This window comes from Lates calcarifer, linkage group LG23 (genome assembly GCF_001640805.2).
Source record: "Lates calcarifer isolate ASB-BC8 linkage group LG23, TLL_Latcal_v3, whole genome shotgun sequence".
Taxonomy (NCBI): domain Eukaryota; kingdom Metazoa; phylum Chordata; class Actinopteri; family Centropomidae; genus Lates; species Lates calcarifer.
The window spans coordinates 9,301,818-9,445,996 of record NC_066855.1 but is presented as its reverse complement, the minus strand read 5'-3'; the positions used below and the strand labels follow the sequence as shown (position 1 = coordinate 9,445,996).

The 144,179-nt window shown below is 39.9% G+C and overlaps 3 protein-coding genes across 5 annotated transcripts; all 3 read left to right on the top strand.

Annotated features, from left to right (window-relative positions):
* Positions 1–66,470: 66,470 nt before the first annotated feature.
* Positions 66,471–71,374, top strand: LOC108873429 (glycylpeptide N-tetradecanoyltransferase 2). 2 transcript variants are annotated; one of them, XM_018661593.2, is made up of 12 exons: positions 66,471–66,547; positions 66,628–66,736; positions 66,952–67,096; positions 67,217–67,305; positions 67,499–67,590; positions 68,071–68,187; positions 68,322–68,492; positions 69,347–69,455; positions 69,675–69,845; positions 69,929–70,096; positions 70,390–70,527; positions 71,185–71,374. In XM_018661593.2, exons 1-12 carry the CDS (start codon positions 66,528–66,530, stop codon positions 71,206–71,208), a joined length of 1,353 nt encoding a protein of 450 aa, XP_018517109.1. In that variant the 5' UTR covers positions 66,471–66,527; the 3' UTR covers positions 71,209–71,374. The 2 variants fall into 2 exon arrangements, with proteins under 2 accessions (XP_018517109.1, XP_018517106.1); XM_018661590.2 differs by having other exon boundaries at positions 67,187–67,305.
* A 1,761-nt stretch (positions 71,375–73,135) lies between these two features.
* On the top strand, positions 73,136–96,159 carry LOC127139174 (supervillin). 2 transcript variants are annotated; one of them, XM_051066186.1, is made up of 5 exons: positions 73,136–73,579; positions 85,677–86,183; positions 90,176–90,210; positions 93,219–93,280; positions 93,814–95,950. In XM_051066186.1, exons 2-5 carry the CDS (start codon positions 85,795–85,797, stop codon positions 93,868–93,870), a joined length of 543 nt encoding a protein of 180 aa, XP_050922143.1. In that variant the 5' UTR covers positions 73,136–73,579; positions 85,677–85,794; the 3' UTR covers positions 93,871–95,950. The 2 variants fall into 2 exon arrangements, with proteins under 2 accessions (XP_050922143.1, XP_050922142.1); XM_051066185.1 differs by lacking the exon at positions 93,814–95,950 and adding an exon at positions 95,959–96,159 and having other exon boundaries at positions 73,137–73,579.
* A 950-nt stretch (positions 96,160–97,109) lies between these two features.
* svild (supervillin d) lies at positions 97,110–115,036 on the top strand. The gene is given in 25 exon segments (XM_018661595.2): positions 97,110–97,212; positions 98,502–99,088; positions 99,493–99,625; positions 105,605–105,752; positions 105,853–105,936; positions 106,102–106,188; positions 106,340–106,523; positions 106,743–106,915; positions 107,806–107,961; positions 108,164–108,300; positions 108,560–108,707; positions 108,863–109,008; positions 109,169–109,344; positions 109,511–109,646; positions 109,838–110,002; positions 110,005–110,140; positions 110,293–110,447; positions 110,571–110,673; positions 110,777–110,984; positions 111,066–111,199; positions 111,303–111,458; positions 112,163–112,306; positions 112,740–112,852; positions 113,337–113,492; positions 113,596–115,036. Coding segments are annotated over 25 exon segments (3,930 nt in total). The 5' UTR covers positions 97,110–97,134; the 3' UTR covers positions 113,683–115,036.
* Positions 115,037–144,179: the final 29,143 nt, after the last annotated feature.

The window sequence follows — 144,179 nt, the reverse complement described above, 5'->3', positions numbered from 1 at the left end:
TACTATTAGACAGAGAGAAGTAATCAATTATTTAGCATGCAGAATCACATAAAGATTGATAGTGATACAAAAAGAAGCTGAAGATGAGAACATACAGACAGACAAGTGAGTGGGTAAACAGAAAAGAGACAGACTAAACGACACTCAGAGTGAGGAGAAATAATTTCCTCTTATTTTCCTCCCTTTTTCACTCCCTTTCAACACTTTTATTTCCTTCTCCCCGTCTCTCCCTCTCCCTCTGCACGGCTGAGGGCTATGATTATAGTCAGTGATGGGGTTCAGGAGGGCTTTGTCTTGTGCAGTCCGTATAATATGCTTCTTATGAGATATTACTAGTTAATAATTCATACACTCTGTCACACAAACAGGCACACAAGCACATTTACGCATTAGCATGCACATACTGTACTATAGTTACACACATACACTTGAGCCCGTGCATATATCCACTTAACCGACGACGGGGCATAAAATAGTTTTCCAGTTAAAGGGATAATTCAGCCATTTTTCAAAGCAATTATGCATGGAACAGCCTACTGGCAAAACTGCAATCTAAGCTTTATATTTTGTAGTTTTAGCCATTTCACTGTCTTAAGGTGTTTAGCATTTTACTGCACCACGCCTCAGTGTGAGGAAAGAAGCGGAAAAACCTGTAAAATCATCCAGGAAAGTGGTGTTTATCTATGGGCTTTCACACACGTGCATATGGAAATGAGACCCCAGCGTGCATTTATATCATGGTCCATTTACATACAGAGGCAGTTTCCCTTTTGTGAAATGCTGCACAAAACAAATATGCCGAAATGAAGTCAGAGGCAGAAAAATATTCTCAACATTTAAAAAAGTCTCTGACTTTCTCTTGTGATACAAGTTACTACTACAACGTAGTACTCTCTTTCATTCTATTAAGGGGAGACACATCTTGTGCAGGGGTGCATGGCCTGAACAATCCCTTGACTGGGTGGTAATTAAAGGAATTCTTCCACAGGATCTTGCAGTAAGTATGATTAATTTAAATTCAGAGGAGGAAACCTTTCCCTTCAAGCCCCAGCGGGTCATCACCTAAGCATAGGTGGCTTTTTAGAAGAGGAGACAAGGGACATTAATTCCATCTCTTTTTTTTCCCCTGCACTTCTGTCTTTCCCATCTCTTGCAAACAGAAAGAAAGAAGATTATTTTGTTTGTATCAGTGTATACATTCATTTTGCATTGTTGCCTTATCACTGCGCATATAAACTGGACAAGTAAGAAATGATGTGTGACAAAGTCCATAAGCTGAATTAAACCTGCGACATCGTGATTGTGTAGCACGCAGCCTCGGTACAGTAAGTCACCGATGCCTTCACCTGTGACTTTAAACCTGCATGAAAATGTAATTTATCTGTCAGACTGTGACAGACTCTGTGGGTGTTTAAGTGACAAAGATAGAATAAAATAACACCAAGTAAAGAGCTCAAAAATAAAAAGCTCTGGAGCTGCTGAAAAAGTGCTGTGAACTTGTAAAGAGTGCCTGGTAATTATCCAGTGAATTATGGAGAAAGACAGAGTTGCCTCAGTGATGCTATATATATGCATTAACTACTGTAAATGGTACATTATTCCATTTGTTCCAGTTACACATCATTGTTACTGTTACACTGATAAGAATTTCAGAAAAAAAAAGATTTTTGGCAACTTGTTTGTTGTAAAAATGAATGAATGGTAGGTTACACGTACACTCAGTTCACGACTTCTTGACTTGCTTGTTTGTGACAGCAATTTGATTTGTTATTGAACAGTTTTTTTAAGCAAGCCACATTTCATTTTTTTCATGACAGTTTGCTTCAGGCAACACATTTTATTGCGCGACGAGAATTCTCTTGAGCATTTATTTGACATATCAGCCACTTTTGTTCGAATGTGTTGCAATTTGTGACTGCTGCTACTAAGGACACATCATACCTGTCACAGCTGTGAGTGTGTGTGTGTGTGTGTGTGTGTGTGTGTGTGTGAAGACCAGTGATATCTAATCTGCACACAAGACCTAAGGAGTCTAAAAAAAAAGAAGAGAAAGAAAAACTGGAAAAACTTGGAAAACTGGTCAGCTAACATGAGATATAAGACATTCAGCAGCAGAGATAAGAAATCTGCAATGTGACCAGGATAGATAATTCCTGTGTGCCATGCTAAGGCTCCTAACACAGGAAGTCAAAGGTAACCAACAAAGGTAAGAAAGTAAGATTTCATACAATAAAAAAGTGTTTTCACACCTCACCTTGTCTGGTGGGTTGGCCGTTTAATTCCGTTCGAATGGGCTGGTTTGATAGCCATTAATCAAACTCTTGGTTCAAGACTCAGTCTGCTTCCAAATGGACTGAAATGGTGAAATTACAATGTGGAGGCTTTACATATTCTACAGCCTATATTTATGCAAGCTTATTTGGTAACCATTGCAACGAATATCAGTGTACTCACGCAAGAGAGAGTGAAGAGGACTTAACTGGCTTAATGTGCAAAACTTGATCTGGCGCCTCCCCAATAACAAGTGAACAAACAAGAAAACATAGTGAACATACATTAACTATTTATATGATGGCAAAATGCCTCTTTATATATAGGTAGGTATATATGATGCTGAGTAGTTTAATCTATAGCAAAGCATCATATTTTATAAGCTCAACTACAGCTATCAAATAAATGTAATGGAGTAAAAAGTGCAGTATCTCCCTCTGAATTGTAGTGGAGTGAAAATATAAAGTGGCACACGTTTGAAATTAAAATACTCAGGTGAAGAACAAGTATCTCAAATTTGTACCCGAGTAAATGTACTTTGTTACGCTCTATCACTGGATATTGTATACAAGAATCCATCAGTTATTTGACCTCTTTGTGGCCACCAAAGATGATACCGCCTGTCATTGAAATTTGGCTTCCTTGTTCAATGTGGAACTGATGTTCCAGGATGACAACTGTCCAATCAGTGAGTTACCTGTCACTCAAATGACTTCATGCTTACAGCTCTTGGTTAATTTGTAATAAGCTAGTGTGTTTACAAATCATCAAAAAGGCAACATTGTAATACAGTAATAATTTAAAAATTACTTCATTACACCTGACATGTTCATAATGTGATCAGGGATTTTGTGCAGTTCTCACTACAATATGTTTATTTCCAAGCTCCAGGAGTGCGCTAATATTTACTATCTTTATCCTGTCTCTCTGAATGCTATTTTACATTAATGCACTGTCCTCTCAGGGACACAGTAACCCACATTGCTTTACCAAGGCCTGAGGAGGTTTTTCAATTATTAACTGCATACTCAGGCGCATACCGCCACCACCCACAATCACCTGCATGCACACATGCACAAACTCAGACAGACTTTAACGCACTTTTATAGTCACCCTGAGAGTGAGGAAGAGGCAGAGACACCTAGAAATAAAATATACAAGTAACATTATTTGGACTAAAAAAACTCATTATTGTAAAGAAAAGGGGTATTTTGATGAGGGGTTCAAGTAAAAATTATGAAAAGGAGAATGTTCTGAGTGTGTACAGGAGTATTTAAGTATTTGTGACGAAAGAGTGTGAAAATACATATGTGTGATACACAGCCTGACGTGTAACTGTGCATGGCAAAAGAGAATCGATCTATTAGGGCTGAAAAAGCTGATTATTTTCTTGTTAAATCAGATATCAGGTAATTGATTGGTCAGAAAATAATGAAAAATGCTCTTAGCCTCCACCATTTTGCAAAAACAACTGGAAAACATCAAAATGTTTGATGGACTTTGGATGTCCAAAATACAACACTCACACTTGTGTAACTTGAATTTTGGATCACAATTGGCATACAAGAATCCAAATTAGTGCTAATAAATTGTCTATGTGTTTATCTTAAATTACCAAAAGGATGCGAGTGTCCACATCTTCCTTCAAAACCAAAGCCAGTAACATGCTGCTAGAACCTGGCTACATGGATTTGCCCCATCCAGTTACAAGAGCATTAATGGGATCGGGTGCTGATGCTGAGTGATAAGGTCTGGCACTCAGTCAGCATTCCAGTTCATCCTAAAGGTGTTGGACGCTGTTGCAGTGGTCAGGGCTCTGTGCATTCATCTAAAGAACCCTGGGAGATATATAAGCTTAAACCCTACAAAGATAAACAGAAATCCAGCCAAAGAGGCTGATGTGAACCCTACTGGCCTCAGCTGTTCAAGGCACCATCTGCATGCACTCAGGGAGGTCAGCAAACACAAAACAAAACACACCCTCCGGACACAATTAAAAACAGTCCCTTTCTGAGGGAAACTTTTAATATAGACAGACAGAACCGTGAACCCTCCTCTGTGGTTCTCACGTCCCCCCTCAATCAGATGCACATACAAAATGGGAACTGGATGCTGAGTGTGTCGCCAGTGGTGCAAACAAATGACGAGCGAGTAATGTGTGATAAGCTGCGGCCGGTTTGCTGCTTAAATTTACTTGCGTGGGATTAGAGCCTGGGATCTCTGGCATGCGGCGGTGGCACCAAGAGAAAAGAATGAAACAAAAATATGACCCAAACAAGTCTTCATTCAAAAGTTAGTGATCAAAACAACTTTTTTCAGATGTTGCCAACATTTCCACCTTTGCTATTTAGTGTTTACTGGAGCATGAGCTGAGCATGAGCTGAGTTTGACTAGTAATTCTTATATTCCTCGCGAAGGTAGCATACCGTTGACTTGTTACACACACTATTATCAGTCAGCTATTGTTAAAAAAAAAAGTCTGCAATGCTCTTTTCAAGGGATCAATCATCAGCTTATGTAACATTAGTGTTAAATTAAATTCTAAAAGGAGACAAGTTTCATTTGTATTTTGCTCTTCCTCTGTCTCCTTGATGCATATCAGGGATCAAACAAGAGTGTGTGCACATTGCCTCTGTGCTCTTGTGCTCTTTTTCCAGAAAATTAGAAACGGAAAATAAGCGCGTCACTGATCCATCTTCCTCACCTTGTCGACTCTACTTTGGTACATTCTGTTCTCGAGTGAACCCAGGGCGACAGTGACAGAATGATTGTGTTCGGCATTAATTATAACTGAGCCTAACTAATAAATGAACACGGGAAAGCAGCAGAGCAAATCAACAGTGAAAATAGATAATTAAATAAATAAATAATGCACCCAGAGGCAGATGTGACCAAATGTCAAAAATTGATTCAGTTATTTTGGAGCATTCGATGTGACATGAGGGCAACAAGTGTCAGTTCTGCTAAAATCAATGTGCTGCAGCATAATGATGCCACTTGCTATTCCAGCCAATACAATGCCTTCAAGTGCCATTGGAAATATTTTAATTACAAGTTACAAGCTCAGATGAATGATGCAATCAAAGGGGTAAATATGAAACTGAAAGTTAGGAGTCTCACAGTTGTGCTTGGAGCCAGTCTTTCCAAAAACATGAACAATGGTTCCAATAAAACCAGCAAACTGATGATATGACCTTTTTTATCTTTGTTTAAGCAGATTTCTTTTTCTGAAATAAACAAGAGAGATTTTATTCCGATTTTGGCACAAAAAGTCACGCACAATGACAACTGACTTAATTTTTTCCGTTCATCCGATGTTCATAGTGGCTGTGCAGTGCTCAGAGGTCAAATTTACTGAACCTGAATGCCTCAGTGAGACACAAAAGCAGCACATACAGAGCTTTGTCAAAGTGTCTTTTTACTAAATAATGCAAAATATTCAAATTATGCAGAAAATAAACTGTGCTTATTGCCTCAAGTTTGTGAGCTTAGCATTTGTGTTAGCTGGGGTCATTTCCAGATAGAGACAGGACCAAACTAATAGTTAACACAAAATTTCTTTACTGTCAATCGAAGTCCAGGAGTATAATCATCCTGTTACACTCTGAAACTTATTTTTCTTATCATTTATCTTGGGAAAAAAAAAAACCTCTGAAAAAGAAATCCGGGAACACTGTGCTGTAAAGCACTGATGTCTAATACTGTAAATATATTAGACAGTATTAGACATATATATTATATATATTATATAATATATATATATATTATATATATATATATATATATATATATATGTGTGTGTGTGTGTGTGTGTGTGTGTGTGTGTGTGTATGTATGTATATATATATATATATATATATATATATATATAAACACAACACAACTGATGGTCTCAAACACATTACAAAGGCAAGAAATTCCACATATTCTTAACAAGGAACATCTGCTAATTGAAAATATAAGTAAAGTTTAATCTTTTTTTTTTTAGCGAGCAGCAGTAGCTTATGATAAAAGTGTAAAAAAAATAAGCAGGAAACATTATTATTTCCGTGAGATACATATTAATTCATCATCTTCCAATGCTTGTCTCATTTTCAGGTTGCTAAATGGCCACAGGTTGTGAACATAAATTCAGCTACCACTCAAAACTGAAATGTTTCTGCCCTCTCAGCCACCAAGAGCTGATTAAAGATCTTAGAATTTTATTTTTTATAGCTTCAGTTACTCATAAATATGTTGCAAACCAGGCCTAATTAGATTCTATAAGGGATTCCAAACGTATCCAGAATCAATAAGCAGATTTGAAGTTGGATTTGATGAAATGCTATCAAACCCCGACCCTATTTTAAATGTGACAGTTCAGGGCCCCATGCTGTGATTCTCTCTGTTGCAGTGATGTCAGATTGCTGACCTCAGTGTTTTCTTTGCCTGCTTGTTGCTTGCTCACCTGTGTGTATGCTCCAGATTTCTCATCCTCACACTTGCTGATGCTTTCATGTTATCCTGTACCTGAGATCCTGTCCTAGATGGCTGTTAGGCAACACTCTCTTGCCAGTTCCAAAAAAAGGTACATCAATATGTATGTAAAATATTAACCACTTTAAATTTCAAGTGGAATGAATGATAAATTGTGTATCTTGGTAATATGCACCACAGTCTTTCATGGCAGAGACAAAAACTGTTTTCAAAAAACTCACAAGCCTTGAATTGCATTTGATGATGATGAGTGTTTTGGAGCATCTTTGCTGAACTTAACAACGATTCCTCTGCCTCCGTCTGACTGTTCTTGTCATGTCTAAAAGCTTCTGTCATCGCTTAACAGAAAGGATAAATTACAGACAGACAAGTATGCTTTTGTCAGTCTGCCAAGAGACAGTGTCAGGCCACAGTAAAAAAAAACAAAAAAACAAAACCAGTCTCTCAAAAAGTTCATCAAATCAAGAGTAAACTACTTTCTGCTGACAATACTGGACAAGACACAACAGCAAAAGCTCAAGTCAGTTTCAAATCTGCCAAATATGTAAAAATGATGTTTTGCTTAAGATAGTGCTATTAAAATAATATCTAACAATATACTCCTGAAAAAGAGGTCTCAAAATGTGAATCCGTCCTTAAGATTGATTGTCTCAAAAGAAAATTAAATGACAAGGAAAGCTTTCATAAAAACTGAAAGTTGCTGTTATGCACTGATGTGTGCACAACACAACAGCACTAAGAGTTGGATATGAAGTGGATTACTTGGCATTAAGGATAACACAGAAAATTAGTGAGCAAGGAGGGTAAAATAAAGCCAGATGAAAGAAAAAAAAAACAGCCTACTCAATATGTATTCACATGCTTACTTGACCTATACAAAACACCCATATCCAGATGCTTTGTTATTACTCTTATTAACTTTAATGCAAGCAAGAACATTGAATCAAACTGGACTAAACTGAATTGTGCTGCAATAGAAGCAGCGAGTCACAAATTCTGGAAAAATAACAAATTCAAAACAAGTCTGCAAACAAAAACAACTGCCAATAAGTGTGTGTAAGTGTGCATGCGAGGTTGTGTTGTGTATGTGTGTGTATTGTGCTTGCAAGTAAACACTTTCACACATTTGCATCTGGTAGCTTGTATTCTGTGAGCATGTGTGTTCTCATTTCCTGCAGTAGCAGGTGCACAAGAGCCTTTGGGTGTATACAAGGGTGCACATCCAATCAGCCTGTATTAGGTGTACATGTATGTGTATGTGTATGTGTGTGTGTGTGTGTGTGTGTACCGGTCTAATTATCAGTGTGTTTGTGATGCCAGAAAGAGCTGAATTATATACTCATACTTGATATTTGACAGACAAGACACACATGTATGCACATGCACCAGAGATTACCTGGCAAAAGGAAGCCTTCGGCAGAGGTTTAGTTTGCTTTAAGCTTCATTTAGAATCTGTTGTTTTTGCAAATGAGAAATATGAAGAGGGAATCTGAATAACAAACTCCAAATAGCCTCTGGACTCTTTAACCAGGATTGGCACTGTTTGGGTAAAATCAATCCAAATTAGGCCCTTTTTTAAAACATAATAAACAAACAACAAAGCACCTGAAGAATGAATTATTAAAGTTATATGTAGGTTTAAATCAACTTAAGAGTTAGTGGAAGCATGTTAATTTAGACTGCCAGGGGTAACGATCAAACCAGTCAAATTCATGTGGAGGGCCCCCAGTTTCTACCTGCACGGTCTCACTTCTCTTTTTATATATTAAAACTACAGTAATGTGGTATAGTATGTGATCAGATCACAGATTCGATTTCATGTATCAGTATTAAAACATCAGAAACAATTACATAAAAACAGTAAATGCTGCTGCAGTTTTCCCGTGAAGCAGCTACAGAGGCTGTTGACTAGGAAAAGCTGCCAGTGGTAACTTGTTGCTTTACAGTTAATATGAATGTGAACTTGGTCGTTTTCTTTTTCTTTTCTTTTTTTAAAGTTAATGGATCAGTTTGAGATAGACAAGCAGAGCTACAGGGAGAGAGGGCAGAGAGCAGGATCCTGAATCTTAAATCCAGAGCTGCAATGCTGCCATGTAAAAACAGTCTGATTGACACTAACTCTTATATTCAGCAGGCCTATGTAGTAATAAATTGAGATTATGACTCATGAGTACTTGGGGACAGAAGCTTGTAGTTTGATGCCATTTTTCCACTGAGTGCAAACAGGCTATACATGTCCAGACTTGTCACTTAAAGCTGATATCTGGAATATTTTTAGCAAATTGGTATATCTATTTGTACTAAGTGTGACAAAACCCAAAAAATGTAAAAATGTGGAGGTGAGGGTTTTCACACCTGCTCGAATGACAATGCCTGTGCCACCAAAGTTCATCCAAACACAGAATTTCACACCATTTCATGTTACCTGATGACATTATCCCTGCATACCCACAGTGGAGCAAATTCACAAATGTGATACTGGATGTTCGACTGCAGTTTTAATACAGCCCATATACAAGCGCAAGTTAAAACTTGCACTGAAGTGACTAGTGCAGCTGTAGCTTTGAGATCCCATGACTGTGTCTGCTGGTTTCTAGGCTTGATTCCTTTTGGGAAGTTTTACAGCACTTATACAAGAAACACTGTACACAGCATAACCAGTACCAGTGCATTTATTTCACCTAATTACACCAATCGCCAGGTCTACGGGGGCTTCAACATGAGCAGAGGTCTCATCAGCCTAAATAATTAAACTACTGAAGAAACTATTGTATTTACAGCCTCCATTTGACTCCTAATTTCTGCTAATTATGGCTTTGCTGGATTAAAGCTCAACACATCAGAGTTCCCATTAATTACCTTGACTGTGGTGGCCAGTTTCATTATGGACCAAAATATTTTTACACAACTAAGTGTTTCCCACATATTGATTTACTTGTGTTGGCCCACCACAACATCAACATTACCCAATTAACCAACACATACTGATTTTCTATTCTTATTTCTATTTCAAATATGCAAAATATTACTGAATTGTAGAACTACCCTCTCTCTCTCTCTCTCTTGCTGTCTCTCTCTCTCATACACAAACACGCAAACACACTGACACCTGACCCATATTTGAATAGGCTCTCCTCTTTGTGTGTACTCTGGATTAAAACATGATCATGCATGCAGGAGGCATGGTTTCTGTATGGATGATTGGACCAATACATCCACATTGCATGTTACTGGATTTTCCCAGAAGAGAAGATGGCATTAGAATAAGGCTGGGATGTCAAGGCTGGCATGCTGTTCACAGCTCCAGATGGATATTTTTAAAAATATTTTCAAGAGTCAAAAGGCTTCATCCTGAGGAGGTGCAAAGACAGCTTGGACCAGAGATACGGGCAAAACAGAGTAGTTGAGTAGTTAGAAACTTGTACCAAAGTGATTATCTATCCAATTAATTTGTTTCAGATATTTTCAGGCTTCAACCGGTCCTGCTGTAGCAGCTGAAGTAGCAGGGTCAAAGAGGGATAGCTGAAGCTAATAAGGAGAGCAATGTAGAAGAGGTTGACAGAAGCCAACACACTGCTGTGGGAGCCGACTAGGGCAGAAGCAACAGGTGAGATCACTGAAAAAAAACATGTATTTTGTTATTTGTTTGACAGGATGTGTCAATACTCTCTCCCTACAAGATTTTACTTCCTTTTCTTAGATAGAAATATTCAGTCCCTCTCTGTCACTTAGCATTAGTGCTCAAGAAGACATTTTATTTGCAAATGGAAGCCAGTGTTTGCTGATTTAAACAAACATGCTCAATATTAGCCAACAATGCATTAATACAAAGGAACATGGCTGGAGTTCAAATGTCCATGCGTCTGGCCATAACTACAACACTAAGCCAGGGATTGTTATTTTTATCAAACACCATTTTTCACTATTTGGCCTGTAGAGCACATGACTCTTTTGAAAAAGCTGTTACCAGTTTTGCTGTATCTAGCTATGACTTCAAATTTCTTTTGCAAAAGATGAAATTTCAAAGATTTTCAGTTCTTTTCTGTAAAAGAAAAAAAAGAAAGAAATGCCAAACTAACAAGGTTTGAAGATAATTCTTGTGAGTGCTGGTTGCAGGGAGACTTGGCGATAAACAGCAGATTGCTGCAGGCCTGTTCAATTCACTGAGCCTGAAAACCCAAAAAACAACAATCTAAATCTGCTCCCTGGGTCCTTGGTTTGGAAGAGGAGAAGAAACACAAGCAAGAAAGGGACATAAGGAAGGGAAAACAGACAGATGGATAATTGGATGGATAGTTGAACTGATGGATGGATGGATGAATGGATGCATGGATGGATGGATGGATGGATGGATGAACAGATTGTTTTGCAATAAAACTTGGCAATAAACTTAAAATTGCTGCAGGACTGTTCAATTCACTGATCCTGAAAACCAGAAAAACAATAATCTGTTTTTATCCTCCAGCCATGCCAGTAGTCTGCCTTCCCTATACCTTTCCTTTCTCTCTCTCTCTCTTTTTTTTTTTACTAGGCTATCTACCTTTTCACTCCCTTCCTCTCAAATCTATTTTTCTCGATCCATCTGTTTTTACCACTCCATTCTCCCACCCCACAGTTCTGTTTTTCTATGTCTCACCCCGTTTTCCCTCCTTTCCGGAATCTGTTTTTCTTTTTTCTTTTTTTTTTGCTCTCCTCTCCTTCTCTCGTGTTCTGGTCCGTTGGGAAATCAAAGAACTTGAATAAGTTTCATATCACCACGGGAACAAAAACTCATATGGTCGTCATGGGAACACACTCATCCTGACACCACAGGAACCGCTTCACGCAGTAACCAGGGGAAACGGGACGATTTCATGTTCTTGGTCCCTTTGATTGGCTTGCCAAGAGGAAGTGCCAATTAAATATTGCTCTGAGCAAAGCAAAACTTGTTGAAGTCGAGCAACTTCTGAGAAAGAGAACACAGATACAGGGAGAGGGAGAGCTAGAGAGGGAGGTTCCAGTCAGATTTTAAAAAGACATGCTCACAGAAAACCAACAGACCTGTGGACTGGCAGGCTGCTAGAGAGACTATAGAAAAAAGAAAGACACCAAAAATATACCTCATATAGAGTAGGACTTTGTATAAAATTAGTTAAAGGGTAGATTTCAATATTTCTAACCAAAAATGTTATCACGATAAAAATTTTCATGGCAGTCAACCCTAGTCGATAATTATCAAGTTACCATTGGCATTAACAGTTGTTTACATACCAGTCTGGAGGAAACGTTGCGAGTTCAGCATCAAAAGTGATATGTTTATTTGCCAAGAGCTGTCTCCAGCAGTGGAAAGCAACTGCAATGTTTTGCTTATAGGTCTATCACTTCTTTTCTTCTACTGAAGTTAGCATGCTTACCAGCTAGCCCCAGCCTGGCAAGCCAATCTTGTCACTTTCTGATAACAACTCGTTATAGTATCAAGTCTGCCCAAAAGTGACACTGCTCAGAGAGCGTATTCTAACCTCTTAATCTGTAAATGTAACGATGGCTGGAGCTTTTGGCAAGCAAACATCACCACCACCAGAAACTACATTCAGCTGCATAGAAAATGTATAAATAGCCCCTTTAATGTTGGTTTAACTTCTGAAAAGGACTGTGCCAAAGATTCCATCAAAGATTGAGCCCTTTCCTCTGCAGCAATTTAACAACCTGTAACCCAACATGTGGCCAGTGCTGAGGGCTCTGCCTTTGTCTCAGCTGTTCCCCACCTGCTTTGGGGGTGAGTACCTGCACCAAACTTTTAGCACTGCTCAGGAGGTGATAATAAAATCCAAGCTCCAGGTTGTCTCTGAAGGAAGGAATGCAGCAGTTTGGTTGCACCATGGCAAATACAGCAATTAAAGGACTTGTCTTTAGCTGAGCACTGCCAGAAAGTCTGTTGCAATATACTGGTAACATTCAGATTCAGAATTCCATGTAAATTTTAGACTGGGCACAGTGTTGGGAAGTACTAGTTTAAATTTTCCAATAATGCTGGCGTAGGTATTTTCAAAATCAGCTAACATGCCTAGTACTGGGCAACAACTCTATGTCACCAAATTTTATTTTTGCTTCCTACAAATACAGAGAGAGGGAGTGAAAAAAGCTGAAAAATGATTGTGCTGGATCCTGCAATCTGTTCTCCACCAGTTTCTTCAGCATCACCTCTGCATTTTCTGATTCAGTCGAGACAGCCAATCAAGCAGCCAGCTGTTTTGACAGTATGGAGCACAGAGAGAGTGCTTCCTTCAGGGGCATCTGTCTAGAGGGACATACCCGACACTACAGATCTGATACCGGCCTCTGCTCCATTCTGTCAACCTCAGTAATTCCAACACAGTAATTCCACTGTTCTGTCCCACAGATGACCTGTACTCTATCATTTGGCACATGAAACAGTGTTTGTCCTGGTGTCACCTTTTCAGGTGACACATATCACTCTGGTTAAAATGTTCAAGCAGAACTTGAAGCCAAAGCCTCAGGCTGTCAGAGTTTGTTGCTCTGTGTAGGTACTGCTTCACAGTCAGTACGGAGAGGAGTGATTATAACAGTCATTAATATATCTCTAAAGTACACATGACTTAGCATCTCGGTGTTAAATTAAGACAAACATAGAAAAAAAACTCTGAGCTTATTCATGACATTCTTTTAGCCGTGTCATTTTTTTCTGGTAAATTGAGCGTTCTTCATGCTCAACAACATTTATGGTAATGAAATTGTTGAGCGGTATATATTTGATGTGTCCTGTCATATGACTGTCCAGCAAATCAGACAATATTTTCTGTGAGAGTAATATTAAAAACACTTACAGTTCATGGTGACCTGGCAGAAATTGGTATTTATACCACCTTTTTTTTCTTTTCTAAGTCTTTTTTGTTGTTAGTATTACTATTATTATTATCTTAAATGTATTTCACAAAGAGAAAGCAAAAACCATACATTGATGTCATGTAACAGTGTTAACATCTGTTAGACTGCTGCTGTGATGCATCAGATCTGTGAATGCGTCTTTGTCGACACGAAACCGCTCATTAAAACATCCATCAAGTCGTCCTGTGATGCATTAATGTGTCTCTCTTCCTCCTCCTTCCTCTCTGTCTCATTATGCACTGAATCACCTTAGAACAGACACAAATATGCGCGCCCACGTGTACATGCCCAAATCTGTGTCTTTCTCTGTGTTCCAATGCATGTGCAATTACCAGTGTGATAATTAGAGTTGCATTTAAATGGGTATTGAAAAGTCTTGTGTCAGAAAGAGCTGCTGACCTCGCCATGAACCCTACACGCACAGGCACACAAACACACCATTAAATTGCAAGTGGTGACACATGCACAGTCCTGTGTACCAGTAACACACATTCATGTCTGCACACACACACACACACACACACACAGACAATTACTTTGATTAATAGACATAATTTCTACTTCAGTGGCTCTACAACCGCATTTCACCGCTGTGTGTGTGTGTTTATGTTTTTGAATGTTCTTGTGTGGGTGTGTGCACATAATATCCACAAACACGGGAGAGAGAAAAAACAGGAAGGTGAGAGCAGAAAGAGGGGCAGTCGATGAAATAATTTACTCTTGACTTCTGCTGCGACCCTTATGATGAAAACAACAGATGCTATGTTGGAGGTAATTACTGACTTAAACTTTACTAATTTAACATTTCCATTAATGTTTCTAATTAAGAATGAAAGCATGTAAAAACTACTTTCATTTCCATTTGCTCAGACTTTGAGAACCCAAGTGAGAAAACCTATTTCAGTTTCTCATAACCATTTTTTTTTTTTTCAGTATTTCATGCAATAAGGTGTAAGATTTAAAGTGACACTCAACCCACAATCTACCTTTTGTGCATCATACCACCAGTAAAATTGAAATACTACTCCAGAATTCATGTTGAGTGCAATATTTTTCAGTATTTTTTCAGACAGAAAAAACATGTAACTGCTACAGTAACTGCTCAAACCACTCCTGCAGCATCATCTACTTCTCTGCGGTTCATCCCTATGCTCCGTTAGTGTTTCACTTTACAAATTGTGGATAAATAAACCGCTGTAGTCTCACACAGCTGCCCTCTTTTAAACTCTGCTGTGACTGTAGCCTATTTTGCAAAATAATAAAATGACTAAACACCATGCAGCTGATCATTACTTCCCAGTTATTGCACACATTAGTTGCTATTATCATGTCCTTACAAGTAAAGTGGAGTGCTGAGTCGTAATTTGGAAAGCATTACTTTATGAATGCCTAACCATTCTTTGTGCCTCCTAAAGGAAAGTAAAGCATCATGCATAGCAGTAGCAGAAATTTTGAATGGGAATGCATCATTAGCTCATGAAGGGCCAAAACTAAAAATTTAAGGATTCCTAATAACTTATTGTCATTATGTGTATAACACATTTCAATTTAGAGATTAATGTGTTATTATGGACAAAATGAGGAAAAAAAAACAATGCAACAGAAATTCCTACAGAAAGTTGGAACCTTGCATCACTGGAAACCATTTTGAGTTTTTAGTGCTCTCCATTTGATGACCGCTGGACCAATGCTCATGTACTGCCACTAACACTCAGGAGCCAATTTTCCATGTAATGTCTCTTTGTTGCACAGCAGGTGAAAGGTAATTTTAGTCTGATGACCTTTTACGTTACTTTTTTCGACAGATCATTGCTGACTTCCACCTCCTCTTCCAAAGCCAACACCAAGATAAAAAAACATATTTGAGTTCATTACTCGCTGTTTTCTTTGGGATTTGTAAAATTGCAGTCAACACGTGTTTGTATGGAAATGAGTGTGTCTGTGTGTGTTGTTCTCTCCGACAGCGATCACGATAGCCCTGTGGAGACACACATGCACTGTGTGTTACAGACTTCACAGGTGACTCATTATTTAACAGATGGCATTGAGAAACCACAAACAAAAACAAACACACACACACAAACACAGGATAACCCCAGCCTTCCAAACATACACACACTTCCAAAACCCAGATCTCCCTCTTGTCCTTGGCTGCCCTGTAAAATGAATTGCTATTTGACACACACACACCTACAAAAAGAGACACTAAAACAGAGACTCTTAAACTCCAGATCCCTTTGTCCTCAGATAACCTGTGGTAATTTAGAAATATGTCAGTTCCTCTTGAAGTGATTATTTAAAAAGCATATATTAGTGATGACTAATTCTGGGCCACTTCACAGACTGACAAGCTTAATCTTATTAAAAGTGAGAAACAGTTAGGTTTTATTGTCTTTGTGGGGTCTGAAAACCAGGAGTTCACTTGTGAGGTCTGACAGCTTTGAAGGGACCAACGTACTGGAACACACAACCTGCTGTTTGTGGGTGCAAGACTTAGTTTTAAGGTTAGAATTAGGTATAGGTTGGGGTTATGGTTAGGCATCTGATAGTTAAGGTTAGGGATAAGGAGCTCGAGAATGCATTGTCAACCATGGGTCCCCACAAAGATAGGTGCACAAGACTTGTGTGTGTGTTTATCCTGACTTGTCTCCTCTGGCTGTACGTGTTTGCCCACTGTACAGCCTCACGCTGTGAATACACAAACTATCACAAAAAAACATCCCTCTTAACAAGCACAAAGACCCATGAAAACAAACTGCAGGGACACCGCACACACACAAACATACACACACACACACGAGTACTGCCGCTGAGAGCTTAGTCAAAGTGCACATGCTGCCATTATTTGTTTAAAAAATATGTAAACTGTGGTAACGCAAATATCATTTGTCTGGTTGGTCAAAAACACAGTAGGAGCAGCCTGCAGTATTTTGTTCGAGTCTGTTAGTAGATTACATTAGAAAACTTTAATCCCCACAGTGGAGTAATTTGTTGTGCATGACAAACAAGGAAAAACAGAATTACAATGGCTGTCAGTCACTCCAGCTGTCGACGTATAATTTATCCATTAGGGCTGTATTTTATGTCTAGTCCTGCTACTTTACATTTACATTTTCTGACTACATCTGAGGTTTTTCTTTGTGTGTGTATATGCCATGATATCACTGTGGGGAAGGTTTTTTTGTTCCGTTAAAGGGAGTAAGAGGTCAGGGTAAGCTGCAGAGGGGAGTGAATTCAGTATCTTGTTCAAGGATGCTGCAGCAGGGTTTAAATCTAGGGGGAGTTGGGAATGTTCAACATCAGTGGTATACATCACATTGATGAATCACTGCACATTGATTGTGAGTCATTTTACCATAAACACAGAGACCATCTTAGGATTCCTGGCAGCATTAATACATTATACACTTGACACTGGGCAAATTTCTATTTAAAGAACTATTTCACCAAAATACAAATTGTCAAATAAAAAGTTTTTTTCCCTGTATTCCACACAGTCTTCGGTTTTGTAAGTGTAAAACAAAAATCAACTTGTAGCTGCCTTAAAGTTACTTGAGGTAATCCATCACAGTAAACAATTTGTTGCCTTTGGTTTGTCTTTGCCAAGGATAAAAATCTCCCAGAGTGGCCATTATGCATCAGAGAGTCTGAAACAGAGTCTTTTTGAAAAACTCTCCCTGCTGATGTACCAAAAAACTAAAATTTCAAGACTGGATGTCAACAACAAACTTCTGAATGCAGGAAAAACATCCAAATCCATTTGATCATTTTCATAATGTCTAAATTTGCTTTTTGTTGCTTTGACAAAAACTAAAGCTGACTTTTTTTTTTTAGAGAGGGTTTAGCTACCAGAGATGATTATAAATGCAGAAGTACTACAGGAATTCAGCCAAATATTGCTTTAGAAAATATATAGAATGTCAACACTTTATAGTTTATCAGCTACAACATATACAAAATATAGGTGTGATCCCTCAAAGCAACAGAGTTAGATGAGAAGATTGACACCACTCTTGTGTCTACTCATTAAATACAAATTAGCCTAGCTTAGCATAAAGACAAGAAAGAGGGAGAAATAGCTAGCCTGGGTTCTCATTTCATTTTTAACAGTAAATGAGCTTAAAAGGTGCTGGTAGGAGGACTTTGTTAGTGTTAGACAGAGTTGTTTCCAGTCTTAATGCTAAGCTAAGCGAACTGGCAGCTGGCTATAGCTTCACACTTAACCTACATTTGTGAGGGTGGTATTGATTTTCTCATTTTCTAACTTTCGGCAAGAAAATAAATTAGGCAAATTTCTCAAAATGTCTATGAACTGCTATAAAGCTTTAAAACAACAGTTTGTTTTGGCTGATCCAAGTTAGGTGCCCTCAACACACACCAGCAGTGGTTCTCCAGCAGCCATATAACTCACTAAATACTTCTGAACTGATTAGTTCTTATGAGAGACAAAAGTTGTCTTCCTACAAATGTGCACAGTTACAAAGTGTGTATACTACCACTCACTTAAGGTAGAAAATGCATCACATACAGAAAGAAATAAAGTCATTCAAGATACTCTGATGTGCGTTCATTTCTTTTTCAAGCTAATAACATCTAAGCGTGAATAAAGCATCGAGACTGAGTGGCTAGTTTCCTATTCATCACCATGGCTGATTGCCAATGGGCTCTTTTGGACTTCTGTCTTATTGATTTTTAGCCATTTTGTGACCACAGTAACACTAAAGGAGATTGATGTATAACACAAAATAGTAAGCGGGTGCTGTTCTTGGAGTGCAAATGGACCAAGAGCTTTCACAGTTTCTCACAATGACAGATTGTGGAATGAACAAGGCGCCAAAGTAAAAATAATTTCCTTCCAACGTGTTTATTTATCCTCAGTAAAGCAAGAGAGAAAGCAGCTTACCACTAAAAAGGAACAAGCAGGTTTTATGGCAGATGTGGTCCCTTTTTTTAAGAATGTGAGTACCACAAGTATAATAATTAATTGTAATGTTGAGTTTTGACAGCAATATACAGTCATTACTTTTACAATGGCAAATTTTACCTAAACAGACACTAATTGTTATCTTAGATAAAATTACCCAATATTTATGCAGCACATGTGGTGTTTAGTAGTTTTCTTTTTTGTCATGGTGACACTGACCTTATAATCATCCTACAGGGAAAAGAGCTCTGAATTGAAGGGAATGTATTGTAATTTACCTGGAGAAGCTTGCTCCCCTGTGGATGTCTGAACTATTTTCCCTTTATTTCTTTTTATTTCATACTAGGTGCATTTGCACACACCAGTGCTGATGTGAAACAAACCATCTTTGTTCTGCTTGTTCCCTCATTTGTAAACAAACCTGTGACCCTGGCAAACTTCCTCCTTTTTTGTTCAGAGTGTAAAGCAGAGCGCGTTTCTTTTGTTCAATTCACTACCACGAGGTTGTGAGACATTTATTTACTTTGCTTAAATTCTTTTGATTGTTGGCTTTGTATTAAGCTATGAATTAAATAATTTCTATTTTTGCACCACAGGACTTTGTTGTGACAACTATTTTCCGGCAATGTGTTTTTTTTTTAACTGTTATTCATCCGATTTTAGTTGCTGAGAGAGAAGAGAGAGGCAATTTGTGTGTGAATGCATGTGTGTGTGGTTGTCACGCTCTTTTCCTCTCTCACATTTGTAGACAACAAGACAGACAGGCCTGAAAAGTGACTAATACAGGCACATTTTTAATACTTTTATTTATTTTGGAAGGGTAGCTGTCTCAGTCTCTACGCATCTGTAGATTTATTTTCTTATTACAAATAAGAAATGAAGTACATTGGATACCAATGATGACAAAAACAGTCAATAATAAATCTCTACAGGAGAATCCATCCCAATCAAGTGTTTGATTGGCAGAGGACTTTCCAAAAAAGATTTGTGCCTGTGATGACACATTGGAACAACTGAAATAAAAGCCCAAGTAGGAGCTGAAATACAGAAGAATTTCAATTATTCAATGCCAGCATAAATCAATAGTTACTGTAAGTTTCACAAGAAAAGGCTTAACAGGCAGATAATGGTTCTGTAATGAGCCATCTTTGGTACCTTCAGAATTCTAATAAGACACATTTTGTAACAATGTTTCCAGAAAAACATCCATATAAATAATTGTAAATGAAGGCAATTATTCACATGAGATGTTTCATGCAACTCTGGTCGATCAAAAAAAAGGAAATTGCATAAATTAATATTTAAGGTTAATGAAAAGGTAAAAAGAAAAAAAAATAGGATTAGGAGGACTAGCAGAAAGGTTAGGTTTTGGGCCTGGAACTGAAAGGATTAAAGGGATTTAAATGTAAGGAATATTACTGGTACAATAAATGGTTTTGTATACCATACATATACTGACCTTTTTTCAACATAAGCTAATCATTACTTTTGCTAAAGATGTATTGACATTAATCTTATTGTGACAATGAAATAATGTTTAGAAAAAAATGAAACTCTATCTGCCAATGCATCATTCAGACCATTCTTATTAAAAATAGAGCTAGTATCCCTTACGCCAGACCATAGATCTCCTATATCCTCCATATATCCCTGGCTGAGAAGCTCCCACATCTTTCACTGTTTAATTAGAGAAGAAGAGAATAAAGAGGATTGAGCTCTGTCCGACTTTTACCTCACAGTGCCTTATTGCTTCACTGACAAACTTTCAAAGTATAGTTTGTCATGTTCTGATAGAAATCAAACCTTGCCATGACCCCACCATGTGTCAGACAAAGTTCATGACCCACTGGCCACTAAAAACCAAGGGATAAGGGTTGTGTAAAAATGTTAAAGCTGTTGATCTTAATTCCTCTGCAGATACAAGGTTTTAACTCGACAGCAGCTACTCAGATTCTCTCAGTTCCATTTTAATTCAACGAGACAAAGATGATCCCTGTGTTAATATGGTTTAGGAAAACCAGCACTTGAGAGGATTAGGGAGACAGAGAGTGAGGGGAAAGAGTAATAACGAGAGGGGAGAGGAAGCGGCGAAGGCAGCGAGACGGGCAGAGGGACAGATGGAGAGTGAGGGGAACAAGTGGAAAAGACACAGGAACAGAGGAGGAGTGAGAAGCAAATGATTTCAACAGGGGTAGACGAAGACAGACGGATCGCTCTGAGCTCTCTAATCTTGTCTTCCCCGAAGGTACCTGACATTTCCCTGCATCGTAAGCAAGTGCTGCTACCCAACCAGGCTGAGTATTAGCGACTAGAGACTACAGGATAAAAATCAATAAAATACACGGAGAGAAGGACACAGAGTGACACAAAAGAAAGAGAGACGGGGGTGAACATGAGAAATAAGGGAGAGTATGGAGAAGATGATAAGATTGTAGTTTAGTGAAAGTATAACACATATAATAAATGACAGGCAGAAAATCAGAAACCTACACTACGACTGTGTCTTGGTGATGACTGAAGCTGTGAGCCTAATAGAAGCTGCTTCTTGTATCATTTACTTTTAAATTTTTTTAAATTACATTTTAGTATTTTCTGTTCCTGTTCTATTTTTGCTAAGAAACCACCTTTCCAAGGTATTTTTGGCAATACCAGGTCACACACTATATGTCAGGTGATATTCACACAAAGATATAAAAGTGTTGGGAATACTTTCAGCTATTGTTTGAATGTCAACTTTCACTACCAGAGCTCATTTGAACCATTTTAAATTTTGTTTTCCACCTGTCTGTGAGTGTGCTTAATTAGAGCACAGGGCTGAAGCTACTTGAAAACACAGGTGATCTCATACTCAACTAATGCCATTATTTTCTCAGTAAAGGTCTAGAGATAAATTCAGCAATGTCAGTTTTATTTTTGTGTCTGTAATGACATGTCAGTTTCAAAAATGTCATCATTCTGTATGTAAAGGTCAGAAGATTCAATTTCAGAAATGTGGCACTTTTTTCACATTTGTACCTGCAGATATTCAGTTTGACTAAATACAAGTAATCCCTGTCTGAATAATGGAATGTCATCAATTCAAATGCTATTTATCCTGACCTTTTTGTTCTGTATGTTATCTTCTGTGTACCTCATTTTCTCAGTTAAAGGTACTTCATGTTCCTTTTTGACCTCAGTGAATGAGTACTTACCACGACCCTCATAGGATAAGCTGTATAGCTAATGGATAGATGGATGAATGAGAGCTATCACTCCCACAAAAACAGTGCTAATGCCAGTTCGAAGTTGCAAGTTTAGTGTGGCCTCCCCTCTCTTTTTGCCACCCACATCTGTGCACAAAATTGAGACTTAAAATATATTAACTAAAATATAAACAAAACTTTTGGGTACTTGTGGCTACTTTTAATAGCATAAACTAAACACCAGCATGGCTTAATAATTGCCCTGACAGACCAGACTCAATTTCATGCATGGTTTGCAGTGATTTTTCTTGATCATCTGTTACGTTCAGATCTGTACCATTATTAATAAATGGCCCCCCAATACATTTAGAAACATTTTTCGTTTCGCCTAGACAAGGTTTCTAATGGCAGACATGGCAGTGTTCCTAAAGAATTGATTTTCATTTGGTCTGCTTATCTTTTCTGTGAAAATCCGATTAACCTTTCGACCAAACATAAGTCTAAAAGTATGTAGTTTTCATTTAATTTAGGCTCTACTGGATAAAAAATCTAGAAAGAGGTTACGTTGGGACCCAGAAGATGGCAGCAAGCTAAGCAGAGAGCTCTCTTGGCAGCAAGCTAAGCAGAGAGCTCTCTTGCCCAGTCTATGTGGGATATATAATCCATCCATCATGGTCAGGGTCTGCCCTGGGGTCTCTTCACTGCTGGACATGCCATAACATCTCCACAGGGGAGTGTGTAGTTCAAATGGTTCCTTCCAATGCGAAGCAGCAGCAGGTCTGCTTTAAGGATGTTGGAGCTCCTCACCTCCTGACCAAAGATGAGGGCCGTAAATCAACTGATGTCATTAGAGCTTAGTCTTCAGGCTCTCTTTCCTCTTCACCATGACAGTCTGGTGCAAAGCCTGCATTTGATGCTCTGCTTATACTCGTGGTTGCGACTCACTCCCAACACAAAAGAGGGAATCCACTGTCTTCCACATAGAGTACTACAGTCTCACACTTAGAGGTTGCTGACCCTCATCTCAGCTGCTTTACACTCAGCTGCAAAGCCCCTAACTGTGCGCTTCAGGTCACGGTCCAGTGACGCAAGTGAAACTACCTCATCAGCAAAAAGCTTTGATGTGGTCCCGAGGTCAACGAATTGGACTCCACTCCTCGGCTACAGCAAGAGATTCAATCAATCACAAAAAGAATTTGTTTACCAACCCATGTGTATTGACTTTCATATCACTGTTTTTTAACCCCCAAGGGGCTCAAAAGACACTGCATCTACTAGTCTTATAAGTATTTTAAGATGACACCTTTTCCTCATTTATGTTTGTTGTAATGGTTACCTACTGTCCGCACAGACATACAGAATATTGTGTTGACAGTGTTAAGAGACAAAACTCAAGTCCATTGGTTGTTTATTCCAGTGTACTCAGATTTTTTAATCTTGGGACCCAATTTCAGATAACAGTGGGATCTCTTTGTGTCCCACTGTCACCTTTTCTTTCTCTCTCACACACAAACACACACATAAATCTGGACCAAAATAATTTGTTTTGAGGGGCTGATTGACGTTTGTCAGTCCTTTTTGGATGTTTGAGCCCTGAACATTACACTGAGGTTTCATCATTGTCTCCATTTCCTGTTTAACTCTGTGTGTGCGTCTCTGCACGCTTTTATGGGGGCAAGTGAAACAGTATTTCTTCCTTTTTTTTCCTGTGGATATCCCTGTGTACACGTGTGTGCACAGAATGATAATGAAGGGTGAGGTTTTGTCCTCGACAAGAGGAAGCCTGGGAGATGTCAAAAGTCATGATGTCATGATGATGACACACTGTTTTCAGAAAATAAAGTAAAAGTAAAAAAAAAAAAAAAAGGGAAGTCTTTGAACCCAGACATGGCCATATTTTCCTGAACCACAGACTGTCTCCAAGGACTACAGTTGACATCAAATCTCTCATCTTACAACCCAGACCACTGAAAGAGGAAACTTTTTTTTTTTTTTTTTAACTTTCTTTGGTACTTTTGGGGTGAAAGTTTGTCTTTAAATAAAGTTCACTGGATGCTGAATAATTAAGTTACTAACGTGATACATTATCCATTGATTTAATTGATGCACTTACTGTATGTTTCTGATATTTCTTTTTTCAATGGCTTTAGTTATTCACCCTTTACCTTAGTTTGGTTTTTCTAAACCCTTCATGTGACTTGCGCCTGTTTGGATCAACTGTAATCTAACAAATGTTTTACTGTTTTATTTAAATAACTCCTATGAAGATCATTGTTTTGTCATGTTATAAGTTTTAACTGGAACGACTAAAGATCATAAAAAGAAAACAATTCTCTGTAGTTGATTTCATCATGAACATTTGCTGTGTATCCAGTTATAGATGCAGAACAACATCATCACACTGCCCCGTCAATCAGCCATGTTGTATTTCTGGCTACACTCCAGTCAGTGAGTCAAGGCAGGTATTTCCCTTTTGGCACCATGAAACATTTTGCTACCAGAAAATTGTTACTGTTCTCAGGAAGAGATAGGTGATCGATCATCACAGACAAACTTTCACTCTTTCCCTTTACCCAACTATTCAACATCCTTCAGAGCTGTGTACTCAGAGGAGATGGGGTGAAAAGAATGTGTTTACTTGTAGAAAAGAAATAACATATCACCAGCATCCATCCACACTCATACCCAACCACAGGATTGAAATGCATCAATATCTACAACACTAGCAGCCTAGACAGATTGAACTGACATTCAAAGCAACAGGTCCTCTTCTCTCACTGTAAATATTGTGTCACAGTCAACAAATATCCAAAAATGTGTCAATATAATCTCTAAGAAAAATTAATGGACTCAACCAACAGTGTCACTAAAAAGTGTGAAATAAGTTTAACCCTGAAATATATTTAGTTACATTTCTACATCTCTAATTGGATTATCTGTAGCTCTAGCCATTTTGATTTCCAATTTTCTGCCATATGATGACCCATAAAATTTCAATCTTTAAAATAAGCCAACTGGATACTTTAATGACAAAGTGGCATATAAGAGCATTTCCCCAAATGTCACAACATTGCTTTACAACCAAAGTGAAATTCTGTCCTTCAAAAATCAGAGGAAATGAAATGGGCTTGGGTAAACTTCGAAGAATTTTACCTCTGGTGCAGTCATGTAAGTGCAGTTAAGGTGTTCCTATGTAGTCTCTCACTTACGTTAATAAAAATTGCTGAGCTACTCCTCATACCCTATGGTGCTGGATTAATGCAGTTGATTAATGTTTATTTAACTTCTTCCATACTGCCTCATGAGTACAGTCCGAATTTCCTTTATGCTTAGGCACAGCTCCTTCTGCTCTGTGGAGCATAACATACAATAATTCCCCTTAGCAGTGTGCATTTTAATAAGAGTCAACCGCTATGCCAGCACCTCTGTAAGGCACAGCACAGCACTACTTTGACAGAAAGCAATAATAATGTCAGCAACATGCTCACAATGGCAATGTTAACAGGCTGATGTTAAGGTATAATGTTGATCATGGTAACTATGTTAAATTAGTGTGATAGAATGCAGAAGTTTATGACTCTGTTTTGGACCAAAGTTTTGGACAAATTCAGGAAAAGCTTTTACAACTTTGAGTAAAAGTTGAGGGATCCACTTAAATTATTCCAATTCATCCTGAGGAGAGCATGAATGTTTGTACCAAATGACACTGTAATCCAAAAAGTATTCAGACCCTTTATTCAGCACTTTGTAGAGGCCCCATTGGTAGCAATTACACCTTTAAATCTGCTTGGGTAAGTCTCTAAGGCTTTGCACATAGGGATTTGGGCAGTTTATCCAATTCTTCCTGGCAAATCCTCTCAAGCTCTGTCAGATTGGATGGAAAGCGTCTGTGAACTGCCATCTTTAGGTCTCCCAACAGATGTTCTATGAGGTTTAAGTCTGGATTGCTGACACTCATGACAGTCATACTTGTCCCAGGCCAACTCCAGCATTGTCTTGGCTACATGCTTGGGATCACCATCACACTGAAAGGTGAACCATGGACCCAGTCTCAAGGTTGTAGCAGGTTTGCCTGAAGATCCTCTCTGTATCTGTACTTTACCACAGTATTTTTACTGTGTCTCAGTCTGGTCCAGTATGGTGGACCAACTGACTTACATTTCAAACCATAAAACTACACTACACTTTCCAAGACTTCTTCCATGTGCAAGACTCTGTTTAAACCACCAGTCTCAAAGTATATAGGATTGGATATGTGACCACAAACTCCAGGATCCACTAATATCTTCACCGTAAGGAGCTCAGCTTCTTTCATATCTAAATTACAACTCCACATGGCATCACTGCATTTCATTTAACTGTAACCACCAGAGCCCCAAGCACCTCCTGGTTAAACCACTTCACCACTCACAGAGGGGTCAGTCCAGTCTGTCAGCCAAGCTGGAATATCACACAGAGGAGATACAGGGTTACAGAGGCTCATATCCCATTCTCCTTAATCCAACCACATGCTCGACCAGATGTAAACACTGCTGAGGGACCTGTGGTGTTGAGCTTCTCCTGCTTCATTAGGAAAAGCTGGGAGGACTGGTGATAAACTGGCCTCTACAGCATCCTCTAGTGTCCCTGTAGCAGGTTTATGCTCCATGGTCAGTGCTGCGTAAATCTGGAAAGCTGCCATTCCACTCACCATGTCAATCTAGCTGTGGCCACCTGCCTGGCCTGGACAGCAGCTTTCAGCCAAAGAAGCCCAGACCAAAAGACGTCCACCAACTTCTTCTGAGTCACTGCCAGGAAGCTGCAAGGGGCATTAAGCATGATGTCACGGGCAGACAGCTGCCAAGTTATTTATTATCAGCACCCTGCCCCTGCATGAGAGCTGTGATAGCAGGTACTTACATTTCAGCAGCCTCACTTCAACTGCTTGAGACAGACTGTACCTTGCAAGAGATCCATTACTCTGAAATCATTCCCTGTTTGTGTCTGTTGAGGCCTGCTGGGAATTGTGGAGGAAAAAACCACACACCATGCCACACTATACAGCCTCAGACCTCACCACAGTCAATCCTGGCACAAAAAAAAAAAAAAATCCAGATGCTATCCCACTGTGACAACAATGTACAACTCATCCCTAAACCAAAATTTCCACGATACCTGTATGGACATGTTAAAAAAAAGTAGTCCATTGGAATTCTGCAAGCTCAATTTTCATGAGATATTAGTCTGGAAAAGATTAACTGAAAATCGATTGAGTCTGGCAGCTGGAAGTGGAACCAATCAGCGAATTCAGAAGACTGATGTAGATGATGATGACAGGAAGCAATGGACTGTTTATATGTGATTCAAGCACCATATTTGGTTTATACACCTGACAAATTAAAGGAAGTTCCACTCAGGCAACAGAACTACAAGCCCCAGTGAAATTTTAAAGTCCAGTCTTAACTTGACAGTTATAATCAGAGTTCTAAACAAAGGTGAACATTAAAAGTTATGACCCCACTAACTTATCACGATTGTCGGCAGGGTAACTCTGGAACAATAAAGAGGGTCTTAATGGAGTTATTCCTGGTTCAGATCGGTTAAACTCTAGAAGTAACTCACAAGAAAGAGAATAAAGGGGAATGTGAGGGAAGGAAATAGAAGATAAAGAACAAAACAGAAGGAAAAAAATAGGCCGCAGATAAAGACAAATGGACAGAAACAGTGAGAACAAAAGGAGAAAGGGTGAGAAGATATGAGCTTAACAAAGTAAAAACCAAAGAGCAGAAGATGAGCGGGCACAGACAGTCAATGTTATGTTAGTCTCTCTACTTTGTAGTCAGAGTGTAAGCTAAATGTAATGGAAAAGCATGAATGGCCGTTATAGGTCATTCCAGCAGTTTTAAACAACTCTAGTTACAACATGACCTTCACTGAGGGAGTTTTCACTCAGCAGGCCTTCAAAGAGAGTACCAGAGGAATTCTAATCAATTTTAGTCCTATCAACACTGAAAATCTTTGTTTATTCTCCCTCTGCAGACCTAGAAGACAACATCATGGTGAATTACATAAAAAATAAAAGACAAATCTGTGCAACAGTGCACATAAGTAATTAGAATATGCAATAAGAACTGTGGATATGAGTATGAAATGACAAAATGAGAGTGATAAAGTGTGACAAAAAAACAGTGTGAATGAGTCTGTGCATATTTATGCCTGCATGTGCCTGCTTGTGTTATTAACCGAAGAAGAAATGAGATACAGAGACAGCAGCTTTGTGACTGTGGATGTATGAAAATGACCTTATATGCATTTGTAAAAATGCAAAGTTCTCCCAGTACACAACTGCAGTAGGTTTGGGCACATTTGTGTGTGGATACAGAATATATTATCTCCTCACTTTTAATTTAGACTTAAGTCACTGCTAAATCTCCTTAAACATTTGAGCTTCAATAATTCACTGTACTGCACTTTATTCTGCAAAAACCCATACTCTCCATAAAAAATATTTATGAGGGAAATAATTTCCAACATGGAGTGTGTGTGACAGAGAGAGACAAAATCAGTGTATACAAAAGCAGCTCCACAGGAAATCTACTTGAGTTGCAACCAAATGCCTGCATGTGTGTCAACTTTATTCACATATACACACATTATTCACATGCATTTTTGTGTGGGTAACCGCATGTCCGGCAGCGTGAGCACTTCTGCATGTGCGCATTTCCGTTCATATTACTCACAGCCAATTAGACACGCTCACTACTGTCCTACTGTACACCATCAAAATCAAAGGGAAACGTTGAAAGCAGAAACTTGACTGTAGCTTATCATTACCATGCTCACATTGTGGCAGAAACATCAAAGGAAATCCCTTTGGCTCAGATAACTACAGCTCATCTCTTATAGCCAACAAAATATTCTGGCACATGTAGCAGGCTTGGGGAGGCAAATGAAGGAAAAGATCAGTGTTTGGAAGCAGTGTAAGGTAAATACAATCCATTTTAAGAATTAAGAGGTTATAGTTAAAAATGCCAATGCAAAAATAAAGCCATGGCATCAAAGTTGCTTGGAACAACAGCTACAAAATCACTAATATGACAAATATGCAGTTCTATTGATAGATCAAAAATCACAGCTTTTATACATCATGGGGATTTTAAATGGTGTACAAATACAATGGAAGTTCTGTGCTAATTGGTTAAAGCTCCTGCTGTTTATACAAGTTCCTATATACACTATGCCAGAAAGTACTATTTTTGTCCTGCAAGCAGTGATAGCATCAAAGATCTCAAGTTGAAATCACAAGTTATACCTAGCTGACTCACACAACAGAGGACTTATTGAGTTGTTTTGATTCACTCTATTGGTTCTCATCATTGGCGATTTTGACACCAGCAGGAAACTATTTTCATCAAAACAGCTCTAGAAGCCAAGGCTGTACAATACTGGTTTACCACCATAAAAGACGAAATTAGCAGCGAATCTCAACAGGGATCCCTTAGATTTGTTCTTTTCTCCAAAAGTGAGCAAGATACATACTGAGTTGGATATTTTACAGCGTAAAAAGTGGAAAAGCTCCCTAGTGGAAAAACTATCGTACTAGAGACACTATTACTTCTAAATTACTTCAAACCTAGTTTGGCATTTCTGTGCTGCAGTTTCATGTCTCGTATCAGGCACATATTTATTATTTATAACATAGTTATTGCAGGTTTGAATTAAAAAAAAAGTATTCTAGCCAATTAAGTAATGCTACAATTCAAATGATGATGGCACAGGAAAAAAACATGGCAGCAAAAGTCAGTTTACTACTACTACTACAACTTCACATTTAGTTAATATAAAAATATATGAGCAGCTTATAGCTACCTAGGCAGAGATAATCTCAAAGAGCTGTGTTTTCTTTTCTTTTCACAGCCTTTATAATGTTGCAGAATTTCTCTGCTATAGCTTGTCTAAAGACCATTTGAACACCTCGAAAGTTAGCAGATGAAAAAGTCTTCACAAGAACACTCTTCTAAGAAAAGTGACAGATAAGGATGCTATGACCTTGATCAGTGGTTTGACCCAGCTCCTGCATTTTAAACAAGCTTAAGATTATAGATGCTGGAACAATTACACTGAAACATTTACTGAATCTCATACCTCTTTCACCAAAATCAACATGACAGGTGGAAGACTTTTAGTGAGAAGTTGTGACCTCTAGAAATTGAAATGGGTTGAAATGGCTTCAAAACAGCTTCTCACAGTATTATTATCAGCAGAGACATAAACCTGTCAGAGGGTAAGATCTGGAGTCTTAAGTGTTTGGTTGATGGGAATGCTAAAACTCTCTGCATTTGTCTGCATAGGCACCAATCCTGTGATTAGAAGAGTTCACAAGTTATGTTTTCCAAAGTAACAGTAACACTAAAAAGCAAAAACCTACAATTATCACAGCTTTTTGTGAGAGGAAGGAAAAAACAGCTCCTGCATAGTAAACCACTTTCTCATACTTTTACATCAAGTGCTTTATTACACCATGGAGCTCCAATCTATCAGCCTCCCATTCATATTTAATATCTCTACATTTTCTTTATACACCAAAGGGTTTCATTTCAGCATGGAAGCTTGCTTGTGTTCATGTAATTATTTTAAAGAGGATTAAGGCTCTAGTTCAAGAGGCAAGATTAACAGTTTAAGTGTTATTGAAAAATCTGCATACCAGGTGTTGGACTATAACAACAGGCCCTCTGATGATTTCTTGACCTTTGAGCATGCAGCAACTGACAGAGACACACCATTTAAGTATTACAAGAAAATAAGCAAAGAAACAGTAACATTAACAGTTCTTATTAAAACAATTAAGTAATATTTCTGTCTTTGAAAGTCTGTAAATAGCAAAGGGCAGAAAAAAGCTTTGGTCATTAATTAAATTAAAGTTATCAAAGCAGGATGGGAATGTTTTTAGAATTTTCTTTGCATACAATCAGTTCTATTTTCTATTTCTGTTATCTCTAATATATACACAATATGTTTCTATTCCAACTGTCAGACTGACAGATTGTTTTCACAATGGGAGTAAATATCCTCCTGCCTCACACTTCTCTCTCCCAAACCCTGTGACAGATGAGAAATTGAACAATTGATATTTCTGACAGGAACTCAATTAAATCCTGTGGCCACTGCCAAAAAAAGCAACATAACAGGAAACGGGAAAGTGTGTTTGTGCACGTATGTCTATGGGATATAATCAGATATATACCCACATTTATTATTGTTAAGCTATTTGTTTGAGATAAAGAACACTGAATATGTAAAATAAACAAAAGGATCAAGTCAAGAAAAAAACTACACAATAGAACAAGTAAATACTAGACATACATGGGGGTTGTATCTAGTCACATGATATCTTTAAAATGATTTTCTTATCTGTCTGACTATGCATTATTTCTCTCTGTCAATATGGATTTTGATTATGTTAATTCTAATAAAATGAACTTTTTCTATAAGCTGCTGGTTAAATCCATATTTCATTATGGCAGAGAGACACACAAAAAGAGCAACTTAAGGACAGAAAAGAAACACAGACTGCGCAAAATGCAAAGAGGGAGCAGGACAAGTGAGACAAGAGAGAGGGACAGTAAACGAAAGAGAGACAAGCTGCCCTGTGGCACTATGTGATAAGGATATTATGTAGATTGAAATGCTTCATGCAGGTTGAAATCAGCATAAAATGGTTCAGCAATTTTCTTTTTAAACTCACATCATGGCTTCACTGTCAAATTATACACAGACTCAACTTTGAGTGTGATCTGAATGCAAAGCAGGTTTATAATCTCAATTTATGTTGAACACCTTTGAACTCTACAGACATATACTATATATAGTATATATAGTTTTTGTATAGCTGTCAACATCTCAACACTACAAAAGGCCAAGTGTAGGACTGATGGCATGGTGTATATTTCATGGAAAGGGTAAGTTTGTTTCATAAATCTTAATACGAAACAATTCAAACAAAAACTACCTAACATGCCAAACCTGAGGGAAGAATAAATTATATAAGATATATTAGCAAAAACAGACCAACTGGCCCTGCCTTCCCTGAGGCAATGCTACTAGTATGGATATAAATAATGCAGTGAAATAAGTCATTCTTGCTTTTTCAGGTAATGCTACAGTATACTTAGATAATGCTCATACTGGCTGTAAACAGGTAATACTGCATTTAAAGATGGAGAGCCAACTTCACTCCAGAGTATTTCTTTTTTCCTTCCTACAGAATTAAGTACACCCAATCCTACAGCTGTACTGAACTCTTGATTCTGTCAGTCAAATCAGATTTGGCTGCTCAGCATAAAGATTTGAAAGACTATGTAAGTTTTGAAAATTTCCACACAATCAGACAAAGTAAAAGTTGCTATCTTGGTCATAGCCAACTTATGAAATCTTGCCATCACCACGGAGTGTCTCTCCTTCTGAGCTGCTGACAGCGTTGTTAAGCCTGAGCTGAGCGTACCGGAGCGGCCAAAAGAAACAAGTGGCATTGTCCTGACGTCCTTGAGGTCTTCTCAAGAAATGCATTGATTTTTAGGGGGCAGCCCTACCACGCAAATATTTAATATCCCTTCAATATGTGAACATCTGTGTGACAGTCTTTCAAAGAGAATCACATGGATAGGACAAGGATATTACAGCTATGCTAATCTTACATGATTAAATTTATAACAATATTTTCAAACTGGCTTTTGTTTGTTTAATATTTTAACAAGATCTTTTTCCATATAAATATTTGAAATATGATGTGGTTCAGTGTTCACTCAACTAGTAATAAGGTGAGAGTTATATCATTTTATTGTATTGCAAATGGTAAAAAGAGGGAGTGATCACATTTATGCAATAAACATTCCAATAACTACAATTTTGGATGTTTTAAGAGTATAATGACCTATCACAGCCTGAATGGGAGATAGGGCTTTAGAGTTGTTGTAAACTGTAATTCTCTTCTCTTTTTCCGCCTTTATTTTTGAAAGCAAATACATCATGTTGGTTTTGCAGGGTGGCTAAGTGCAGCATTTCCCAAATTGGGGTCCCGAAAGGGTCCTAGAGGAGGTTTGAGAAGCCCCCCAGCAAAAATGATAAATAATTCATTTTCATTATTTTTTCAAACACTACACTCTAGTGTAGAGATGTGATTATTTTACTCATGCTGTATGCTCTTTCTACCGCCTTTACTTTTATGCAAAGTTACACCAATTTTAATTTGTAGCAGATTTACTGCAGTCCATAAAAAGAGATTGTGCATTGTAATGTAAAAGTAATGGAATAATGAAACTTGATAATGTAGCATGACTGAGTAATGTGTAAATTGAGAAATTACCACCTTGAGGTCATGCCTAACCAGTCAAGCTGCAGGAAACATGATCACAATCTCCACTTCTGTTTCCTGAGTTATGGTGTAAATAAACACTGCTGCAGCAAAAGAAGGAGAAAAACAATATATATGTTTTATTATTATATCTGCTAATAATGTGAATCTGTCCACATCAACTCATTGTGCATTTATCAGTGGGGGTGGGAGGTTTTGTCCGGCAAGGGGTGTGAGGGATAACTCTTGTTTTGCCTCTATTTCTATCACTTCTTTTCTTCTACCTATGTTAGCATGCTAACCAGCGAGCCTCAGTCCATCCTATCTTGTAATACCACTTTGCGGAAGAGAGTCACTCTAGCATCCAGTCTGCCCCTCAGTCCAACATGATAGGCGAAGAAGTAGAGCTGCTAAGAGGGCATATTCTAATCTCTTGTAAATACAACAATGGCTGAAACTCTTGGCTGTTCATGCATAATGTTGGCTGTGTAGTGATGGCAAAAACTTCACCTAGGATGTACTGTGAAGCAGAATATTGAGTTTTAATTCATAAGATTTATATCAGACATAATCCTCTCCCTTCTACCTTTCTTACTCTGACTCTTGTTTTTATTTGACACGTCTTTGTCAGCTCCATATCTTATGTGTAACCATCTATTAAAAATATTGCCAAAATACAACCGTTAAGGAGAGAGCTATGACACACAATGATCATACTCAATTTGGAATAATGGTACAAAAATAATCCCTAAAGATTTGCAGTTTCTACACACAATTAGGACCCTGAAATCTTTGGATAAGTCACTTGACACTTAGTAAAGTGAATAATACAATATTGATATCTAGAGAAGGAAAAAGAGGAGATAACATACACTTACAAACTGGAAGGATGCAAGAAAGGGGGAAAGAGCAGAAGCTAAGGGTGGAAACACATGCAAAGGCTGCCAGTTAGAAGGAAAAAGGAGACAGTAACAAGAGAGGAAACAGGAGAGATTTAGTAATTACTGAGTTCCAGTACCCCACTGTGCAGCCAAACTATTTCTGGGACCCCAATCTCATAATCCCCTGCCCGCCAACAAAGCATTTTCAAACTAATTTCCTGAGAGCACCACGTCAGCCATAAAACCACAAATGGAGCAGTAAATAGCCTAATAACACCCACCAACTTTTTATGGCTGCATTTGTCTCTTTAGCAGTGGACAGCCTAACTTGACTCTGCCTTCTGGGTAATGTTCAGCCAATTAAATAAAGGCAAATGTAAATTGTGACAGGGTTGGTTTCTAAAATGTTTTTGTTGAGAGGTGGAGCATGCAAGGGAAGCAGCCAATCAGCATTCAGATAAACTGGGGTATGGCATGACGTCTTCACTAATAAAGTGGGCTTAGTGATCATAGATATAATGTGACATCTCATTGAAGTGTGTGGTGGTATCTTGTTTGACTGAGGTGAAACTGTTAAACATCTGGATGATGCCTTGTCTGTATTAAGTTTAAGTATCTTTTTTGAGATCCCAGCACTTAAATGTTTTAGCACTAAAACTAGGCTCTTAGTGTTGTCAGGGATTCAGAGCAATGTGGTAGAAACCTGATGGGCATGCATCTTCATGTTTTTAAATGCTTACTACAGTATGAGTCAGTGTTGCTTTTACACGTTTGCTGTCGGACTCCTGATTAATTTCCATCTATGTCACACTCTGACAAGATCTAGAAAGTCCATTCAATATCTGTTCTCGTATTGCTGCTCTATAAACTGAATGGTTAATGTACCTATTGATTGTTACGATAAAGATCTTTGAAAACGCTGACTGAACCCAGGCTGGACGATAATGGGCAGTTAACACACGCATGCACACACCCAAACTCCATCTTCACACAAATATGAGAGTGGCTTCATCTACTCGCACTTGCCAATGTTCAGTCACATATGCTTACACATCACTAAACCACAAAACCACTCAGCAGAAACCCACACACTTAGAATCAACATTTTATTTAAAAAGATATAATTTAATTTAACTTTTATTACTTAATTTTATTTTATTACCACATTAATGAAGCTCTTTATGTCAGTTTAACACCTAAGCTCAGGAATCTTTCAGTCATCATTATATGCAGGTTAAAACTGGATTTTTAAAACAGAACATAGTAGTTTTATTGTGTATCCTATTTATTCTATTTTATGTATTTTATATTGATGTATCATTTCATTCCAAGGGATCATTTGCAACTCCTTTGCATTTCTGGGGTTTTTGGTTGACTATATAATAGACAGCAATATAAGCATCTCAAACTTTATTTTATTATTTTATTTTATTATCATTATTTCAACAAAGAGTTATCACGTGTGTAGTTTGGGATCAAATAACTCTCAAATATTCAGCCATTTCTTAATTCTACTAAACCAAATCAAAGAAAAGGATTCTGTGTATGAATGGGTCCTTGTTTTGTTTGTTTCATGCATGCATATAAGGATGCACACGGGTGGCATGATACACAATCATGTAAATGGTTTCACACCGTTCCACTGACAGTAAAACACCAAAATATGCTGCAGTCTGCAAACACAAGCAGGGAAGAGAAGAACTACTAGATTGCAAACATGAATATAAACAATTTTGGATTCAAATTACTGAAAAATTCATATTTGCAAATGTTTTATGAGGAATTTAATGCATTCAACTCATGTTAGTGCTCAAGGATACACTCAATGTGTTTTGAGTGAATGAAAATATACCTTTTGTTTGTTTTTAAAAAAAATCCACAAGGCACCTTTAGCATGCTAGTATGCATGTTTCTTGCCCTTGACATTACCCTGTATTTAAAACACTGGAAAAATGTGTTTGTTTGTCTGTAATAGGGGAGAAATGCTATGCTAACAAGTCATTCTGATGAATGGTAAATGGTAAATGGACTTGTACTTATATAGTGCTGTTCTAGTCGTATCAACGACTCAAAGCGCTTTTACACTATGCGTCACATTCACCTATTCACACACACATTCATACAGCACTTGCTCTACGCGCAAAGTGCTTTAACACATTCACACCCATTCACACGCTGATGATACATCAGGGGCAACGTGGGGTTCAGTATTTTGCCCAAGGATACTTCAGCATGGACTGGAGAAGCTGGGGATCAAACCACTGACCTTCCGATTAGCGGGCAACCCGCTCTACCTCCTGAGCCACAGCCACCCAATGATGATGATAATGAAGCTGAACAGTTCTTTTTTTTTTTTTAATCCAACAAACGTGTTGTGAATATAAGATTGAATGTTAAACAATGAAGACCGATTTCATGACTTTTCATACAAGTTTTATATTAATTCTTATTTTCCTTATTACTCATTCAGCTATGAGTCAGTTAATTTCCCTCTCTCCTACTTGCATAGCCTGTCTCTCACTTGGCTTTAAAAAGTTGCCAAATATCAAAGACCTTATGACTACAAAGCCTTACACCTGAACAACCCTTGCTGTTCACACTTTTCAGCTTGATTTTCTAAGACCGTGGGCAAGGAGTGACAAGGTTCACATAGGATTTCAAAGGCTCAAAAAGGTAAAAAAAAAAAAAAAAGGAGAAAAAAAACACCGCCACTTACAAGTGCAATTAAGTCAAACACACCTTGAGTGGAGACATACAGACGTGCACATTGCAGGCAGATGTTAGAACATTGTGCACATGCATGCACACAACCACACATCTACGTATATGTCATACATGTGCATGTCAAATACACACAGAGGCAACCCAAAAACAGCAGCGCGGATTCTCTTAACCAAAGCAGAATCGTGGAAGATGATTTAATTCAAAGTGTATGAAGCTAAAACCAATTATCTCAACATCATTTCTCTTGCACCACCACTTGTCCCATGCTGAACCAGGTATAAGCCTGGACGGGACAAACTAAATCCTCCACCAATTTGAGAGAGACACCTGCAGCGTCCCTAAAGGGCCACTGTGGGATTTATGCATTTATGCTGCTTTGCAAAAGTTAAGGCTGCTATTCCTGATCAACACTGTCTGTTCGTCAACTAGTAAGACTTTAGCAAGGCGTTCGCATGCATCTGTATGCATACATCTATATGCACAGCAGCTGGTGTGAATGGGACAGGAAACACTGCAACATGTAATATAACAGTAATGAATTCCACAGTGCGCTGGACAGCTACAAATGACGAGTCGATTAAGTGTTTAACTGACTGATTGACTCACAGATAATTAATACAAAAATTGTTTTGATAATCACTTAGTTAATGAGGGCACGTCATCAGATCAATCTTCATGTCAACTGAGCAAACTCCATCTGCTGATGAAGACCAAGTAATGGGACTGAAAGCTTTGGACAGAGGCTGGTAAGAGGACTTTGAGTCTGGACTGTTTTGTCAAAGGAGACATTTTATTTCTTTCTGAAAAGGCTTAGAACCCAGCATGCTGCACTACTCTAGTTTATGGCCAAGTTCAGTAACCCTATATATAATGCGGGGGGTTTAACTACACCCTTGTCAGCACTCTCTGCGTCCTTATGAAAACATGCCTTTACTGCACATTCATTATTGGTATTCATGGATTTCATGCAGTCATAGTTTTTACCACCAATAGTGAGTCGACAAAGCAATATATTTCTTTATATTGCTATCTCTCTCTCTCTTTCTCTTTCTCTTTCTCAGACACACACACGCAGTGCTAGGTCAGTCAGAATATGTTTAATCATTTATGAGTCCTCAGCACTGCTAATGCAAACTGCACACCAATACCCACTTAATAATTAAAGCCTTGTATTGATTGTGGCATTACAATGCTTGTGTTGAGGGACATTAGTCAGAGCTGCTGATGATAATAACACTGCTGATTCGCTCCTATAAAAACTAGCTTTAGTGCTGCGGGTGAATGGAGATCGAGGGGAGGGGGAGGAAATGAGGGGATGCAGGGAGGGATTTGAAAGACAGACTGAAAGTCAGAGGACTGAAAGGGAGTCTTGAGGAAAGCTAGAAAAACAAACTATTGAAAGCAGAGAGAGGAAAAGAAAGAGAGAGCAAAACAGAATAGCGCATGGTTTGAACAAGGGAATTAGTGATTACAGAAACAGACTAATCTGTCATTTTGTATCTTATTCTATTCAACAATGATCAATGAGGAAGAGGATGTCGGGCTATACTGTAGTTTTTGGATAAATCAGTTCAGCTTTTATAGCATACAATTTATTTGATCATCAATATTACTATTTTCTTACTTTTTTTTTAAACTATACTAAGAATTTGTTGCTGTCAAATTACTGAAGGAACTAAAACAAATACATTTTGACCAACAGTGCCAGAGATACTTTACAGATTGATTACAGTTCAGTGTTTAAGTTCCAGTATGAAATATTATTGGTGCCAATTTAATATTGCTTTCTACAAACTGCAGATCAAAGGTAATGTGCTAAGATGTATACTACATATTTTCTAAGAGGTTCAGTTTATCATTGTCATTGCTTCACACCCAAGTGTTCAATGAAAGCATGCATAGGTGCAGTACACAGACACTGACAGTGTGTACACATTGTACAGCAGAACAAACAGATCTACAAAGAAGGAAATGGCATCAGCACAGATAAAACAGACATATGTACACATACACTACACACACCATTAACTAATAAAATATCATGTACATGTAATCTGTGTGCCTTCTTTTGCAAGTGTTTTCACTGCTAGTAATCTACAATTAAATATATAATAGGATATAAGTGCACCTGTTATCCTGTTTCTTTATTCCTGCAAGACACACTTAACTAAATATATATTATATAAGTATACAAAACTTTATCTGAGCCATAAAATTATATTTAACACCACAACTGTCAACTGTAGTCAAAATAAGACCATGAAGCTGTAGAAGCTACATGAACTCTGTGTCATAAGACTCACACTTTGTATTACACATTAAATTAATGTTTAACAGTTTCACGCAGCTTTAAAATGTTACACAGATACTAAAAAGGGAAACATGATACTACAGCTGAAAAGATCCACAGAGTTTGACTTCTAAAGCTTAAGATTTTACATGTCTCCATCTGACATGTGTGCTATATAATTTGTGTTTTTCCAGAAGATAAAAATGCCAAGCAGTCAAAATGTATACTTGTAAAAAGAGTTGTATCATCACATTTACTCTAAAGTCTCAGAAAAATATGTCTGAGCACATCCAATATGAACTATTAGAAGCATTTATAGATGGTAGGGGAGAGGAGGAAATAAGCTATTAAACAAATGACTGAAAGAGTGCCACTTTACACAACATACTCTTAAACTTATGACAGTATGCTGAGTCAGAGAATCATTCCAAAACACAATACTAAACATCCATTGTGACAGTGTATGTTTTATTTTCATTTTTCTTTGTTTGTCATTTACAATACCTTGGATGATGCTGATCAGATTTTGGCAAAACTCTGGAGAAAAACACGGGATAACTTTTCCAAGGCATTTTAAATTAGCAGTTCCAGCTCAGTATCCCCTGGATGATCTGTGCCTCATGGTCATTCCTATTTGAAATGAGTGTATATCTATGAAAATCATAATTATTTTTGTCACCTTAATTACTCAGTGGAAATGTGCAGAGACATGTGCACACATGACTGTCCATCACACTTTGTATTCTAAACACCCGGGCTTCAGCAGTGGTGGATGCAATCTAAATCTATTAGACAAATCAGACCGTTTAAAAAAAAAAATCATTTTTATCAGTAATCACCTCATTCATGCAGAGGGTAGACAAACTAATGTAAACACCTCATGGGAAATTAGTTTGACCCTTTAATAAATTAGTGTTACTGTTATAAAGGTGATACCTGTTCAGCTAAAAATCCATTTTGAGAATTTATCAGCTGCATTAGTCACTGAATCACTTTGATATGCAAGTTTTTAAAATAATGTGACACATCTAAGATCCCCACAGGAATTAAATCATCTGTGCCCAAATTTCAGGTGCACTGATGATGGTTATTTGGTTATATATAGTTTCAAGGCCTATTCCAGCACTGTATGTGAATGGTGGTAATGACTTAGCACAACACAGTAAACAACTGAACTAAATTAAGAGCATTTAATGACACATAAGCCTTATAATGTACCATCATTACTGAGAAACACAGTAAATAGTGTTTTTGAGTACCAAGCATTTGGCAAATTTAATGATGCCTTGCATAAATGAAACACCAGTCTTTAAATGATGGCTGCTTTTTTTGGCTTGGTTTTTTACATATAGACATTATTATCTAAGTTCTCTACTGTCTAAGAAATGAGATGGCCTACTTCAGTAATGAACACAGACACACTGAACCCTGTGTACAGCACACCTGGTTCATCACTTGATACACAGGGTTTTTAATAAATAACGACATGTTTCTGTGCACATCCAGTCTAGACTTTTAAAGTTTCTGACATTTTTCCAACTCACTGCACCTTTTCCGAAGAGGATGGCCTGCTAAGTATTCAGATGGAGAGTCCACGTCCAGATGTTACATGCAAAAATTCATCACATACTGAGTTTGTATACGTGTAGCTCTGACGTGTGTCCTGTGTGTGCATGTGTGTGGTGGTAACGAATACAGAAAGTCAAAAGGAGAAAAAGAGATGGCGAGAGAGCATGCTTGAGATACACTGAATGTGTATCTCAGCGTGTGTGTGTGTGTGTGTGTGTGTGTGTGTGGTGTGCGGGCAGTTCCCTTATGAAAACATGGCATCACCCCAAAGCTGTTGGTTTCACTGAAGTTGACAGCCAGCTCTTACACTGATGCTGCTGCTCTAAAAAGGCTAAATAAAAATATTCCCTCAGTAACTGTACATCATTCATCATCATCACCTTTCTTCACCGCTGGTAGGTTTGACTGAAAGTGCTTTGAGGGCTTGGAGCCAGAGGTAAGAAGGTTTTGGCGAGCTATGTAGGTGGCAAAACAGTAAATTGGACCTAATATCAGTTGTAAATATGTTTGATGGTGATAGTATTGTCACATAAACACTAAAATGATGAGGTATTGTGCAGGAATAAAGAGATGTAATTATAATCTTTTATTTGATGTATACTGTCAATCTTATTTACCTGCTCCTCTGATTCCAAACCTTTGACTTAATCTCTTTTTAGCAAAGTTTAAAACTGGTTCATACACTTATATACTTATATATATATATATGCACATTGAGAACTAGATGCATGTGTGGCAAACTACAAACAATCTTTTAGCTTCAGTTGCTTTAATAGTGCAAGCACACCTTGAGAGTGGCTGAGTAGTTGCCTTGAAATTATACAGCTTCTGTCAGCTGTGTTTCTTTGACATGATATGATATGAGCATCATCACACTTATTCACATTCACATTTGGGATCACATGAGCTTTGGTAAATCCTATACAGCTGCTGACATGGAGAATTAACAAGGCTGAAGCACCAGAAAGACATCAATGCATCAATTTTTACCTGTATTGTGATCAGAGTAAAAGTATAATATGAGATAATGCTGTAACCACATAAAAGGTGTACACTCATAGGCTTTAAAGCATCTGTAATAAATATTAACAATGGATCACATGACTGCTTGAATGTAAACTGACAATTATCATCTGACTCTGAGGTTTCTCTCAGCTCAACAGAATATTTTAGCATATTTCAGCTTGTTCTGTTTTTGCAGCCCGTGGCCTTTTTTGGTTCACTCTCGCCACATTTTTAGTGTCATTTTCAACCACAGCAGGCAGCTGTTTTCAGCAAAACACCCACTATACACTACCTGCTCAGCACCAAACACCAGACAGCCAAGTTAGCGACCAACTGGTGGTCACAGTGGAGCAGTTAGCGACTGAAGAACATGTTTCATTTAAGAGCTGATGGAGAACAGAAACAGCTAGGAGGAGAGTGAAACACAATACCAAAAGAATGCTAATGTTGCTTCACACCTACTGAATGTGTAAATAAGCAACTCATTGCTGCACAGTTTGTCATATTAACCTTAAAGTGTATCAGTTTTGTTTTTACACCCTGTTCTACTGCCCACAAATGGACAAAAGCAGTTTAGCAGGCTTAAGTTGTGGTTAGTGAAGCTAACCTTGCTAATTAAATGAAAAGCTCAGGCTGATATATTGTGATGCTCCTTCCAGTCGCACTGCAATAGGTTAAGTTTACAATCGATATAATAATAAAATGGCTTATCCATCACAACAGATCTATCTAGATAAGAAAATTATATCTTAGGAAAAGTTAAGGTCACTGCTCTCTTTTCCTTATGTATTGCAGCCTCAGAATTATCAAGGCAATTTACTCACTCCTTGGACACCCTGACTGCACTCACATGCCAATCAAGTTTCTGACTTGCTGCTTTATGTATGCCCCTCTTGGTCCTCAGGTTGACCCACAGGTGGCTCTGTTTTGCTCCTAGACGGAAACGAAAGAATAACAAAGCAACGGCTGCTCCTGTTTTTCTATATAGTGGAAAACCTGAGCAATGAGGAGCCAGAAATAATCATTATCCCTTAACCACACCCTTCATCTCTTAAACTCATCACCATCATCATCCAACCATCCACATTATACGATTTGTCATTTCACACTTCGTTAGCAAATTTAGGCGCACATACAATATGGGCTTTCTAGATGCAACATCTTTCACTATCACACAATCACTCAACCATTTACAGCCCTCTTCATCATTCACACAGACACATTCACAAATACACAAACACGATGTGCTTCTGCTTTGCCTGATACCATTCAAGTATAAGAAGCAATTAGTCAATTCTACACAGATTATATGAAAATATAAAGCGGCTGAATGGAGTATATGGGCATAAAGAATGAATAAAGTAAATCCTGATATTATAAACAGACATTTGGGCAGTAGAAGCAGACAGACAGACTGCATGTGGGTATGAAAGATAAAAAACACAGACAGACCCATTATGAGACTGTGAGTGTAACAAGTGCAAATTGTGTGTGTGTGTGTGTGTGTGTGTGTGTGTGTGTGTGGTTGTGTGTGTGTGTGTGTGCATTCATGTGGGTGCACGTGTCTAGTGGCAACAAAATCAAAACAGAACATATGAAACCAGTCTGTTTGCCTTGAAGTCAAAAGAAGATGAGTTTATAGATTTTTTTCAACTGCACCATCTGTCTCAAAAATGTAAGGAGCGTGTGTGCAAGTATGCATGCTCACACACGCTAATACACAAACACGCAGGTTACAATGTAGTAAGTGCTTTGTTTGTCCTGTGGTTCAAAAACAGTCCTAAATTCATGAAAGAAAATCATATGGTACAAAGTCGTTGTTAAACCACTCAGCTGAACTCTTAGAGCAACACTCTCGACATCTGCTTCAGTGCAACAATTGCTGGACTTTCTTGGCCAAAAACAAACACAGAACATCTCAGCAACTGATCACTTCATCAACATCGACTATCCAATATAGTTTGGTTAGTGGTTAGCAGAGCCTATGCATTGTAATGTCAGTCAGTCAGTCAGTTGGTTGTTCCAGTCTCATGTATATCTCAGCAAATTTTAGTGATGTTCATGGTCACTGAATTTTGTTTTCACTTAGTTTTAAAAAAATGGTAAAGACATTCCCATCAGCCTCAACTGTAATCTGTGTTTAGTGCTAATTAGCAAGTTCTAACATGCTAACACACTAAACTAATATGGTGGGCCTTGTAAACATCATACCTGCTAACATGTTTGCACGCGTTGTTATTGTGAACATGCTTGCCATGCTAGCAATTAGCTCAAAGTGCCACCACTTTGTCTTAGTAGAGCCTCATTAACAATGGGGCATTCATTAATGGTATCCCTTTGTAGTGCAGTAGTCCAGGCTATAGGTTTTGAGCAGTTTATAATCAAAGTTTATTAAAATAAGTACATTAATAAAGCTCCAATTATTAGTCGGCATTAATCTGTAATTATTTAGGTAATTAATGAATCATTTTAGTCATTTTTCAAGCTACAATGTCAAACATTCACTGTTTCTAGCTTCTCAAATGTGAGGATTTTCTGCTTATCTTTGTCATATATGAGAATAATATGTACATTAGTCAAAAATAAAAGTAATTGTAGGCTGCATCACTATAGATTATGAGCATTTTGAGCACAGCAGAAGCATTCATATATTCTATCATGTTGAGCTGTTTGAGTGACTGATTGACTAAATTAAGCTTTCATATATTTTGGGTCACAGCATGATTCAATCCAACCCATACAAAGTGGCACTCCAGCAAAGTTTGGGTTAAAATTCAGAGATTTATTGGACTGAAGACATTTTTGACTCTGTCATTTATCGTCTGAGCTTTTGATCCAGATACATTCTGTACCTTAAAGGCAAGGACCCAGCTGCAGTCTGTGGAGCGCTGGATCACTGTCATTGCTCTGGCTGCTTAGACAGCAGATAGTCTGTATCTGAGCTCTAGTACCTCTCTGAGGTATTTGAGACGTTTTGACCTTTTGGTGGCCACTTAAAACTTTTAGACAAGGAGCTTATTGACTGTCAGCAATGATTTATGTTAGTGAAGACAGCGAGGAAGGAGAGAGGACGAGTCACTGAGAAAAGGGAATGGAGGAGCAACAAACAAACCGCTGACACCCCATATCTTTTCCTTTATACTAAAACTGCTACACAGGGGATGCAAGAGACCGTTTATATGGAGCACAGTAGTTGCATGTTTTACTTTGCATTCACTTGTCTTATCTGTCCTCACTTGAACCACAGAACTTCTGTTCACCAGCAAAATATGACCCCAGAAGAGTTTTCTTTTCATCCTCACTTGAAAAGTCCAAGTCAAAGAATGTAAACGAGTGTTTAAACTAAAGAGATCGGGTTCACGCAACATCAATTAAGTTGCAATTACACCAAGGATGCTCAAGTGAACAAACATGCTAAAAGCTGAAAAATTATCAGCAAAAACACATCAACATTTCACTTTCTTTGTGTCTCTCTGCCTTTCTTGCCCTCTGTCCATGTACAGGTTTCTGTGTAATTCAGTAAGAAGTTCACCAAAGAGCAATTTTTTTTCTCCATACCTCAGATGTTGTGTCTGTTGCAACATGGTGCACATCAGGGCTTTTTCTTAGATGTCTACTCATAGCTGCAGAATGTAAAAGACTTCAATTGTGGCATCAGAAATTCAGAAGTGACTTTTGTATTCATACAATTATGCTCCACAAAACAAACTTTAAGATGGCATACATGTTCATTATGGCAGATTAGAGCAGAGTTAATGCAAGCTTTTTGTGAAGTCACTAAAGTCCATGTACTAATAAAGATGGTAAGGGTGGAATGTCGAGGTCAGACCACACAATATCTTTGACCATTGCATCTGGCAAGGCGATCATCACATCATAAATTCTTGCTGCGATTTGTCCAAGAGACATGACAGACTACGCGTTGGACCCCAATCAATCACACCTTGCCATCTTTCACTACTATGACATACAAAGGTGATTGGTAAGGTGCCAAGGACTCACTTTACGGTTCAACCTGGCGGCACCCATAACACACAGTGCGTAAATATGGTGAATGAAAGTGAACCTGAAGCTATTTGTCGCTCAGCAGTGAAGGAAGGCTCAGTCTTTTTCACTCGCGTTGGGAGGGAGGAGGGTGAGGCGTAATTAATTTGGCACAGCTCTCTAACCGTTGTCTTGGTGTGTACACGCCATACACTCACCCATTTGTTATAAATACATTGAGGGGTGACTCATCTGACATATCACCTTTTTCCACACCTCTGTAGACCAGTGCCTATGGTTTTTGCACCACTGAACTCTCAAAAGTGCATTCCTCTTTGTAATGAGGGGTTTCTGCGCCGTGACCCCTACTATAGTATCCCTCTCCTCGTAATTCTCGACAGACTGTTAAGGCTGACAGTCTGACAAAGTCCTGCAGTGACATTCACTGTCACCAGACGAAGAGCTGCTCTTGTATCTTTCGCACTAATGCACAAGCATCATCAAATGTGCGCTGTTGACCCCAATTTTTTCCACTAATGTCTTTCCCATAGATGTTAATGCCGATGTCACTTCAGTCACTTTTCAGTCACTCTTCCTATTGAAATACCAGCCATTTGCAGTCATTGAGACTCCTGCCACATGTGCCCCAACAATGAACCCTCTTTTAAAGTCACTTAAATCTTTTCCTCTTGCTGTCTTGATAATAAAAAATCTGAATCAACTGGGTCTGCTTTGCATTTTCATACATGCCACAGAGCATGACTGCACCTGTGTGGAATCATCTGCATTTGTTATGTTTCTCCACTCATTTATTCATGTTTTTTCCTTTCATTTGTCACCTGTTTGTATATATGATATGGTTTAACAATTACATGTAAAGGTATTATCTAGAATCAGCATCCTCCCCTGTGAACTACAGTATGTCTCCACTCACAGCTGCACCATGTCTCTCTTTTTGTCTGCTGCTCCCTCCCACTGCTTCTCTCTTGTCCGACCTACTTGATATTTTTCCCCAAACTCTCAATCTCTTTATTTCTCTTTGACTCTGTATCCTGTTCTCTCTTTCTTTTTTTCTCTCTCCACCTCTGCCTCCACGGAGACTGCTCTCCTACTTCCTGTTCTCTCTGTTCTTCATGGTGATTGTTCTACACTTGTCTGAACCTTCTCTGAAACTCCCCACAGGATGGGTGGTGGGTGCACACACACACACACGCCATTGGTACACACATTTCTACCTATGTTTTATATGTCCATACAACTATTACTCAGGAAAAAAACGGGCACAGACACTCTCACACACATACTCAAAAGCTTACACACACTTTCAGGAAGCTGCAAGCAAGCACCTATATGCATACACACAAACACACACAACACACACACACACACAGCAGTTGTCGTGACATTTGTAATAAATGGCTTAGTGGAATTTCCTCTGCTGGTTAAAAAGGATTGAAATGCCACTGCAGGCATGATCACAAATCAATAAACCATTCTCAAAGCTGCCATTTTACTGTGTATGTGTGTGTGTTCGTGCGTGTTTGTGGATTTTTTCAAGCCACAACTGGTGAAATTTTGTTCTGCCTCTGCAGTTCCATTTAGTTTTTCATTCATTTCATTTTGTTCCCTTAAATGTCCCTAAACCATGTTGATAAGATCAGAGGAACGGTATTGATCTTCAGGAAAAATTGCAGCAGTAAAGAAAAAGATCTAAAAATGTAATATATTGAAGTGTCTTCTCTGTGTGAATGTAAGGGATTCTTTATGGTGTTGACTTTTTCTAGAAGAATTTTTGTTTGTGTTCTTTCTGTAAAGTCATATTTGTTATTTACAGATTTGGAAAATAATGCAGAATATTTACTGCCCTCCAAAGAAGTCTGATAGCTTTATCAAAAATACCAGATTCTTTTTCAAACAACACTTCCTTTAACTGTAGCCAGTAACCACTGTGGTGTGTACTATGAGCTTGCCGCCTTTTGTTCTTACCAGTATTGTTTTAGCCAGAGTGTGTCCAATGGTGTTATCATTACCTAGAGACGAGATTAAATAAGTGTGAATTTTAGGATTCCATACAGATTAGTAATGATATGGTAGGACTGTGCAGAGGGACACGGATTAAGCTGTAAATCTGATTCATTTAAGATAAATCCACGCTGCCTTACTGCCTTTGCAATGCCGGTCTGGTCTTAAATATGTGATCCTCTTAGTTTCTACATGCTAAAGCACTTTCTGAACTAAGTATTTAATTTTGGATTTTCCTCTGATCACGACTACACTCTGGTATTCTCCTCCTTTCCCTGCCCACTGAGTTCAGCATGTGGCTGAATTCCAACATGGCAATGAGCACCCTAATTTCCCCAGAGAGAGTGAGCCTTGTGTGTCCCAATAATGGTACATTCTCTTTTTTGAGGCTTAAGTGAGTGCATGAATAATTCTGCCAGTGAATCGCACTTTAAGTCCATGGTGTTGGAGAAGGCATGGGAGGTGATACATGCGATGCAAGTCCAGGATAGATGTATTAGTTACGCCACCACAGCAGAGATCTTGTGCTGCTGTTTTTGAAAGACTTTTTAATGGATGATTTTTCAAGTGCTGCCTCCACTGTACAAAAACTTGATGGTGCCCATGGATAGCGTTAACCAGGATTACCAACTACATTCTAAAACTCTGTGTGCGCTTTCAGCTCTATTCACTTTTGGCTGAATGTCCTGAACAGTGCCTGCTGCTTGTCTGTCAGCATTTAAAAATTGACTGATGGGTCCCATCTCTTCTGAGCTCAAGCCACTCTGACCAATGGCAGATTTTTATTTCTTGGAAAATGGTCTAGACTCTAGGTCTTGCACCTAAAGGTAAAAAAAATCTGACATGACACTTTACTCTATGTACTTGAAAGCAACCAGATAATAGTGTATAATTTCTGCAGCAGATAATCAATCTCCATATTTTCAGAAATATTGTGGGTGGGTTTAGTGAAAATCAGATGAGACAAGCCTGTGCAATCTGTAGGTTGTGAAGTGCTATTTTTGTAACATGGTAACAAAACTTTCTAATCACCATAATTTCAACAAGAGACAGTAAGAACACCAAACCTGGAAAAATCTAGAGACCACCTTGTCATGGGATCACTCCACCTGTGACAACAGGCATTATTATACTACATTATTATACTGGATTGTTTTACAAAATCTGACACTGACATAAACACCTGTGCTCTGTAGTACAGTAGGTGACTCCAAGCCCACATTTTGTGATGATCTCTCACACTCATACATACACACACACACACACACACACAGACACAGACAGTGAAAACAATACCAGCCCCACTGTTGCGGCTAGTAACAAGCATGTTGCACCAGGTAGTAGACACAGCAACATACAGAAACAATCTTATGTACATCCGGTGTAACTGTCCTTTCAGAACCACAGAAACAGCACAAAATCCAACTACACCACGAGTTTAAATTGAATATACCTTATAAATTTCCTTAAATTTCTTACTTTTGATGTCTTCAGTGATGGTATTTCCAATGGTCCAGTGTCTTTCAAGTGAATATTAACAGTCTGAGTTTGTGTCCGACTGTCGGCTGAGAGGAGTGATATCAAAGTCCCAGTACAGACGCGGCAGTGTCCTCCACAGGTGGCGACAACAGATGCGAACAGGTGCTTTTAGGGCTAAATTAACGTTAGCAGACACGTTTGGGGGGGAAATGGGGGAAAACAGCACTTCAAGTACGACGACTCGACGTAAACGTTTCTTTTCTCCCTCTCAGAGTTGGTAAGTGAAAAGTTTTGTCGTTTTGAAGCTAAATTTCAGTTCCATAGAGAGTAGCTAGCATCCATTTCTCTCCCGAGCTCTGTTGACTACAGTGTGACGAAGAGACTCATGGGCACGTGAAGTGCTGACAGTTTTCCAAAATAAAGGCCCACTGCTTATTTTTGATTTTGTCACACATGACACTTTTTATTTTATTTTTAGTTTATTTTAGCAGCTGCCATATCTATAAATTGCCTTTAAAAATGCATTTACTCGTATTTGAGTAATGTTTGCCAAAAACAACTGTATAGGTATTTTATGAAATATTAGGCCTTCTTTAAGAATAAAACTATACACTGTGACTTTTTTTTCACTGTCCCATCTATTTTGGTGAGGACAGAAACGTTACAAAAGGAAAAAAAAAGATTCACATCTTCAGCAACAATGAATGGGCTCAGTCTGTATGGTTGAGAGCCACAGTCAGGCGAATAAAGTCATAAAGTATTGAGAGATGAACGAAAACATTGCTGCAAAATACTGAGTGTAGTTAGAATTGTGGTTGATTGATTCCAAGAAAGTGTTTTATGGTGTTAGAAAAAATGTGTTTTTTTTTTTCCAAATGTGTTAGACAGGCCTTTGTTTCTACATTATTCAATTTAAAGACTTGTTTTCGGTGTATTGTGCCATTTTTCATTCAGCAAGCCCTCTTTTAACCCAGAGACAATGACGTCATCTCCCTAAGTTTTCCAGTACAGCTCAATGCTGGTAACTCAGGTTTGTATTTAACTTCTGCGGGCCTGTTTCCTAGCACTTAATTAAGCCTTTCATAGCCAGGATCCCCACACTGCATGTAAATCTGACACATGGTGTTTTGGAGCTATCATCTGCCGAGCTGCAATTGCATCATCACCCTGCAATGAGTTTTCTTCCCACTTATATGTTGAGATGTTGGTTGAATGTCAAAACTGTCAGATCCAAGCTAAATGGCTGGGGTGCACAGGTGGTGCAACAGAGATGCGTTCTGGATTGTCTGCCAGCAGGAGTTGGCATAAATGAAGTCCTGGTCCCTTTTGGATTGTCTTAAAAGGATGAGGTGGGAGAGTGGAGGTAATGTGTGAATGCCATGCATGCAACAGCGTTGAGAGGGACAAAAATATACATTTGAAGCACTGAAAATGTACAAGTGTTTGTTTTGTGTGGATCCGTCAGTAAGATCTCCGAAGAAAGAGGACAGAGGAAGGAAGGAAAGCGAATCGAGCTCTAGAGGGACAGGAGAGAAAGAGTGAGCTCTGGCTGGCCCCCTTTTCTACGTCAACAACAGTGCACACACGCTGAGTGTGTAATACATTTAGAACTCATGACCAAAACGTTTAGGAAGAGCAACTCACGTATATGCTACTGATACTTTCCACAGAGCAGTGCATGCTTTAACACACAGCTCACCAAATCTGTTTTACCCCGTGGTGGGAAAACCAATCATGCCCAACAACTATTCATTTGTCAAACTCGCCCCTTATGTTAACTCTTATGTTCAGCCATCTGTCAGAAGTCCCAGTGTCACCTAACTACACCATCATCACCTACTCTCCTCCCTGCAAATCAAGCAGACTCCACTGAGGGTGTTGCTGCATAAAACTCAGTCCATCCTCACTGACTGACATTATTCTGCTATGTCCTTCCCTTTCTTTAATGCCCTCACAGTGCACAAAGTGTCCGGATTCTCGATTTTCTCCATTTTTTTTTTAAAGCATGCATTGTGCCAGACAGATGTTGAATGTCCAAATATGTATGTCAAGTGCATAAACACATAACTGAGATGTCAGAAAATTGTCATATTGTGACACTGACTGTGCTTTTCCCTGCTCCCAGAGGAACACATGGAAGTGTTTTCTGATCTGACACTCCTATCAGCAGGACAACATAATTTGTCCGTGCCTTCCAAAACTGTTACTCTAATCATTCTAAGTCACTCTAATAAATCTGTTTTATGTGAGGTTGCAGCTCTGTTGTTAAAGGTTGATTAGATTCAGCCACAAAAACAGCGTGTTCAGATTTACAAAAGATCAAGATTTGGGTTAAAATTACGACTTTGTCAAGGTTGGAGGAGCTTTGTTGTTATCATGGTAATCTTGTGGTTAAGATAAGGCAGTCATCGTGAAATCACCTTTGCCTGATGGCTGAAAACAAGTATGAAACAGTGGTTTTCCATGATAGAGTCTGACATTCTGTTGTTCCAACCAGCCACCTGACCTCCTCCCTATGTGACCTTTTTGGTAATGTGGCACCAGACGGACAAGAGTCATAGTTACTACTGCCACCAGACGGCTATTGTGCATTGGTGCTCTGCTTTTTGTTAAGATAGTTTGGTAAAACTAAACCACCTTCATAACCTCTCCAGACCGGAAGATGAGGTCAAGGTCATGCTCATAATTATGTTCTTCTACTTGAAAAAAAAAAAAAAACACTGGAAACCATAGATCCAAATATTATCAGAGATAACTACCATTTTTCCCACTGTGTCCATAGTGGCACATGGCAAAATGCTTCTCTGACCTGTCATTTTTTCTGTCTGTTGCTACTTGATATGCTTAATATTTTCAGCTACTCCTACCTTGTTGTAGCTGCGCTCGCCATACACTGTGTGAGTGTGTAAATTTGTCAACTATAGAAATCTAAAATGATGCTATGAAACTATCACAGACTACAACATGTGTCAATTTAGCCTACACCGGTGTGCAGCTGTCGCCTTTCCTTTGACTTTATATGCAAAAGTGTTTTCACCTTGCATTCACTCTGAATATACCCTTAGGCTTTAAAAATCTCTCTGTGACAATTCTTCAGAGTCCCGTCTGCATCCCCCCCGTCATGAGTGGATTTAATGGGCAAAGTCAATTGGGGATCATAGCTTTGACCTGGATTCACAATGGCGAGTCTATTTCACGGCGAGGAGGATGTATGACATTTGAAGAGGAAATTCTCGGTTTGAAATCCCTTCACTGAGGTCTCAAGAGAAGATACTCTTAAAAAATGTACATACTGCAAACACAATTCTCTCTCGCCCTTTCTTTCATTCTTGCCACCCCTGTCTGTCTCGCACAAAAGCGCAACACTGCTTAACTGCGACTCAGTTGACTCGGCGTGTGGATAAGTGTGTGTTTTTTTGGGTGCATGTGTGTGTGTGTGTGTGTGTGTGTGTGTGTGTGTGTGTGTGTTGGCAGTCCTTGGCCCCAGTCTGCTGCTAGTTGGACAGACATGATGTTGGACTGCACAGTCACTGGCAAATTGCAATGTCAACCATTTCCCTCTGTGAACGTGCTTTCCAAAAAAACGTGTGCAAGCACATGTGTGACTGAGTAGAGCATGTGTGTGTGTGGTTGGGGGGGGGTGAACCTGTGGGCGTGTATGTTTTATATATTTATATATTTACTTTATTTTGGTGTATTCCAAGTGTGCCAGTGCAAATGTTTATGCATATTTGTGTATATATATGTGTGTGTGTGTGTGTGTGTGTGTGGTGTGTGTGTGTGTGGTTCACCCAACTGCATGCTGTCTCATCCTGTTGTCTTTCTCCTCCTTATAATGTTTGTGCTGAATAAATCAGCTGGGAGCCAGAGAGGGAGCAAATCTTCTAGAAACTCAAGGATCCCTTCTCCCCACAGTAAGAAGCAGCTTTTATTACAGCAGAATATCCATGCTGTCGCCACAAAACCTTCTGAAGCTCCAGTTTTTGTGTTGGTGCTACTTCAGTTCATGTCCTTAGGAACCATAAAACCAATCCAAATTCTATTGTGCTACACAATTTCAAAATCTTACTGGCACAACTTGTCCCTTTGTAGGCCATGTTTTACTTTTATTTATTTTTTTTTTTATCAGCTGCTCCCTTGGAGAGACCAAAACCAACAATTACTTTATCCTGCCACAAAATATGAAATAAAACCTGAGACAGAAATGAGCAGACTAATGGATTCTTTTCAACAAGTGACACTGAATCAGGACAAGATTGCAGAGGATGTCCATAGCGATCCTGTTCATCCACTGTGTTTTTCTTTCAGTAATTGGAGCTCATGTTTTTGATGCAGGGACTAAAAACAGCACAAACTCATTGTCCCAACAGGTTTGAGTGTTATGAAGTATGGGTTCTATTCACAAAGAGAGAAGCAAAGCATCTCATTTTTTATGTTTACTGTTTTTGATTTTGCACTGGTGGTGCAGTGTGGTGAATAATAGTGGTGTTCATATTTTCTGCTAAAAGTAAAACAAGTTTCAAGCGAGAACATCGATGTCATTAACTAGTCATTGGATTTGCAGACCGTGCGGCATGGAAAGTGACAAACCCAGCCAATAGTGGTAAAATAATCATTTTACACCAAAATCTAGCACTGTGTTTTTAGGCATACCACACTCACTTAATATTTCCACATTTGAACACTGATATTGAATTTTCACCCCTGCTTTAGGTAAATCAATCACACAAGGATTTTAAGGCTCTGCAGCCTTAGTGAGTCAGAGGAGTGCATTTTAAATGATCGATCACTGTTGGTAAAAATCTACTCTACTGAGTTGTCTCTCAGCAGCTGCAGCAGTAGTTACTTATGAAAATCAATGACAGAGACTTTAAATTGACATGTATGTTTTCAGGGTTTATTTATGTAATCGGTTATTAATGATCTAGAGGCAAAGCTAGATGACGTGATTATTTGAATTTTGTTGTTTCAAACACTTACTGTTTGGCAACTCACTCGAATCTCAGTTAGCTGAAGTCATAAAAAGAGAGATTCTTTGGCTGGTAACCATATTCACAGTGTAGTACATTGTAAATGAAGTATAAAGGTGACAAAATGTCCATTGATTGATTATTATCGCTAGCTTTTTTGGAAGTGAATGGAGAGCAATTACTATCCTGACGGCAGGACATCAGTCTTAAATCATAAAAATGAATTGGAAGGAGGCTGGCAGCCCAGTGTACTGTAGGGTATACTCAGTTTGGAGAGAATGAGTCACAACAGGTGCTCTTTCATTTTCCCTGTTCGTTGTGCTGCAGAAGACTTTACATACATGGCAGGAAAGCACCGAAGGGGGAATTTAGTTCAGCCGTAGTTGAAACAGTTAAAACCTGATTCACGGTGTAATGTGATTTTCCATTTCCCTCTAAAATAATGCCTGAAAACCACACTCTCATTGTTACTCCAATGGATTCATTCAGCTGCTTTGTGCCAGTCCCTCTGTCTCTGCCAGCCAGTTGACCAAGCGTTGCCAGTCCCGGTGTGCCAGTGCTGGCTTGGCATACACAATCCCTGCATGTACTGTATACAGCCCGTATGTGTGTGTGCAGATGAGTGTCCTGTTTGCATACATATGCATTCACATGTGCATGTTTTTGTTGTTGTTGTTGTTCTATAAGAGGATGGCACTGTCCTTTGGTCAGTCAGGCAGCCTGCTGGTTCAACACTTTGGTCCAGTGTAACTGAAATGTAAAATTCAGCACAGAAAATCATAGCCTCAAAGTTTGAATCCCAGTGACACTGGGAGTTACATGCTCCTAGCATGGTGCTCCTAGCAAGTCAAAACGCCCATGTGACCAACTCTCCACTTCATAGGAAGACAACTTAAACACTAATAACCAAGTTCCCCTTTACTTTAGATGTCATTCCTACCATGCTTAAGGTGTATCTAATCCACTTTGATCCCCTGACTTTACCATTAGCATCATGGTCAGGCTGAACATCCGAGCTGTGCCACGACACACATCAAAATATGTGAAGTGTATTACCATTACATTTTCTGAATACACCCGCACTCTCCAGAGGATGCATCCTCTGGTTTTTAATGACCAAATGACCTCTCCACCAGTACCAACCGCCAGGCAAACTGTGTGCTTGTCACACATTGTATCCAACAGTTTAAAGGGCAGAAAGTCTTGTCATTTGCTGAGTAAATTCATGCCTTTCCACAGAAAAGACTGTTGTAATATTGATGACCCTCTGACCTTCCCGCCAGCGCCACACTTAAGTCTTCATTTACACACATGCAAGATGGTAGGTGAGATACAAAATCAATACAGCAATATATTGCGATATTTACTCTATTGATAAATGACTACAGGTACCGGATACTTTGACACTTCCTCTGGTAATACATTAGTCACGCACTGCCACCAGTATTGATTTGATTTAATAAGAGGAAGAGGTGTATCCCCTGTTAACTGTGGATATCTTACATTGAAAATGCTTCAGTCTTCTAATGGCTATTTGATGCTGGCTCCATTGCTCCATTAAGGAGCTATTAAAGCTCAAAGAGAAGTTTTAGGAGAATGTTTGCTAGATTGACAGATGATTCATGATGAAATCACATTCACAGTATTAACTGTTACTTGTTATCTCTATCTCATCTCTACCCAGGCTTTCTCTCTCTTTTAACCAATTAAGAAATTTATGGCTCCAGTTGAAAGTAGCGAGGGATATAAAAAACATCCAGTTTTCAATAGAAAAAGATGAAAACGCCCTCTAAGAAATACGAGTGCATCATTCTCTGTGCACCAGTGGGAAAGACTAAAGGCCAAATTACATTAGCACTTGAAACTATTGAAGTTTGCTTCCAAATTGGTTCTTTTCAATGAAATCACTGTGTTAAGAGTATCCACTTGCAGGGACAGAGTAAATCCACATGAATCTTTCACACATAATAGACAGTTCTATGTCTTTGGGTAAACCGTGTGAACTTAACGTCAATGACTGAGCTAACAACCTTGCTAACTGCTACAACAAGCAAGGTTGTTCATCAGCCAAAAAAATAAATGAATAAAAAAATAAATAACAACCCAAAAAACCCCAACTCTTAATTGAAAAAAATAACGTTTAATCCTGAGAACAAAATACCAGTGGAGAGTATAATGTATGTCACAGTACATACTTTACAGAGAATCTTGGATATGGCTTGTTCATAGCTTGCTAGCCATTAGCTCACCAGGTACTGTACAGCAATTCACCAACTAGCCCTGCTAGTAGTTCCTACACCACCAAGCCTCTTACACTTTTTTTCTATCTAGTTCATGAATTTGTACAGATGACTTTCACTGCACCACTGTGGTACTGAGTCATAAAATAAAATGTGCTGTTAACAGCATAGTAAGCTTTGGGAACTGTGGGATGTCAAGGCAAAACTGACAGCAGCAGCAATTATGTACATGAAAATGCTCCATACATTGTAGCTACTCTTAATGCTACATGGTGTGTATTATACATTGAATGTGCTGCATGGCTACCTAAAAGTTATTTACTGTTTTGTGTTGTTCAGTTGTCTTTACTCTGACCCCTCTGTCTCTTCCTCTCATTGTCTCTGTCAACAGCGGTTACAGCTTGAAAGGCCTCTCTTTGTCTTTGTAGATGTCAGAAACCACTCTACACTATGAGTCTGTGTTTTTTTGTTGTTGTTTTTTTCCTTCTCCTCTCTTTCTCTCTCTCTCTCTCTCTCTCAGTTTTTATAATCCAATGACGGAAAAAAAACTGTCCTCTCTGTCCATGTGTCTTAGAGTGTTGCTCTGCATCTTTTACCGTTGTCAAAAATAGACCTGTTCACTCCTGCTCCCTTTTTTTTCTCCTTTTCCGCGTTTTGCCTCTCTCTTGCCTCTCTGTGTGTCTTTCATAGATGTCAGAGAGACATTTGTGTGCTCTGAATGTGGAGTAGAGGTGATGTTTGGATGTTTTGAAGCAGAACTGTCTGTCTAACTGTCTGAATACAGACCGAGACCTATTGATTTCTGGTTTACGAAGGGATCAGAAGCTAATCTGTATGGCACGTGCACTCAGAAATACACACACGCACACATACAAATACACACACACATCTATGCAAAGTCCATATGCACATGCTCCATATGTAAATGCCCCCCCAGTACAGCAAGTATGTGCTCACACACAAATTAACAATATAAACTACTTAACTTTCATGAAGAATCATGTCTTCTATATCAGAGAAGTATTTGGGCATGCACAAACACTCTCTTCTGGAATCTGGTCATCTGTCAGAAAAAAGCACAAACACAATTTATGTATTCACAATTAGGCATCCAGTGCGCACACACACACACACACACATAATCTTTGAATGCAAGTGCACAGTACTGTATGTATGCACAATCATCCATGTATAATACACAAACACAAACAAAACCAAGATGATCAGATGAACTGTCCATATAATTTCCCGAGCAAAGCGATTTGGGAGGCCCACACAGCCAGATGCTCCCAATAATAATAATACAATAATAACAATCTGTTCAGTTCACCTGTCTATCCTGCCATGTGTCCCATTGATTTGTGGTGAAACTCAGATGGCAGACTGGAGCTAATCTATCCAAGCTAAACTAAACTCAGATTGTCTCCTTAAACAGACTTGAACGTCTGACCCCAAGGCTTTCCACAAGAGTATGATCATGTTTGTTTTTTAAACCGAAATTGAGCCAGGCCAAGCCAGTGTAATAACAGATTTTGTAAAGTAATAGGTGGATAAAATTGCAGTAACCTTTTGTAAGAAGAGGATCGATTGTGTTGATCCCTGGGATCTGAAACTAAAACAGAGAACATACAGTAGTAATAACAGAGAATGAGAAGTATGTCTAAGTGTTGCACTTTCTGTCATGATGATTTGTGATGAAATTGGGATGAAATATTGTCCCAAATGGAGCAAAACTGTTTCCTGAACTTAAGCGGAGTTATCTGTCTGACCCTACGGCTGCTTCTGCTGCAGTCAGACTGAGAATTGTTTTCCCTCAAGCTCAAAAATTTCTGCTTTGGCACTCCTCAAAAACTGGTGCAGCATCCAAAGTTAGGTCACTAGCTGATTTAAATGGGTTACTAAATTATTCTGGAGGTATTGGTGTCAGGCAAATTTATTTATAAAGTGCTTTTCATAAACAGGCTTGTCACAAAGTTCTTTTGCAGAGAACAAAGGATTATAAATGCAGGTAAGAAGAGGAGACAAAACAAAATAGAAAGGACAAGAAAGGGAACAAAATACGCACAAAAAGAGATGGCAGGATATTGTTGGCAGGTTTTAGTTTGCATAGTGGCCCTGTATGAAGTAAGTGCTTGTTTTTCGTTTTCTTTCCAATTGCATCCCACATAAGGCAAATCGCACACAATCAGTGTGGGAAACTAATATGAGCCAACAGCTAATAAATGTTACTAAATTCTGACTACGGTTGTTGAGCTTCGTCTATTTCTACCAGCCGTTTTGGCAGGTAGCCAAACCGGCATATGGAGGTTCACTTAAAGCACAAAATTAGTTTGGCTGTGAGAATAATGGAAGTGACTGATGCACAAACCACCATGGCTAAAATCCAAAGGACGTTCTGTTTTCTGCTCACAAAATAACCAAGTAGAATAGAGAGTATATACAGCTGGCATGAAGAGACATAGCACACACTGTACATGCTGGTAGATTAGTCTCTATAGTCAAAGATGACATACTATGTGTTCACAATGAAAGTATCAGAAAGAAAGTCATTCCTCTTAGTAGTTTAAATGGAGTGTGTTGACCTGAGTGAGATGAGAAGACTGAAACAACTCTCTCATGTTGGTCCATTTAAATATGAAGATACAGCTCACAACTGGTTAACCTAAAACAGCTTGCCTGACTCTATCTCAAAATCCACCTAACAGCAGCCCTAAAGCTGATTAATAAAATAAATCTTGACCCTGTGTTCCCAGGGTGCTATGTTCCCTAGATGTAAATGGTACATAATGGGAACATGACAAAGGGTTCCATGTTTCCCAGCCCTACATATGTGCTCTCACAGAGTCCTATGTAACCATTTATGTTGTAGGGTCTTATACTTCCCAGCTCAATATTCCAATTCCAAAAAATTGAATGATATTTATGTAATATTTTCACTTGAAACTGGTCAAATCTGACCAAAACACAGGAGGAGGGTTAACGTGTGTATTGAACTGGGTAACATCAGAACCCTGGGAACATGGTGGTAATGGGGAACAAAGATATGCTCCTGTATCACTCTTCTCATCTAACTTCAGGCAAAAAAAATGGTAAGTGAACTCCCCCAAATATTTCTTTCTTTCTTAAAGTAAATGCATTAATGATGTAGGCACATTTTTGTAATCATTGCCTGTAATTGTGTTTAAATATATTGTATTCAAAAGTCATCCTGTAATAAGGAGACAAAACAATGTTGTGTTGAGCCATTGAAGCTCATCATAAAATTCATTCAGCTCTTTAATTTTCAGGCCCAGTACCAAGTCAGTGAATTGAAATGTGCTGCTGCTTGCTTTTATTTACTGAACTGAAATTACTCTTGAGGTCTCAAACTGACTGGCTGAGCTGATATTAGGATTAACAGGATGTAACAGCTAAGAATACATTTTAAACAGTGTATTTTGAATGTGTTCCAAGTGAATTGTGTACTTTGAATTACAGCTAAATGCATTTCTATGTACTGTACTTGTCAGGAACCAATTCTGTATTCCGGATGTTACTACATCTGAGCTCAGAGGAAACACGGTTTATATTCACAATACGCTCATCCAAATGTCTTATTCTTTCCTGCTTGACAAGTTTGGATCTGAAGAAAGCGAGCCACACATTCATTTACTGTACAAACACGGCAATGTGCTTCTATTGTTCTTTGATTTATTGTGGCCTCATTCTTGATTTTCCCAAAAAAAAAAAAAAAAAGATACATGCTGGTTGTTTTGTAGCTGTCGTGGGGGCAGTACTAGAGGGTGTGAAGTGACAGGCCACATATCCTGTGAGAGAATTACACCGAGTTCACACAACAAAGCTCTCTCCACGTGGTAAAATGAAATTACCTGACGCAAAATGACTGCCCTGTCCCATTTGAATTGTCCATATTTAGAGTGAAAGCCACCTTTGTGAACATATCAAACTTATGAAACCTATTTGCAACTACAATTGAGATTAATAGTGCATTTTCATAGTGAACAAAACACTGGTTAAGATTAAACATTATCATAAATCACATGCATGATTGCCACATAAAATTATTGTTTGTGTATTTTGCAGCATATTTACAGATTTTTTTTTTTTTTTTTTTTTTTTTTTTTACTTTTGCAGCAATTAAACTAGATAATTTCTTGCACAGTGCTTATGCCTTGTATTTGTACTATTGTATTAACAACATTTACGTCCTAGAAGGGTTGAATCAAGGGCAACTGGACTTGATTGTTGGTCTACAACCCTTCAACCCTCCATGGATCATCATGACCTGGATGATTGAGAATCTCCACAAACATCAATATTTATATCCTCCCCTGTACCTTTCCACTGGGTTGCCAGGTCTCTAACCTTTGTATTTTTTGTGGATTGGCACTCTCAGCAGGCCAGTCACATTCTCGCTCAGACAGTTGTCTTTCATCTGAAGAATTTCATCATTCTATAGGTGGAAAGTAGCTTAGATCAAATAAGCATTAAAGCTCTGCCATGTTTCCAATTGTAGCCTCTTTTAATCGGCTTATTTTACCAATCTCATCAATGCATGGTGTGCTCATTTGGCCCCTAACTGGATAGACTTTATTTTTATTTTATTTTATTTCATGTCAAATTGTTCAGTGCTATAATCTGGAATTTATCTGACGCACAAGAGGTTGAATACCTATGTTAAATACCATGTCAGGCTAAAAATAATGAAACTGCTGCCTTTAACATAAGCCATGCATACTTAGGAAGACATTGCATTGACTTAGATTCATTTCTTGGGGGCCTAATTTAACTTTAATGATAGGCAATATATACTTAACCCGAACCTTGGCCTAAATTTAAACCTAACCATTACCAAAAACCAAGTATTTACCTTACAATCTGATGGTTTACCTTATGAGGACCAGCTTTTTGTCGACAAATGGGAGGTGTAATGTACTGACATTACATTAGATATTGTGCAGTAGAAAAGACATGAAGTTGTGGTTTAATTCCTAGAAGCTGCAGACTGGCTAATTTTGATAGAATCCATTCTGCAAACAAACTGTAGACTGAAGTCTGAATGTAAACCCACACAACTTTACAGACAAGAAGTGTATGTTCACCCTCTCTCTGACTCTGATTCCAAATTCCTGCCAACTTATATAATAGTAGTTAAGGTTGATGATGTATTGTTTGTTTGTCCTTGACAGTTGCCTGGATTTTTTTTCTTTTAAATAAAGGCTCAATTAAATTTTAGATAGATACACACCCAGACAGGTAATGTGTGTCTTATTCCTTTGCAGGAGTAGGGAAAGCAAGAGAATAAGACAGAGAGCAATAGCGGGGCAGACAGAAAAGAAAGGTGAGATGGAGGTTGTCCATGGTTGTAGATGTAATGGTCATTATTGTAAAGTCAATGTTTTGATCTCCCACAGCAGCCATTTCATCCAGGAGTTATCCCCCATGTCCTTGAACAAGACATTGACTTCTTTCTTAGACTTAGACTAGACTTTATTGATCCCTTGGGATGACTCCCTCAGGGAAATTAAGTAAATAAGTAATCTGTTAAATCACTTTTAACCATAGTGTCATCTACATGCCTTAAATGTAAGGTGGGCAAAGGTGGACAGAAATGAGAATTTGCCAATAACACAGCCAATCAACCAGGCTCAATATTGAAAGCTAGACCTCTATGGCAAAATCTGGCAGAGAATGGAAGATAACAGTTTTTAGCTCGGACTGCAAGTTGAATGCAAATACTATGGTCTGGTCCACTCATCAAGGCTGGCAACATGGCCAAATAATATCAACAAACAAGGCCCTGCGATTGCATGATTTAGGAGGGAGGACCCTCCAATCAGAACTAGACCAACCATTTAATTTTCCGAGTTGCTGGCAACATCAAAGTAGCGTCCTGGACTCTTTGATGAAAAGATGTTGATTAGGACCCAGAAAGCCAGGCGTGCACTAATTTCCAGAGGCAGGAAAGAGATTGGCGCTGCCCTCTCCAATTTAACCAAAGGGTTTGACTCAAAGTTTTGGTTTTTATGACTAATTTCGTAAAGGTTTCAATTTGGTGGATCTCAAAGGCTAGCTTACCTGTGATGTTACAACATGATTTTTTTCTGATGTCAAAGGAACAAAAAGAACAAAGGATATATACCAGCTGGCCATGGTATCAAAATCAGTTACAGGATATTTTAGAATGTGCATTGCTACCAGTTTGGGTTGGGGAACTAAAATATTTTGTGAAAACCACTTTGAGTAAAAATCAGCTTTGGTGCCCCCTGGTGGTAGTGTCAGCAAAGTGGTAGCAGACAGTATAGGACAGCAATATCTGCTATTCCCCTTTCCCAGGGATACTATCTATACTATTTATGATGTGAAACACCAGGATTATCTAAGTTTTCTAAAGACAAACTTTAAGGATAAATATGGTCTCCACTGAGGAAAGAGAGAAACAAAGAAAGGTAGAAAAGAACTGATTCATAAAAAATCAAATATTTGTTGCTAATTATCATCTAATCTACTGATTATTGAGGCTGAGTGCACAAGCTAGACAGATATTTAATGGTTTAATTATTCATCTGCACTTTGAGAAACATTTACTATATATTTTGAGACTGTCATGACTTACTTGACAGTCATGCCTGCCAAGAAGAATTGATATTCAGTTGAGTTTAGATGAAGAAATGCATAAGTGAGAGAGAATGAGACAAGGACAGAACAATAAACTGAAAGAGAAATCTGAGAGACCTTTTTGGTTTCTCTTCCAGAGAAACTGAAAGACAAGAGTCAGCAGAGATAAATAGAGAGATGCAGAGACTGTTGCTCATTCATCCAATCTCACAAACAACAGAGTTACAGACGCCGAGACAGACAGGGGAGACGGGGAAGAAGAAGAGAAAGGGAGGCAAAGCGAGGAGGTTCTTGTTCGGCAGAGAGATCACAGCAATACAGATCTATTTACAGATTAGTAATGGTTCTGACTCTGTGTGTGTGTGTGTGTGTGTGTGTGTATCTACTGCAGGCACCGGTACAACACAATCACACAGAGGTACACACAATTACACACACATGATTGCACAATCTCTCTCTCTCTCTCTCTCTCTCTCTCTCACACACACACACACACACACACACACACACACACCACACACACACACACACACACACATACACACAGTAAACATAGGCTACCTTTGCCTAGTTATCCTCATCTCCCCTGAGCAGAGAGCAACAAATTGCCACACTGCATTTTGCTGGTGATTGGGTGTAATAGTGGTGATAATTTATTATTCTAGGTATATTTGCGCCATCTACAGGCCTGGGTCTGAGTACATGGCATATATTTTTTGGGATTAAATTACACCTATTATAACTGCATATATAATATTAATTATTTGTAGAGTAATCCAAAAGTAGTGAGTCAGCACAATTACATGCATGACATGATAACTGATACAGTTTCTGGAGTGAAAAGGCCTGGAGCACACAGTATAGATTAGGCACAGTAAATAATGTTTGACTATTGGTCATAATTAATCTGGAGCACTTGTTGAAGAGGAGGCAGCAGCAGACGCAATATTTAACCTGTCAGTGTCCAGGCAGCTGTCTCTGATAGGATTTTCATCCAGCTCATGTGGTTCAATCACGTTCGGTTTACAAAGTCCCCTCCTCTCGGGGGATGTAATAATCTTCAGTACACCAAACTTTCTCCAAATCTGAATTTTAATTGTATGTTTTGTCCAGTGAAAAGAAAATCTCTGCTGGAGAAATCAAGTGGGGGTCACAGAAAATAAGAACAAGTCCAAATAGACAAATATCTGTTTCTAGGCAATGAACAAGCATAAAACCTTTGATGACAAACGTGAGCTGCTCTTTGAGAAGAGAACTCCAGCACAGTTATAAGATTAAATTTTAATAACTTTTGGGAGAAACTGAGTTTTTTTCAGATTCACAGCAGAAATTGGACACGACTACAAAAAAACAAAAAACTAAACAAAACAGAAGGCCAGATATAGACATGGGCATTTGCACGGTTTTGATCAATTTCAAATTTTATTTTTGTCTTCATCCTCTGCCTCACTGCTACCTCCAGGGTGTAGAGCTGAGCTGGCTGTTCCACTAGTTTGGTCATCCTCGCTGCATCCTAACAGTAGGTACTTGGAAAGAAAGTACACCGACCACAAATAATTGTTGCAACTGAAACGCCTGAGCTTCAAGAGGAACATACTCCTCTGCACTCTCTCCTCTCAACCTCTGCCTCTTTATTGTCACATCAACAGTTGTTTATGAGTTTTGCCAGGTTTACAGGTTATAGGACTGCGACAGTTCCACTACTTCACCCTGAATTGGTGACAGGTGTTGATAGCATCCCTCTTCTGTTGGCATTTAGCTTCCATTGGCAGGATAATACCACAGCAGAACCACTGAAGTAGAGGCAAAAATAGCTCCAGGCTTCACTTTAAAAAAAAAAAAAAATATGCAGGATGCATCTATTTGACATGTATATTTCAGCTAAAAACACTCAGATCAAAGGAGATTGAACCATTTATAGCACAAATGGTTACAGATGTATCAGGCGTAAAAGGCTCAGTACACTTGAGGATTCTCCCCAGTTGAATCCAAGCACCATAATCCAACAAACTCCACAGGGACTCTAGTAAACCTCCCCTGGGGTGTACAGAGGAGAACATACAGGATGCACAATGCAAGAGATGTCACAGTTATTATTAGCAACAGTGTATGAACGGTCAGCAGGGAGAAGCTGTGAGCCTTTTGGTCCAACTAATAAACTACAGTAACTTGTTTGAATATAAGTTTACACTTACATATACAGTTTGGAAAGGTAATGAAAGCACCTTTTTTGTTGCAGTTGTTAATCTACAATTGATCCCTTTTAGGGATTGTGCACAAATTACTTTTCTTTTGTTTAAAGGAAAGGGCCTCCCCACATTACTGATGTTTTTTAACCCTTCCATTGCCTTAGAATAAAATGCAAAAGCAATTACTTCTGCTCAAACATATGAAAATGTTTATATTCTACCCACCCCCATAAAGAAAAACTCTTTTTGATGTAATTATTTAATCAGTTTATTTGTTTATGTATTACAATAGATCTCAAATGTAAGAATTAAAATATGAATTTAGATTAACCCCTTTTCACCTTCCTCCTTCCAACTTAAAGCCTTTCTACAGTCCCTAAGTGTTTCGAAGAAGGCAAGTTTACCTAGGGGCTCAGTATTTAGCAACCTCATAGACATGGGCTTGACCTCTTCCCTTGACATTCATGCTTTATTTTGGTAAACACCTTTTACCACTCAGGGATACTTTTATTTTGGTAAAGAACCATCTTCATTTCTCAAAGTCAAAGTTAATCCATGCTCCAGATATTATAGGAACCTTCTTATCCTTCTTCACATGAAAATAAACCTACATAGTTATTAATTTAATTTGTCGGTTGAATTGACTTTCAATTATATTTTGTGCAAATATTATTCAAATGTTTTTACTGACAGAATCTTGTCATACTCATCAAAGGCTTGTTAGTCCAAATTAATGATCTGATGCAAAGCCATTTCAGAAAAAATGCCTTATCTGGATGATCAAAAGCTCAGAGATGGAAAATTAATTTTCGCCATATTGCGGGTGAAAAGAAACAAGCAAAAAATGAAAATATATTTTAATCACTAATATATTAATTTAAATATTTTAAGCCCATGTTGCTCTGCTATGTATTTTTAGATTATGACTATAATTTGTTGAGTGAAATATTCTGTAAAAATAGATTAAATACAAACCTTTGTATAATTTTTTACGTTGTTGTTTAGTTTTTCTTTGCCATTACTAAGCATAAGTAATACAGATTGTACATATAAAAAGTTACATTTGTTCTTGTGTGGAATAATCCTCAACAACTTGACAGTGAGTACATACACTGAACATGGACAATAATCATCAAGTCCACAAGATGTACTGCTCGGGAAAAAGTGCTGATGGGAGAATATATGGGAACTCTGCAATTAGACAACCACAACCAATTAAGTCTGCTCCCTGGATCAAGCCGCTGTAAGCTTTAATCTGCCGCAGGGCTCCATCCAGCAGCTGTCTGATAAATGAAGACTGTGAGAAGTTATATTTAATTGTTGGTATTGTTCTCAGTTATCTGTCTGCTGGGTGGGAGTTGGGTTTGGTAACTGAGGCGGTGACTCTCCTCCCCTTGCTGCTTGCTGAGATAAGAGCTGAAAAAGCCACAAATGTGTCAGAAAACACCCCAGTTCACCCTCGTGCTTCAAGGACTTGCACTTACTTACAATGACTGATTCAAAACTCTTGTAAGTACGCCCGTCCTCTCTGTTTTCAGTAAAATTGACTGGATATCTGAATATACGGCACTGAATGTCATGTCTTTTAGTGATAAAAAGCTGACAGAGGGTGATGGTGGCAGTGTAAAAAAGAGCAAAAAGAAGCAAAAGAAGGGAGATGCCTGGAGACCAGAGGGGCCCAGAGACCCATTTGCCATGGTTTGTATCTTTGTGTGAGTGTGAAGCCATGTATGCAGTGATGTGTTTGCTTGTTTTGACTTGTGACTGTATGCACACACTGAAACTAGATGTTCTCTATGCCAACTGTTAATTAAAAGATCTGCTTTTAACTGTAGCCATCTGTACTCAAGCTGGTTTATGCTGCAGGATGACAGTCAAATTTCAGCCCACAACCTGTCCTTTCCCTGTCCCAGCTGGACTCTCTTCCTGAAAAGGAGCAGCAGGAGATCCAGAGAGCCCTCCACCTCTTCTCCTTGGGCCCAAGTCTGCCCAAGACCCTGCAGCAGGCCAAGAGACATACCTACCGCTTCTGGGACACACAGCCTGTCCCCAGACTGGGTGAGACTTCTGTCCCAGAAATGATTGAAACTTTGAGAATCAATTTGTCTATACTGCATTTTGTTATTTTTTCTTCGTACTTGTTCTCAGGTGACAATATGACAACTCATGGCCCTATAGCAGATGGTGAAGTCAGTGTCCGTAAGGAGCCCTACTCTCTACCTCAGGGTTTTTCCTGGGATACTCTGGACCTGAGCAGCCCTGTGGTGGTAAGTTACTGTGACTTTCCCTGTGAACATCATTAGAAACTGCAACACACACACAGCAGCAGCACAGGAACAGTGCTATGTTTTGGAGTGAAAGTTGCAGCAGGCAAACTTTTCTTGTTGTGAAGTTCAGGGGAAAAAAAATGGACTCAAATTGACTGCAAACTCAAAACTGCTTTCCCATCTGTCACTTCAGCTGAAAGAGCTGTGCACTCTGCTAAATGAGAATTACATGGAAGAGGATGACAACACCATCAGATTTAACTTCTCTCCGGAGTATCTGCAGTGGTAAGCTCCAAGCTGGTGTATTTTGTCACTTTTGATCTCTAAATTTTCAGTATTTGTATCTTTTTTTATTTACCTTTTATTGACTATTTTATACATCGAGTGGAGACTGACTGAGTGCACATGCTCTGTTTCAGACAATCCTAGTGTATTTCTTCTAGCCTCATTTTCCCACTTAACTTTTCTACTAACATATCATACGGATTCAAACTTGCTAACATTTTCTCTGTGATCTGCATTAAATGGTACCTCCACCTTTAGGGACCACTTACATCAAAACATAATAACATTTGCTTTGAAACTATTAACATTTCAAGAACTGGCACAGGTTCCTGGTCCCGGGGTTATGAGAAGCTGCTCTGTTCATTCATCTTAGTCGACTCATGCTCTGTCCTTTAATTGGAAATTATGATTAATCCCATCTTATTGAACTACTCTTACATTTATTCAAACTCCGCAAACTCTCATTCTTTTCCTCTTAAGGGCTTTACAGCCTCCTAACTGGCTGGCCCAGTGGCACTGTGGTGTGCGAGTAGATACCAATAAGAAATTAGTCGGCTTCATTGCTGCTGTTCCTGCAGATGTCCGCGCATATGAGACGTGAGTAGCTCATAAATATATAACATACAATGTGTTAATGTGGAACATTAATATTCAGAGCGCTTGCCAACAGAACTGTAGCAATTTTCCTGCAAATGTCTCAAAGCAAAAACTCTCCAAATGTGTTTCTGCAGGCAGAAGCGGATGGTACAGGTCAAATTCCTGTGTGTTCATAAGAAGCTTCGCCTCAAGCGCATGACTCCGGTTCTGATCAGGGAGGTCACCAGACGGGTCAACCAGCAGGGCCTCCACCAGGCTGTCTACACAGCTGGCGTGGTGCTACCCACTCCTTTAAGCTCCTGCAGGTAGAAGCTGCTACACAGGGTTGATTCATATTTGATTTAAAGGGGAAGTGAAGCCACAATTATCACTTTTAAAGCCCCTGGAAAACTTTCAACTTATACTTCAACTTAACTTTCAACTAAATAAATTTGGCCAAAGTTAGAACAAATTTGGTTATTTCAACAGGACAGATTTCTGTTTTCACGGTTGCTCTTTTAAAAACTTATTTCAGCCAGCGTGGTGTGTTTAACTCCATTGCTCATTTATTTATCAATATTTAATACTAAAAAAAAAATTCTTTAGTTTTGAAACCAAGTTTTTAGGGGCTTTAACACAATGAGGAGTTAAATCAAAACAAGCAATTTCTTTATCTGTTCATGGATGTCACTCTGTTCCTCTAACTAGCAAACTTGTGTAACACTGTCTTAATAATTCATGTGGTTCAATTTAAAAACTTCAGGTGCTGCCATAAAAATGTGAGAAAACTCACTTTGAAGATAAGCTTTGTTTCAGCTCAAAAAGTTAAATAATACAAGTTGTTTAAGTAATGATTATTTATTGTTTAAACTTGAAACTCTGAGTTAAAACACAAAATATAACTGTTGCAATTCCACACTATTCTATTCACAGTTTAGCTATGAATATAGCTAAGACAATCTCAGCTAAATTTATACCAGCTGCCATTTCAAGTCAGATTTATTCACATTTTTAAAGCAGTTGAACTTGTTTTCAAATTAAGTGGACTAAAGTTTTTAATTGTTATCCCTTGTCTTGACTAATAATGGCAAGCTTGCCAGTTAATGCTATGAGGAAATGTCTATCTTTTCTGTCCTTGTCAAATTTATTTGAATTTTTTTTTTTAACTAATTATTTTTAGATACTGGCATCGCCCTCTGAATCCCCGTAGGCTGATGGAGGTCAATTACCCAGGTCTGAGACAAAATATGAACCTGCAGAGAGCTCTGAAGTTCCACCGGCTGCCTGAGGTTAGTTTGTGCTGCCACCTAGAGGCCAAAACCTGTTAGTGCCACTAGTGCCGGTCTGACGCTGGCTCAAAAACAGTCATCAAAATGCTGGGAGTGACAAAAAGATATATAGAAAATATCAAAAGATACTGACTTTAATCATCAAGAATTTGCAGTTGACAGACATCCTTACTGGAAGGTTTATTAAAAGTTTTTTTTTCTCCCTCCTTTTTCTCCAAGGTGACAAAGACAAAAGGTTTGCGCCTTATGACAAAAGAGGATGTTGTGGGGACACACTCGCTGCTCCAGACAAACGGCAGCAAGTTTCACCTCAGCCCCATCCTGTCTCTGCAGGAAGTAGCGCACTGGCTGTTGCCACAGGAGAACGTGATTGACACCTATGTGGTGGAGGTCTGACTTGACAGTTTTTCAGTTACAGCATCTCTAGCTTTCCCCTGAATGAGAATTCATTCACCTTCCTTCTTCACACACAGGGTGACGATGGGTCACTGACGGATGTGGTGAGTTTCTATGGCGTCTCCTTCAAGGTGCTGAATCACCCAGTACACACTGGCCTGAGAGCAGCTCATCTCCTTTACATTGCTTCTACTACCACAGACCTGACTGACCTCATGGAGGATGCAGTGGTCCTTGCTAAATCTGTGAGTGTGTCAAAATAAAAGTCCCATTCATTTATCAATTGCACAAGTAGTTTAATAGAATAGATATAGCAAATGCATGAATTGTGCATGTTCAAATATCATAGACAGACTAATGCACCAGAACTCATAATATTCACATAACATTGCCTCGATTACAGATTATTATGTAGTTAATCATTAGTGTTACAGGCCACAATTTGACTCATGAGGGTTTGGGTAAATTTTTAAAATGTGAAAAATTGGTTTTGTGTGTATGATGACAAAATAAATACCTCTTATCCTCTCACTGACAGAAAGGTTTTGACATCTTCTCCGCTCTGGATGTGATGGATAACAAGACTTTCCTGGAGAAGCTGAAGTTCAGCATCAGTGACAAGAACCTTCATTACTACCTGTACAACTGGAGGTGTCCTAATATGAGCCCAGACAAGGTACTGATCACTGAGATGTCACCACCTGTCAAGACACAGTCATGCTATGTCTACAAAACCCAACTTCCTGTTGGACATGTGTATTTTGCCAAAGAGATAGGACTCCAATCCATAAAGTGGAATGAAACACTTTGATTCAAATAAATAGTGCTATGAATGTCTATCATTTCAATATTATGATGTCCTGCTCATTAAAGAACTAATATACTTGGAGAATCATTGGTCATTTAAGCAGCTTTTCTCTCAGTGTAAAACTAAAATACATATCTGGAAATACCTGAAACACACATGACCCATAGAGAGAAAAGCAGGCTTTGAAATGGTTTTAGACGAATATTCAAGAGCAAGAGCTTCTGTCTGATCTTGATTTATAATGCTGCACACTTCCTTTCATATACACAGTAAGGCTAGTGGGAATGATCTCATTACAGCTGAAAAGTTACTGTGACACCGGCGGCAAATTGTGACCTTTAACTAAAACTGTAAACGCCAACAACACAGGTAAATAATGCTGAAATACAAAGTGCAGCAGAGCTATATAATTTTCTTTTGGATGGAAGTTTTCAACCTCATGAACTTTGCATTCAGTGGGGATTATTGTGTTTGATAGCTGCCAGTCATCTGTAATTCACTCTGATGTATGTGTGTGTTTTACAGGTGGGCTTAGTGTTACCCAGCTAACCTGCCACTGAGAGATGAAGAGAGTGGCAGCGAGTGATTGGCAGGACACTGGACTTTAAACTGCATCAACAGCTTGAATAAGTGTTTAAGATATAAATTGACAAACTGCAAAGCGCACGCTCACAAATCTGTAAAAGAAATAAAGGTAAAATTCCATTTGCAGATACATTCATCATCTGGCTGTCAGTTACTCGCTGGGTTAAGCACTTCTGCAGCAGGAAAATATCATTTCTAGCATGATAGAAAATTGAGCAAACAAATTTGAGCAGTTCAGAAAATGCTCCCTGTACATCCTAATACCAGTTTCTCTCTCTCTCTCTCTCTCTCTCTCTCTCTCTCTCTGTGTGTGTGTGTGTGTGTGTGTGTGTGTGTGTGTGTGTTTGTGAGCATTAATCTGTGGGTACTTAAACAAGCAATTCATATAACCACTAGTGACATGATACTTAATATTTGCGGGACCAATGCACGAATGTGATTAGAGGACAAAATCATTAGTCATTCTCTCACACACACACACACACACACACACACACACGTAAGAACACACTCACATGCACACAATTTAATACATGCCCATACAATCCAATTTCAGTGTACATGCAGCAGATACAAAACATCAGGTGTAAATACAATCAAGTTAAATCTCATTAAGACACGATATCGATACATGATGGATGCTTATGAAAGATCTCTTTCCAAGGGTTTAACCCCCTCACAGACTATTTATAAACACAGCGACAGTATAAACCAAGAGAAATACTACAGAGTGATTTATACTCTTACAAATCCAAAATCCATATTTCATACTGAAAGAAAACATGTCATTCTGCCCATTTATCACAGTTTTTACTGGAAGGAAAAAGCTGCTTATAAGCGAGCCATTTGTTTTATTGTTGACTGAACCCACCCTCTCAAGTTGCATTTACTGCATTTATCTCATCATTCATCTTTTTTTTTCCTTTGGTTTAGGCTATATCAACAGCCACTGATTACTACTTGGCTTACTTAATTGGAAGACAACATACTACCAGACAATGAGGTACACACGTGGTCTAAATATGAGCAGCAGGGGGCGCTGCAACATTAACATGAGCCTTCTTATTGTGAGCTATCATAGAGGCACTGTGGAGAGAGACATCCTCTTTGCATTTATTGTTGGATGTATAAGAAAATCACTGACATAAATCAAGTGTGTGTTTCCGCGTTTGCTGGTCAGTGGCAGACATAAAGTCAAAGAAAGAGAGTGAGAGACCTGGCTTTATGATGCCTTCAAGTCTCGCAGAAAATACAGCAAAGACAAGTTTTCAGAAAAACAATTAAAGCAATGTCCCAAAGGTAAATCCCCCATTACAAATAGCAATCTAACTTAGTTAACTGAAAGAACAGATAGAGGAAGTATCAGCAGGGTTCCATAGGGTCACAAGATAAATCAGAGGGGTCAAAAGATGATTAACAGGACAGGAAAGAGGAACTAACACTGGTATGTTACACAACTTGACTTCATTTTTCTCTCATCTTTTTATTTCATTATATGTGTGTCTTATTATATGTGTGAAATATTCAATACTTTTACCTCTTTTGGCCCTCACAATTTATCAAATGAAAGAGTCAGAAGTTTGAAGGGGAAATTTTACAGTAGTGTCTCTTTTTTGACTTTTCCTCTTTACTTTATTTCTGAGGAGGCATCTCTGTATTTTGGTTGATCCCTCTAGTTTCTTTGTACGGGTGGGGTGGGCATGGGTTGTTTCTTAAGAAATAGGCTGCCACTTTTTTCTGATGCATCCCTCTGATGGTATATTATATACAAAAAATCTGTCTAAGAAATATCTGGATGAGTAACTGATTCGTGAGTAAATGTAGCATGTCACTTTCCACAAAAACATAAATTAAACCTCCCAATCAAAAAAGGGGGCGTTTACTAGAAGCACGTGAACGCAACACCCGTGAGTTTGGGCCAATCGGAAGCGAGAAAGCATTTTAAGTTTGAAGTTACTCCAGAGCAGTAACAGCAGCAGCTCCACTCACCGCCGCTTCTGCACCCTGCTCGGGCAGGACGGAGCCGTGTCTCCCCTCAGTTTCGGTGGAGGATGCGTAGAGAAAACCTGACTGTTTTCTAAGGAAGACGAGAGTCGATTCATGTTCATTTTTTCTTTCATTGTCGTCGAGGACTCTCTGTGGCCGGCGAAACGTTCACTGCCGACGTGCTCAGGTTAACGTTAGCGTCGACAGGAACTTTCCAAAACACAGCTAGTGTGCGGTTAAAAGTTTACTGTGGTTCCGTCGCATTTTGTTTGCACAGCTGTCTCTCAGGGGGACTCACAAGAATATCTCAGCGGGTTCTTCATGAGCAGACCTCCATAAACTATTACAGGTATGTTATCCCACAGTGTGTTGTATTTTTTGTAACGACTACGTTGTTGCAACTTCAGACTCTTGTTGATTTTGAGGGATTAGCACAAACTGTGAGCTTCCTGTGAAAGGTGTTTGATAGGTGTTTAAGGAAATGCTGTGACAGTCACATCTTTTGGTAACAAAATGTTACATATAAGGATGTGATGCGTGGTTTTGTGTCGAAACACTGTCACACACACACACACACACACACACACACTCACGATACATGTCATTACATTAGTCAGTGTAGTTTCCTTCCTTAATCATCAGTCTTGTTCTCACAGTTACAATACAGTAGACACTGGAGGACAAAGTTGCATTTTATTAACCCCTCTGCTGTTTAACCTTGCACTTGAAACCCCTATTTGCTATTTGTGCAGTTTTGTTTAAGCTTGTGCCATAACTAACTGCATCGTATGAAGAGAGCGACTCTCAGTGCTCCATTGAATTTTTAGGCTTTAAAGCCAGCTGCTTTTATCCTTTCACCCACTGCCTTACTTTGGCAAATTGGTCAACAGAGACTAGCTGATTGGCTTGCCTACCCTCTTTCCACAGCCAAGGTTTAACCCTGAGCAGTCCCTTTGCGAACAGTGACGGAGACGAGGGAGCGTTTAAGGCTGTGTTGTGCAAAACCACCTGTGAAAACAAAGTGATTAAAAAAAGTTTGAGGGCTGAAATGGCTCAATCACTATGCACATTATTTTTCCAGCTCTGCACCAGTGAAAAAAAGTAACAATAATGTCACTACTCACTTAGTTTATGTAAGCTGGCATAGAATACTTTGGAATCAAAGTCATGTTTATCTGTGTCAAACTACCGTGGCTATGTAAATACTTGCACACTGCGTGGATACTATGTACATTTAGGATGAGGCTTGTTTGATTTCCTTTCACAATATGCTGACTGCACTCTTTGTGGGGTGTAGCCTATGAGTGTATGTGTCTTTCAACAGTCATATTCCTGTTATTTTCCACTGGACATGGCTCTAACCACATTCCACCAGCCTGTGAATCCCATTGTTTGTGTTGAAAATATTGTGATTTTATTGAAAAATTATGCAACCTGAAGTATCTTAAAAATGTATTGTGTAACAAAGTATCCCACATTCACTTTGCCTTCCTTCTTTCATCCAAAAAATCCTGCAGTTGCTTTTAATTTTGTGCTATCAATCATTTTGAGAGTAGTTGTTGCCTTTTTTTTTCTCAAATGCTGAACTGAATAAAACTCATTGAAGCTTCATATCCGGGGGCTACGATATTTGAGGCTTGCCAGACTGTAATTTTCCCACTGTAGTGGCCTGTGCCACAGCAGGTTTCCCAAGACCTTCCTCAGCCAGCTGGTGTTGAGCAAGACCAAAAAAAAAAAAAAAAAGATGTATGTTTTGATAAGATGTACTCATGTGTCAAGACAGCACCCACTTGCCCTTATTAATAACCAAGCAAGCTGCTTTTTGTTACTGTTGTGGAGTTTTGAGGGGGGTGGTGGTGGTGGTGGTGGTGGTGGTGGTGGGGGTAGCAGAAAGTTGATGGACAAAGCACAGTCGCCACTGAGCGGTATCCAGCCAGAGCAGAAGCAGGGAGTGGCTCTTGTCATGCTTCTTTTTCTCTCCCGCCTACGTTATTCTGCTGCTCATTACCTGCCTTTTCTTTGGACCATGTTAAGACCCCCCTGCCCCCCAACCAAACAAAGACGGAGGCACTGCATTGCTGTTGAGCAGAAGTGAGAGTTAATGCGCTTGTGGTTAAGTGTTATCATTCACCTGAACGCCTCGTGTCAGTCAGTCTGGGAGGTGGTGCTGTGTTGCCCCTGCAGGGATCTTATTACTCAACACTTGTGAGAGGGCAGAGGAGCATGAGGGCCCCTGCTGCAGGGACTTGTCTTTTTCTGTACTAGAAGATCACTTTTTTTTTCCTCCTTCATCCTCACAGCAAGTTGTCTTGAATGCAACCGCGGATCAGGTTTCAATTCCTGGATCACTAACATCACAAGAAAACAATAGCAAGGAGTGTAAAGTGAATCACCTCTTTAAACCCCTCTTCCCTAGAATGATTGCAGAGCCCTTGTAGATCAGGATGTGGGAAAATAACATACACAGCAAGCATTCGTACTGACTGACTTGACCCTCAAAAACTGTGGGAGCAGAGCGTTGCCTTGTTGCTCAGTGGTTGCATGTTTTATAACTCATTTTTTGGCAGCCGTCACAGGACTTTCCCTCCTCCTAAAGCTTCAGAGAGGTTGAAGGTGTCTCATTAGGCCTTCATTTTGTGTGTCGTGCTGCTGTTTTGCCAGCGTGCTGTCAGAAAGGTGAAAGATTTTTGGTGCACTGAGTGAAATGTACCTCCCACTGAGTGCTGCTTAGTTGAAAAGTAATTGAAGGGATGTTAAAAAAACACTCTTGTTAAATTAGGTTTGTAACTTAGATTTATATGGGTAATTAAGGTTTTTAACAAGGCTTTAAAAGAGGGAGGCCCAAAATGACTACACTTGTGCACCCATATTGCCTCAGTTTAGTCTGAAATTAGCAGCTGACTACTTTTAAGTCTGTTTTGGATGGCTGAAGTGATATGTAGACACACCTTTGTATTGACTAGCCTTTATTAAAGCTTCTAGTATTATGCATTTCTGCACCTGGCAAGAAGCAGTTCTTTTTTTGTAATGAAATGCCAAGCTGTGAAGACTCTTACAAAGTAAGATTGCCTTTATTTATCAGGGTAGGTAGTGCTTCACATGGTCAGTGAAGTCTAACTATTACGAGCAGTTCTCATCTTAAGCTACACAGTACCTGCCTGTGTTACTTAACAGTTAGGTTACATGCAGCAGCTGAACTGAGAAACTTGGCTGCACAAGATCCACCCTCTCAGCCCCCTCTCTCCACTCTCTCTGGGTCTGACCCATCCTCTCCTCCTCAGCTCTCAGTAGGGTTTAATGTCGGCTGCACAGCCAAGAAGTTCTGCAGTACAAATATTTATACAAAGCAGAAGAGATGTGACAATGTGAGCAATAGGAGCTCCACAGGGAGGAGTGCGAGGGGTTACCCTCAGGCTAATCTCCGCTAAGACATATTTATAAACCTAGCTAGCAGTTAGGGTGGACTGCTTCCAGCTTCAACACCAAGATGCTAACTGTATTTGGTCAGCGACTGCACAGCCAAGGTCCACTCCAGTGACGTCTTTAACCAGTGTAATATTTGCATGGCACATAAGCATATGGTTATACTTCAGACTTTCATTTGATTTGCACACACATAATAGTTTCCATGCGTAAGGGGCAGCACAAGGCCCCTCTCCATACTGCATTTCACTTTATTTTAGCTGTGTGCCAGAGCTGAATTTCATCTGACACCGTCATCAACTGAAAACAAAGCCTCTGAATAAAATATCAGAGGGTGTTTTGAGTTTATGTTCATAACGAGTGGCTTTATGGGCAACCCTTTCTGTGCATGTCAAGCAGGGTTTTATTCTCTTTGTGCCCATGCGAGTGACAGATGTTGCCACGAAACCTCCATTAATAACACACGTACAAACAAATGTATCTGTGGTAAACCATATGTGGGGATTCTTTTTAAAAACAGCAGCACTTTCTGTTAATGTAAATTGAAGGGGTTTTTTATGGGTTGCCTTGAATTCATCCTAATGGGACAACTTTACAGAGCAAATCCAGATAATGCTTTGCTTAATCTTATTCTCAGAGTTTTATTACCGTTAGATTGTGTGTGCAGTCTGTATATTTAACAATAGTTCCTATGTCATTCAGGTGGTATAGTGTCATAAAAATGTCAGTTTCACTTTTTGAGGATTTTGAGGAACCAGTTTTTTTTTAAGGGGGAATCCATGTGAATATCTGCCAAGGAGAGTGGTTAGTTGATTTTTCACATTAAATCTCATCAGCCACAACACACTGTCACCTGTTGTCATTTCCTGCACACATCACATAATGAACAATTAAACTAATCAAGCTATAGACATGAGGTAAAAATTGCTTATTTGTGTTCTTGCTGAGAGTTAGATAAGAAGACTGATACCACTCTAATATGTGTATGGTAAATATGAAGCTACAGCCAGCAGCCCATTAGCTTAGCTTAGCCTAAAGACGGGAAACAGTTTGAAACGGCTGGTCTGGCTCTGTCCAAACATAACAAAATGTGCCCAGCACGACAAGTTTTTGTGACACAGAAAGGCTAACAAGCCTCAGTAATGCTAACCGTACAGTTCTCCCATTTCTGCTTTTTCCACTTTAAATACTTAAGTTTGTCTGGCATTAAATGGTTAGTACCACTACTGTTAATACTCCCATCTCTCAGCCATAACCCATCCCCCTCAAGATAGGAGATCCCCTTAACCCCTCCACCCCCTGCTCAGTAGCATTCCAGCTGGCCAGATGGTGTCTGCTCTGCACAGTGGACACCAGAGAGCTGAGAGGGAGAAACCCCGCGAGCAGGATTCTCTGGATGAGACATTCCACCCTGCTGATCCCCCCACCCCCTCCTCCTCCTCATGTCACCCTCTCCCTCTCTCTGTTCAAGTCTTGTCTGTATCTTACAGAGGACAGTCATTGTGAGGATGAAGGCCATGTTGATAAGTTGTTGACAAGCAGAAAAATCGCATTAGATGGTTCCCAAGGGGAGACAGCCCTGTAGTTACTCTTTGGTGAACTGTGAACAAGAATGACGGTAGTAATGACTAATATTTGTGTTTGGTTCAGACTATTTGTAGAAATAGTTGGAGTTGCATGCTTTTGACACTTAAAATGCATTTAGTTAGATTACCAGGATCGGAGGCTTTACTTTTAACACATCTAAAGTCATTTGTCTGTTAAATTTCCACCTCACTGGTAGCTTTTAAATTTAGCTTTACTGTACAAGAATAAATGCCTGTGCAAAGGTAATAGAAAATGCCTTAAGGAACTAGTAAAATAAATACTAGAAGTACACACGGAAGAGGAAGAATAAATTAAACAAAACATAAGTTCTATTGAAAGCAACTGACCTCATTCAACATAGCTGGCACAGCTTGGATCGGGTACATTGATGAATGCCTTGGTTTCCACATTTTCCACTCTTCATCAAAAATACCTGAAGTGATGTAGGACCAAGCCAGTGCTTTCTGTATGTTAGTGTACAACAAAGAGTAGCGATTGGTGTGAGGGTAGGTGCTTTAACTACAGCTACGACAGTATATCTGTCCCATTCATATATGTATATTAAAAAACCTGTGCTGGTGTATGTTTCTGACCTACATTGGCTCTTTGAAAAGAATCCAATTTAGTGTATTGTGAGTGTGTGTTTATGCTTAACTATATAAGGCCTTATAAACCCCACCCTTCCTACTCACCACTCGTGCTTCCATGATTGCAGCCTTGCTGGAGAGCCAGTGTGTGTATTCCTATCGGCCTGTTTTCATGATTCTTCAGTTGCATGTCAGTGTGTGTTTTTGTGCCAGTTTGCTTGTTTGCTTTCCCATACGTCACATGTAATGGCTCCTTTGAATACAGCAAATAGAAAGCCGGAAGTCTAGGACAAAGAGCTAGCCTGTAAAAGAAAAAAAAGGAAAGCATAGACGTGCTCTTCTGTCTTTAACTTCATAGCTCTGTTGAGAGTGAATGGCACAAGCTGTTAACCCCACCCCTTGCCAAAGATTTCAAGGGGACAAGCTGCACACTTTCTTTGCCTGGTGACAATGGTAGATCTGCCTCAAGCGGGTCAGTACAGTTTTTACAGTGTCAGTTACTAAGGCGAAGCAGACTGCAGGCATGAGTACCCATGGGGGTGTTATGTCAACTGCCTTTCGGGTGACTGGCTACAGTCAGCGGGACTTCTGGTAAAAGGGATTTGAGGGACTTTGTGTGTATGTGAGAAAGAGAGGGGAGAGAGGGAGGGAGAGGGAGAGATGGATTAGTCTCTGGCCCTGTTTTTGCCCCATCCTCCTCCACCTCTGCAGATCTTGTCCTCCCACTGCCCCCGTACCACCAGATTTGGGCCCCATGGCACTGTGGAGACGCATGCCCAACAAAGCCATCACATCCACCCCCACAAAAGCCCATTCTCTCCAGCCTCTTTTCCATCTCCTTCACCCCCCCTGCTCTGACCTCTGCAGCTCTGTCCATTCGCTCCTACCCACCCTCCTTTTCTTCTGGACTCTTTTCATCCATCCCTTCCTCTTTGTAGCCTCCTCCACTCTCTATACTCCTCTTCCTCTTTCCCCTGCTTTTCCTTCCTCTGTCAATTCAACCCCTTCTCCCTCCCACTTTTTTCCTCCTTTCCTTGCAGCTCAAATCCAGGGAAGAGTTGAGTCATGTGAGTGAAGGGCTTTTGCCATGTTAGAGGAAACACACCCCTCCCCTCCTGTCAGAATCATCCCTTGAAGCGCTCTATTAGCGGAGGCCCGTTTCAACAGGATGAAGTGTTGTGAGCCTCTACAATTACAATTAAAACTTCATGCTGCTAGTAGTTGGAGGCGCGGTACTTAAACCGCCTTAAATACCCAAAGATTGCTTTTTAATGAGAAACACATTGGCCACTCAGTATGTGGTTGATTGTTGTGTGAGGGTGGCTTAAAAAGTGTGACACACCCTGGACCCGCCCCCTCTCCTCAGCTGTTTTCTGATGCATTTGTGTGGTTGAATAGATCGGTTAGAAGCCAATGCTTAATGTCCAGTATGTGGAAGATGGAGTTATTGGATTAGGGACTGGTGACCCGTACTCAGGCCTATCTACTTTCCATGGGGGGATCACATGACCCAGTTGTAGTCATACATACCATACAGACAAACATACTGTGTAGTGTACAAATCAAAGGACACATGCCTTTTTATTTTGATTATTTGTCAACAGAAGCCTGGCATCTCACTTTGTCCGGATGCATGTTGAAGAGAGAAAGAGAGATTTGATTCTCCTTTAACTGTAAATAAGAGTTTTGTTTTGGCTTTCTTGCTAAAGTGATTTGGGATAGTTAGGGATACGCATTCCATGACAAAACTTCAACACAAGGAAGTCGCTCAGATATCCTGTGCGGAGAAACTGTGAAAGTGTATTTCATACTTCCATCTTTTGTTTTGCTCCCTCATGGTTCCCAAGAATTTCCCAGAGCTGCACCAGCTGAAGAACCGGCAGTCTGTTTTTACACTGGCACCTGGTTTTCTCAGCGGAACGAAGTTTCCACTCTCCACCTTCTTCCCTCAGGAAGAGTGCGTGTCAGGAGTTGGCTGCATCTTTAACTGCCTCCTCTCTTTTTGCACAGCAAAGGAAAGTTGATGTCTTAAAGTCTCTCTGATGCTTGTGGTTACTTTATGTGGATTCCTGAACGTTTCCAATGGCAAAATGTTGTTATAATTGTTGCAGCTGTAGTGTCCTTTTCGAGTGTGACTGCAACTTAACTGAGGTGTATATTTTAAACCTAGTATGCCAACAGTTTCAGGTGTAAAGCTCTGTCCTGATAACTAAGAGTTCAAGGTAAGATAAGAAAAAACTGATGGGGGAATTCCAGTAAAGCTGAACTACAGTAATGCTGAAAAAATGGACACATTTTTACACTGATTTGTTGGTTGTCAGCTCTGTATGTTCCATTAGTTCTGTCACCCCTGTCATTAAATTAATGACTTATAGAGATCTGTGGGCTTTGTGGTTAAACTAAAAGGCAGACTGTCTGTCTTCTTTAAATGTTTGCTAAACAGAGCTTGCACACACATTTCTTGGTCCTGGGCCAATGTAGTGACCAGGATATCTCATCGCTTCTTCCAAGCTTCACTTGGGGTTTTTTCTCACTTTGTGAGAAAGCCCCTGATTTCTTTTATCTATACAATTAAGATCCTACTTTTCCCATGCAAATCCACTGTTTATAAGTAGGGTGTTGTCTGCATTCCTGCTCTGTCCTCTTGTGTGGACATGCAATTTCTGAAAAAATACACAGAGTGGTGGGCTACAGGTCAGCCTCACACTCGGAGGCAGCTTTCTGTCTGGCTCTTGTCTTGGAGTTAATCAGTGAGTTAATGTGTACGTGCTCTCTATGGCTCTGTGTGACAGGTATTCTTTTCCCATAACCAGCCTGCTTCCCATTGCTTCACCCATGTAGATAATGACATCAGTGAGCTGAGTAAGAATGAACTCACTGAATATCGATGGAATTTTTTTTTCAGGTGCTTTAGTTAACTCACTTTTTCATAATGTTAATCTTTATGCAAGTTCAATTTCACCTACTCTAACCTTTCGTGCATATATTCTTATTATATTACTCATCACAACAATTTCTACTAAACAATGATTCGTTCTCTCTGTACTTTGCAAATAGCTTTTTGTCTGGTGCACAGAGGGATGTTGATAGAATTTATTGTTGGCACAACAGGACTTATCAGATAGTGTATTTTGAGAGCTTTCTTATGCCACTGTACTTCCTGTGTTTAAAGGTCATTCTGTTTGAATTCCTCACCTCTGTATCAAATCAAAATGCTACCCAGTAACACATTTAGTATAAAGTATCCTTACATGTAAAGGACACCCTAAGATATTTTGATAGATACTGTCAAACTACAGACAGTGTGCTTTTGTAGTCATCAAGCACATGTGGGAAAAAAACCCACGTCGTATCAGCTGTAACACCTTAACACAATGTGTTCTGAGGGCTGAGTATGTGAAAACTAAATAGCAAGCAAGCAGAGAGATCTAAACTATTAAAAGTAATGCATGAATGGGTAACAGTTAAAACAAATGCAAAAAGTAATGTATACATGGTTGAAACAGTTTTGTTATAAAGACCAAAAAGGTTGGAAACCAGTGAACTGTCGGATTGATGGACATAGATAAACTCAAAAACCCTCTGTACATTTCAAATCGTGTTTGAACTGTCTTGGGTGTTGAAACTTCTGCATTTGTGCTGTGTTGTGGTTTGTTAGTAGGGCTAAAGCAGATATTATGTAATCTAAAGTAACTGCTTATAATCACAGACCATCTTTGCAAAGAAGTAAATATTTAAAAATGTGACCATCACAGAGTACTTAGCCTTAAAAGAGGAAATGATGATTCTAAAGCTGATACTGTTTTGAGTACAAAGGGGATGTCTGGCTTTTCAACCCATTCAAAGATTTCTCACTGCCCTTACCCATCCTGTCTCCCAAGAGAGTTTTGGACATTTGCCAGGTTTATGAGTAACATTTCCTGATTAATTGAGTTTTATGAAGAAGGATATGGGCCACAGTTGGGAAGTGACACTGTTGGCCTTTGTTGAGACAGATCTTCCTCTTGTAGCCAGTAACAACTCCCAACGGGCAACAAAAGGTCAGACAACACTCTAGTTATTGGAAATGGAGGACTCGGTTTGTTTACATGCCCTAGAGGAGCAGAAATAATATCGCCTGTATGAATTAACCAGCAGGACTGGTATAACTGCATAACTGCAAACTGAGCAAAACACACGCTGTCGCCAGTGAAACAAAAGCTGTGCATGTGTTTGGATATTTCCCTCACATTCTGTCCATCAGCATACTCCACAGCTGTGATAGATGTGACACTGAGTACCACGTAGGACAGTCAGACCAAACAAGCTCGCTTATCTATTTTAATTTAATGCAAATGTTGGCAGACACATTTTTTTGCTTCCAAAACCACCTTTACTAGATCGGTACTAGCACATTTGATCGTATTCGTAACCCTCTTAATGTGTTTGGGTTCTGCACATTTCTGCTTGTTCCACTTGCCTGTCTTTCTGAAGAAATAACCATAAATAGGTAACGACACCTTGGGCTATTGTGGCTGTGTAAATTGCCTACCAAAACAAATATTCTTGGGTGAGTTCACATTTGCTGATAGGGGTGATGATTGTTTAAGTATGACTCACAACTGTGTTTTCAGTCCCCCTTGTTGCTTAAAATAACAGAGGCAGCTTCCAAACAAAGCAGCCTCGATGTTCTGGGTCTCTGCAGACTGGCTTTAGTGTAGCATACTGTGTAGCACTCCTTTTATAGGTAATGACCTAGGTGAATTATGTAAGCTCGTGCATAGCCCTGAAATCAACATCCAAACTCAGGATGGTTTTTGCCTTCATAAGGCAATTCACAGGCACTGGAGTGACACTCAGCTGAAACCCAAAGGTTAGAGATCTCTGCATTCATTTTTGATGAAGAAAATGGCTGTTTATCTAAGACAGATTAAGGAGCATCACAGTTTACTGTTGCTTCAGTTTAAAACTAAAACAAACCTCGAGTCGTAGAGCTCCTGAAGGCTTGAGGCCGTGTAGCAGTGCATTTACTGATACTAATTGATTAGGCTTGCTTATTTAAGAGTCCATTTGGTTTCCATATTATGCAGTAAACTCCATTTAAAAAGCTTTAGACTCATCTGATCCTGGTCACTTTCCTAGAGTCAGTCCTAGTTTCTGTTCTGGCTAAGTTTAATTGGCATTTTTTTTGCTGGACTAACTGGAATGGAAATAAACTGTGCCGATTTGTTAACTTAACAAACAGATGGTGATTTTTTTTTCTGCTACATAGGTTAGAGCATACCTTTCCCACAGTGTAGGTGTGGTGGGCATCCCCAGGCGTATAACAAGGAGACAGCATGTAATTGTCCAGCAGAGCAACAGTTTATGGTTAAACTTTTTCAAATTTACACAAGGGAGGCACTATGGTCCCTCATTGTTTACCCAAGCACTGTTATGTTAGGTGGAGGAGGTATACGAGAGGTCAAGGTGAAGACTTAAAGACACATATTCACTTCACCACAGACACACACATTCCCTTACATATACACAGATTTCCAGTGTAATATTCAAAGACATATTTTTGAAGCAGACCAAGAGTCCTAATTCTGGACTGTTTTTTATAGCCCAGCAGGTGGTCAGGGGTCAGAGAGGTGCACTTGAGATTTGTTCAAGCTTGTCATCATTACAGGAAAGGCTCTTATGACCAGGCTAGCCTCTCTTTTCCCTGGTGTCTTGACCCATTCTTCACTTTCCCTCTTTGTTCTCAACTCTCTCATGATTAACATTGTCCAGACACAGCACACTTTTATAATTTTTCCCTGCTCCTGACTATAAATGTGAGAACCAGTGCGCTGAATCAACTCATGCCCTGTAATTTAATGGAAAACAGGGGACTGTGTTAAACCCCTCCCGCTCTGTAACATAAATATACCTCCTTTTTATTCATCTCTTCCTCTGTGCTCTGGCTTTCTCCGGACAGAAGCCCCAGAGCATCGTAAGCATACTTGCACTGTGAAAAAACGTCTGTGGAAAAGCCCCTGTGCTCGGTGCAGAGCGATCAGAACCAGCGCGCACGCAGTTTTCGTTGCTGCTGTAAGCTGGCGATGCATTTACATGAGTGCAGTTTTCAAACCTCTGCATCTGAGCCACGTTTGGTTTTCTGCTCTGTGAACACTTAATGGAACAAAATGAGCTCAACTCAGCCTCCTAATTTTTACCTCCTAAATTTAACTCACTAGGTATTGAAAAGTCAAAAGTTATTTAGTAGAACATTTTATTCTCCCAGATGTTTGAAGGAGATGTTAAATAGATTCATCTCTTCAGGGACCCAGGAGGCTGGAAAGCTGTACCTGGGTCTGTGCACACACTGGAGAAGATGCATAAATAGAGCCAAGCATGTTCACATTCACACTTAAGGGCAATTTAGAGATTCTCATGCAGTGTGTTTGTAGTAAATACAGACTCATTATGGGGTGGGATAATGCTCAAGAGACGATTAGCCTGGGCACAAAGCCTCAAATAAGTAAGGAATAAAATGGGATGAAGATGTTATTTGATGTGTGTTTCTCACTTTCTCTCACTTCCTCCTCCCCCCTCCCAAGTGGCTCAATGTGAGTCAATGGAATAGAGGTTATATGAGAGTCTCACTGCGGTGGTCGGCTGTCTTTGAGCAGAGCTGGCTGACATCATTCTCACAGGGGGGGGTGTTTGCTGGGGCAGGGCAGGGCTTGGCTTGGAACTCTTCAGCTAAGCCAGTTTCCTATGAAAGCTGGAGAACTGTATGTCTTGGTACATCTGGTTTTACACAGTTTTAGAGAGCCAGTCTTCTGAAATCGTACTCTACAATCATAATAACTCACTAATGATGTCTTCCTTTCCCGCTTGCAGCTCTGGGATGATTCTGATGGAGTGAGACATTGCTGTCGAGGGAGATCTACAAGAAGATTGGACACTGTACCAGTTGAAGAAGCAAATCGGAATCACTTAAACTGCATTGAATTGCATAATGGATGGAATAGACACCTTGCAGAGCTCGGCCCCAGAGACCAAGGCCGAGCGAATTGCCCGCTATAAAGCAGAGAGGAGGAGGGAGCTTGCGGAGCGCTATGGCAACACAGAAGAATTCACCTCCAAATATGTCCGTAGGGACAGGAAAATTGGCGACTCATCTGAAACAGCACCTTCAGCAACCAAGGAGAAAGAAAAATATGAGGATAACAGATCAGAGCCGACATATAGCAGGAGGGGCCTCAGGAATAAAGTAGTAGAACCTGTGGAGTGCACAGATGATGAGCCCACCCGGGAAAAAGAGGCAACCACTCACCTCAAAACTGACACAGATTTATCCTCTAAATCAGAAGCTGTCTCCTCCATAAAGACGTCTTCTCATTTCAGGTTAGTTTTTTCACATTGTGACAAGTTTAAACAAAGGCACACTCCTCTTGCCCGTTGTTTGTGCAAGACCAGTAACACAGTTGTTCTCAATGTGACATAAACTTGGCCAGGGACATGAAACTCTAAGCTGGCAAGGCAATGAGACTCAGAAGCCTAGTGCAAGTGGCCCAGGCTAACATCTCAGGAACTGACTGCAATAAAATCATCATCTATTATTTAGATATCCTTGTATGTAACTCAGTGTTGACTCCAGTAAGAGAACAGACAGAGCACTGAGTAGCTGTTCAGTCTATACACATGTGACTTACAAGTAAATCTGCTGAAACTTGAAGCATAATGTTCAGATCCCCACAGCTTGCTGGCTTCTAATGAGTGAAGAGGAGGCAAGAAGTCTGCACATTTGCAGAACACTTAGTGCTATCTTCTGTTTGAAGTAAACATGGCTGCAAACATTCCCAAAATTGGCCAAGCAGAGAACTGCCACATTTATTTTGCTATGGTATGCTTTTCAGTGATGACAGGAACGCTGCTTGTTTTGGTTCACTTTACAGTCATATGGGAGATCTCACATGTTTAACACCTATGGGAATAACAAATCGGCATTGTCAAGATGACTTGGAAGACTTTTGTACATAGATGGAGTAAAACATGTCCAGTCGTGGGTCTGGGGATGTTTGAGCTGTAATCAAGCTGGGGATTCTGCTGTGTGCACATAGCCAGACTTGTCTGCGCTTGAAAAACAGCCTGAGGGAATGACGATAGAGAGAGGAGAAGGGAGATGGACAGGGTTTCAAGATAATTTCAGAGTTTGGGGCTTTTGGGGGTTGGGAAGTTGGGCTCTGCCAAGTTTTCATGCCCTGTGCTTAATGAAGCAAGATATCTAGATAGCTGTGATTGATGGCTTGTTCAGCATTATGGACCAATTATTTTATAAGATTGGGAAAGACATGTCTTGTGATGTAAGAAATGAGGTACGTGCAACACAACAAGTTTAATCAGATCTTAGCTGTCATGGGCCCTACTTGATAATCTTCTCATGACAGAGCTTTGTTAGTTTAAGAATAAATAATTTTTTGTTTGTTTTTCATATGACCCAGCTTATGTTAGAATTTGTTTAAGTGCAAAATTTAGTATCGAAATCAATCCCAGTATGAAATCTTTTAAACCATCAGGTCTTGGATATGGAAGAAGTTTGAATAAAATTGTGTTTTGCATATCGTGCAGTGTGAAGGGAACTGTTTACTTAGTGTGTCAACTCACCACAGCTGGAAGGATATTTGGCAAAACACAGAGTAAAGTCACACACAAAGATGTGGACTACATTTTTAATTACAGAGAACACAAAGACGGGTTGACGTGTTGATGTGTTTGTCTCGCATGCCTGACACGTTAGCTACTAATCTTGTCAGTTTTGTTATGAGGTTCGCTGCGTGTCAAACTCCAGCTGTGCAGTCTTATGTGCACGTATGCACACTTATGATACATATAGTATTATAGAGATGTATAGTTTCCATTGTTACCAGTCAAAAGCATGTCAGCTGGTCCCCCACATATATTGGAATTACTTGGGGTATTTGTTTTTATGGTTGACTTGCATTTGTTTTATGATAAGAGCTTCACACATATTCACTGAAGCATCTTTGGCAACATGTTTGTGTGTCAGTTACAGAAATAGCATGAGGGAAACTGGAACTCAGCTGTCTCAGTGATAATGAAAACTGTCAGTCAACAGGTTTATCTGACACAGACAGGAATTCTTCCTACGCAAAGCTGCAGTTGAAGGATGACATTCCAAAACACTGCATTTTGACATTTACAACAGTTTCTTGAAATTCACCCTTAGCAATATAGGAAAAGACAGATTCTGTACTGTGCTACTACCTAACTTATCTGTTCATGTAAATGTAATCTTAGCTTTCTTAGCTTTTTTCTTCAACACACATCGGGTTACTTGGTTTGGCAGTTGATGTCAGCACCTGAACCGTAGTACATATAGTAAGGGCATTGTTTGTACAAAGATGTGATTCTTTATCTGAAGGTACACAGATAGGTAGGTCTATGTGTACACACACACACACACACACACACACATATTTGGGTTCTGTGTTTTATTGAGCATGTGTATTGAACACCAGTAATTGTGCTACTGGCACACTGGCGTTAGTCACACCCTTTATTATATATATATTATAAACAAGACTTGATGTGATTTGGGCTAATTATTGTTTACATGACTGAACCATTACAGACTTTAACAGCACCATCCATATGAAGCACCAAGCTCTCCAACAGTTAAGTGCACAACTTAGAGACAACAACAACAATTTAAATCTTTTCACCATGCCACAGTCATGATTATATCCATTCTACTCTCTTATTCCTCCCTCTCTGTCCCTGTTTCACAGTCCCACTTAATGCTTTGCGTGTATGACATAATGTAATAGAACAAGAGTGAAGAAGTTTACTGTAAATGTGTGATTAATGACTGGCCTGCCCTAATTTGAATGTGTTTTTAACATTTCTTCCTTCATCTTCCCCCATTACTCAATCTATATTGCTATTTTTCTTCTCGTCCTCTCTCTGCACTCCACTCCTCTTATCTGGTTAGTTTTTATTGGAGCATTGGACCGACGTGTGTGGCCCCTCCCTGTCAGCCAGCAGTCAAAGCGTGGGTGGGGTTGATGAAGTGTCACTGAGCCTTGCAGTGGCAGAGTTGAGCGTTTGAAGACTAGGAGGCATCAGTCACCAAGATTGTTTGTTTGCTGTCTGCAAACAGATTTTCCAGTAGGCTTAAACTGGTAGTGTTGCATACTGTAGTGTTTTTACCCATGTGGCTGAAGTTAAGTAAATTACGTGATACTGTTAATCATTTTAAAGTTCATGTGTATATTACACAGCCACAGATTGCTGTGTATTACATTATTGTTACACCTACTTCAACTTGTCCTCTGTCTCTAACTACCCCATATTCACACACCATAAATATCTTGGTCTGGCATATTCTGATTTCCCACAATATCACAAAGCTGCACTGAGACGTGCCAGCAAGAAACTGACAAAACTGTCTACAGTGGCCAAACCCAAGCCCAAAATTACTCATAATAATATGCTGCTGTAAAAATTACTTTTCAACAATGTTTTGGGACTCAAAGATAGAAAAGTTAGACAATCTGAGTTGGGTTCAGTATTTATATGTGTATATAAGAAATGTATTCCACATCATATTTTTAATTGATGTTTACTGTGAAATTTTATAGTGTGCCCTGTAGTATTTTGTATAATATGAAGTTTGTAGCTCAGAGCAGCTCATCACTCATTGACATTAGTTGTCATATTATTAATTAAAACTACTGCTGTTTGTTTATTTTGTGCACCCCACAGCTGTGTAGTTGCAGTGTTGTAATGAAGCACAATGAGATGTACTTGGAGTAAACAATGCATCTGAAATGGATCAGGCTTCATCAAGCCAGTAGCAGTCATTTAAAACTGCCTGGGTTGGTCCAGATCTCAATTGCACAGATGAGCTTGGGGCTATCTCCCCATCTTCTGTAACCTTTGACCCCCTCCAGATGTCCACCACGATTCTCTATTGTGTTTAAAGCAGCCCCCTCCCTCCCCTCTTTCTCCTGTTACATCATTGCTGCTGCCCCACAGGCAGCTGCTGTCCCCATCCATATTTAACGCCCATTACTTAGAGATGAATGGCCATCTTCAGATGCTACACAGGCATTGCTGCTCTGTCATTGCTAACAGGGGACTGGAGGAGCAGCATGAGTAAATGTTGTGGGATGCATATCATACAAGGAAAAGTAAATGTCTTTCTGCATCCCTGTTTTTTTACTTGCGGCTTTTTAAAAATGTGGCTTGAGTGTGCATTTTAGGTTATAGTTGTGTAATTAAGTTTATATACCGGTTGTAACAGCGCATAATCCTTTCATCACTTCAGTATGTTAAAGAGTGACCTCATTTGTCTCCATCTCTCTTTCTCGCAGGCTGCTGGAAACTGATGACACCGAGGAGCCAAAGGGTAAGACGAACCCTCCACTTTCACTGCGCTCACATCCCATATTGTTCCACAGACTGCTTTATCCCTTAACTCACTCAAGTGATCTCTATTACTCAGTGTTAAAGGAACACTGAGCTCATTGCTGATGTCAGATCACCTACCTGGTTTATGGATTTTTGCTTTTTTATACCCTGCCACTGATGAGGAGTGAAAGAAAACAGATCTACTGATGTGCTTGGCCGTGTTTTGTTCGCTGTCTAATTTGAAGTGAATGTTGTGCCTCGGGCCACGGTTTTCTTTTTCAAAAAACGAGGGAGATAATGTTTGGCACGTGTCTGCAGAGTTTTTGTTCAAAGACTGTGACTTAGTGGGTGTGCGCTTACACTCATGTGTCTGTCTGTGCAAATGTTTGATCATATGCAATTATGCTGTAAGCTTGTTTCAGCCAGCTAGCATTACAAACTAATTTTGGACCCTGCTGCTATAGAGAAAAGAAAATGGCTAAGTTTACACACGGGCCGCTGGCTGCTTTTCTGACTCTCATTCAGCCACCTGAGCCCACAGCCTGAGAGTCTGCCTGTCTGCCTGTCTGTGTGCCTCCTGCCTGTCTGTGTCAGTGGCTTCCTGCTTTTTTACACATTGGCTGCTGGCTTACCTACTCATATGTGTCTCTCTGCCTACGTATTTGATTTGTCTGCCTTGCTTGTTTACCAGCTAGTCAATGATGTGTGTGTGTGTGTATGCGCGCAAGTGCTAGATTGCACAAGAAAAAGAAAGATAATGACAGAGAGAGGTGATAGGATGGTTTGATTGTATTTCAGGACGTGTGAAGCAGCATTGTGTAACGTTGTTTACTTGCACAACTATGTGAACCAGCGTTTCTACCTTTTAAGTCAATCAGGAAGTCTGGTTGACAGAGTCTAAATAATTTCCACATTTATTCAAAACAAGGAGAGGCAAGGAGCTAAAACTGGAGTAGTGTCTAAGGTTATAAGCTATGGAAGCCACTATGTTGAGGTCACATTATATGATAGTCCTCTAATCTAATACCTTGTCTGTTAATGTTTTTCCTGGTAATCATTGATCAAAATTATGCATTATTCATTATGCATTATGTTCTAAATATAGAAGTGCACTGGATGCATAAATGGTAACACAGACAGAGCTGGTTTGTCAAAGTGTAAATCACTGGATGTCTGTCTGGTCCAGTTGCCCTCGGCTGGAAAAATCACAGGTTTTATTCAGATAGCAAAAAGTGTATTTCTCTGGTTGGAAAAGAAAAGTAAGAACTGTGCTAGAAAGAGAAACAAAGGACAGTCAGTATTCATCTTGAATTGAGATATTTGCTTGAGTGTGAGAGCATTGGCAGTGTATTCACAGGGCCGATGGAGCTTCCTGTCCAAGCTGGCAGAACAGTCAGTGCTCTGAGCCAAAACGCCTTTCATGGTTGCATCAAGGGATTCCCGACCCTTCAGCCAACCCTCAAGCCAACAATACATACATCTGTTTGATACCAAACATATTGTACAGGCCCTCACTTAGACACTGTATGTGCTGCATTTTGTCATAGTAGTGCATTCCGAATGATAACAGCTCACTACGACTTAGCACAGATACACTGGACAGGTGCTGCAAAGGCATCCGAACATATTTAGAATTTCTCCTACATAATCTCTGTACACAACAGGTGACCATATCCATTACAGGTATAGTGTGTTCATTTAAAGTCAATACCACTGGTGGGAATAAGGAAAGGTAATGCTCCTGTAAAACATATCATGCAGATTGGATGAACCCAATGTATTCACATATATGCAGATGTTATCGGCCATTAAAAGGTCAAAGGCCCATCCACTAAGCTCTCAGCAGCTACAGCTTGGCAGTCTTATGAGATGGATGAAAACACTTGTGGAAGAGTCGGTACGCTGAAGTGTTTTCCATCTCTTGACTTCGTCTGTTCTCTTTCTCTGTCGCACTTGGATGCTGGATGGATGATGATGTAAAAAAGACTGGATTGGAGTCAAAACTAAAGGAGTACAGTCTGAGTGGAATCAGCGTTCTGCAATGCTTAATGTTTCATCATCTGAACTAAATCATGCTAAGTTCTGGACAGCAGGGGAGCTGGGAAACATAAATCATAACTAGAGTGTTACAGCCTCAATGAACAGTTTTTTCCACTGGAAAAGGGGGAGTTTGTCAGAGACATGCCGTTATTTGGATTTGTTTTTTCCTTTGTTTTCTTTGGAGGGGGGACCACTTTGGCTTGAAATGCTACATTGTCAAGGCAATAAAAACTGATTGAGGGTGGGAGAATAGGATTGAGTGTGCTGACTTAAGAAATTTGTGTTGTTTTGGAATACCATTAAATGTAATTGTTTCCTTTTGTTCAGATTAGAAGATTATACTGTTCTCATGGCTGGTTTTGATTTAACAACTCAGATGAAAAATTATTTTTTGTCTCACTCGCACATGAACAAAAGCGCAATGTAAATGTAGTCCTCTCTTTAACAAAAAATCAAATACCTCACCATGACTCTCTTAAGTCACTGATACACTCACTGAATCCACTGATGCCTGGTGGCTTATCAGGCTTAACCTGAGGCCAGTGCACATATTGCTATTTTCATTTCCTTTTCTGATCCAATGACACCCTAAAAGCATGGGTGCAGCAAATAAGATTATATCCTGTCAGTTTTCCCGTCTTTATTTTACAAGCAGTTTTTGCCACTGAGGAAAACTTGACCTAAAAAGGTGTAATGTGTGGGTTTGTGTGTGTGCAGCTCATTGGCCCTTTGACTACCTGTATTGAATTAACTGTTAAATCCACCTCTGTGCTCAGTTCTGTGTCTGCATGCATCAACAATGCATCATACTGTTCATCTTAGACGATCATTCAAACGTGACACTTTACCTCATCATGTGTGACTCCACTGTAAGGAAGCAATTCTCTGCACCAGTTAAACAAGTGCCTCACTGTTGCACACATATTCAACTTTGTGTATGTGTATGTGTGTGTGTGTGCTTTTCAGTTGATGAGACGCCTGTAGACTCATCCAAGAGATCCGTCGCTTCCAAAATGTCTCTTTTTAAGGTATGGTATTTTAGGTTTGCCTTCCATCTCCCTCTATCCAAATGTTTTGTATTGTGTGATTGATTGTGTGTGTGTGTGTGTGTGTGTGTGTGTGTGTGTGTGTGTGTGTGTGTGTGTGTGTGTAACACCATTTATATTGCACAAACATTTAATTGTGTCAAACATTTTGCTGTTTGTCAAGGTTTTCCTGGCTCAAAATAAGGCAAGATATATGCTAGTTTTATTGGAGAATGTTAAAATTACCACGAGCCCAAAGTAAATTTACTCTATCTAAACTGTCATAGAAGCTCAGGCCATTTAATGTATGTTTGCCTAATTCACATGTCTTGGCCACTTGTTCTTTCCACCTCAGCTCCATAAAGCATCACTTTTTTTTTAGTTAAAATTACATACCTCCTAAAACTGCCAAGATGACATCACACAGTCAAAATGTCACTGTCTAAATTCATGAGTGATGTCACAGATGCTATATCTATATTTTATGACCAGTCTATGGATAATTCTTTTCGTCTCTCTTGCTGATTTACTCGCAGCCCATTCCAGTGCAGCTGGTGTGTGCTTCAACCCCCTCTGGAAGTTTGCTCCATTAATAACAAATTGAGCTGTTCCATGCAGAACTGAGCTGTCCTGCACCTGGATGCATGCTTGGCCAAAGTCATGACTTCAGCACACACACACACACACACACTCTATGTAGGTCTTAAAGCAATGGTGGGAAGAAAAGTCCAAAGAGCTAGAAGATGCACTCAGAGACAAAAACTTGATAGTGTCCCCAGTCCTATGGGAGATCTACATGTATGTGCTTGAAAAGGACCTGAGTGTGGGGCTTTCCCAGGCTGCTTAGGTTTCAGAAGCGGTGAGGTTTCATGATATTGGATGTAAATAGCTGCTCTAACTTGGCCTTCACAGACCAAAAGCAGTGCCAAGGTTGGCCAAGTGAACCCAGATGGCAGCGAGTCGCTCCAACCAAAAAAACCTGCTGGGAAAACAGACTCCCACAAAGAGGCTATCTTACAATCACACTCTCTTTTTTTCCTTCTCTCTTCCCGTGTCCTTTGTGCTGTCCTACGTCTTTGTTATTTTCAGGTCTCTCACTTGAAAGTCATCAGCAGTGACAGATACTCCTTCACTGTATTCACTTTTCCCTTATCACTCATTTCTCCTCCTCTGCCCCCATTGAAAGCCGGTGAGTCAGTGTCTCCAGCAGAAGAGCCCAAGTAGGAGTGAGGTTATAGTATGTCTGCTTTCCAGCATGGACAGAGGCAGTAAAATGTGTAGATGGAGATGGAGAAAGATACAGCTCATTTAAATATATTTATATTCCTGACTGAATTTCCTGAGTATATAAAAATGTTTTGCGGAAGGAAATATATTCATGCTGGGTGGAAAATAAGTTCTTTCTTTATAATTGGTGAGCATCAGTTAGTTTGTAAGAGGCCTCTAATTCTGTAAGCCTCGGTATGTAATTTTGTGAGAAAACAGCTTTTGATTTCCGCTGCTTTTCTCACAGCTGGAGATCCACTTATCTTCACCAGGTCACCCCAGGGCGTCGGCAAAGTGTTTACTGACACAGCTCTCACACAGCTGCATGGTTCACACTGTATGCAGGTTTTAAAAAGACTCTGACTACTAGTAGACGTATAAAAGAGATGATGTGAGACATTTAAATTCCATATTTCTATTCACCAGTCTCCAAGTTTTGAAAAGACTTTAAAGTAATTAATTCAGCTTCCACAACAAAAAAGACACAAGAATGCATTCAAAAGTGTTAAATCTTATTCACAAACGTTTCAAATCTAAGTTAGAGATGTTTTATTTTATCTTTCATAGTAGCATCTGTAGCAAGCACTGTCAGTGCTGTTGGCTACAGTAGCTAGGAAGCTCATTGTCTTATAATGAACCAGTGTTGATTTTATCAAAAATATAAATGAAAAGTAAATGAATCATTTTTAACTGGTTAAGCTGGGCCTAGGTTTCATTTATTGAGTTAATTATATCATTAGGAATTATTGTTATACGCTACGGAAGTTTAAAAAAAGTTATATATTTATAAGCCATATCATCCCTACTGGTTTTTCATCATTACTTTCATCATACTTTCAAAAAGCACTAAACTGCATTCTATGTGGTGTAAAAAAGTTATAAAAAGTCTTAAATTTAACTTGGGAACAACAGAGTACGATTGTTTTCGTTGTAAATTGCTCATAAAGGGATATCAGAGGGTAATAACCCTACATTATCAACTGTATCTTACCCTCTGATCTGAAAAATGGACAGTGACTCAGACAGTGAAGCAATGTTTAACCTCAGAGATGGAAAAAAAAAAATAATAAAAACAAATCCAGAATGGTTCCCTCGAGGAGACTTTGTTTTAATGTGGAAAATGCAGTACTGGGAGTACTCGTCTGTCTCCATTTTAGTTTTTACTCTATGTACTTAAGGTGGGTAGATTTCTCATACCAGTAAAACCCTGCTTCACAATCACTCACACACCACAGCACTGACCTCCGAGCAAATCAGCTGGAAGCGTTTTGTAGGCGTGCCTGCTTTGCTCAAGTGGAGGGGTGGAGCCTTATTCATTCATTTACTTCCTTTATCAAGTTTTGTTTTTTACAGCTGGTGTAGGATTTCAACAGTATTCAGCTCCAAACCACCGTCACCCTTCTCTCTGCCTTTAGGATCTGGAGGGGACGGAGGATGGAAGCAGCGGTTGCCGTGCTGGTGGCAGAGAAAAGCGACAGCTAATGAGCAGTGAAGAAGAGGAAGTCCTCGACCAGGTGAGCAGGTTCAGATTGATTTTCACGCCACTGTGGTCCTCCCATTTCATTAGGCTAACTACATTAAAACTTAAGCAGTTGAGTTAAAGATTTTGTGAACTGTGATGCATGACACCATAGCACATGCAGACAGAACACCTTGGAACCAACTGACACACATGCGCGCACGCACACACACACAGACTGAGGGACGGACAGACGATAGAGCAGACTTTAAGGAGCACAAAGGTAATTACAGAGCAATTGGAAGGCTGTCCATTGATGTAAAAAGCTGCAGAGATAAACCAGATAAACCTGCAGAGCTTGCCTTTAATAGCACACTCTCTCTTGCACACACACAGTCACGCACACACATATACACAGAAACACTCAGGGCTATGTGGTAGCCATGGTGATGCAAACCAGATTGAAGTTAATAGCTAGAGTAGTGAGAGCCAGACTGTACTTAGCACTGTAACCACTGGAGTAAAAAGTCTGGACTGTGTGTGTGTGTGTGTGTGTGTGTGTGTGTGTGTGTGTGTGTAGATAAAGACATAATTAAGTTCATTCCTGTCCCTTTTTTGCCCACACGGAGTTTGAACTGTTCTCCGTTTCCTCCCAGTCGAGAAGTGTTATCAGTATATTTGCAGCTGAAGCTTGTCATTGATCTTGTCAGCAAAGCTCCACTGCATTGTGTACAATAAACCATGTAAATAAAAGCCCATATTGAAGTACTTAACACAGTAACACAACTATTGCATAAAAAATAAATTCCTCAGAAGATAAACATTTAGAGAATTCTACATTCACTGTCGTTTTGCTGGCCTGTTTCCTGCATTGATTACAAAGCACCATTGATGACTGTTTGTGTTTGTGTGAGTAAAAATCGAAAACAATTTTTTGCTGCAATTTTTTTGCTGCAAAATCATCTGCGATTGCGCCGAATCCAACTTTTATACAAGCTTTACTCATACATTCATTAGCAGTCTGTTACTGGTGGTTATCTACAGCTGCATCCTTTATTCATGTAGTAATAGTAAACATAATGAATACTTTTTCTGATATTTCAGGCTTCCTACATCTGATACAGACAGGGAGATGGAAGAGAAAGAGGCCACAGACGAACCCTCATGGAAGGAGCAGCGTGAATGTGCTGCCTTTGTAGAGGAAAAAAAGGTCAGTTTTTATTGTTAAAGGTATCCTTACCAATGTCACATTCATAACTCAGTAGGCTCAAATATGAAAGTCAACTCTGTGGATTGTGTTTTGAAAGATCGTATTTTTTACCAATACTGCTGCACTTACCACTGCATCCAATCCAATTCCAGAACTCTTACTCACCTTAACTTTGGCTCTGTTTCTCTCAGGTCTGGTTTATTTTAGGGTTTTGTTTTTGAAGTTGAAGTGCAGATTGTAATTCATGTCACCGATGCGCTTGACTCGTCTGGACAAAATGTGGTTACGTCAACCAGATCTTAAACCGATCCACACAAGTACAATGAAAGTATGCACACGTACTCTATACCACACACAAATGCTCCCTCACACCGTGCACATGGGGTTTTTCATTTAAGCATGCCACCTGGTTAGCATTGCACTTTTACACCCAGCTGGCCTCAGTGTATTCCTCTATTCCTTCATCTCCTCCTAAATCAGCACCCCCTCATAGCCTTTGACCTGCCAGCAGGACGTCTGCTGTTGTTCCAGCTGCTGCTGTAAGCGACAGCATATTGAACACACACAAAAGGGTCTATTTATATGCCTGTACATGGTTGTAATACACTGTATTTTGAAACGTGTATTAGATCAGTTAATTTACAGTAGCTTGGACTATGAAAGGCTTTGTGTCACACAGTTACAACATTACTTGACACATGGTTTTTATTACTGTGCTTTTTTTTTTCTCTGAAAACCACAACAAACACACATAATGTCCCAGACAAGTCTCACAGATGTTGTTGATAGTGGACAAATCCTTCACAGTCTGTCTTGACATGCTGTTTGTTTCTCTTTGTTTCACCCTCTCATCTTGGATTCTCACTTAACCCAGTTTTCTAATCACCACTGTCGCCCCTCTCTCAATCCCGAAGTCCTCCATTTTCATTTTCTTATCCCCCACCTTTATGTCCCTGATCTGACCTACTAACCTACAGCCTCTTGTTAACAGCACTGAAAGCACAAACAGTAGTAGCTGGAACAGGGGTATGTGTTTGTGTACATTGTTGCATATTACAGTCTTTGAGGTCTTGGGACAAGCAGTAAGAGAAGGTTCTTACTGTTTATGTGGAAACTGCTGAGGAGTTGCTGTTGGAAACTGTTGGTCTGGTCAGTTAGAGTTACGTGCTCTAATCAAGCACCATAGTATGCAATTCCTCAAATGGTACTGCAACTTTAATAGTCTTTTCCAGATATTATAAATATAATGGCTGGTAGTAAAAAAAAAAAATTCTCCCTCTCTACTTCAGCCTTCCAGTCTCCTCTCTGACAGCAACAACAAAGACGACTCTCCCCCTCCTTCTCCTCCCTGCCAGCCTGCCTCGCTGCAGCGCCAAGACTCAGGGCCCAGAGGCATCAAGGGAATCCTAAAGAAAAGCCGTTCCACCAGCGTGGAGTCCGACCACAGCGAGGGCTCGATGCCTGAGAGCACACTGCCACCGCCGCCAGCACGACAGAGCAGCGTAACCCTCAGCCACCCGGAGAGTGAGGAAGAGACGGAGGAGGCAGATGAAGAGGAGCAGCAGCATCAGGAGGAGGAGGACGAGGAGGAGGAGGAAGCAGCAGCAGAGGAGGAGGAGGAGGAGGCGGCCTATGAGGAAAATGACAGGGAGGATGAGTCATTGACCGATGATATCACGGACGGAGGGAGCTTCAGCATCGACAGGCAACAGAGGGAGGGCGGCAGCAGCAGCGATGGCAGCAGTAGAGCAAGCTTTGAGGAGATGTGGAGCCCCTCACCTGATGAGAGCCTGGATAAGACCTCCTCAGTGTCAGAGGATGTTGAGGAGCTGGAGAGCAGTTTGGATGGAAGTGTGGGCTCGTCGATCAAACAGAGGTCATTGGATGCATAATGTTAAAGTATAAGGTCTTTTGTGTCCAAAGACAGACAAAAAGACCCTCTATGCTTATGATAAACACTTAAAAGGAGTACTTCCTTTTAAGAATTTAAATTGAGTTTAGATTCATTTTCATTTGAGAGATATGACTAAAACTCACAGTAAGTGAATAAACACAGTACTATCACAGACAAAAACAGTAAGTTTAAAGTCACAGGTTCCTAAATATACAGTACAGTACTCATAACAAATATTACCATGAATTTATGACCAGATCATAAACAAAAGCAGGCCCCAGAGTAAAATGTTTCTATATCTACAATACTCAGACTTTCATAGTAGAGTTAAATTAGCCAGTACTTTTTAATACTGCCTTAAAACATTGTGTCTTTGCTACTTTCAGACTGGCAGAGTTCACTAGTGGAGGAGATGAGAAGGTTAGACTGAAGAGGCCCAAGACATCTGATCTGATCCAGAAACCACTGGCTGATCGCTTCAGTCAGCTCCACGAAGCTGAAAATGCCTGGAGGAAAAAGGTGAGCGAGTTTTTGAGTAACCTTTCCTTGTCTGCATTAGTTGGGATGAATAACAGGTCAACAAGACTTCTCCAAAATAATTTCTTTTTCATTTCTTTTGTAGTGCATTGTTTCCTATGATGATGATAACATCAGCTAATGGTGTTCTTTTTGGGGGGTGGGTACAGTGGCATTTGCTTTAATGAGCAAATCCTGCCATATGTTGAGGCTTCCCCTCAGCTTTGTGTGCAGGGAAAGAAAGGTTTGGCCATGGACGCATTTCTTCCTCTGCTGAATCAGCTTATTTCCCCTGATTTGCTGCCAAGAGGGTGTGAGGTTAGGAGGGTTTGGGGCAGGGAGGTGGTGGTGCAGCAGATTTGGGAGTGGTGATGCCAAAGCCAGAGATCCAGGGCTTAGGCAGCCTCCCAGATAGAAGGAGGAACACACCCCCTTCCCCTTGTAAAAATAAAATCCTACACCATGCCCAAACACCTGCAAACCCTCCAAGCTAATGCCTGCTTCCTTTGCTAGTTTTTACACTCTCCTCTCGTCTCCTCTCCTCAAAGTTGCTCTATAAGCAAGCTTTCATATTGTTTGTACACTTTTCATGCCTCATAAATGTCTATAAACATCCAGGGTATATAGTTTTGCACAGGTCAGCATTGGAGGGTTTTTGCTAAGGCAACTGACACATTTTGAAGTGGTGATGGAAGTGCATGCAAGTTTCTACATGTTCTTCTCCAATACAAACAAGACCACCCTCACTGAGTATTCAAGTGGAAAAAGAACATTACACTACATACCATCCCGTGGACAGTGTGCAAGTAAAGAATGATACTACAGCAGAGGGAAAAACCCTGTGTGTGCCACATGGATCACACCAACACAGTCAATTTGACACCAAAATTGAGGTGATGTCATGTTTATTTGTACGAAGCATCTCTTGGCTTGATGTCTGTCAAGATCAGTGATCCTCCTCTGGGATTTCTGGTTTGGGTTCACCCCTCATCCAAAGATGAGCTAACCTTAGAATAAATCCACTCTTTTAGCCTGGAAAAAGCCACTTTATGACTAAGTACAGGCAGCCAAAAAAATGTGAACAAATCCCCAGTCAACTAAATACTGAAAACTGATGTCATTTTACATTTGTGTGGTCTGTCTTCATCATGATAAATCAACACAAAGTCCATAAAATGTGGTGTAATTCCATTAATGGCACAAAAACTGCATCTTCAACACTCGGATGCATAACTAAGGACCAAACTGGTGTCCAAGAAGTCTGCGGATTCCTTCTTTTAAATCTATCTGAGGTTATTGCCTGTGAATTGGTCTGGGACCTGCTGTGTTCTGTGGCTGCTACTGTAGAGCTCTGGCAAACTGACTCACATTAGAGATGTAGATAATACATGGTTTAGGCTAAATTATTGGCACTGATGCCATGTCTGCATTAGCTATGGGGCATTTACTCGCATGTGACTATTCTTGATACATTTCCTTTTCTCTCTTGAAGGAAAGGCCGTCGGTTTTCATGTTTAGGCATGTTGATTTATCCCATACACTGCCAAGCCTGAGCAGATGTTGTTGCTCTTTGGTTGATATGTGGGAGACCAGGGAATGTAACATGCATGGTACACACCATGGTCATCTCCAACCACCTCCAGATGTTTCCTGTTAAGCCTGCTGAGCTATTCTGTACACCATGGTTGTGTTGTAAAGTGAGGCGTTGTTGTAAATTTAATTTAAAGAGGATCTGTTTTGTTTTGGACAATACTTGTTTATCTTGAGTTGCACTGACTGTTTGCAGCATGTCACTGGTTAATAATTAATAGTATCCAACAAAAAACAGCTGCTTTGTCCATATAAATTCATATTTGGCATCAAATTAAGTAAGTAAAATCCATACAGGCATTAAAAGAATATTCTAAAATCTACTGTTTTCTTTCAAATCCTCCAGGATTTGCTAAATGTCTAGGTTTTGTATTCCAGCGATGACTCATCGAAGACCAGTCTGACATCTCTCCACAAGTCAAAACACTGACACTGCAGCTCCCCCACAGAAACTTCCCTCCATTAAGCTTGGTGGGAAACATTGTCCCTGGTGTGTTGTTTCCCAGAAAATGGATTAGAGATAATTAACTAAAGATGAGTTGATTATCTCGAAGACATTGTGAGCCTGTTAAAAATAGACATAATCATATCATCACCCAAGGCAAGTTAATACACTGAAGGGAGCCAAGTTTTTTACCATTAAATCCACCAGTGACTCTTAATTCCAGCTTAATCATGAAGCTAGTTTTGTGCCCTGATAAGCTGGAGTGCATGCATTGCTCTCAGTTTATGGTGATATCTCCTCATGCATTATAATAAGCAATCTTGTTTCCCTTTTCCTTTCGCTCCCTCTCTCCCAAACATTCTGCCAGGCTTTAAATGACCCATGTCTGTTCTGTAGTCTTTCATGCTAAAACCCACTCACTCCAGCTGCTAATGTTGCTCTGCTATGCTTTTTCTCCTCCTTTCTCTAATAATTTCTCTTTCCTCTTCCTTTCCTCCTCCTCCTCTTTTCCATCTTTCCAGTTTCCTCTGTGCTCACCTGTGGACTCTACCCCCTTTTTTGACTTTGACACCTGCCTCTCAGCCTTTCCCTGTCCCCTTAGTCCCCTCAGGTGAGCGTTTGTGTACATATATATATATATATATATATAATGTACCATAAGCACCCCTCTGCATGGACTTAATGGCTTAATATTCCTTCTCCTCTTCTTTCTCTACCTGCACTCTTGACAGTCTCACCCTCTTTTAGGATTACAGCTGAGAAAATCAGAGCTGTCGACAACACTTGCCGTTGCTACATGAATGTGGTTTACTGGCCCTCAGTCGGTCGATATCTGTGTCAGCGGTTTGGCTGAGGTGCTGCCTGCGCCGTACAGTAAGGCAGGGCTGAGAAAAATGGTTTCCTGTGGGGGTTTGAGGCCCAGGCCCTTTCCTTTCCTCTCCTCTCTCTGGGGTCCTGTCAGGCCAAGGTATTTCCCTTCTCTGATTGACTCCAGAGATGGGCTGCTCGCTGGAGGGGCTGTGTTAGTGTGTGAGAACGCTGTTTTAACAGTTTTAGATGACCGATAGTGTGGTTTATACTGTAGCGGGACTGTACAAGGACTAAGAGACTGTAGTGTAAAAGCAATTTGAAGTTATGTTTTTGTGTTTAAAGGCACAAAAAACAGAATTTTCTCAGTCCTGTGGTACAAAAATTTGTCTTACTTGTGCACTGAAAAGCTTATCAGTACATATAAACTTAAAAACTCACATTCTCACGCATGCTGCATTCAAGATGTGCATGTGCAAAAGCATCTCTGTATCTCAGATGTGTCACATTCTCTAAAGTTATGAAATCAGCAAGAGTTCACTTTGATGTTTAGCCCCAGTGTGTTGTCTCTGTGTGCATGCCAGTGTGATTAAATGTATCTCTTTGAACTTTTGCCTCATGTCAGGCTAATATTTGACCACATCGTGCAACATGTTTGACATTAGAGCTCAAAGAAATCTGTTACCACTTGTACCTTTGCCATTGTGTGTAGTGAGGCAGAGTGTGTGCTGTATTTGAGTGGGAGATCGTTTGAAAGAAACTGGTGTTTTTCCATTCTTTCAGTACATGGCTGTTTGTATGTTTAAGCATGTTTCACATTAGTTCAGGACAAATACGAAGGATTCCTAAGACTTGTTATTTAAATCTCGCTCTCCACAGGAGGGTGGTTTTTATGGCAGTGCAGTTTCTAGCTGAAAACAAGGACTGTTGTGTACATTAAACTTTTAACCTCTTTGTCTCAGAGAGTCTCTCCAGTCACCGGGTTAGCTTACGTCTATTGTTTCAAGCAACTGCAGGTTTTGACGTGTTTAATTTAGATCTGCATGACTTCTCTGTCAAGCTTCTTTGGAAAAGCACTGAGCTGTAGATGATGTGGTAGTTTCCTGTAACTGTATAAAGTGGTATCTATAAACATAATGTAGAGGATTTGGTGCTTTTTCTTTGTCATACATGATGAATACACAATTGTTTAAATATCTTTGTGCAGTTTTAGTCTGTTGGTCAGATAAAACAAGCAGCTTGAAAACATCACCTTCAGCTCTGGGAAATTATAATGAGAATTTTTCACTGCTTTCTGGCATTTTAACTGGGTGAGAGGTGGAGAACACCTTAGACAAGGTCACAGTATATCACAGGGCTCTATTCCTGATGTAGCTCATTAAAAATTCACTTTTCAACAGTTCACGTTTCAACTGTTGTGACCTAATACCAGAAAGATATTGAAGTCTGCTATTTCATAAAACACTGAATTTTCAGTATTACCTATTATTTGCTTGTTCCTGTTATTGTAGGGCTAAACAATCAACCTTGAAACTGTGATGGAAAAATGTTTTAACAAGCTGTAGAAAATTTTACTACAAGTACAGAACCAGTCTTTATTTGCTAGGTCTAAAAGAAAAACACAAGCTGGTCATCTGTAGATGATTAAGGCTAATTCTGTGAGTTGGCAAGACTAGAAAATTAAGACCCCTACCTGTTCTCATGCTCTTTCCGTGCCAGTGTCTGTATTATTAACCCTGGAGTTTGGACTCTGGAGGTCCTCAATTATTATCCATTATCTGTGTGTTGCTTCTCCTTTTCTCAAATATCTTGTTTAATACAGATTACACATTTTACAGCCTCTAATTTTGTTTTGAAATACATTTTATGTCAGAATTGGAGGATAAACTACTTATTCTGCAAGGAGACTCTTCCTGTTCTGATGCCACACTGACATCAGTCTGGCTTCAGGTCACCTTTATCCAAACATCTTTTTCTCTTTAAAGCTGCTGACATCTGCGACTGTTTAAGTTGACTTTTCAGCACATACAGTAAAGATGATGTTACAAGTTACAGTATGACAGTCAGGCCATCTTTCATCCACAAAGAAAATTCCTCTGTGACTTTAACAAGCTTTTTGGTTTTGGGATTCTCAGTCTTGTTTGTTATTTACTTTTATGTCATGCAGTACACACTGTCCTGCTGTTGCCTTCAGATGACTAAATGCTGCATGTTACACACCCTATACAGCACAAGTATGAGAATTTATAGTAAATAATTATAGTTGTGAGAGTTTGCGATGCTCTTTTTGTTTGGTTTTTTGGTCTTCTGTCTGTTTAGTCAGCAGTTGGTTACCCTCTGCATCATAGTGTTTGTCTGCTTGGAATTTGTTTTCTCTGTGTGTTTCTCCTGCTGATTCATAGTGCTGTCTCCTCTGCCTGTAACCCACAGCAGAAAGGAAGTCCCCACTCATGGTACATTACACACAGTGAATTGCTCATTATTAGTGAAGGAATAAGGAGTGGCAGCCAGTAAAAACCCAGGCAGGGCCATAAAATGCTTCAAATATTTAGGAGTGGAATATCATTAATTACTGTAACACAGCTCCTGGGGTCCGGCGGGACCAGGGGGCCCAGTAAACCTCTGCTAATTCATTTTTAATGGTGGAGTTCAGGTGCAAAAATGGCAGTAGAAGTAAATCACTTAAGGAAAGCTCTACTGAGTACAGGGTGATGGATGGTTTTGGTACATAAACAGGGATTTTGGTGTTTTATTGTCAGGACTTAACATTCGTCATGTTATTTTTTGTTTTAAAGATAAAGTTTGAATTACTCAGTAAAAACATCTGTGGAGGTAGTTGTTTTTGGAAGAAGCTACACCTCCACACACTCCAGAAATAATTACAAAAGTCATGGCATTGCTCATAGTTTCCTATTAAATGAATTTCTGCTTGTGTTGTTGCTTCACCATCTTCTTTCATCATCACTGGTAGTCTCTCGTATCCTTATGCAACCTTTGTTGCCTGCTCATGCTTATGTCACTGTGTCCTCATATGTAACTGTCTGATCCCATTTCAAATACAAACTGTCAAATAGACAGTAGAGTAAAAGACTTAAAATGAGTCTCAATGCTATTTCTGAAATTGAATTATATTATCACAGAAGTCTAATGTAGACGTGGAGCCCAAGATGTCGCTGGTAGAGAGGATGAAGATCCTCAAGGAGAAGGAGGAGCAGTGGAAGAGCAAAGGCAAAGGAGCAGCCAACGACTCCATCCAGTTCACTGTGGCTGGACGCATGGCCAAGAGAGGTGTGTTCTGCTGCTGTGATAGGCCAAGTCATCGAGCTGCGTGGCTCTTGTATTTCTTCCAGTGTCTTGCAGCCCTAATTCTCCCCTTGTGCTCCACCAGGTCTTGTGTCAGACACAGGAAAGGAGGAGTCACCTCTTATTTCTCTCAAGAAGTCAAATGCCACACCTGTGAAGCCACATGAAGGTACGGGTACAGTCTGTGAGTCGCTCAGTTACTCAATCAGCAGGAGTTCAAATGTATTAATACTTGAACTAGACTCTTGTGGCCATGTGTGTCTCTAAGTGCTACTAATTTGATAAACTCTCAAAGCCACAGTTTCTCAAACCTCTGTTTGTTTCTGCTGCACAGAAATCTCCAGCAGAACTGATGTCAAGGTGGAGGGAGATAAAAGACTCGACAAGCTTGAGTCCTTCCTAGACAAGCTCCACAATAAAGGTACAATCCCCCTGTTTGCTCTTTTACCACCACATTTATTAATCATTACGAACTCCATACACTCTTCACCAAAGGCATCATGAGCAAAAGATCTATGTAACGCTTCCTGTTCCATCCTTCCTGTTTCCTCGTGTCACCGCGGGCTGGTTAGGTGTGAGCAAAAGCAAAACATCCACCATCGAGGTTACGGCGGAGACTGAGAAAGAGGTGATGACCCTGGATGATGAGGAGACGTTCGGCAACTTCTACAAATCTATCTCACCCTCCACACTCCAGGACTCCACTGTGGTCGTTACTGAGGAGGACCTCGGCCAGATTCAGGCCAATACACCAAAGTTAGTTCATAACAATCATCAATTAATTTGTGGAAGTATATATATATCCTTATTCTTAATAACATTGTCTGTACTGTATTGGCAAAATCAATCTTGTTTTTAGATTTCTCTTTAAAGTAGTATAACATTTCTTTAACTGAAATGAGAATGTTGGTCAGTTTCTCGTCCCTTATTGCTGGTCTATATAATTTCCACTGTTTTGTGTATGAATGTCTTAAGGCTCACCTCAGCTGTAGCAGAACATAAGCGCGCTGTGCGACCAGCCCGGAGAAATCAGGGCTCCAGGAACCCTCTGCGGGCTCTGGCTGCCCGCAACGACCTCCGGCAGGTCTACACCGAACAGAGGCTTAATGTAGCCACAGTAGAGACCAAGAGGATCCAAGTGGAGAGAAGTAAGACTGCTCAAACTTACCTACTTTGGCACTGCTAAGGTTCTTACCCTAGCTGAACTTAAGAGTCTTAGATGCTCAACAGCTTTAAAGAATCCGTCAAAAGTTAAAGCCACAAAAATATGAATAGGAAAACTGGCAAAAAAATGTGATTACACTCAATAAATATTTCCTTTTAATATTTTCTGTATTTGGGAGCCATAATGTATTCATTTTAAGTTCATTTTATATTTAAGTTACACAAGACATTGCTTCTCGATTCTTTAGATTAACAGAAGCTACTTGTTGTCACTTTCAGTTTCAGATGGATTTTTAATTGAATTATTGTGAATACAAGCATGCGTAATTTCATTCTGCTGCACTGCTGTCACAGCGACACTAACTCAGGCTGAACTCTTAGGGACCTGGTTATATGTATATGTGGCCAAATAAATCACCTTTTTCTAGCATAAATTTAGTCAAGGAAATTGCATTTGTCATCCCTTACCTGATTACAGGAAGGGGGTTTACATGAAGAAGCCTGCAGAAAGCCGACAGTAATGCAGTTACTGAGGTGTATGTACAGTGACCTGCTGCTTGCATGATTTTTATATTCAGTTCCTCTCTATACCTATTCTTCACAGACTAGGCTGACCTCAGAGATTTTTTCACAGTCTACACAAGAGGAAACAAGACAGCCATACATGCTGTTTAGTGCAGGTCATCATGAAAGAAGAAAAAAAAACACATCCTGTCTTTTATGATCTGTGCTAAAGCTTTGTTTGTGGTTTTTATTTGTTGATGGCAGATTAGATTGAGACAGACATGATTCAAAACACTTTATTATTTCAACCTGCATCCTGTTGTCACTGATAATTGTGTCACCAGTCGTCTCGCTTGCTCTCCCCACCCAGTGGCAAAACACTCCAACCTGGCCGACGTGGCCTTGGCGGGCCTCGCCAGTAAAGAGAACTTCCGCAAGGTCAGCCTACGCAGCGTCAAGTCCACCGACGTTGTGACCAACAACAGCGCACTGCCTTTCAACAAGCTCATGCTCATTCGCATTAAAGGTCAGAAACACAAGAGAATATGCTGTGTACTTGTTTTCATTGTTGGTTTGATGTTTGGTGATCTAGCACCTTTAACCATTTATTATGAAGAGGAAATGACAAAACACAACTGCTGCTAATGAGAAGCTCTCAAGCGTGTTTCTTCTAGTGTTGCTTAAGAATATGAAGTTCATAAACCAGGCTGCTTTGTTGCTGTTTGCAGGTCGGAGGCACGTCCAGGTGCGCTTGGTGGAGCCCACAGCCCGCTCTCTAAACAGTGGCGACTGCTTCCTTCTCATAACACCAAAGCACTGCTTCATGTGGAGTGGAGAGTTTGCCAACGTCATTGAGAAAGCTAAGGTAGTGAACGTCACGCATACTTGGCTAGACAGATCTCAGAAGCAGCTTTGACAGGTCTGGACAGGTGCTGTTACATCTTGATAAAGTTTAAACCAAACAAAAATGCTTCACAGTGAAATTCAATTGGATTTTTACATTTCCAGCCCAGGGGATATACAAGTCCAGACTTCTTGCATATCTTCTCTCCTTGATCTGCCTGAGAGATAGATTTTCCACATTGATGCAGTTGTAACATGTACATTATGCTCTGTCTGACCAGGCATCAGAGATGGCATCGTTTGTTCAGGCCAAGAGGGACCTCGGCTGTAAGGCTCCTCAGGTGACGGTGCTGGAGGAGGGCATCAACACTGAGAGCAGATGGGCCAGAGAGTTCTGGAGCCTGCTGGGAGGAAAAACCAAATACAGAGGTACATATGTTCTTTAGAGCTGTGTCGATGCTCTCTGACTCTGGGCTTGGATTACCATTTGAGGGATTATCTGTCTAACCATTCTGCCCCCCACCCCCTGCTGTCCTACGCATATGTTTACTCTGCTTTTTGTGCTGTGTGTGTGTGTGTTGTAGGGGCAGGGGAGCCAGAGGAAGATGAACTGTATGAGAGTGGGGTGCTAGACTCTAATGGGGTGTACAGACTCCAGGGAGACAAACTGGTGCCTCACGATGAGGCCTGGGCCTCCATCCCAAGCGTCTCCTTGCTCAACTCTAAGGAGGTAACACCACTATGAGAGTAATGACCTCATAAAAGCTTGGGATCTGCATAGAAATGTAGGAAAATGTATGTTTTTTGTTGTTTTACATGTTGTAATAACTGCAATGACACCCTGGACTTTCTCTGTTCTCTCTCCCGTTTCCTGCTGCTGCCCACATTAGGTCTTGGTGTTTGACTTTGGCAGTGAAGTGTATGTGTGGCACGGGAAAGATGTGCCCTTGGGTGACAGAAAAGTTGCCGTCAAATTGGGCAAACAGCTCTACAGCGGCAGCTACGACTACAGCAACTGCAGAGTCAACCCTTTAGATGCCTCCTGCTTAAATAAGGATGTGCCTCTGTGAGTAGACAGACTAAAACTTTTGAGACTATTATATGTTATTGGTTGTGTTATTGTAGCCCCTAGTGGTTTTATTTTGCCAGTACAGCTGCACAGAGAAGACTCTTTTCTTTCTTCTTCTTCTTTTCAATGATGTAGTGTGTGTGATTTTGTGTGTGATATCCAGGCAGGGGGAGGGTCGTCCAAGCTGGGCTCTGTTTGGCCGATTGTCAGAGCACAATGAGACATCACTGTTCAGAGAGAAGTTCCTGGACTGGGCTGAGAGGAAGAAAGAGGAATTGGCTCAAGCTGAAGAAATCAAGGTAGACTAGATCAGACTCACTGTAGCATGTATGCATTTAAACATATCATTAACGGTGACTGTCGATATCTGATTGTTTTAAAGGAATTAAGATACAACATTGTTCATGCTGTAGCTCCTCAATTGATGAATATACTTAAGAAGAAAAGTAACAACTTTAAAATCGACTGATTTGACTCTTTGTCTGCTCAGAGCCCAGTCCATTCCACTGTCCGCTCTCCGCTCGACTTGGACCTGCAGCCGTGTGACGCCAGGGCCCTGCTGGACAACGAGCCTGAGCCGGTGAAGACGGTTCTGGAGGGAGTTGACGTCCAGCGGGGCCACGGCCTGGTGAGGACAGGAGGACGGGAGGCAGGCCGGAGTTGGCCACAGTAGCCGTAGACACCTGGCACATCAAAGAGCACAGTGAGGAGGAACTGCCAAAAGAGAGCCTGGGCCAGCTACACGAGGGCGATGCCTACATCATCCGCTGGAAGTACTCTGTCACCACACTCGGTGAGTCATGCTTTCGTGAAATGGGATCTTTGAATACAATGTAAAATTAGAAGACAGGCATTAGCGTGACATTTCAGGGTCGCCTCAATCCAGAAACGGAAGCACAAGTCTTGATTTCATGCACTGGGTTCATTGTGATTCTGTTCTGTCAGTGGGGAAGCGGCAAAAACCCGGGGAGCTGAGCGCCGGGGCTCCTGGAAGAGAGAGGACGGCCTGCTTTTTCTGGCAGGGCCGGCACTCCAGCATCAGCGAGAAAGGAACCTCAGCTCTGATGACAGTGGAGCTTGGCAGCCACAGGGGGTCACAAGTGAGTATCAGTTTCACCACAGCTGCACACAATCAATGAAACACACTAATGGCTGTGCGTTGAGGTAGTAAATGATATGTGTGACTCTCTTCATCTGATTGTATTGGATTTGTGTGGATCCAGGTGTTGGTGACTCAGGGGAAGGAGCTACCATGCTTCCTCCAGCTCTTCCAAGGAGGTTTAATCATCCACAAAGGCAGCAGAGAAGACAGTGCAAACAACACAGGTAAAAAAAAAAAAAAAAAAAACAAAACACACACACACACTTGTGCCCATGACTCCAGGATAGGCTCAGAACTCTAACTTCTAACCATGTGTGTGTCCACTAGGTGGCTGGAGGTTGTTCTGCGTCCGTGGTGAGGAAGACGTAGAGGCCTCGCTGGTGGAGGTGGTCTGCCAGCACGCCAGCCTGCGGTCCCGTGCCAGCCTGGTGCTCCTCAATGCTCAGAAAGCTCAACTCTACCTGTGGCACGGCTGCAAAGCACACGCTGGAGCCAGGCAGGTGGCCAAAAAAGCCGCAGACAAACTAACCCAGAGGTAAGGCTCATGCAGCTGTGTATAATGGATGGACCAACGGCCGCCGTGGTGGACCAACTGTTTTCTGTGTTCCTCGTTAAGGCGTCCCTCAGAGTTGGGCCTGAGCAGCACCAGCAGCGTGAAAGTGGAGGAGGTGGAGGAAGGGGCCGAACCCTCGGAGTTTGTGAAAGCTCTGGGCCCGCTGGACAAGAAGGCCTACGACTGCATGCTCCAGGGTGCGTCTTCACATTCACACACCACTTAAAAGCCTCACTCAGAAACCTCCCACATTCCCAGCAAGAGAGCTCATTAATGAGACGCATGCGTTTCTGTCTACAGATCCAGGGAAGTACAACTACACACCCCGGCTGTTCCGGCTGAGTGCCAGCTCCGGGGTGTTTGAAGGGGAGGAGCAGCTGTATCCCGCACGGGTGCCAGAGGGAGTCATGGCGATGCCTTTCCTGCAGGAAAACCTCTACTCCACACAGCAGCCAGGTACCACACAACTATAGCAATGTTACAGTGCAGCAAATTATTGTGTGTATTATTTGTCTGATGTTTTTATGAGACCAAACATCCCACTGTCTTTCTGGGATATAAATGAATGTAGAACTATTTCTGGTATGTTAGAATAAGTTTAAATTGCCAACTTGAGTCAGTACTAGATAACAAATGCACAGTATCTATATAATGTTTGATCCTTCCTCAAAAAAGAAATACAAAATTAAATTTGTTTTCCAGCAGGTGGAGAGTATTTATTTGATTAAAAGTTATTCTTAGGTTGTATGTCAGTGGCTGTACTGTAAAAGCCCACTATCTGATATTTTCTAAGCATCTTAGATCATCTATACATATACATTTTAGAGATTCATCTTGAAAAAGACTTTGTTCTTTTTCAGAGAGATCTTTTGCAAAAATAAACAGTTTGTCTTGGCAGATTTTTTTTATCTAGAACACACAAAGAAGCACAGCAAAAGTAATTACATTCAGTCACACATTGTTCTCTGTTTGAACCTTGGACTGATGAAAACTTAACAATAAGGTGCTGAGTTTCAAAAGACTCTTTAAATACGCCTCCATGTTGATGGATTTGTTTTATTGTTGGGACTTAATGTGCAACCTTCTAGCCTCCGCAACAACTACAGTACACTTTATTACCCCTCTGTGCTCTAATTTCCTGTCTGTTATTATTTCTCCAGCCCTGTTCCTGCTAGATAACCGGATGGAGGTGTACCTGTGGCAGGGCTGGCAGCCTGAAGACACACAGTGCACCGGCTCTGCAAAGATGCGCTGGGACAACGAGAGGAAATGTGCCATGGAGACTGTGCTGCAGTACTGCAAAGGTCAGAGTTCACAGGCAGGAATTTTGGATAAAGGTTTATCAGGGCTGAAATGTATATTTACTAGAGCGGGTGCTCTGCTTTCTTTCCAATGTGATCAGCTGTGGTGTACATCAAAAATAATTCCCTCATACATTGATTGTTTATGTCAGTCTAAAATTACCTTAAGTGAACCAATCTTGCATCTAAATAATGATTTGTGTGCTTTTGTGTTTTAATATTGATGTATTTTCAGCTGTCTACAGTCATTGACATTAAGTACATAATTAGATAATCTTCTAAAAACACTTAGACATAGATTTTTTAATGCAATTTTTTCCATCTTGTAGAAGTTGGTCGTTGTCTGAAGTTGGAGCTGGAGTCAAATGCATCACCACCACCTTAGTATTTTAGTTTTCATCTCTTCTCCAATGGAGCTTTTTTTCCTGATTTACAGAGAAGAACCCTCGGCGCCCCCCTCTGGCTTATCTGGTCCTGGCAGGCTGTGAACCCCTCACCTTCACCAACATCTTCCCTTACTGGGAGAAGGATACCAACATCACTTCAAAGGTGGGAGACTTTTTTTTTCATCACGGTGTATCTGTTTTTCAGTATCACAGCTTAGACCAGAGACCGACTGATGAAAGCCGTGTCGTCGACTCCAGAAAGAATCTAAATTATCTCACTCAACAGGATCTATTCGGGTAAAGTGCAGTCCCCCACGAGTGTCATCTAAAAGTTGCAATGCAGAATCACTTAGAGTAAAGTGTTTTTCAAAACACAGACACATACACATACAGTGCAGCAGAGCTAATTCCTAATAAAAAATATCTATGAAGGATGAAATGCCTGTCTGACTGCCTCTGTAGCAAAGAGAGATAAAGTTAATCAAATCAGCAGCCTTTGAGTTTCCCATAAGCCTCATTAAACTCACAAACAATGTAGTATATTACCTACTGGCATGAATTTAAAACTGAGTAAACAGAGAAATGGGAAGTACAGTACTTCAGTTTTACATTTGTTTACCTGCTATAATTTATATGTGTATGTGCAGATTGAGAGCTCCAAGAACAAGGTAATCTTGGTGAAGGAGGCGCTGTCTAAGCTCAGTAAGCAGCAATACTCCATCGAGGAGCTCACCAGCAAACCACTGCCAGAGGGAGTGGACCCTCTGCGCCTGGAGGATTACCTGTCCGACGAGGACTTCAAGGTAGGACACACCTAGTGACTCCCGTAGGATCTCTCGGACCAAAAAGTTACCTTAAGTCACGTTCAATCCGTCATGTGACATTTTTTCTGTCGATGTTTTGCAGACGCTTCTTGAGATGAGTCGAGTCGAGTTCAACGCCCTGCCAAACTGGAAGCAAAAGAACCTGAAGAAAAGCAAGGGTCTGTTTTGAAACTAATCTTTTGTACTCAAACTTGCCTTTTCTTTATGTTCTCAGCAGTTTTTCTGGAGGTTTTTTTATTCCAAGAAAAAAAAAATTATGTCCTTATTTTGTAAAGGGTAAAGAAAAACAAATGTACAATTTTGTTCAAATGTTGATCTATTTTTAAAAACAATGCCATTTTTAATGTTTCCCTGTGTCATTTAAATATTTTAGCCAACAATTATGTGCAATTGTTAATCTTTTTGTTGTTTTTCTTGTATGGTAAAAATAGTTAACCTCACAATATAAATATGTAATATACTATAAATGAATGTGTTTTATGTTTACTCCAAACATGTTGGTTATTTTGGGTGCGAATGTGTTTGTATGAGAATTGCCTGTGGTTTAAAGCTGAGGGAGTTATTCACTGATTTTTACATTTCATGGAGAAAGTCAGCTCCGTTTAGTGGGATTAAATTGTTTGGCTACACTTTGAGGTTGACAAAGGAAAGAAGAAAAGCAAAACAAATCAAAGTTTAGAGAACAATCTCTATAATTAGTGGTCGTTGAATGAAATGTGATGGTGTCAAACCAAGACTGTATTTTAGCCGTCTCGTGCTATAATTGTAACAACAAAAATAATCTGTTTTTATCCTTTTATCTTTTTCTACTGTAACCAAAAAAGTATCTTCCAAAGATTTCCATATTAATCACTGTTATGAGGTATTATTTTTGTCATCAGATTGTGACCTCATGAAGAGCAGAAATTGGTCAAAATTGAAACATTAATCTTTTCAGCTATTACACAGATACAACTGACTGTAGTCAGCATCACTGAAACCCATACAATTTTAAGTTTGGTACTGAATATTTCCTGGTTCTCATGAATAACTGCGTGTGTGCCAGTGATGGCAGCCCTCTGATAAACTGGTTGTTTGGGACCAAAACTAATCTTTTTGCCTTGTTATAAATGTTTTGTGTTTGTGTTTGTGTGTGAGTGTGTGTGTGTGTGCATAAATGTACAACAAAAGTATTAAGTGTGTGTATGTAAGAGAGACAGTGAGAGAAACTGCAGTATAAACTGCCTTTTATTGCAAAACCTGTGCTCCCTGTTATGTTCATTGTATAGAACATACTGTCAGTATGACTGCCTGTAATGTGTGAATTAGGAGACTCTCTGCATGATCACAAACATGTTTAACAATCCTATATTCATTTGTTGGAATATGCGTCTTTTTTGTGATACATAGGATCTGCATTATATGTGGACGCAGTGACCAGGCCAGCTTTTATTTCTTGGCACATAAAAATGAACATTGGTGTTAGGGAAATGAGAAGCTGATGCTCAGTATTCCCTTTTTAAATAAAATATTTTTAAAATGTTCATTTGTGATCTTCTTATAAGCAGCATCAGCATCTTCACAAACAAGATCTATAGGGCCTTTTTTTTCACAGTAGGAAACACGATAAAATTAACAATGGCTCACTGGGACACTTGAGTAGAACAAAGGCATTGTTAATGTTATTAGTTCTTTACCTACTCTGGCAAGACTATATGTCTGCTGTGAAAAGACCCATTGGGATCAATAATCCAACAGCAGCTGCAGTACAAACACAACATTGTACTTCTTTAGAACAGCTAATCACATTTATTTAGTTTATTGATGGTTGGTTTTAGATGTAGAAATGAGCATCCTTTGTTGTGGGCTTGAGAAGTAGACATTTTCCTGCATGTGTTCCTCACTTAGAATGCTTTAAAGCTCAAAGTCTGTAATGGCTACACAAGCTCTTACAGCACTTGGACATGATGTCAGTTGAGCATCTAAACTTTTATAGTGAAGCAGTAAAACATTACAACATTACAGAGCCAACTATTTTTCTAAACATCTTCATAGGTCTTTTTTCATGACCGGCATTTAGACTTGTCATAGCAGGACAAGTACAGGTGGAGCCAATCACATTTCCCATGGCTCCATTTCATTAAGAGGTCTCAAAAAGCTCTGCCAGTGAACCACCATGCACAACACCAGAGCTGGAACAGGTCCATCTAAATTTAATAGAGCCAGTATTAATGTAGCATTAGTGACACCTGTGTTTTACAAGTCGAAATGTCAACAGCCTGTGAGAATAGTCTTTGCTGGATTAGATTAGATGGATCAAATGCTTAGAATTTATTTGGAGTTGTGTTTGTCCTCTTCATTGATGTAAGTCTAACACTCATTCTCCTTTTAGCTCTGTTTTTGGTCTCCACCGAGCAGAGCAGTGAGAGTGAACTGAAAAGTTGGAACAGTAGTTATGGGCCGGAAAACCAAAACACTGCAGAGACGCTCTGTAGGACTGAGGATAACAGTAGAGTCCAGTGATTCCAGTGACTCTGGATTCAACTCTATTAGTGACCCCTGTCATATACAAGATGATGAAAAATAAAGAAGTCAAAGCTTCTTTCATTTCTTGCCTTAAATCCATAAAAATACTGGAATCAGCCAACACAATATTCACAGGGAATGAATATACCAGACCTCAATGTCTTCAGTATCTACATCTGCAATATCTGCATCTCTCATTGTGCTACCGTGTAGTGAGGGAAGACGTTATCTCAGTTTTTTAAAGGACTTCCTGAAGCAAACCTTTGCAAACTACTGCATTAGGTAATAGGTAATCGTGACTGTCATGTTCATATTGAACCAGCAGGGGGTGTGGTCCTGTCCAACCTTGACCCCCTTTGTAAACCATTTTCCTTTAAAATCGGTGCAGTCTTTCGGGCCATGCATAATCAAAAAGTGATGAGTAGAGAATGAAACATTTAAAACAAAATTGTTTTAGTTTGTGGGTGGAACATTGCGTCGGAAGCGATCATGAATATCCATTATGATCTGCCTGACTCATGCATTGCAATAGCTGTTTTAAACAACACCTGCTTGGTTTCTTATTCAGCACAGCTGTGCATAAGACATGCAGGGTCACTGACATACAGTATATCCAAACACATGGATATAGATGTGTGTTATATAAAGGACACACTTATTCAAACATAAACCAGCTTTGCATCGCTTCCCCACACAGCCACATATCACACTGATGCCAACAAACAGGCCTAGAGTTATTTCCACAACAGATGGCAGGAGGTATCCGCCGCTTCCTGCAACAGCAACTGGGTGGCTGGTTTGTTTATTTATTCTCAACTCATGTCCTGCGAGCATTAATCACCTGCATCACTCTGCCTTCTGGCTCAGGTGCCACAGCGGCCCACAATGCGGCTGACATGCAGGCAAACAATGAAGCTGCTGATACAAGGTAGATTAGCCTGAGTAACAGCGCGCTGGATGCGAGATGATGGAGCTGGACACTGAAGCTGCGGGAGGCAAAACAGCCGAGAGCTTTGATCAGGCCCGAAATTTTGACTGAGCGTGAGCCTGAAGAGTTCCCGACCTCAGTCTGAACCCATGATTAAGCAATATTTCATGAAGCATTTCCCTTCTGCCATTCTGCAGAAATGGTACAAAATATGTTAGACACTTACAGCTTCATCAGTGCAACCTGACACCCTGGTTATGTGTTCCCTGACTATACTGAATGTTGAGTGAATCTTCAAAATAAAGCGTCCCGTACTACGTAGCCTTATCCAGGTCACATTTTACAAAAGTGAAAACAGCTTCTTAAGGAATAGATTGGGGACTTTCTGAGAAATACACTGATTCATTTTCTTGCGAAGTGTTAGACGAGAAGATTGGTATAGCTCTTATGTCTGTATGGTAAATATGTAGCTAAAGCAGCAGCCACTTAGCTTAACTTAGCTTAGCATAAAGACTTGAAACAGGGAGAAACAACAAGCCTGGTAACAAAAATAACATAGTATATTTCAAACTTTTAAACTAACGTGCAGAAATAAAACATTGCATGGCACTGTGGAGGTTACTTACACTACTATTACTAGGCTGAGAGCAGTAACCTCCTAGAGTATCCAATGGTTGCATTCTCACACTGGCGATAAAACTTAAGAGAATCATTGCTTCCTAACCATGCATAAAACCAAACTGTTATTTTAAGTTTTGTTTTGTTGTTGTTTTTTAATGAAATAGACATATTGTGCTAATTAGCTAAACTAAGCCAACCAGTACAGCAACTATCTGTAGCTTTATATTTACTATACTGATCAGAGAATATCAATCTTCTAATCTAATTCTGCACACGAAATTGGAGAACTGTACTGCCCCAAAACTCTTTCTTGAAGTACTTCATAAAATATCTCAAAATGTGGAGAGACTAATGCAAATGTTGCTAATGTACTGGAGATGACCATTGCAACACAGAACCTGCTGTAAGTTTACTACATCTCTCTCCAGGCAGCGTTAGGCTGGACTGTTTTGTTGCTTCTTGCATTGCACCGCAGCAATCTTCCACTTTGTCAAAGCTGTCCTTGCCAACCTTTTCACTAGTGAATAGAAGCTCTCTGTATGCTGATTTCAAAACTTGAAAAAAAGACAGAAATAGCAGTCATGTTATTTGATTTTGTGTGTGTGTGTGTGTGTGTGTGTAGATATAGTCATAATTGCTGAGTAGAAAACAACAAACAGCAGGATAACAAAAGAAAATGATTTAATACACGCCACGTCCAAATGTTACAAAGGGACATTTTTGGAGATGCGATCGCCTCAGAAAGAGCCAATCAGTGCTAGTCTGCAATATACATGTACCCCCTGCTTTTTTTTAGAGGTCTTCTTTCATTGCAAGATGAGATGTGTATTAGCTGAGATGAAGTCAGGGAGGAGGGCAAAGGAGTCCTTCAGATTCTAATAACTCACAAAGCAATAGAACCTGGTTTGCCCATAAAGGAAAGAAAGTACAACTCTAGTTTTTATGAGGGAAATCCAAAGCCTTGAAAAATTCATTGTTTGCTCTGAGTGCAGGAACCAATATTGAACCGAAACAAACCTGCAATAACCTTGGATGTGTGTGTGTATGTGTGCACTGAGGAGAATCAGTAGGAATAGAGGTGATAATGTTCCTAATCAATGTTGCTCTCTGGCTTCCCTCCCAGCAGTGCTCTGGAGCTGGATTCCTGCTGCTGAGATGAACTCACCAAGTTCTCTCAGACTGCTTAAAAGTTACAGCAGGATTAACCCTCTGTTTTTACTTTTGATGCTTAAAAAATATATTTATCTTCAGTAATATTTTAAATGCAGGATTTTTACTTGTAACAGCATATATTTACAGTCTGGTATTAGCACTACTACTTAAGCAAAGGTCCTATATTTTACACTTAGGGGCACAGTTGTGACATCAAGTAACGGAAGTCCTGACAGCTCGTTTACAGGCACAATTTCTGAACACAGGCTGTGTGCATTTCTCTGTGGACTGAGTGTTTTGATACTTTTGTCGTGTTTATAAGGCACCTAATCCTGCTTCACAATTAAAATAAACATGGAAATCTAACATTTTATTATATTGGACCTTTAAGTAAATATACCATATTAATATTTCTTCCACCCTCATCTTCCTTTACAGTCCTTGTCTTTTGCATCAAAGTAATTACAACTCAAAGGCTTGCTTTGTCAGGGGTTTCAGTGGTACCTCATGGTCTCTGTAAGCAGACAGGGCTGGCTCAGGTGTCCTGGTGTGGAAAGTCTGTCACACGATAACAAATAATTCAGTTCACAAAGACTGTTAGAAGCAGTTGAAAGCTCTGACAAAGCAAGTACACAGACCTTTAATGTGAGGTTACTGAGTAGACCATACTGTTCCCATGATCAAGAATCAATTTCTTTGCCGTAGTTGTGTCTTTAATTAAATCTGAGGATAGTGGAGAGAAATGGCAGAGTTGACCTCTGCTCACAATTCAGTTGCCTACAGATGTGTATCCTAACCGCAGCCAAGCGTGGCTGCAGCTGCTTCCGTCAAGTGAGATGACCCACTAAGGATTTACCAAAACTAATGATGCGTTCAGGAAGTCCTCGTCAAATTGAAAATTGAAATGTTGAAGTGGGTTCTTTGAAAAACATGGACTTCGCTACAGGGTGAAACTGCTAGCAGAAGCCACTGTTTGAGTCTTTAGGATTTTCCTTTTTACAGATATGATATTGTGCACATTTACATTTACACTGTAATGCAACAGGTAACAGCCTTTAAAAATGCTGGTTGCACCCCATAAAATAATCTAGAAAGTCTACTGACTGAAATTTTGTGCCTAAATATAATTCAAACAAGAGTGAGTGCAGGATTTCTGGTTTCTTCTCAGTTTACTCTCAGACCACAATGTTAAGGGGTCTTTAAACCAGGACTGACACACTCATTATTTTGAGTTTATCCCCTTTTTTATCTCCTAAATTGGCTATTTAGGAGATACTGCGAGTCATTATGTTTCATTTATAGAGCCTCTCACTCTCTCCCTCTATACTTGATCCCCAATGCACAGAAATGCACTGTACCGCTTTTTTCACATGAGACATTTTGACATGTCATAGCAGGAAAGTGTTGCTAATAGCATTACCAGTGGCTCTGTTCTATTCAAGTGTCCCAGTAAGCCATGACAATGTGGCGGCTAGCAAGCAATCTGCTACAACATGTCAAAATATCAACAGTGTAAAGAACTGATCAAGTAAATAGTCCCTCCCCCTTTTCTTCAATAGAGTTTTGGGAGTCTTTTAAGAGGTAATCTTCTTGTAAGGGAATTTAAATGAAAAAAGAAATAAGATCAAACAAGGAAACACTAGCATAGTGCCCGTGTTTTGGATTAGGAGAGCTGCTCCCATCGAGACAACTGCTGAAGTGAGCATTTATATTGTCTGATGTTTAATGTCAGCGGGTATTTCCAGGCAGCAGATGGTGACAGTTTGCCTACTTAACTTCAGCACAACATGTTCGAACACACACTCACTCACACACACACACATGTACATAGTCACATGGCTCATCTACACAAACTTCCACCACACGGAGAAGAAACAAACAGAAACATACCCTACACCATCCTCTGACAAAAGCAGGTACTGTACACCTCTTGCATGCATAAAAGCCCCTGTCACGTACACACACACACACACACATAAATACGCATGCATCTCCTGGTGACAAAAGCATGTCTGTATCAACCATGACATCAGTCCTGTTTCCCGCGGATGAGAGTACAACTACGGATGACAGATTGATTGAAAGATCTTCCTCCCCCTCTCATCCATCATTCCAGCCTCTTTATCATCTTCTTGCTGTTCAATCCATCGGCTTGAACAAGCCATTTAGGACCAGCCCTGACCATCAAGTCACCCAGAGGGGTTTTAGACACCACACAGCTGGGGCTCTGCCTGTACAGAAAGCAAGAGAAGACAATGATTTTGTTGTGGTTTGAATTAACACAAAATGCCATTTACTTGACCTTGTCTTTCTGAATACAAAGGTAGCAGTGCTCCTGCTCCTGACTGTGATGTAAACTGAGTGTTATTAGCCCTGAGGAAGATGAGCTGCTTGATATAAAAGTTCTTCACCTGAGTGAGGCTGGGAAAAGCCGAAAAATTTAATCTCAAGACATGGAGGGATTTGTCTAAACTCCTCTAAGATATGCCTCAGCCGATGGTGTGGGAACGCTAGATTTTGAATCTATTCCTCGTGCCAATATGTTTTGCAATTACAAGAATGAGAGAAATGGAATGTGAAATAAAACTGCAAAAAGTAGCTACAACATATGTGAGTAAGGCAAAGTTATTTTAGACTTAGATTTAAACACACTTACTTATTTCACATCAGTATCTTGGCTTATTTGTCTTGCATCTATGAATCTGTTGTATTGTCTGCCAAACACCATTATAAACAATTGTACAGATCAACACACAGATGGTTTTTTTGAAACTAGTAGAAATTAAACACCCACACAGGGTCCTTGTGGGCAAACAAACACAAATTGACTCAGCAGTTAAAATTCTAAAGCTAAATGCAGTGGTCATTAGGTTCAAGATTTTGTGTTGGGAACGGTGCAAGCAACACAGGGTATGGGGGGTGTACAAGAAAAGATCGTGGATGTATATATATATATATATATATATATATATAATACATATATTGTTTTATACAAAGTACATTATATTTTGAATTCAAAGTAAATACAGTCACCCACACACAGTACATCCATTGTCTCTGATTTGGTGTCATCACTGAGGTCCTCAGAGAGCACTGAAGTGTTGACAGCCCACAAGCCTTGGATATCTGCAGCAAGCTGAACAGTTTAAGAATTTAGAGGACACTCATCCAGGGACACCGGCACTGAGCTCAACAGTACAATAAACCAAGACTTCTAGGTCACCTATACATATGCCTACGTCACAGCTGTAGAGCACCCTGCCGAGAGATACTCATCCTTCAAACGGTCACAAAAAAGCCACGATAAAGGAGTTCAGTAAGAGCTTAGAGCACAAGAATATAAGCACCGTAGAAAGGTTTTTAAACGTCACAGTAAGACTGGTTGGTAAGAAATCTGTGTCAGTGTGAAAGCTAGCATGGTAAAGCATATAATGCGGAGCCTTGAAGAGAATATCACTGGGGAATGTAGCTGTAACAAAGTGTTATATGCTTTTAGGGAAGAAAAAAGAAAGGAATATGACTCATTTCAGGCAGACATTTTCAAAATACCTCTGAATACAGAGCTCAACTTTTGGTTTACAATAGACTAAGTAGCAAGTGAGCATGCTATGTAATATCGTGGGACGATGTCTAAATGGCAAGCCACTTTCAAGGACATTTCACGTGTCATGTATATGGATTTTAAGCTTTTGACATGTCATTTAATGCCATTTTAGTTGGGGTTAGGGCTAGTCAGCAACAAAATGACTTGATGCAAAATGACACACAAAAAAATCAAAAAATGCATAGTGATAACAAGCAAAGAAATTAAGAAATTGGTATGTTGGCGATGCCAGGTGGTGCAGATAAGCAGCAGATTTTCTCACAAAGACTGAGAGGAGAGTAAATACACACATACTTTCATGTCTCCTCCTGAAGATGAACCGTAATGACTTTGGTGACCTTGACTTTTCTTCTAGCGCCACCAGCAGATCAAAGATTTCTCTTAACTAATTAGTCATACTTGGTGTCAGTGTGTTTTTATGATCTCTGAAAGGAGACAGAAATGTCCTTTTGGGGTTAAAAAAAAAGGTCTTTCAGAGGCCAATGTGTGTCTTATGGATTTAAGCAGGAGGAGATGGCTTTGTAATTGAACCATCATTTCTGTATGATGATGAGACTCAGCTACCCTGTACTGTCTGCACTTATTACAGCCAGTGATCCTTTTTTTTGTGCCTGCCGTCTAATCCCTTGCTAAGCCCATCGGGGTCTTTGGCACAGCTAAATGGGGTTGTCCACTGTTTGATATGGAGTGACCTTCTATGTGGCAGAGGAAACTGAATTAGTTCTGCTGGACCGCGGTCTCTGTCCTTCCACCACTTTCTCACCTCCTGTCCCCATAAAACACTTCCAATCCTGCTGTTTATATGAATTGATTCGCTCCAAAATGACACTTTCACCATTGTGGGACAAGATTCAGCCATTTTTTCACTGATTGATAGGAAGAATCTGAGCACACTGTGAGGAGAGCACTGAATGTCTAGAGATGACAAAATGGTAGCAATTTTATGTAGAACGTCTGTATTTAAGATTTTAGTGCCTTTTTAAAACCAGCATTCATTTCCCCTCCTTCCTTCTGTCAAATTTGCCTCCCTCCATTTTATCCTCATTCTGCCTCTTCTTCCCAACCTGTCTATAAATTTCTCCTTTTTCACCATTGTACTAGAAGATTAAATCCCTTTTTTATTGCACTTTCCCCCTAGCATTTTTCCATATACACAGATCTTTAAATCTTAGATATTCATTAAAATATTTATTAGATATGCATATTCATTCAAACAAATGAGTGATTTGTTCTGACAAATTAACACAGACAAAAGATGACATTTTATAAAGGAAAAGCTTAACATTTTGGGAAATACAGTACATGTATTTGCTTTCTGGCTGAGAGTTGCCACAAGAAGATCAATGCCACTCTCATGTCTGTCTGTTGTTACATGAAACCAAATCCAGCAGTTGGTTAGCTTAGCTCAGTTTAGCATAATAAGAATGTTACATCTTGTTTAGCGTACAGACATGAGAGTGGTATCAATCTTCACATCTCACTCTCGGCAGAAAAGTGAATAAGCGTATTCCCCAAAATAGAACTATTTCACTACTGTTTACTATTGTTGAGAAGATAGCAGTTGAAACAGTTGAAACCCTTCAAATACGACTTCTTTAAAAATCCCTAGGCAGTAGCACACTGTAACAGCCTCCACTGATGGGCGTTAACTAGTGACCCACTCTTTCTGTTGGGTCTGTAATTGGACTGCAGCTAAGGGTTTGTTGAGGGGTTGATACTGTGTATAGATTCCATCAAGGACACATTTAAGGTCAGTTCATTCATGACACACAGTCTAACATGGATTGAGGAAAGAGGATATTGAGAGGTGTATGTAATAAAGCTGTCACTGTGTGTGTGTATGTGTGTTTGTTAGAGTGAGGCAGGGGGGCTTTGATATTTTCCCCCTAGATTAGATGTTTCTGATGAGATTCTATTTTTTTTATCACTGTCTTGAAAATTATTTATTCCTGCAGTATACAGTATGTGTCTCCTGCGGTTTTACACAAGCTCATTCTCCTACGCAGATGCTGTGAAATTGCTTTTATAGTTGTGTTTACCTTTGCCTGTAATGCTCACTGCACACACACACACACACACACACACACACACACTCACAGTGCTCACACGTACCCATACATACACATACATGCTACACAAGTACTTACACATATGACCTCAAAATATTCAAAATTTATATCAACCAGTATATTCTCAGCTGGGCTTCAGTAATGCTGCAGGTGTTTTTCAGTTCAGCAGCTTGGTGTTTCATTTTGTCTGTGTTTATCCTGTTTTTCTCACTCTTATTTTCCCTTCCATCTCCTCTTTTTCTCCCCCATCCATTTATTCCCTCCATGTCTACCTTTTCTTTCATCCTCTCTCTCTCTTTCAATCTGTCAGACCCCCACCCCCACCACCCACCCCCCACTCCTCAATCAGTGGCAGCAGAAAAGGCTATTTTCCATCTTTGTGCCAACACCAGCATATGCAATTCTGGGTCAAAGGTGTGATATTCACCTCAAAGCGCCTGCGTGACAAAAAGAAATGTGTGTAATACTGCCTGGATGGATTTTCCCCACTCACTAACAGGCTTCCCTTTAATGTCTAACAGATTTTGTTTTATTTGATTGAAAGAAGGGGCTAAATTTGTGGTTTATATATGATCTTTACCACTTCCATCTTCATTCCCCTGAGATGGTGGTTCTTCTTTGTTGCTGCCAAGCTTGATTAATCTGATTTGAAGTTTAAAACTGTCCTCTAATTATCCTCAAATGGTTTCCGTTAACAGGCTTTTCCCCTTTGTAAAATGCATTTTGCGGTGTCACAGCCTAGAAAGTGCTGAAAAATATTTGCCGGCTTTATGTGCATGCTTCTGTGGGGGTCGAGATGACAGGAACGCAGTGCTATTAAAAATGATGGTGGCTGTGTAATTGTGATGAATGTTGTGTGTCAAAGTGTAACACTGATGAAAACACTAGCCTCTGTGCTAGCCGACCAGGACCGACTGTCCTCAGTGGGCCCCCCTGGGGAAGTAGTGAACTCAAGCGGTTGATTCAGGTCCCCAAGCATGTGTCAGTGTGCATATGTAGCATGGACTGTCACAAAAGGTTTATATGTTGTCCTGTACATACATGATGACACACATTTGTGCAGCCTGACATCATGTAGGCACACACTCAAGCACTGTTCCTGAGGTAAAAATTATTACCCGCCACCTCCACATATCTACAGAGTGGGGACAGAGTCAAGTGTTTCCTTGGCTGCAGACATGAACTTTAATTTGGCAACATCAAAGAGCACTCTTTTCCTCTCAGTCCCAAACCTTCTGTTTGTTTCCTCTGCTGAACTTCAATTTTCCTCTGGTGTGTAATTTTCCATGAGCAGCGTGGTGCCTTGCTTTTCATGTCCGTGGTAAATGTTTTTTGCGATGCCGATATGTATGTTTAAGCTGGAGATGTAGGGGGTGAAACGTCTGGGAGATGATTTAGATTTTTCATTATTTGCTTCCTCCTTAATATCTACAAATGTTCAGGGAGATTTGTTCTGGCAGAATCCTGTGTTGTTTTATGTATTGGGGTGATGTAATAAATGTGACACGACATCAGCAATTTTCCACGAGAAACTCAATTTCAGCGGCAGAGGAAGGGATTCTCTGGTGCTTGCTGTAGCTGCAATTTTTTCTCCCCAGCCCCCCCCCCGCCAACCACGTCTCACCTCAGTACAGTCCATTACAAGCATTTGCTATCAAGGGAGTTTATTACAGGCAAAAAAAAACCCAGAAAAAACTTCACAGTGATCCCTCCATTTCCTCCACCTAGCATGTGTTTCTATAATGACACCCATATGTTTTGACATGTTTGTGAAATAATCTGCTCCGTGACCCCTCCTGACAAGGGGTTATGAGCAAAACCATTTCCTGCTGTTTCATAGCTTCCCTGGTGATTTCTGCTTCTGCAGGCTGGGTGCATTTGTTGTGTGTGTGTGTGTGTGTGGGTCCCCTGATCCATCTCAGTGTGACCCCGGGGTCGCCCTACAATGCAGCGCCAGCGTTTTCATGCAGTGAAAACACGCCTAATCTGTGTGTTTGCTGTCATCGGTTGGGGTTACCTTGATTGATGGGATGCGGTGCTTCAATAAACTGTCAGCCTTATAAAGTGGTAAAACCACATTCACGTGGTTTGTCATAATCAAGCGCTTGCATGCACAAACACACGTATTTGAACTCACATTCACCTACTAGTGCACTGGTGCACAAGTGTAACCTTGTGTTTAAAAGATATGAATGAATTTATCCTCTATAATGCAGATTTCTTCTGGAGATGCTCCTGTAGTTTGCCCTTATAATACACAGAGTAAAGCTGAGCCAATTGTTTGTTGAGAATTTAATTCTCTATGAAACCTTGATTTTTAAAACATCAGTTATTGCAGAACAATGTGGACATTCCAAGAGGCTCTTTGGTGTCCCATTTGCTGCACAGAGAGTATGAAAGTGCTTATAAGCGAATGCATTCACAAAGCCAATGTCCTTCGACATTAAATTAGGGGTAAGATCATGATCATTCTTGTAACTTTTCATTAAAGGAACAGTTCGACATTTTAACTACTACACATAACTACACTACACGTAACACCAACAGTTACGTGAAAAGACTGGGTTATTTCTTTACCAGAATCAGTGATGTCTTTGAGCCTGTGCTGGTTGCTGGCAACCTCAGTGTGACGACAAGATTTCAGGAAGAAGTCCATCAGTGACGTTGCACTTTGCACTTTGGTTTTTGTGCAGATTAAACTAATGAAATGAGATGGATTTGTCATCTCTGAACAGAGCAAACTAAGCTAACAAGCAGTCATCTGAATGGTATTGAAATAAAAATTAAAATATTTCCCAAAATTTCTGATATTCCTTTAAGGTCTCTCAATAATTATGAGTGAAAGTAGACTTTCTTTATGTAAAAAAACAAAAACAAAAAAAACCCTTATCCTCACATTCAATGACAAGCTTTTTTTTTAAACTCAGACTTTGACGTGAGTGTACCAAATATCTAACCTGGAAAAAAAAAAAAAAAATTCTTAAGCAGTGGCTCAAATGTGCCTTAAAGGAATATCCAATTCACTCGAACAGTAACAGTGCCCCTCTTTAAGAAATATGTCATATTTTCTATCTGTGTAAACAAAGCCGATGCATTAAATGTCACCTGCTCATGCGTAAAATGCAGTCATGCTGGATTTCACTGACAGCTCTCATGGACACCTCATCCCCTGTGGTTAGCCACCGATCCAACCATGCTCCCACAGTCTGTGTGACACACACACACACACACACACACAAAGCACACCTCACTGAACACTTTCTGTGTAGTTCTCCTTCTATCCCCTCCATGCTGAGATGTACTCACACACACACACACGTATAACACTCATGCAATCAGACACATGCTGTACCTACAACATACACTCACATACAGACATACTGACACTTACAAAACATACCTTCACTGCACTTAAATAGAAAATGATTCACATACATGTATACAGTACACTGTTTAAATTTTCATGCACGTTTTCCTCATGCCTCTGGGACTCAGTGCAGATACACTACAGTAGCTCTGTGAACTTAGCGGGACAATAGTTGGAGTTTTAAAGAAATATACCAAGTTCTCAGTGGTTTGTCCCAAGTCTCCAGCTTGCCAAGAGAGAGGACAGAAACACAAAATCATCTGTCCTCATGTGTCCTCTTGGAGCTCATCTAATTGATGTTTTTTCAGCCTAGTGGTGTGGCTCTAGGGATGGCAGTGTTGATCAGTTGGTCCACCCTTTTTATCCAGAGTAAACAGCTCAACAACTATTTGGTCTAGATGTAATTTGGTGCAGATATTCGTGGTTCTCAGAGGATAAATCTTACTCACTTTGGAGAGCCCCTAACTTTTCCTTCAGTGCCCAGAAGATTAAAACACTTCTACTTGCCTAGTTTATAACCAAATATGAATACAATTAATGGCATTCTCCATCAGTCTCAGCTGCATATTCTGTTCTAATTAGCAAACATTAGCATGCTAGCACGTTAAACTATAATGGGGAGCATGGTAAACACTGTACCTGCTAAATGAAGACTTGTAAACGTCATTGTGAACATGTTAGCATACTTGCCTCACAGAGCTGTTGGCGTGGCCTGTTTTATTATAAATATCTCAAGCATTATGCATTGTTGATTTACTGAAATCATGACTAATAAGCTTGTAATCTATGCAGAGACTGAACATATTTTAAGTGAGGACAATCTTGTAGCTACTATGTTGAAGGTCTTTTTTAAAGATGGTTATTCATCCTTGCTATTTGGATAAAGAGACGTTTTTGTAAAAGAAAATAGTGTGTATCTGTAATTTTTTTGGATTGTGGAGTAGGTAACGTACCTCTTTGATGTGGACTGGCGATAGCTTATTCGTGGGTGTGACGAACTCTGTCAAAGCTGCTTCAGATCAGCAGATTGTGGCTGGTTGATTGAACACAATGTAAGCTTTGTGTGTGCCATCATGTGAGAAATTCTGATGTAACTGTGTTCATCTAGTGAAATGCTGATTTGATTAAACTGCATGAAAATTAGTGTGTACATGTGCCTTTTCAGATTTATTTCCATCACAATCCAAACCCCTTTAAATTGATCCAGCCATGTATAAGGGTCACGTGGTACAGTATCTGACTACAGTATGTGTGTGTGTGACGTATGACAGGGCTTGATGGACCCCTGCATGAACGGTGACATGGGCAGAGTGTCAGAGCCGTATGGTGGCGATGAAGGAGCTGATTAATAGCGCGGATGTGTGAAATAGAGGAGCTTTTTTTTGTCTGAACTACTGAGTCAGTGAGAGAGCATGCAGTGTACGTGTTGGTCTGTGTGTCCGTGTGGATACTGAATGGCAGTGTGTGTGTGTGTGTGTGTGTGTGAGAGAGTCGGTTATACCAGATGGAGCTCTTGACAGTGAACTGCTTCGGTTTGTGTGCGTGTGGGGGACAGGGGGATGGGGGTGTGTGTGAGAGGCGACATTGAAATGATGTCACTCAGTCCTCTTCCTGTCTCCCCCTAATTAAATAACTCTCTCTCCCTGGCTCCCCCCTACCTTGCTCTATCTCTCTCTAATTCCATCAGATCCGGATCCCCTCGTGTACACTGCAGGGGCAGGTGATGTGTGTCTTATATGTGTGTCTTAGGAGCACAGGGGGTTAAACATGCGGATAAGACCGTGCAGTAAATTCACGGCCTTTCCCATTTGACAAATGACTCTGTCATCCTCTCGAAGGGCAGCGGCCCTCCCTCGACCCTCAAGGTGCCCTTCCACACATTTGACTGCGGCTGTGAGGATCCAAACCGCAAGTGCGGTGAACTTAATGAACAAATATGCAGCTTGTGCCTCTGGGGAACATAATTAACACATTTCATTGTGTCCCTACAGTACAGTGCATCCAGCTTCGGCAGGGGTAACTGCAGAGGGAATCACACCTTTGAAGGGATTTGGTTTATGCTGACTTATCCAAAAAGATTTACAAAGAGAGAGGAGTGAGTCGACAGAGGTTGCTCAGAGTCACATAAGCAAGAACATGGCTGTTGCGGGGATTAAACTTGTCACTACCTCTAATTGTACTTTTTTTTTAAAGCTGAGATAGTCAATATTTTTTAAAGACTGAAGCTGGATACAAGGAAACCTCTGCAAACCTATGCAGAGAAGGGTGTTGTGGGTAAGATGAGGTTGCAGAGGCTTGCAGAAGAGACGATGCTCGCATTTCTCAAATGTCAACAATATGTGCTACAGAACTGCGTATTAGGTAAGGTGATAGGTTGATTCAGACCCTGGCGGGAGGTAGGTGTGAAACAGAGAAGAATTCTGTTCCTTTAAATACGTAGGTGACACGGGTCTGCTTAACGTCACATCATTCATATGAGGTCTTCTCCGAACACATCCAAGGGCAAAAGTGTTTTTCCAAGCAGTCACACCTCGTAGGTGAGAGAGAGGCCGCCGTGATAGAGAGAGGTGAGACGAGATGATTCACGCAGGGACAATAGCACACGATCCCCGCTCAAAGACATCTGTGCTCTCCCTCTTACATAAACATATGAAAAGTGAAAGCTGTAACTGTGTGAACAAAGACATGAAAGACCTTGAGAGAGAGAGAGAGAGAGAGAGAGGTTCAAATAATGCATAATTCCTCACCACGGCACATCTGTCCAATTGCTGTCTGAAGGCTGTGTGCTTGTAAGATTGTCAGTTTTGAAAGTCAGAATGGTAGAAAAGCGTGGGGAGAGGGGGGTGTCTGATACTGTTCGATCATCTGACAAGTGTTTTTCTGAATTGTTTTTATTACTTTATATTTTGAACTTGTATCCTATCAATTAAGAGACTTGTCCAGTGTTGAGAAAGTGTTGACTGCATGTAGCAGAAATGGGTGAATAAAATGAAACTGCTGGTTAAATGTTGGTGTAAGATACATTGTGACCTTGCACTGCAGTCACTGCCTTTACTTGTTTTCCCTACAAAACTAGTCACATTAGAGAGACAAGTTCTCATATTCAGCTGTTGAATGATTAGTCAGTTTACTCCAGGATTGTTCGGATGAAGAGATCACTTTGATTTCCAAAACATTATTAAAGGACATGTTTTCACTGATTTGGGAACGAGAATCAAATCAAAGTCATCAAAACAGCTCAACTCTTCAATATTGATTTTTTTAGACCCATTACAGAAGAGAGTGAATTGGATTTTCAAAGCAATTTTCATCTGCTCCATAACAGAGCATGGTTTAGCTGAGTGTGAGCGAATCATATTTAATGGCACCATGGGGGTGGGGGTAGGGGTGCTTCCATTAGGGTTAGACATTGTGTGACAGCGGGGAAAATGAGAGTTGGTTTGAGAGTGGGCAGGCGGGATGTGACTCCCTGTGTTGAAGAGTGATGAGGGGCTCCGTTTGATAGAGTTTGGTCAAAGTGGGCTGATAGAGTTGAGCTTTACGGTTATGAAAGCAGCGCTGAAATGGAAGCGTGTGGGTGCCAAGTGCCCTGTCGAACACTCGCTTATCTAATTGCATGTCGACAAGTAGGGGGGAATGAGAGAAAATTAGCTGTGTGCATGTGTGTGTGTGTATGTGTGTATGTGTGTGTGTGTGTGTGAGTGTGTTCATTCATCCCATGCCTGTTGTAATCCCATCATGTGAAATCCATATTATTGCCTGTGTGTTTTGTGGTTTCCATTGCCAGCTTGTGCATTTGTTGTCACATGCTTTGAGGATGTAATTAGGTTATTTGTTCATGTAGTTACAGTTCCATTAGTGTGTGTTTGCTTCATCTGGATGAGCTCCCTCTCCCTCCACTCATAAGTGTAACTGGAGTGATTCGGATTGGGAGGCCTGGATAATTGCTGTGGGGATTCAACACAACAGCTCCTCTGGTGGAGGATCCCAGGTCAGCATCACTGAAGCGCTGACTAGAGAGTTACGCAGCCCTGCAAAGACATTGCCTTGCTCTTTCAGTGCCAAACAATAACAAATCCTCCTGCTCAGGATACCTGCCACAGGATATTACCTGGTACCCTCTGCACAACAATACAATACACTACAGAGCTACAATTGCAGAAATTGCATCACTTTTATTGGTATTTTTTATTATGATGTTTCTTCAAGAGCAGAAAGTACCCTCAGTTTTGCAGAGGATAAGGTTTTGACCTCTCTGTGTTATGATATTCTCACAATTCAATAAATCCTCCAAAATGATGAAAAAATTAATTTATATTTAATTACTTCCAAAATGCCACATCTTTTGGAGCTTTTATTTTGAAGGAGTTGTATCAGTAAAAGGAGAAAAAAAAAAACTGTCGCACTCTTTATGTGTTTGCACCTGGTTTGCATCTGGCTTCTGAAGGCACGAAGGTTTGTCAGTATTTTGTTTCACATTGTGAGTAATTACGAGTAACATTATAACACTTCCCTGCAGTTCTACTGAGCTTGAAAAATGAATGTATGTAAGCTAGCAAGACTGCTATATTAGCACAAGGCACCGCCGCTCTGACGTACTTAAAAAACAATTAAAACTACAGTTAAATTGGGCGTAGTCTGAAGATACGCTGTGTGGTTTGCAGTGACTACGGCATATAAGGTAGGATGCTTGAATGAAGTAGATAAAGCTACATCTTTCAGTTGGGGATGCTATTGTCCTAGATAGGAGACAACACTCACTGACTGCTGGTAGGAAATGGAAAACAAACAGAGGTGTTTCTCATTCAAGTCAAACACTTTGTTGACCCCGAGAGGTTTAACAGTCTGTCATTTTGTCTTGCGAGCTCAGTCTCATGGTCCTGGACACTATGAGTCAGATTGTGACCAAAAAACCAAACACCCTTCGATGAAATAAGCTAATTTAGCCATATTATAATTTGTGTTGATTCATTTGGGGTTTTTTCCTCTCTTGTTGAAAGTCTTGGAGTTGCATACAGCAGACCTGGAAATTATACAGATAAAACTGTCCATCAAGTTATCTGTGTATGATCTGAGTATGAATATGCAGTGAATACAGCTATACAACAACCCAATCATGGATTAGGGCTTTAACATCCATGAAGATTAATGCTAAACAGCTGTGACAGGCGTGACAAGCAAAGATGGAGAAACCTCTGACTGACAGCTGGAAGAAAATTGCAATGTCTGTGTGTTTTTTAGGTGTGTATTTGTGTGCCCTCATGTTCTTTACATTTTTGACACTGAGAGTGAGATTGACATTACTGGAAAGTGATGGTCTTCCCTTTTCAGAGGTTGTTTATGAGTAAAGACGGGTGGAGGAAAAGGTTTGCTGTCACAAGGTAGGAAAATGCATTGTGTTGATGACAGTCCTCACAAGTACAGGAATCCAAAAGTGTGTAGGAGGGATTCATCTGTACAACATTATAATGTTGTACTGTATATGTTAGCCCTCTGCTGTGATCAGTATGTGTGGTGCACTGTGCACCTGCTGCATTATTAACGAGCAGTATGTGTGTCTGTGCGGATATGACATGAAGAAGATGGAGGGATTCAGACACAGCCCCCTCCAGCTTTTTTCTCTCCCCCTCATGCCTCTCTCTTCCTCTCCTTCATCCACTCTTCAGTAGTGAGATGTTCAGATGTGCAGGTCAGCTTGAGTCTTACTCCTTCACCTCCACTTAGCCTGCTCGCCCCTCACAAACCCAGTGCATCTTGTCAGTGATGCAAAACGTGGATCGAGACAGGGGAATTTTGGTATCCCCCCTATGTGAGGACAAAAGGAAGGAGAAGGAGCTGTGGACATTTCAGTCAGACAAAATTAACGATGAGCTGGAGACGCAGCAGATTTCATGTTTCATTCATTACTGCTACCAGAGGGGGGTGGACAGGAACGGCATGAGATCAGGTGTGCATCTATGGGTATGTGTTTGGAGTTAGAAGTTGATGCGTGTGCGCTGTGCCTCTGAGAGAACTGTGTGCTTTGTGTGCGCATGAATGAGCAGTGGTCGACAGGAGCTAAAAAAACCCCTGAGGGGAATGCTTGGGTTCACGTATGTGTTTTCCACATGAGTGTGCATTTGTGTGTGTACATTCACACTCCTACATACATATGCACAGAGGCCTCTCAGTGTGTTTACCTTGGCTCCACATGCATGCTTGTTGTCTTGAGGCTCATGGTGTGTGAGTAGCACTGCTAAGCCCACAGTTCAGTCATCTTATGGAAGACAACAGGCCTTGATTCCTTTCTTTTATTAACCGCTGAAGAATGCATCTGGGACAAATGTCCAACTGTCAGAGCTTCAAAACATCCTCTGAGCAACACAACATCATCAAACTTAAAGTGAAACTCCTCCCAAAGTCTCTTGTTTGTAGTTTCCCTTAAGTGAAGAGTCTTTGGAAGCAAATCATATTCCACTTCAGCTCATAACACTGGGCCACACTCATTTATAATTTACCCCATTGGTGTTCACACTAGTTAATATCAAATGAGGAAATGGCTAAATATTTAGCATCAGTTGAGACTGCTCTTTGCACTTCATTTTCACTTTAAATGCATGAGTAACTGCAGGGTATTGGATGTCAACACTCATCTCATTATGAAACCTTACATTTTGGGGTCATTTCTTTTAGTTGACTACTTAACCAACAGAGATGCTGAATTTAAATAAACTGCTTCAAACCTGCATGGTGCGAATGTGCCTCCAGGCGTTAGGCTGTATCTGCAGCTGACATCCTGAGCTGAGACTCAGCTTACTTACACTATACTTAAGACACAATATGTAGGTTCAAATGGATGCTGTTATTATCTCCTCTCTCATCGTGCCGATTACATTTCTGGCAGAGAGGAGAATTCTTTGAAACAGCACATTTAGATTCTCATACAGGGCAGTGGTTCCGACCTGGGGATCAGGACATGTGAGTGAGTCCCAAGACAGTGTTTTTGACAGTTGAAGTAGAAAAAAAACACATCTCTGCAATGCAAACATAGACTTTTTTTGGAATTAGTTTTTTTAAACTCAACTACTGAATATTGTTACTCCAGTGGGCTTCAAAAAGGTAAACTACAAACCAACAAGTTTGCAAACCAGTGACACAGGGAAACAACATTTACAGAAATAGATTTTCAGAAAATATATATGAAAGCATATTAATGTCAAATTATTACAATCAAACTAATGTCACAATTACATGGTTCACGCCTACTATTCTGCAGAGACACCCTGCAAAATGTAAAATCTCAGCAGCAATGTGTTTTGTCATAGTCAGTGTCCCACTTGCTCTGGATAATCCTCTGTGAATTATTTCCGACTGAAACCACGGTACTTTCTAAGTTCTGCTGAAAACTGTTGATAGGGTATTCTGGGAATTATCCAGAGTAAGAGGAACATTGTCTCTGGAAAAAGATGTTACCACTGAACTTTTTTAAAAGGATGCAGAAATCTCAGACCTGGGCAAATGAAACAAAAATGATAAGCATAGCTAGATACCACAAGAGAAATAAAAGAGGAAAATGGTGCAGTTTTTTGTGGTCTTGTTGAATTGAGGCTTGACAGAGTGGTTGTTATGTAACACCCTTGTTCTGTGTAGTCACCCTCACCTGGAGGAACTGGAATATTACAATATGAAGTAATCTAACTTCCAGTTCAGCTGAGCCTCTGAAATGAAATGAAAAAATTACATTACAAATCTCAATATTTCAGTGGTATTTAAAGGATATTTGATATATATATTTTTGTTCTTATATCTGATAGGCATTGCAGCATTTATCACAGTTGTTAGTCAGTTCCAGTGCTCAACCAATCAATCCACAGTATCATTTTCAGCTCAACTTGCTTACATTATCAATCATTGGCTCTGTCCCCTCTCATTGGCAGTGGCTCTGACCACGGTGACACATCTACCCCGCGTTTCACTTTACCACCTTGCAGAAAGCCAAATATGGGCTTACAAATAGATTTTCCTGACAGAAAGAGACAAAACTGGTGTCAGCTGAAATTCTGCTGTAGCCGTTGATTCACTTGAGCAATCTTGTGTTATCTCCTACAGGGCCGGAGCAGCACTGCCGGCTGTAACCTCGCAGCAGAATACGTTTGCTTTCTCAGGCCTGGAGGTACAAAAGGACATGTTTTACTTTAATGGCTTATGCATTTTTAAACAGCATCTCTTGTACTAAGTGCAGGAGTCTCTGAATGTATTTTTTTTTCAATATATATCTAGAGTCTCATCTGTGTCCTGCAGTCCAGTTCAGCGATTTTAAACCCAAAGGGAGGGGGAGGAGTGGAGAAACCTTCTGTTCAGTGTTTACACCAAGCGTTGTAAGGAGTGTGTGTTTGAACATTTATTTATTCACATTCAGTATAAATGTGTTGTCTTCTTTTATCATCCTGTCAGGTCTTTAGTCCACTCCTCTTAGTGTTTCTTTCTCTGCTATAATGTTAAGGGTCATTTGTAAATCACTGCACGGCACTTCTAACAATCCAGTGCGGCTTTAGGGATAGCAATTGGTCTGTATGTTGATCCACCAATTTGGTCCAGACTGAAATACCTCAACAACTTTCCATTAAATTTTGCACAGATATTCATGGTTCCCAGAAGATAATTCCAACTGACTTTGATGATTCCCTAACTTTTTCTGAGGCACCATGAGGAGGTTCACATTTGTGCTTTTGAGTCTTGGTCTTGTCAACTATAGGATGGATTGTCATTAAGTTTGGAATAGAAATTCATGATATTTGAACTGAACATTTTAATATTCATTAATACTCCTTTTCCACCAAAATGGAATGGGTTCTGTTCCAGTTGTGATCACGCACCTAAAAATAAATTTGAACCTAAAACACCAAAAAAATAGCATTGAGAATGAAGATTCTACAGGTTGGAAAGAGAGGATAGAGAAGGCAACATTGGAGAGGGCATGTGTGAAAGCATAGAAAAAAGAGTGTGTCCATTGGTCTGCCAATATATGTCTGTAATAACAGTACAAATGCTTGCAGTAAATCAGTGCGATCTACTGTTGTGCACTGTGCAACACCCCCTCCATTAATAACACACCCTTGATTACAGCAGTTCTGCTCAAAACTGGTGGAAATGCAGGCTGGTTCACTGGATAGCATCAAGGTTCCAAGAATCCTGAATAGAACTGGTTCAATAACCAAGCTAATTTCGTGTAAAGGGCGTAAAAGAGAGGATTTGTTGAAGCACACGGCACAGAACAACATATCTGAATTGAGATTTTGTACCAGTCCTCTAATCACATTTCTGGTGTGGTGACCACTGACTCCTTTAAATTAAATATAGTCTTTCTCTCTCCTTTTTCTCTTTTACGCTCTTATCTTGCCCCGTCCTTCCCCTGTCTGTCCCAGCAGCTTTTCTCAAGGATGTCACAAGGTCCTGTGCGCTCACCGCCGCAGCGATTAAGACATTAGCATGCTGTAGCATATCGGGGTAAGGCCCGGGAAATGAATAGTGGACAGAAACCACCAACTGTCTTCAAGCCTTGGGGGAAGAATCATGACCTTTCACTAGTTTAGCTGAACCAGGGGATTTTACTTAACAATAACAGAGATATGCAGTGTGAGCACCTCTGGAAGGTCAGCTGAGGTACAGATTCGCTTCAGGCAAAATTTGGAAAATTTACCCAGACAATCAGCACAGTGTGTTTTTATTTAGAAAAGGTTATTTGAATGAGACAGCAAGGACAGCAGGGAAAAAACACAAAATGAAGATACTGATGAAGTGAGTCAGAGTTTCTACATAATATATACAAAAGGACATTACTCAAGCTAATGACTTTTATGCAATAGCTTGTAGCACAGATAAACTTTTATGCTTTATACATGATGCTGTGTAACATACAGACATAAAAAACAACAACAGAATTCCTCTAGTACAAAAAGCAAAAGCATTTAGTATCAGGCTACATGATTAAAGATGTGTGTGTGACCTTGAAAACCAGGACGTGAGTGAGGCAGAGTGAAGCAATGTGGCAATGTTTTGGGGGGCGATACATTCCCTCTTCTGTGAAAAAACACTTCCAGAGTGACCTCAGAGTATGACCACATTGTATTTATTCAGTAAAGAGGAAATTGTAGTTCCACTCTTAATTTTCCCGAGTAGTGACTAGGTCTGACCCATTCCATTTTACACGGTGCTGTTGTACCAAAGTGTCGGTGAGAGAGAGTTTATATTCAAGCAAGAAGTTTATCTAAGAAAAATGATTGCACCACCGCTCAGAGGCACATCAGTGCATACATCAGTGAGGGCATGCATTTTGTTTGAAAGTAGGAGGAGAAAAGTAAACACAATATCCATACCCAGAGGAAATTACGCTCTTGTGTATCGCTGATTGCAACACACTGATGTTCAACACTGTCTCTTACTGTTCAGTAGAAAGTTCAGTCTGCTGCTGGTTTGAATGTACATTCAGTGCAGTGCAAAATTAGGTCGATGCAAGCAGGTTTTATAAGATTAATGGCTCAAATCATGGTAGTTTCTGTGGCTTTTGTGGGCTCTCAGTAAGCTGTTGAACAGGCAGTGTCGTACTGTTTATCATGGCTGAGCCGACACTGGTACTTTTGTACACATAACTTATAACTATATTTTTTAATCATTTGTGTGTTTTTTCATGCAAAATGTTTTTCCTCCTACCCACCGCCTGACTTAAGGTGACTTAAAATATTAAACTCACAAAGGCTTCCCTCCAGTGCTTTTTACCTGTCAAATGAAATGAATTACAAAGTGTTTTGAACTTGAACATCTCATCCCATTGGGTGACTTTTAAACCTTTTACTTCAGAGGGATTTGGAGAGATATTTGTGATTTGTCTTTGATGCTGTTTGTGCTTCAGTTGACGTGGGACTAAAGTAGAGTTGTTGTACAGTCTTCAGCCTGAACACATTTCCCCTGCTGTACTCAGCTCTCTATCTAAGGAGCCAGATCTTGATAAGACAGCCTGATTAAATAAATATATATGTTTTGGTATCATGCACACTGTACACAAGCTGTTGCAGAAGAGGAGTCACGATACCGACTATAGGACTACTTGCAAGCCGAAAATAGAAACATCATCCTGATATTGTCTTTAATCTTTTCCTGTTCTTTGTCTGTCACACAGTAGAACCGAAGTGGGAGTAAGCTGCAATTGTGATGCACACTCGTCTCACTGGCAGGTAAAAGCCCAGATGTTTTTCACATAAAACAAGAACAGGAATGCACCTACAAACATTTTAATTAATTAATTGATTAATTGAATTGTAGCATCTGGTTTAGATCAAGTTCTCACAGGTATAGGAATATGAATGTGAAATGGTCATACACACTCATACAGTAGGAGGAGACCCAAGATAAAGTCTCCCGAGGACAAAAAAAAATCAACGACAATCCAATTATTCTGCTCATAAAAACATCCTCAAAGCTTTGCTGGTGCCTCCCAGTGCTCATGGACATTTTATTGTCAGAGCATTTTATTAAAGTTCTTCCAATATACTGTTCAGTCTATGTGATGACTCTTGGTTAATCAATTATTAAACTAAAATCCAAGGCTAGCAAATGCAAGCACATTCAAGAATCAATATGAATAATGAAACGATACTAGTCATAAATATATTATTGAAGTATGTAAAGGTGCAGGTTTTGTACTGCAAATGTCCATGAGTGTTTCATCAGATGTATATATGTCTGTATCTATTAGCCGCTGAAATCAAGGACAGTCTTGACAAGCTGAGCAATCATTCCAGTTTCTTAGTAGTTACTCTGTTGATTAAATCACTGAGTAATCAAATCAATCAAGTAATGAGATTTAAAAATTTCCCCAACTGATAGAGCACAAGGTTGTGTAAGAAACAACAGACCTCCACAGAACACACAATCTGATTAAGTTCCTCCCAAACACAATTTGTCCACTGTTAATGAAAATGAATGTAACCTGCCCCCACACACTGTTTCAACAGTGCGGGCTAGTGAGGCTGCAGAGTAGCATAGTCCAATCACGATTACCTAAATGTAAACACATAACCCCCCGCTGTCAACGCAGTGTCAGTAACACCTTATTTCCATTTTTCTGCCTGACACTCAAGGCACTTGTTTAGAGCAGCTTGCAAAGGCAGACCTGAATAAATAGGAAGCATTGGAAGCTCTGAGGGATAAAATTCTCCATGTTAGGTGTAGGTTGATCCCTTTAGCCACCAAGCTACCCTGCACAAAATGCTGTCATGCTGTCATGGCTTTGACAGCTGAACCACACGGTGATGCGTCTGTCACTGAGTACAGCTGTAATGAGATTCATCCTAAAAGGTGAAAAGCAGTCATATATTTGCTCGAGTTGACAGAGATGTGTTTTGTGTGTGTGTGTGTGTGTGTGTGTGTGTGTGTGTGTGTGTGTGTGTGTGCGCGCGCGTGAATCACGAACTTGTATCTGACATACTTGTCACAATGTTGATGACACACTTGCCAATCACAGGTAATGACACCAGAGGGAGAAGTCAGTCCGCGAAACATCCTGGGTCTCAACTGTGACAGATATTACCGACAGTCTGATGTGAGGAATTACCTCTCTGAGCTTTGAACGACGCCCTGAAACATAAGGTGAGAACACAGGCCAATAAGAAACACTATGCTCACTTTATGTTCTCTTTCCCTCCTCTCATTGTACAGCTCTTTACGCAGCTTGCACTCACTGTGAAACATTTTCATTAACTTATCAGTGTATAAAAGGTGCTGAGCTGGAGGCTTATTTTATGTAGTTCATACACACATTTCTATAGTGGCTTTCTCAGTGCCACTGATTGTCATAAAAAGTGCAATGAATCCAGTATGTTGCAGCAATTATGGGGACAGACTTTAATTTATTTTTTTTATTAAAGCATTGGCTACTAGCATGGCCACTAAATTTCCACTTCTTAATGTGTTTCACACTTCATATAAAGTCACCAGCTGCAGACAGTGTGGAACCAGTAAAACAACACATAAAACACAAGAGTTCCACTCTGCTTCTCTGGAGAGTGGAGTGTTACATACTAGAGCACATCCTGAGTTCAGCATTTACTAAAGATCATGCAAACTGAATCAATGCCTCTGTAGTGAGTGTAATTAAGCACTTATTTTCACTATGTAGTCAGCACCCACCTCTCCTCTTATAGCTGTGCGATAGCTTTAACCAAATAGTTTTTTTAACACTACAGCTTTTTGTTGGCAGAAGTTCAAAAGGTCATCTCTTGGAGAAAAAAAAATCAAACAACTAAGTTTTTAGTGGAATATTGATTCGCCATGGGAATGATATTCTGAGGAGCAATTTCATTTGCCTGTTTCTCCTCTATGGTAAATTAGAGCGTGGCAAGTCTTATCAAGTGCATTTCAGGACACAGGGCTCACTGTGAATACTGATGAGAGAGAGGGAGGTGCGATGTCTCCGCCCTAAAACTGGAGCTGAGTCAGATAAAGGCTAAATCCACACAGTGTAAGAAATTGTTCCCAACAAAATATAGTCAGCACTTGCCTAGTCTGGTCTATTATTGCCCATGTAGATATTTCTGTATGTATCTTATTAGCCAGTATTCCAATAATATTTCTGGATTCATCTCTATACATTTCTTTGCATCCTCTGACCAAGGTTTGAACATATAATTAGACATCAATGCATTTTTCATGTTTGACATTTTGCTTGTTTGACTATGGTATGGAATTCCTCTGTAACCTTTCCTGTCAGGTGAAACATTTTTTAAACAAGCAGCAAGTCTCTAAACAAATTTGGTGTCACGTCTCAAGGATGATGGTTGTGTCATGAAAGAAAGATGATTCAAGTCATGGAATTACATTGTGCTTTATAAGTTGCACCTTGAATATGCGCTGTAGGTCATGGTGCACAATTCAAGCCATGCAACCATTCCTGCCTATCCTAATTACAAACATGCCTCGAAACAATGCCCTCACAATATGGTAGAGACAGATGGCAAAGAGCTGCTCTCTGGAAAAGCATTTAGCATGACACACAGAGACACACACACACACACACACACATATATATATATATATATATATATATATATATATACATGTTTTAATCCTAACAACATCTCAGCTGCCATATTGTCTTGTTATGAACTCACATGAGAACATAATGTACACGCAGCTTTTATCTCAAGGGCATTTTAACAAATAAACCATTCTCCTCCTCAGCCGATAATTACCGTGACAGGCTGTAGTAAGTAACATTAAGACAAGACTGAGGAATGAAAAAGACTTTCATCAAATCATGGTGTGAGCTGATCACTTGACCCACTTCACTGCCAAATAATATCAGACATCACACAGGGTTGCCGAAGGTCACCGAACATCCCTGAGGATACGCTCTTAATTCTCTTTTAAAGTTTTATTAAGTCCTGTATAATAGACTTGATTTGACCTCGACAGCAGATGTGGGGTGAGTGCAAGGGCACACTTCCAGAGCTGCCCCACCCACATTCTGAGCTTTAACACCTTAATTTGCTATAGTACTCTGTGAATAATGTGATGTTTATGTTAAAATAAATTTACTAAAAACTCTTAGCCTCCTCTATAAAAAAGAGGTTAGGAGTCACACTGCTAAAAATAAAATGTGAAAAGCAAAATTATACCAAAGCCAAAAACAATGTGTGGATGTTGTGCCCATAACTAATTTTGTTACAAATGTTCCCTAACACCAGAGGAGGGGGCACACTAAAATTTGCATTGTAACCTCAGATGGCCATCTCCGTCACTAACTGGAGACTAATGGTATTCCCTCAAGTACAAGTCTTGAAACTGCATTAGCTGGTGTTTAGCATGTCCCACCCACACCACCCACTGCTGACAGTGTAGTCACAGATGGTCAGTGCAAGTGTACAGGAGGATTATGGGAACAGAGAATTACAAATTACATTTCGTTCCAAACTAGAAAAGTGTCACAAAAATTCAATTGTGACTGTGCAATTATCCAGTGTGTGTGTGACAACTTGTCATTTATTGATACTAAATCTTCAGTAGAAAGAAGGCGTTTACACCATTTTCAAGATGAAACTAGTCAAGTGAACAGATGAATAATAAATTATCCATGCCAAGTGGGAATTATGTCATAGTATTAGCCTGCAATGAGTTTTCCTGCTGGAGCACAAGGGAGTGGACGAGCGATACAGTAATTGCTGTTGTCTGAGTGGATCCCATAGGGACTTGCTGGGTAAATAATGCAGAGCTAATTGATTGGAACTACTCCCAATTGATTGGGATACTGGAGCCTGTGTAATAAACAAGAGACGTCACTGCAATTGGCATGTGAGAGAGAGACATCAGGTAAAGACTCACGCACATATTCTCCCTTTAATGTCTTTTTGTTGAAGCACAAAGGAGCAATAGCAAATCAAGAATGAAATTCTTCCCTTTTCCACACCTGCCTGATGTCCCATTCTCTTCCAGTTTAACTTTACACTCTTCTGCTGGCAAAGTAAATAAGCAAATTATTATTTTTTTTACAGAATAAATGACTGCGGCACAAAACTTTGAGGTGTCACTGTTGTATTGCAAACTAATACTCTGTGAGCCAATAATCTGCTTTGTCAGGTAGGACTAGGAAGGAGAGGTCAGTATCCATGGTACCGGGGACTCATTTTCCTGCCTCACCAATTTGTCCCCAAACCATGCAGTAATTAACCTGACCCTGGGGCTGTAAATCAGCCTGGCAGGAGCTGGATAAGAAAAGAGGCTCAGGGCACATATGCAGCTTCTGCACAACTTAACGTCCTGGCTAGCACTGCATCATTTTCCCAGAAGGCAGACTGCCATTGTGGCCAGTTTGGGACGTGTGCACTCAACATTTGTGTGTTTGCCAGATTGAAGAGCCTGTTTGCTCAGCTGCTGTTTTTTTTTTTTTTCTTGAAACTGGCGAATGTGCGAGACGGCGTTTTATTGGTCATTATTCTGCTGCACTGTTAGCAAATCTGTTCAGAGTGCCCAGTTTGGCAGTCAAAAGCTTATAGTCGTGACAAATATAGTGTCCAAAAAGCCTCAGAGATAAGTAAGTGTTTGACCTAAAAACCACTTTATTGGTTGTTTTCTTTAGTTTCATATGCCTTCAGATACAAACTGAAACCTGTATCAGTGATTATTTGTTCCTCCGCAGATACTTAAGCAGTTTCCAGGAGGTATACTGATATAGTTCATATTTTTAGTCACTAATTAATTCTTCATAAAAATAGATTAAAAGGAATACAACTGGATTTTTAAAATATCCACCTTTAGAGTCAGCTGCAGTATACCTCTTGAACAATGTTGCAAGAGGTGTGCTAAAAAATAGTTAGCAAGTGAAACAACTAGCTTAAGTGAGTTAATGGATAAATGATTAGTTAGCTACAAGTAAATGATAATTGGCTGA

Excerpts from the sequence above, each read along its gene's own strand:
- LOC108873429 (XM_018661590.2), top strand. The coding sequence starts at position 66,528 with ATGACTGATTCAAAACTCTT. Across the intron at positions 66,548-66,627 it reads ATGACTGATTCAAAACTCTT|TGATAAAAAGCTGACAGAGG; the intron begins GTAAGTACGCCC and ends CATGTCTTTTAG. Across the intron at positions 69,846-69,928 it reads TTGACACCTATGTGGTGGAG|GGTGACGATGGGTCACTGAC; the intron begins GTCTGACTTGAC and ends CTTCACACACAG.
- LOC127139174 (XM_051066185.1), top strand. The coding sequence starts at position 85,795 with ATGGATGGAATAGACACCTTGCAGAGCTCGGCCCCAGAGACCAAGGCC. Across the intron at positions 86,184-90,175 it reads AAGACGTCTTCTCATTTCAG|GCTGCTGGAAACTGATGACA; the intron begins GTTAGTTTTTTC and ends TCTTTCTCGCAG. Across the intron at positions 90,211-93,218 it reads TGACACCGAGGAGCCAAAGG|TTGATGAGACGCCTGTAGAC; the intron begins GTAAGACGAACC and ends TGTGCTTTTCAG.